The sequence below is a fragment of the Gadus morhua genome, chromosome 1 (assembly GCF_902167405.1).
Source record: "Gadus morhua chromosome 1, gadMor3.0, whole genome shotgun sequence".
In the NCBI taxonomy this organism is placed as follows: domain Eukaryota; kingdom Metazoa; phylum Chordata; class Actinopteri; order Gadiformes; family Gadidae; genus Gadus; species Gadus morhua.
In genome coordinates, this window is record NC_044048.1 from 5,345,619 (window position 1) to 5,489,797 (window position 144,179).

General features: G+C 44.5%; 4 protein-coding genes and 3 long non-coding RNA genes across 18 annotated transcripts; 5 read left to right on the plus strand and 2 right to left on the minus strand.

The window, feature by feature from the left end:
- The first annotated feature begins 974 nt into the window (after window positions 1-974).
- On the plus strand, window positions 975-5,110 carry lhfpl5a (LHFPL tetraspan subfamily member 5a). The gene is made up of 3 exons (XM_030356154.1): window positions 975-1,713; window positions 4,383-4,619; window positions 5,023-5,110. Exons 1-3 carry the CDS (start codon window positions 1,311-1,313, stop codon window positions 5,031-5,033), a joined length of 651 nt encoding a protein of 216 aa, XP_030212014.1. The 5' UTR covers window positions 975-1,310; the 3' UTR covers window positions 5,034-5,110.
- Window positions 5,111-5,183: 73 nt separating this feature from the next.
- Window positions 5,184-33,755, minus strand: srpk1b (SRSF protein kinase 1b). 3 transcript variants are annotated; one of them, XM_030356131.1, is made up of 16 exons: window positions 33,645-33,755; window positions 32,798-32,852; window positions 15,057-15,184; window positions 14,836-14,944; window positions 14,661-14,748; window positions 14,077-14,164; window positions 12,975-13,081; window positions 12,098-12,263; window positions 10,852-10,877; window positions 10,267-10,486; window positions 9,447-9,815; window positions 9,254-9,348; window positions 8,727-8,834; window positions 8,349-8,418; window positions 7,998-8,090; window positions 5,271-6,743 (listed from the first exon to the last, which is right to left on the minus strand). In XM_030356131.1, exons 1-16 carry the CDS (start codon window positions 33,655-33,657, stop codon window positions 6,559-6,561), a joined length of 1,920 nt encoding a protein of 639 aa, XP_030211991.1. In that variant the 5' UTR covers window positions 33,658-33,755; the 3' UTR covers window positions 5,271-6,558. The 3 variants fall into 3 exon arrangements, with proteins under 3 accessions (XP_030211984.1, XP_030212001.1, XP_030211991.1); XM_030356124.1 differs by lacking the exons at window positions 32,798-32,852; window positions 33,645-33,755 and adding an exon at window positions 24,785-24,992 and having other exon boundaries at window positions 5,184-6,743; XM_030356141.1 differs by lacking the exons at window positions 32,798-32,852; window positions 33,645-33,755 and adding an exon at window positions 22,225-22,262 and having other exon boundaries at window positions 5,184-6,743.
- A 15,024-nt stretch (window positions 33,756-48,779) lies between these two features.
- On the plus strand, window positions 48,780-72,173 carry LOC115549137 (uncharacterized). Of its 4 annotated transcripts, none has more exons than XR_003977707.1 (7): window positions 48,780-49,013; window positions 50,217-50,306; window positions 51,078-52,650; window positions 70,414-70,636; window positions 71,096-71,243; window positions 71,350-71,459; window positions 71,630-72,173. It is a non-coding gene; the product is annotated as an uncharacterized LOC115549137 (long non-coding RNA). The 4 variants fall into 4 exon arrangements; XR_003977710.1 differs by having other exon boundaries at window positions 51,081-52,650; XR_003977705.1 differs by having other exon boundaries at window positions 48,780-49,009.
- On the plus strand, window positions 55,325-56,318 carry LOC115549131 (uncharacterized). The gene is made up of 2 exons (XR_003977704.1): window positions 55,325-55,865; window positions 56,278-56,318. It is a non-coding gene; the product is annotated as an uncharacterized LOC115549131 (long non-coding RNA).
- LOC115549127 (uncharacterized) lies at window positions 56,380-57,435 on the plus strand. The gene is made up of 3 exons (XR_003977703.1): window positions 56,380-56,576; window positions 56,875-57,009; window positions 57,149-57,435. It is a non-coding gene; the product is annotated as an uncharacterized LOC115549127 (long non-coding RNA).
- Window positions 72,174-76,467: 4,294 nt separating the features above from the next.
- Window positions 76,468-79,258, plus strand: LOC115552178 (uncharacterized). 4 transcript variants are annotated; one of them, XM_030368037.1, is made up of 5 exons: window positions 76,475-76,996; window positions 77,395-77,494; window positions 77,678-77,783; window positions 78,245-78,382; window positions 78,850-79,258. In XM_030368037.1, the coding sequence occupies exons 1-5, from the start codon at window positions 76,852-76,854 to the stop codon at window positions 78,985-78,987; spliced, it is 627 nt and encodes a 208-aa protein (XP_030223897.1). In that variant the 5' UTR covers window positions 76,475-76,851; the 3' UTR covers window positions 78,988-79,258. The 4 variants fall into 4 exon arrangements, 1 of the variants encoding a protein (XP_030223897.1); XR_003978282.1 differs by having other exon boundaries at window positions 76,468-76,996; window positions 77,282-77,494; window positions 77,678-78,382; XR_003978284.1 differs by lacking the exon at window positions 77,678-77,783 and having other exon boundaries at window positions 76,471-76,996; window positions 78,850-78,888.
- A 4,057-nt stretch (window positions 79,259-83,315) lies between these two features.
- On the minus strand, window positions 83,316-96,210 carry LOC115548811 (abl interactor 1). 4 transcript variants are annotated; one of them, XM_030363668.1, is made up of 11 exons: window positions 96,074-96,210; window positions 95,354-95,499; window positions 93,157-93,327; window positions 92,717-92,896; window positions 91,892-91,944; window positions 91,752-91,802; window positions 90,311-90,519; window positions 90,001-90,126; window positions 84,352-84,468; window positions 84,055-84,189; window positions 83,316-83,967 (listed from the first exon to the last, which is right to left on the minus strand). In XM_030363668.1, the coding sequence occupies exons 2-11, from the start codon at window positions 95,483-95,485 to the stop codon at window positions 83,906-83,908; spliced, it is 1,236 nt and encodes a 411-aa protein (XP_030219528.1). In that variant the 5' UTR covers window positions 95,486-95,499; window positions 96,074-96,210; the 3' UTR covers window positions 83,316-83,905. The 4 variants fall into 4 exon arrangements, with proteins under 4 accessions (XP_030219528.1, XP_030219539.1, XP_030219537.1 ...); XM_030363679.1 differs by lacking the exon at window positions 93,157-93,327; XM_030363677.1 differs by lacking the exon at window positions 84,055-84,189.
- Window positions 96,211-144,179: the final 47,969 nt, after the last annotated feature.

Consider the following 144,179-nt stretch of genomic DNA (forward strand, 5'->3'; position numbering starts at 1 on the left):
ACGCTCATGTGACCAAAAGAAGACATGTGGGTAGCGGAATCAACTATGAACACAAAACATCCGTGCATGGGTTTCTTTTTTAGAATCTGACTTGAGGAACAAACAATGAAGCCTTTTGTTTTAAATATGTGAAACTTTCACTCGGAGCAACGAACAGGGAAGGAAATATTAGCATTAAACATATCCCGTTTAGAGAAACATGACATATCAAAAAAAGACTCCATAGTGTAGGCCACATATTTGTTCATGTTTGTGTCAAGTTGTTGATAAATTAATTAACCGATTTATTGACCGAATTTTCAGTCATGTATTGCTTCAATCCATTTAAGCCCAGATCATTAAGGCCTCAGTTATAGCACAGCCTAATGGTTATCTGGAGTAAATGCAGTCTGTTAGAACAAGTTTTTTTTTTGTCTTACCTTTTTTCAGCCTACTTCTTCAGTACATAATCCTGTTAAAAGATTGGGCGATTGATAAAAGATGATCTTAAAAACAAAGAAAGACACGTTTGCATTATGCCTACTTTTCCTCATAGCCACAATTGCTACAAGTGTGGCTCCAAATGAAATAATCACACATTAGACCACCATCTGGCAAAGCTTGGACGATGGCACTTAGTGGAGCGTATCTTCTGACCATTAATCATTCATGACCTCCTTAACCCGTCGGTCCACTGCTGCCCAGGACAGACCAATACTTATTACCTTTAAACAGGCGTGCTTCAGTGGACTAATCCATTGGTTTCAGTACAGGGATCTGTCCGTGGTGCGCCCATCTCTCGCAGCAGGAGGAGCGACACAACTTGGGAATAGTGGACCTACGTCAGCGACTAAAAGACCCCTATTTTGGAGGAACACTTCTCAAACAGCGTGAAATATTTATAATTCGGGTGCTAACCCAAAAATATATACTTTAAATGTGTAACAGTCTATTCTTGAAAGGATCAGGCCCCCATCTTCTATCAGTGAGGGGGAGACAGTAACAGCCTCTTCTATCAGCGAGGAGGATACTGTAACAGCCTCTTCTATCAGCGAGGAGGAGAAAGTAACAGCCTCTTCCATCGGTGAGGAGGAGAAAGTAACAGCCTCTTCTATCAGTGAGGAGGAGAAAGTAACAGCCTCTTCCATCGGTGAGGAGGAGAAAGTAACAGCCTCTTCTAGCAGTGAGGAGGAGAAAGTAACAGCCTCTTTTATCAGTGTGGAGGAGACAGTAACAGCCTCTTTTATCAGTGAGGCGACAGTAACAGTCATCTTCTCTTAGTGAGGAGACAGTAACAGTCACCTTCTCTTATTGAGGAGACAGTACCAGCCATGCTCCCCGCCCAGGAAGCCGCCAAGATCTACCACACCAACTATGTCCGTAACGCACGCGCCGTTGGCGTGCTGTGGATCGTGTTCACCATCACATTCGCGGTCATCACAGTGGTGATTTTCATCCAGCCCTACTGGATAGGCGACAGCGTCAACACCCCCCAGGCCGGCTACTTCGGCCTCTTCCACTACTGCATTGGCAACGCCCTCACCAATGAGCTCATCTGCAAAGGAAGTGCCCTGGACTTCGGTTCCATCCCGTCCGGGGCCTTCAAGACGGCCATGTTCTTCGTGGGGATCTCCATGCTGCTGGTGGTCGGCAGCATCGTCTGCTTCAGTCTCTTCTTCTTCTTCAACGCCGGCAGCGTTTACAAGATCTGCGCCTGGATGCAGCTGGCCTCTTGTAAGTGGTGAAGGTTGCTCTGTTGTTGAATATTCCTTGGTGTTAAAACTTAGAATGTGACTGTGTGGCTGTATGGCTGTGTGTATTTGTGTATGTGTGTATGTGAGTGTGTGTCCATGGATACCAGACCATTTCTGCATTTTTTGTATTTACTGGGGAATATTCGGGTACAAATTATGCTGCTGAAGTTCACACCGCAACAACCAGCGCTCAGACGAAGAAATTAAAAGCTCAATGTGTTGCTTTGCTGACTGCCTTCTGTCAGCTAGGGAATGGTCTGATGTCATCAATAAGCCCTATACATATTTTTGGATACCACTGATAGAAGAGAAACCAAAATCTCGGAGAAAACAAGAACCGAAAGCTGCTGGACATGTTTCATTCTGAAATTGTAATCTGAAGATTACAGTTCCTCTGTACTTAAAAAAATATGCACTTATTTAGGGTGACCTGAGCACAAATGTAACTATCTGTCTTACTTATAATGAACTCCACAGGAGGTTTGAGAAATGGAATACGAGTACCAAGAGAGATTGAGACGCCATGCAACACTTCCAGAAAGTAAAAGTGTGTTTTCTTTAGGAGGTATAGTGTTTCACCATGTAGTCACCTGATCTGACAAATGGCTCTGGCTGAAGGTTGAGCAAGGGGAGGCCTCTCACTGCTCAGTGAAATATACATGAGGGAAAGAGTGGAGTTTCTAGGCAACTGGGCCCGGTTCCCCAAAACCTTCTTAAATCCTCCTTAACGCTACGTCATTCGTAACCTCTACCTTAACATTTCGCGTGTTTCCCGAAACGTTCTTTGCTACGTATCTCTTTCGTACGTCGTTCGTTGTTAAGGTTGGTCTGAAGCGCTCATAGAACCTTCTTAGCTCTACCGTACTGATGTTTCAGCTCCTGACGCTAGTTACCGCCACTGTACAGTAACCTTTAGAAATCCCTGTTGCACATGGAACAGCCACATTGGCAGTGTCGTGTTTCACCAATGTTTTAAGTCATTCATGAAAAAATTAATTGCTTGAAACACACAAGCACAAAATAAAATGTGCAAGTTGTTCAATTGTTCATTGCAAGTTCGCATCCGTAGCCAATCGAGTTTGAATTTAGGATGACATTAAGGATGTGATTGCCTAAATGCCCTCGGCTGTTACATTATATTTTTCTATATCAGTGTAGGGCAGGCTATGCTGGTATGCTCGCCCATGGTTAAATAAATGTTTAGGCCTACTAGAAGGTTTTCAAGCAATGTTTTATTCACAAAGACAATATTTTTTATAACGCTGTGCATGCACCTGCGCAATGCACAGCAAATCGAACTCTGAGCAATCGATTTCAGCACTTTCTGTCTGGACAGCGCAGTGTACGAACAACTGCGTTGTTCGTACACGTTTCCTGATAAGACTAAGAGACCGTTTGGGAACCAAGCCTAGAGAGGTAAACAACTTTGATAAGTCTAAACGTAGGAGTCTTCTTAGCGCGCCAAGAGTGGACATTATCGGGAAACCGGGCCCGGATCGTTTGGGTTTATTTCCTTCCTTTCAGAGTCAAACCCTGTTCAACACTGCAGCTATACAAACTAGGGTAAAATAATGTATTTTGGTTACAAGTTAGTTAATTAACAGTTGATAATTTATTATATACTAGTTTGTTTACTAATGGTTTGCCTAATACATGATATTCAAACAATATTTCATAGGGCAATTATTAAAGGTCCCATGGCATGAAAATTTCACTTCATGAGGTTTTCTAACATTAATATGAGTTCCCCCTAGCCTGCTATGGTCCCTCAGTAGCTAGAAAAGGCGTTAGGTGTAAAACGAGCACTAGGTATCCTGCTCCGCCTTTGAAAAATGAAAGCTCAGACGCACCGATTTCAGCTTTGGCCCCATACGTCGTCGTAAGGGGCCAAGTTACCTCCCCTTCTCTGCTTTGCCCGCTCGGAGAATTTGGCCCGCCAATGAGACAATGAGCTACGACTGTTGTACACTTTGTTATTTCGATAACCGTTCTGCTGTTGGTGTTATGGCGCATAACACTTTGGGTTTTCTGATGTCTCTGGTATTTCCACACCGAGACTTGTAGTGGGGGTTATCTCAGCCATGGTTGAGAAGGAGTTGGGGGGGAAAGGAACTTTGGCTTTGATTCCCTAAAGTACACCCTGAAAAAGTGCTTTTTTAAAGCTGTTTGGTACATCCTGGCTTGATTCAAGGTCCTATTCATATGGAGATTGTTATGCACTACATTAATAATTCCACAATGCAAAAAGAATGAGCAATGAGAGTAAATAAAGTGTATAGTGACAAAACCGTAAACAAAGTGCCAGACGGTACATAAAGTAACGATGAATTTATCATTGTAAGCACAAAGAGAGGATCATGGGCATCAGGGCAATATATGTAGTCATAAAACCACTGGTATAACGTTATGGTAGCCTATACTGACTAGGTTTGTTGATCTGCTTCTTTCAAAACATATCACAACGGGACTGCAGCGCTCCGCTTCCTATCGGTGCTATAGGGGTGGCAATTGACGTGCGTGAAATGCGCACCGCGGCGCTGGTGTGTTGCCGGCTTGATTCACCAAATTATCCGCAACCGATCTCCCATCATAAGACGATTACAAAAATTGACAGCTAAAATTTCCACCCCTCCCTCCCACTCCCTCTAGCCACCTGCATGGTGATTGGCTGCATGATCTACCCAGACGGATGGGACTCTGAGCAGGTGAAGCGCATGTGCGGCCAGCGCACGGACAAGTACACTCTGGGCAACTGCACTGTGCGCTGGGCCTACATCCTGGCCATCATCAGCATCATGGACTCCCTCATCCTCTCCTTCCTGGCCTTCAGCCTGGGAAACCGGCAGGACAAGCTACTACCCGAGGACTTCAAGGTGGAGGGCAAAGGTGAGAGGAGACAGGGTGTGAAGGGAAGCAAGGACTGGGGGACAATAGGGGAAAGGGTTAGCAGCCAAAAGATGGGCTAGAGAGGAATAAGACCTAAGGAGGTGGTGAGATAGTCAGACATTAAGATCTGGAGGGGAGAGGCGAGGGTTGGGCGGGGGTTGATGAGGAATAGCAGGGAAACACATGGAGGCGTCATAAGATATGTGGACTAGGTAGGGCTGAGTAAAGAGGGCTGTGGAGGGGTCACCTGAAGAATTGTTCTACAACTTGACTTTGGGCCTTAAGCTGCAGTTTAATACACATTTAGAATTTAATTCAAAGCATATTTTCGGCCAGGAGAGATTTTGAAAGGAGGAGCACATATCATTCAAGTGATTCTCATTATGTCTTCCTTTCCCCGCAGACGACGCGTAAGCTGCCTTCTGAAAACGGAAACTAATCGGTAAACATTGGATTAGTCAAGGTGACGAAGATTTTGATGTGAATTATTGCTTGACTTGTTTTTTAATAATTACACAAAAGTTGTAGCCTGGAATAAAATTTCAGAAAAGAGTGCAACTAGAATTATTTCGAAAATGGTTTATTCTTGTTACCAAAGGGGAGGGGGAGTTGGCAGCTGATGAGTCAACAAAATGTCATGAGCATATTTGGGGGGGGGGGGGGGCTTAATCCATTATTACAGCAATATTTTATTATAACAATCAATGGATCCCTTCAAAAACCAACTCTCGCACCCAGCTGTTCCAATGCGAGGTTATGAAGATAAGCGTAATAAAATGAGCTCACAACTTTCCTCCTCTGCAATTGAACAGGCAACCATTTAAAAAGGTATCTCGGTGGGTGAAAAAAAATTGTGCAGATGTCGTCCCGCAAACCAGTCATCTTAAAAGTCCATGAGGCCAGTCCTCTGATGAAGCCTGCGTTCAACTGAGGGTTCCACTGCGAAAGCCTGTCCAAAGCCAGCGTTGTGGAGACAGAGCTGGCCAAATCTTTGGTGCGCTGCACGCAGAACAGGTAGACGCGGCTCCAAATATGGAATGATGTATCGTAGCTGAAGATGTGGCTGGTGGATGCAGGATGCAGGATGTGGTGTAAAATACACAGCAATTGAACTCAACTCTATTGGGAAAACTTCTGCAGCCTCATGCAGGAATTAGAGATCGAGATTCACAAAAGATTGTGCCAAGTGTTTTTTTCAGCTCGTTTTGTTTTTCCCCACACAGCAAGTGTTCTGATTCGTCTCTTCTGTTGTCTTAGAAATAACTTAGCATGTGGAAAAAAGATTTGTTGTTGGGGTTAGTATGTATGTATTGTTGCTGCAAACACACACACACACAGGCCATCAAGGGAACAGGGCAAACTGGTTAGCGACCCACCTAGCCACATTTGCTCTGTACTGCCAGCACTAAAATAATAACAAAAAAAACTAAAAGAAAAACATGGCTTACTATAATACAAAAAAATATAAACAAATGGGTTTTAATATACCAAACGTAGTACAGTTCAAATATTCCATTATTGTGTATTCATATTTTACTTGGTGGCCATGTTGAAGATAGTCAGCACAGACAGACTTTGAATGAAAAATTGCAAAATAGTTTCATTCAACACAAAGATAAGGAAAAATAGGCAAAGGGAAGATGTGAACATGTCTAATCCTCATAGGCAGCAAAAGGAAAATAAACTTTTCTATATCAAACATCCTTAATTACCTATATTACCAGTGTAATCCACAGCCAGGAAACAGAGAGAGAGAGTGTGAGTGTGAGAGTGTGTGTGTGTGTGTGTGTGTGTTACAGTGGCCATCAGTCATGTCAGGTCAGTTCCAGTAACGTAAATCTTTTAACCTAAAGACAGCAAGAAACGGGAGAGCGAAACCTCCTGTGACCTTGTGCTGCGTGGTGCATGCAGCCGACCCCTAGGGCCCCCCCCCCATCCCCTATGAGGAGAGCCAGGGGTGGGAGAGGCACTGGGCGGCGCTGGTCCTCTTCTCGGGTACCAGGTCCAGCATGGGCAGCAGGAAGGTGCTGAAGGAGATGGCCTCCTCCTTGGCCCACTCGTACTTCTCCACCAGCACCTCGAACAGACCCCAGGGTTTCAGCTTTGTGATGTGGCGGAGCTCTCCTGGACAGACGGGAGCAGAACCGGGGTGACTTGGGGAAGGACGGGAGCTTTCGCTTAAGTTAAGGAGTCACGGGACAGCAGTGTTACTAGGGTTCCCTGGTCGGATCAGGTGTGAAAGACACTGAGGGGCTCAGAATTCAGAGTTATTTTCTACTGATCAAATGTGACACTCAAATGGCCCTTTTCCACCGACAGTACCAGCTCAACTCGCCCAGCCTTTTTTTGTGTCTCAAACACCACTTAGTACTTTTTTTTTGTCTCACCTCCATCGAGGTTCCAAGAGAGCTGAACTGATACTTTTGTGTGACGTAAACAGGCTGCTGGCCACTGATTGGCCAGAGTGACGCCACTGGACGAATATTGATGAGCACGACATTCGAGCCTATTCTATTTTACTCATTTCTTTGCATGTTTTCTTTAACTTATCTATTATTTTATTTTATTGTATGACAATGTTTATATGTGAAGCACTTTGAGTCTGCCTTGTGTATGAAAAGTGCTATATAAATAAAGTTGCCTTGCCTTGCCTTACACTCGACACCTGATACCCGGCATCTTTAAATACTAGCATCAGCGTTCAGTCAACAATAGTGATTGATTATTGAACAAGGTAGGTTCAGCGCGCAAGAACACGCCGTGGGCCGTGACAGAGGTGGAGCGCTCCTGTGCGTAACCCTGTCTGTTTATGTGTCGCGTGGTCGCGTTTGTGCCGAAGTCTCGCGCATGCGTGCGATAACTACCCGGGACCCGCCGACGTTGAAGAGGTACTTTCTAGATTGAAACACGACGTGCCTGGATTCAAACCAAGTCATGCCATACAAAGTCGTGGCGAGCTGAGCTGGTACTGTCGGTGGAAAAAAGTACCAGTAGTAGTATGATAAGAACCAGAAGTATAATTCTAAGTAGTAGTATTATGATAGACTTATTATAAGTAGGCCTATGAGTCTGATAAATAGTAGAATGACTAGTATGATAGCTAGTAGTATTGGCATGAAAATCGTAGAAGTAGTATGATAAAGGTATCAGACAATATATAGACATATTGGTTCTGTTCTATTTTGTTTCAAGGTGAATTATTGACGATGATGGACTCCACGATTTGACCTACAGATACTTGACAGAAAACTTTGTGGCAGTCCTTCCCTTAACTCCTATGTGAATGCCTCCAGCATCACACCAATGCCACAGTCAAGACGGACTAACGGACACAGATGAGGCTAGTATTCCCAACTCAGAAGACATGTTATTATTTACCTTTCTTGTTGAAGAATTCCTTGGAATATTTCCCCGCCAGGATCAGCTTCCTGGGAACTTTACCTAGCAGCTCGATAATGAGGGCTATGTGGTCTGAAAAGAGAAAGAGACCGCCGCTAAGAGTTATTGTGTTCAGGTGGAGCCTGGGATGAGCCTTGTGTACAATACAAGAGATCACATCAAAATCGTAGCTTTTTGAAAACTGATACTCCTGATATGCCTGGTTCTGCAGAGACAACTTTGGTATAAACCATGAACAAGTTATATTTAACATCCACAGTTGTGGGCTTGTAGCCTTTTTTTATTTCTTTATTGTGAAAACTGCGTCAGATCCCGTGACAATGCACAAACCTTCATCTCGGGTGTACTCCTCTCCTGAATGGGGCTCAAACAGGTAGTCTCCTGTAGCGAGCTCAAAGACCTGGGAGGCACACAAACACAAAGTACACTATTTCAGCAACGGTGAGCTTAGACTTGACAAGAATCATGTCTGTATCCGTTTACCTCAATTGTCTATCATGTTAACATTGCTATTGGTCCGATTGTGTATAGATTACACAATACACATGTATCGGTACATTTAGTTGATAATTGATTAATTTGATCCCCAACCACCGACAATTGAAATTCATATTAATAGCTACAACTCAGGCCAATAAGGGGTTGCGAATCGGAAAATGTAAACGTTCCCACTCCAGCCCGTGATGGAGGGGCTGTTGGGGGACCCACCATGCAGGCTGTGCTCCAGATGTCGGCCGGGGTGGAGTAACCGGCGCCCATCAGCACCTCCAGGGAGCGGTACTGCCGGGTCTGGATGTCGTCTGTGAAGTGTTTGGTCTGAGGGGAGGGGAGGTAGGCATCAAGACAGACGCAGAGCGAGGGAGCAGCGTGGGCTCAGCTCGTGTGAGGACCTCATCAACCATGTAGAATCAATTGCAGAAGTGTGGTCAAGTATTGAAGCAGCAAGGCCATCTGTATCATCAGTCACCATGTGTGTGGGTTTTGTCAGAGAACAGGGCTTGAACTCTCTTAAGCATAGGAGGACAGGCTGGCTGTAGATAGGAAAGCCACATGATTAAACCCCTTCATTTTCTAACAAGCAAGCCTTAAAACTGATGTTGGGAGCAAATACTTTGTCTGTGAATGGGCCCGTATGAATAACGACCGGGTCCATCCGACCAAGCACATGACAAGTAGCAACCAACTGTTCTGCGTCCTAGCATGGTGTTAACCTACAGCTGGTAGTAAGTACTCACCACCCAGCAGGCGTTTCCCAGGTCGGCTATCTTCACCTGCAGTTTGTCTGCATTCAGGGGCTCCAGGGGGTTTACCAGTAGACTGCAGGAGGAGCCTGGAGAGGGAAACACCAGGAAGGGGAAAGGGGGTGAATGAGAATTTTATGTGAAGAACTATCTCAAAACAACAAGGAAAACGATTAGTCTTGACTACCGTTCTGAGAGTCAACGTCACTGCCTCCTCGGGTGCCTTGCGTGTCCATCTCCTCCTCCTTCCGGTCCCCCTCTCCCGTCAGCTCCCCGCTCTCCGGCTCAGAGAGGTGGAGGGACTGCTGCTCGGGCTTCTCCCCCTCCTCCAGCTTGCCGTTACAGGTGTGCGTGTCATGTTTGTTCTCCTCCTGCTCCTCCGTCTCCTTCCCTTCGTCCTCCTGCTGGTTCTCCCGTTCCTTCACCTCCTGCGCCTCACTGCCGGTTGGCCTCGAGGCGCGGCCGTTCTCGTTCACCTCCATCCTAAGCTCCTCCTCCGTGCTGTTCTCCCTCGGCTCCTTGTCCTCGGGCTTCTCCTGGGCCTCAGACACACCGTCTGGAGGAGATGGAACGGGTAAGGGACCAGACTTCACCCGAGTCCTGCATACATGAACTCTTGATATGATCGGCTAGCGGTTCATGTTCATACAGCCATGACTTATTTAAATAAAATATATTTCTGCAATTTGCACAACATTTTAGCACTAGAATCAACCGTGGCTGGTAAGGCTACATCTTCTGCTGATCAGTTTTACATATTTTTACTATATTATTGACTTATCTTGTATTGTTTCGGCTTTGTTGAGGTGTACTTCAAAAATAAGATGTTAAGTACTTCCAATTCTGATCAGCGTGTTTTGAGGCATATGAATATAGTTGGTTGAGGCAGTGAGTAGACTGATTTGCCCAAATGCCTTGAGCAAAAGGCCTCTAGCCCCACGTTTTTTCAGCTGGCAACATGGCTGGCAACATGGCTGGTGACCTAAGGTAACGGGAGGACGCGTCACCTGCAGGGGCGTGGTTAGCGATGTCCTGCAGGGTGGCCGACGTGGACACGGTGGCGGAGGAAGAGGTGTCCTCTGTGGTCTCTTCGTCGTCGTCCTCCTCCTCTTCCTCCTCGGCCCCCGCTCCTCCCTCCATGTCCAGGATCCTCTTCTCCAGCAGCTCTGCCTGCTTCTTCTGCTTCTTCTTCAGCTTCTTCTTCTTGTTCTTGGACATCTTCACCACCTGGGGACCGGGCAGGAGGTTCTGCTTTTAGCTTTTGTAATAATACCAATAACAGCGACGTTGTTCACTTTAGAATCTTTCGAAGAACATCAATTGTCAATAAAGTGTACATTTACATTCTGTGTTCACATTTCTATGTCTCATTTTATTTCTATTTTGTACAATCATACATTATGATTTCATATAATCGTACACATTCCCATAGTTATCCTTATAATTCCGCGCTGTTGTCTGATTACTGTGGTGACACCCATCTAGGATTAAGAAAGTACATCTTATGTTATTCTTGGTGAACCAGATGAGCAGCTAAATGATTCATCCTTCGTGACGCCACATGGAAACATATTTAGAAAAGAACAACCAACCTGTTTGGGGGCCGGAGCCGTGCTGACTGCAAGACAAGAGGACAAGAGTTCACATCATATTCCACACTAAATAGACTTTAAAGGTCCCATGGCATGAAAATCAATTCCCTTTCTGAGGTTTTTCTAACATTAATGAGTTCTTCTAGCCTGCCTATGGTCCAGCAGCAAGAAATGGCGTCAGGTGTAAAACGAGCATGAACCATGACATGGAGGAGAAAGGGATTGTTGACCGCGATCCTCTCCCACTGGAGCGCTGCTGCCCGCCGCCACAAGGCACCGCCGCCACAAGGGACCCCCGCCACAAGGCACCCCCGCCACAAGGCACCCCCGCCACAAGGCAACACCGCCACAAGGTAACACCGCCACAAGGCAACACCGCCACAAGGCACCCCCGCCACAAGGCACCACCACCACCACCACCGCCGGAGACGATCCCGCCGCGATCGTCTCCGGCGGGAGACGATCGCGGTCAACCATCCCTTTGTCCTCCGTGTCTCTGTTCAGTCTACTTCAGATTAGAGTGATGTGGAAGTGGGAGAACCAGAGACGGAGAACCCCCGACTCAGTCGTTTGAGATTCATAATATCATCTGGAGCGCACTCATCTTTTGGCCGTGATAATATATATATTATATGATAGTACCTATGTGTAATATGATATTATTTAGATGTAGAGCTCCAGTAATTCTTCAATTCTGCAACAAGGCTGAATTTCTTGAACTTCTTCAAGTACTGTATAAGGGGCTCACTAACATTAATATGAAATCCTTCATGGGATCTTTAATTAACGCTCACATTCAATTTTTTTATCAGAAACCGCATTGAGTTAACATAAGGATGTTAAGCATTACTGGTGGTGAAGTGGAGTGCAATTCATTGAATGACTTTCCCCCCCCCCCCACTCCCTACCTTTCCCCAAGGGCAAATAACAAAAATATATCTTTCCTCATGTCCCTACATGTTCATCCCTGGTTCTGGTGTAGTGAACATAACCTGATCCATCAATAAAATAAAGCGGACCTCACTTAAATTAACATTACCTGTGCACTATAGTCACAGGTCCTCAAAACGGCACAATGCAAGGATCTGGACTTGTGGAGCTATATAAAGAAACCCAATAACTCGTCAAGTCAGCTATGTGTCAAACAAATCACCATGCTAGCTCAAGGTCCGCATTTCAGAGACATTGACGGACAGCGACAAAACCGTCAATCTCACACGGACTGAGAGAGTGATGAGTCTCTGACCTGCAGAACCGGAGGGGGGAGGAGCTCCACTCTTTTGCCATTGGGTGGCCTCCGCAGCCATTTTCTTGATGTAGGGCTCATTGACGGTCAGCAGGATGTTCTCCGGTTTGATGTCCGTGTGGATGATTTTACACTTGGTGTGGAGGTAGTCCAACCCCTGCAGGACCTACAACATAAAAGACGCTTGATAGACCTCGCCAAATCAACTGTTTAGTTAATCAAGGACAGTTTAGTGTATTCAAGGACAGTTTAGCCACTACACAGTTTAGTGTAGTGGCTAGACTGTTGGGACTCCTAACCATAGCAGCCACCTTGAGCAACATGCCATAACTGCTTAATAACACCTATCCATCTCTAATTAACTTAAGGTCATGTCTAAAAGTGGTGGTCAATTGTTTAGAGAGGTCAGTTGTAAAACCAAAGAGTGAGAAAGAGTAAAGCTTAAGGCACACTGTGCTGTTTTGACAACGCAACTCAGAATATGAGTTTATTGTAATAAAGGGTAAAAATAGCACAAGATAATAGTCTCTGCAGCTTGGCCACGCACCACGACAAGCATACAGCGGTTGAGGCGCTGAAGTGTGCCCCGAACAATGGGCACACTCAAGTGTTATAGCAGGAAATAAGTCCTTGAAGGGAAAGCTGCAGATAGGGATGCTACTTCTCCCTTCTTGTCTTACGAAGATGTCTTGTGGGAAAATTCCATGATATCTACGTTAAAATATCCAACATCAAACCCTAATCCAAGTGTCAAGCATTTTCAATTTCTAAGGGGAATGGAATACTTCAGGACACCTGAGAATTCCCCCAGGTGTCCTGAAGTCAGGTAACCTCAGTTCCTGCCAAGCCTGCTAGTTGGGTGGGAAACAAGTGGTACCTGTCGTATGATGGTCTTGACGCAGGGCAGAGGCAGGCCCTGGTAGTTGGACTTGATGATCCACTTGAGCAGGTGGTGTCCGAGCACCTCGAACACCATGCACACATCTGGCAACACGGGGGTCAAGGACAACGGCAGTCTTTCAAACAAAGGGTTTTAGTTTGCCCTCAAGATGCTGATGTGGGCAAGTTAAATCCCGATTGGATCCCAGTCTGCTGTACAATGTTTTACCTTCCCATTGAAAGCATACTACAAAACAGCTTGAACAGTTTTCTGATAACATGCCTTGTGTCAATGCAATTTATATTTACAAATATTACAAGAATATCATTCTGCATTTATCTTTTTATCGTTTGTTTTTAATCCCTTTCTATTGCTGGTGGTTAATGCACTGTGATTGAGGCAGTGGTAGCTGTACTATAATTATCCTGATGTAGGTTGAATCCTTTCTTCTGTTGCGCTTACCAATTAGACGACAAATGAGAACATGATTGATCTCCCCCCACCTCAACCAGTCGAGAAAAGACCCAACGCAAGAATAGGGACTACTTAGTGTCAACATGGTGGTAAGATGCCACCACCATACTATGGAACACGTCCTCTAGAAAGACATCAGGCTATCTGAGGCACCGATGTTCAAACAAGAGAAACAGTGTGTAATTAGATGCAGCTGCAACAGATATCGGGTCCAAAATAGCAATGGTCGGGAGGCGATTGACCAGCTGTCCGTGTGGGTCATACCAAAGAACACTTCCATCATAGCAATTAATCCAAGGTTTAAGCTAGAGGTACCATAGTGTTTTTCATGATTTTTGGACATACTGAATTTGCAGTTTGCCCTAGAATAGGTGTAATCAGTCTGTCCGAGCCATCACCGACAGGAGAAAATAATGGAATGACATCTTTCAATTATAGATCACAGCTACGTCTTTCCCTCTTGTGTCAAGAGAGAAGCCTCCCCAACAGTCATGTCTTCATTTACACAACGAGAGTTCTCATAAAGGCATTGGAAAGTATTCACAGCAAGATGGCTGGAAAGGAAAGAGATCACTAAGATGCATTAGGTGTGATTATGTTCTGGTTTTCTTTTTGCAAAGGATACGAGTGCCGTTCATTCCGGATATTTTGAAGTCATCAAGCAGCTGGACCACTTTCTCCCTGCTGGGGTCACTGGGATCCGTGTCTCTGACCTACGACACACAAACAAACACACAAAACAAATGTTAAAAGGAGCATTGAACCCAAAAATGGTTTTGACTTGTTTGAAACTTAGAAATACATCTCATGTGATCTTCAACATTGTGATCTACGCCTATTTGTAACCGTTACTAAAAATGGGCCGCAATTAGAGAAAAGAGGTTTAAATAAACATGATTTGACAGACATTGCCAGTTGTTACATCAACGTAATGCAAAGTGACACCGATGGCGCGAGAATAAGCGATGGCGAACACATCCATGTGTGTATGGATGTGTTGAGGTCCATCCGGGCAGCGTTGATACTGAATATGTCCAAGAGGGGGGTCAACTACCCAGACACTTTTAGCATAACAACCCAGCACTCTAGCCCAAAACATGTTTTGCCTCATGGCGTTGGAATCTGAGGTTTCACAGGGGTTTCTCTTATACTTAAAAAGCACCAGAATATAGATATAGAATGTATCCAAGAGCTAGTGTGTTGATTTACAGATTTCAACAGCTTGATCTCGTCCAAGGCTGTCTCTGTATAGTGTTCCGCGCTCTTCACCACCTTCATCGCCACGAAGCGCTTCCCCCTGAGAAACACAGACACACACACCATGAAAAAATGACAACAACTGGAACTCCCCTAGACTTGTATGACTTGTTGTGAGTCAACTCACTGGATGTCCCAGGCCAACCACACCGTCGAGAAGTGTCCCCAGCCCAGCTTACGGATCACATGGTATCTACCGTTAAACAGATCCCCGATCTTTACGTGATGATATCCACCTGACACACACACAACAAACAGAATGTCAACAAAGGTGTCTGTGCATTTCTGTTTATGTATGCCTGCAAGGGCCCGGGTAGATGTGTGTGTGAGGAGATGAAGGCCATTCACCCCGGCAGTAGTCGTTGGGGTCCTCCTGCTCCTCTTCGTCGGAGCCCAGGATCTCCTCATCCTGCTCTGGGAGGGGAGAGTCTGCCTGCCCTGGCTGAGATCCCCCTCCACGACCATGAGGCTCTGGCCTAGTGGGAGAAGAACACAGAGCAAGACCGAGAGGGAGACGGACACAGAGATGGAATCAAGGTTAATTTGGTTCAGTAATGGTTAAAAGAAGTGACTGCCATTGGTAGAGCGGGGCAATAATTCTGACCGTATTATATTGTCATTAAATTAAGATAATGACTTATCTTGATAGTATAGTTAGATAGTTGTAGCCTAAATTAATTACGATAATATATGCCTTTTAAATGGTCTTAAATCTTAAATTGTAATACTTTAGCATGATCGTCAATTTCCCCACGCTTTTTAAATAAATGTTTTGTGTCGCCCAGCCGTACAGATAGATGAAAGGATGAAGAGCTTTCACTTGAAATGCTATTCCCTCTTCATATCACAAAAGGGATATCGTTTCTTCTTTAGAATGCACATTTCGATTTAGTACCAAACTTGACCTTTGACAGGGAGGCTCGGTCCAGTATTCAACAAGAATGGAGGAACAAAAAGGGATTACAAATCACTGGAATATGTATTGCTATATGTGGAAGGACCCCCCTCAGAGATGTAGCATCTCATTCAACAAAACAACACTACACTAAGCCCTTGGCCGCGTGAACCCCCAAAGCAAAGCATCCAGTGTGTGACTCCGTGCGTCCCAACATCATACACTAACCACCTGGTTCAATGCAACGGGAAAACACTTAAATGAACATCATACACTAGCCACCTGGTTCAATGCAACGGGAAAATACTTAGATAAACATCATAGGGCTGCTTGATTATGGAAAAAATCTTAATCCTAATTATTTTGGTCAACATTGAAATCACGATTATTCAAACCATTATCATTGAGTTTGAAAACATGTATTTATTCAGCATGTCTCTCCCAAAAACACTAACTGAGAACTTTGAAATTCCACCTCAGAAAATACACAAAATGGTCAAAAAGAAAATGTTCAGAGCTAAAATAATGTACAAATATGTATCCAGCTGTTCTGCACTTTCAATAAAACATTTATAAAAAAATAAAAAGATATTGATTATATTGGTGCTGTGATCGTTTGACGCTAAAATCTAAATCGAGATTGAAATTCGATTAATCGCCCATCCCTACATCATACACTAACCACCTGGTTCAATCCAATGGGAAAATACTCAGATAAACATCATCCATTAACCAAATAGTTCAATCCAATGGGAAAATACTTAGATAAACATCATACATTAACCAAATGGTACAATCCAAGGGGGATTGGACACTTTGATAAACAGAATCACGACATGGAGGAATGAATTATTAAATATCCAATTTCCCATTTGCTCCTAGCCAACAGCTCCCTGGAAAATACAGGGGAGACCAAAAGTGTAGTTTAAGGAAAAACTCACAAGCAAGCAAGGTAGAAAAGAAAGGCTTAACACAAATGCTAAATCAGTCACACAAACTATACTGTAGAGCCCTGTCTCGCACAGTGGTGCTGTCCGTGGCGCTGGAAACACAAAACAATACCCTTCTGAACTGCAGAGGTTCAAGCATTTCAGATAGCCTGCAATAGCTTTAATGGAAAACAAATAGCATAGGAACTAGTTGCATAATACAGGGGACCGTAAACGCATGATGCATTGTCATAAACAACGATTTTAAGAGGTATTGATTTACAGGGCTCACGACTATCAGTCTACTGATGGCACTGGTGCCACTTTTTAGTTTGGTGACACTAACACATTTGCTCACACCAATTTTTTCGCCGCCTTGTCGCAGCATTGGCATGTCCTTTGACACAAACCATCAATCTGTGAACATTCATTTGAAAATACTAACATAATTTTATAATTCTTTTATTGCTTAGGGTTTTTCTTTATTTTACCGCCAGGGCATTGACATCTCTTTCACAAACTAACTATTTGCACTCCTGTATATTACCTGCCTGTTATCAATACAGACATTTTTTCAGTTATTGACTACAGTTACGATTAACTTAAGGTGATTGGTTATCCAGAATAACACGCGTGTATTTGTTCTCCAGCTCCTTTCTTGAAAAGCACTAATGCGGTACAACTCACAAACTTTGCAGCGTACAAACCAGCGCAGGGCTCCAGACTGCGAACAATTGGTTGCAGTTTACAACCAAAATGTGAGAATGTGCGACTGAATTATACATCTGGTCGCACATGTGAAGGATAGGGAATGGCCACTGTTAGTGGCTAATGTGTGAAGGGGGAGGGTCCTAGAGATTAAATATCGAGCGTGCGTAAACGTCTCTGTGAGCAAACTATTGACTTGTTCTTCGGACCTGCGGCGAGTGTGCCAGTGCAAGAGTCCTGCACGGGTCTTATTATTTTGCAAACCCGCCCTTGCCTGTACCCGCAATTCTTAAGACCACATCCGACCCATGTTCCCACAGTAGCGCAAATTACATTCCGCACCCGACCCGCTATAAATTCATATTTTCGGAAAATTAGACACATTAGATGGAACGCCGGGGAATTCGACTATGTGGTGCTTGGCCTGGTGCTTTAGATTGCTGTGCAAATAAAGCACATCATCCACTGTTGAATGTTTTAGTTGACTCCTCCGCTCCTGAATAACATCCAGCACCGGAGAAGACTCGCTCGCAATCGCAAAACCAGCGGTACCCAACCCCGGTCAGGACTTCATGTGCCATAAAGGGCTTTTCACACGGGAGGCGTTTGTCGCGCCTGCTGCATTCTCAATAGAGAGGCGAGCGGGCAGAGAGAAGCAGCATGACTAGCGGGCGCACTCCCGTGAAACTGCCACTTCCGTGCTCGACAAACGCATGCACGCACACGTGGAAATAGTTGGTATAGATGAGAATCACAATAAAATGTGACACTGAATTTGAAACCACACATTGTAATTTCCGCATCTATTATCAAAATATGTATTAGTAATACAGAGAAAAAAAGAGAAAATCACATTGGCATGTTGTGCCCCTAAAATTTCTGGTTGTGCCCCTAAAATGTTCAGTTAGGGGCCAGAGTGATCCTAGTGAAAAAGGTTAGTCTGGGGCCCTGCAGCCTTTTAGGCGTTTTGTTTTCCAATGTAATGCGCTCGCACAATATAGCACACTACAGCATCCAGCACTGCTCAAAACCATCATACCCCCACCCATCATAACACACAGATCAAGACCTACAATGCAATTTTCCATTTATCCTTCTACACTACGGTGCACCATATGTGTGACTCGGTTTACATTGAGGCTCTACCGTAACATGTCGAGTTGATCCAAAAGAGGATACGAAAGCCAGTGACTTCGCAAGCTCGTGATGTAGTAGTTTGTACTTTTTGAAGCGTTCTAATAAAAACGTGTTCTCAACAAAGACTAGACCTCACCTTATGTCCACGTGGCGACAGCCCCATTCTGAAATATGACACTGTGCATCTAGTACATTTTTGGGGAAGAACAGTAGCCCAAATAAGTCTCTATCCATTTTATTGACACCAAAGCAACCTAGGAAAGAAATACCTAGCATCAAAATAATTAATGGTATCATATGCTACCATTTTGGTGGCAGTACCTGATCACTGATATACCATAAAAACAGTGACCTGGATATCACCTTGAGCCCTGATATACAACGAACATAGTGACCTGGATATCACTGGATATTAGCCTGGCTATCGCCAGACCAAGCTCAATGGTAGATTGTACGTTGGTCTGGGGAGACTGCCATTTTCTTCAGCACAAGAGGCGTGATCAAATGACGTAGTTCAAATGACTGTACGCAATTCGCTGATTGTCGTCGCTTCCCTGTTGTCATTTTGTTTAACCAGCCGATAGGGCTTCAGGGGGAAAAAGCCAGCTTGATGATGGGCTCCAGTAAAGGCGGATCGGAAACAGGAGTTTGGCTACTCTAATATAGAACAATAGTGATTGCTGACTTTATTGAAAAGGCGTGGGCTATTTATATTTAGTGTGTTTATCCGGTGCCGGGCGGATGTATTGTAGCGTTGTCACGATCAGGGGCGGATGGTGTATAGGAGGTGACGCACTACAAACGGGGAGAAAGAGGGATATTTTTTCTAACCAATTCTATCACAGACATAGGAACTGTCAATGTCCAATCAAATTCAAGACGTTAGTGATGTGCGGGTCAGGTTTTTTTAACACCCGCCCCAACCCAACCCGTTAGGAGATCTGAACCGCCCCGCCCAGCCCGCAACAATATGCGCCGATAATGACCCAAACCCGACCCGAGAAAAAGAAAAAAAAAAAAAAACTTTGTACAGCATCTCACACTCAAAGCAGACAACGTAGTCTGTAACGGTGTCATCGGACAAGACGACACTTCCAAATTTTTCCCAAACCTTGCTTTTTTGGCCCACCTTTGTCACAACCTTTGCATCGCCCTATTTTAACTTTTCTATAATCAAGTTAGCCATGTCTTCATCGGAGATCTTTAAGAGGTTTTGGCGGTGTAAACAACTACGGATACCATATAGGGAATAACAATTCCATTAAGCAGGCTGCCGCCTGGTGGTCGTTGATTGAGAATTAGTGATTTCAGACTTTGACCCAAACCCGCCCGCAACCGCAATATTTTATAAATATCAAACCCAAACCCGCCCGACCCGCGGGTGACCGCGGGTCACGGGTCTACCCGCGCATCACTACAAGACGTGTTTCAAATGGACATATTTTCTCCTGTTTACCTATTTTACATCATACAACATTAGATTAATACAGGTGCACAATATATCGGCAGTGATATCGTTATCGGTCGATGTTAGTCATTTTTTAACATATCGGCATCGGCCCGATAAGTAAAACTGGTCCGATATTAACAGCTGATATTTATTTCCGTCTAGTTGCCGTTGTGTGTGTTTTTTGCCCATGCGCAGCTTGTTTGGTCATGTGACCAAACGCAGCCAGAGACGCACGGAGAGGCAGTACGGGAGTGTTTGTCACCTTAACTGAAAAGAATCTATGTCGGCGGTTTGGATGTTTTTTACGGTCTCAAATGAAGGTACTCGAATTGCTATGCAGTACTTGCAAAGCCGAAGTAATGCGCGGAGGATGCCGTGTCAAATCATTCAACACCACTAGTGGTGCAACGGTTCATGGGTTTCCCGTGATCCATACGGATCAACCCTCACGGTTCGGGACGCAAGTGATCCGCGGATCGGCTGATACAAAAAAAAGTTGTGCGTTCACGTAATCAGCGCATGTTTAAAGGACAATTCCGGTATTAACGACATCAAGTATCGTAGCGAAATACAGTTTCTGTTGCGTTTTATTTTGCGTTCCGTAATCCCATTGAAACGGAAACCGGAAATGGTTATATTTGGTTGTAGTCTTTTCGCTCGGTTCTCCGGATCAACAGTAGGGCTAGAACCGAGTGAAAAGACTACAACAAACCTCCCTTGATATATTTGATTTAGCCTATTTCACAGATTTGAGATTAATTGTGGAGTACACCATTTTTGTTTATGGAGTTGCCATCTAGTGGACACAAGAAGGATCTCTGTATGAGTTAATCATCTAAAAACAAATTGATACCGTCTTGCTTAATGCACCTATTGAATGGGTCACCTTAATCACTATTAGAAAAAAAGCCCCACCTGAGATTTTTTAAGGAGCCGAGCCGCCACTGGTCATCACAATACTGGATTTAACCCTAACCCATATGTGGATAACATTTCCACCTGAAATAATAATCAGTAGGTCATTATAGGTGGTAGCCCTATAGTACTATGATACACAAACGGGTAGATATCTTGAGAACCCATTGTACAATTTTGGCAAATATAATTCATTGAATTTGTGTATTTCCTGAGAAAACTTCTTAGTCATTGATTGTAAACACCATGTTTAGTGACAAAATTGGGCCCAGACAGTGGGCCCAATTTTCTGTTTATGCTGGTTAGATGCAAACAAACTGAACTTATTTGGGAGGAACACAAGCTGGAAATCAATTTTGCCTAAGCCAAAGTACTTCTAAACAGCACTCCTGCCGTTTTCCTTCTTTACCAAACTGGTCGCGGAGGCACTGCACCTGACATGCTAGCTTTGTTGGCTAACTTTAGGCTAATACCATCACACAGTGCATCGAGACTAGGGCCGAATCACTGCAAGAGACCGTGAGTGAATGACAGGAGGCTGGCCTAAGAGGCGCTGTAGCGATGTGTGACGAAAACAGAAGAAAGCGAGAAAACGCAGCTGGTATTACTGCAGAGAAAGATTATCTCAACCGTTTAAAAAAATTCAGCATCAATATTATTATCGAAAAATTGATATTTTTGACAACACTATTGTATTGTATAATGCGTCGTGCATCAGTGCCTTATAATCCTGTGTGGGATGGGCCACTTGGGTGGCATGATGACGAAAATAAACATCATACAAGTAAAACATTAACAAGGTAAGCCCAGATCTAGGGTATGCAACACATTGAACAGTTATGAATAAATATTTTCCTGTGTGACTCAGTCATACTGACGTACTGCTTCACCAGAAAAGGTCTGGGATCAGTCGCTACTGCGTTGCTAGGAGGGAAGGAGAGAGAGAAAGACGAGGAGAGAGAGAGGCAGGCAAAGATGCAGGTTAACGAGAGTTCGAGAGTGTGTCTACTCTTTTCTCACACTGGACCGGACATAGTTGAACCTAATTTCAGCACTACTCGCCCCCACACATTGCTCACGAACACCCAGCATGTACCAAGACAAACCACCAACATTAAAATAACATCAGTACATTCGCTCTTTGCAGTGTCATCTCAAGTAGTCATGAGATGACACTGCAGGACCTTGTGGATATGAAAGGAGAACGCAATGTACGTGTGCCATCACAGTTATTTTAACATAAACTGAGGTATTTGTTCATCCTTTTATATCCGGCCATTGGTTGCGTTTGAATAAAGCATATCCATATTGGAAGGACTAGAGAGGAGACATTCCCTCTCAACACAAACATTTCACTTCTTACACATTACATCAACAATCAAGCTTCAATGTCTCCCAAAGAATGCTTGTTGCATTAAGAGACCCCAGCATACGGGTACAGCGAGACCCACTAAGAGACACATGCACACTCCGAATGCCTACCTGTGAGATGCGCGGATGCCCATACGTTGGTGCACAGAGAGGACAGAGGGGGGCGTCGATAGCCCGCCCCACAGGGTGTCCAGCAAGAGAGGAAAGATGAGTTTAGAGGATCAGAGGAGGGACTAGAAATCGAGAGAGAAGTGGCACAAGGGAAGCGAAGTCTGCCAATCGGTGCTCAGGAGTTAATGCCAGAGATTTCATTTTTTTGGGGGGAGGGTCGGGGGCTACAGAGCCAAAATCAGCAAAGGACAGATTAAAAAAAAAGAACATAAATTGGAAGATGAAGGATGGAGAGAATAAGAATGATTCAAAATGGAGATGAGCGGAGAAGAAAATAACGGAGATTAAGAGGCTCTGCCGCAGGCAGATAGCTGGAGCGCAGGACAGACACCACTGCTCGCTCTCTCTCTGGTTCACATGCACTCTCTCCCACCCTCGTTCACCGGCCCCCCGTTTGACCGAGAACTCTCCTTGGCTGTCGTCAATTGCCAGGCCCCTCCCCTTTACCTCAGAACTGGGGCATGATTGGATGATGCATTCCAGCACTGCATTGCAGGTGGAGGACAACAGCAGTACTGCTGTTCATCCCAAGACCCAAACAAAACCTAACCGGTTCCACCTTTTTTCACGGCCAATTTTCAAAAAAAGGTCAGTTGTTGACAGTTCATCCTCCCACTCATGCAGAAGAGTACCTCACAGGGCTGTTTCCTGCCAATTAAATAACCTAGGAACCTTCATTAATAGGAACTTAACCCATGTGGTGAAGGAGACAGGGAGCAAGACAAAACAAGAAAGGTAACTCATAGGTTTTGTTAATAAAATTACCTAACAAATTATTCAGTTCCACTTATTATATCCACATAATGTATCTTTCTTTTTCATGATTATAAAAATATTATATAATGCTTGATGCTGCCAAGTGGCAAATCACTTGGATCTGTATAACAAAAACATATCACCTACTACAACATTCAATTACACAATGCTGAGTTGCAATGTTTTGGAATCCGGTATTAGTTGGTTAAGGAATTTCTTACTTTTAAAAGATACATTTAAATTGACTTTTTTATGCCACTAAAACCCTATTTAAGCTCATAATAATTAATCGAACAATCAACAATTAACTTCCCCCTGAGAATAATTTACATGCATCATTAATAAGCTGCATAATAAAGGACTAAAGTGTATGTACTATGGTCTCATTTGAAAATTCAGAGATAATCAACTAGTTATTTAGTGCTCAATGAGCAAGTTTTTCTTTGACCGTCTTTGACTGCTGACTGATTTCCCTATAAACAAAAATGCACTTGCTGAAAAGCCCAAGACTGCTTTCTTTTATTGAACTATGTCCGCTCGAAGTGTCACTCTGGTTCGCTTCTACCTTCGTAGACATAAAATAGAAAACAAGGAAATCTATTTAGGTCTGAATGCGAACCCTAGTAACCATCCCAACTGGATGTGAAGCATAGACTAATAAATCCAGCAGCAAATGCCTGGACAGCAGTTGCAGGTGTCAGCCATTAGGGCTGATGGAGATAGGAGCTGATGAGGTGTACAATCACGACGCTTCAAGCACAACAATACAAAACATGGCCATAGGCAGATGTCAAAAGAAAATGCACATTGCATCTCTGCAAGTAATCTGCACTCTACTGGGATTATTTAAAAACCTAGGTATTCCCTTTTGTCGGTCAGCATAAAGCCCGTAATTGGTTTTCAGAGTGTATAAAGTAGACCTTCAGGCTAAAATAAGATCTGACCCATCTCTGGGAGCGAGAAATAGCGAGCCCAGCCGGTTTCAGACCTCCATTATTCCATACAAATCCTTTCTTTCCATTCTTAGACAAGACTAAATTAACTGCTGTGGGTGTTGGGTAAAAGAGAACGAGAGCAAGAAAGAAAGAATTGGAGGGAGGACAGGGAGAAGGAGCCAGAGTAGGCTGCAGATAAAGATGTGATGGGTTATGTAATCAACCGCAGTTGTAGCTGGGAGAGCACACACGACCAAAATGAAATGAGGGGGAGAAAAAACTGCAGGGAAAATATCAAGCAACATCAGCTATTTCTGTTTAATCTGGGAGCGGACAGAAGCCTGTGTGTTTAGGCACTGGATGCTTTAGTAAGAGCCATAACGGAAGGGCAAACAACAACAACACAAGACAGAATCACAGGAAGCCCTCTAAGAAAAGAGGAGAACATAATACTATCCAAGCATGAATCAGGTTACATGTATTAAAGAGGAAACAAGAACGGAATTGTTTTTTTGCAGACGAATAATTAATATTTTCCTCCTCACCGCTGCATGCTCATGTTTTCTTGTACCTGCAACCTTGTGAGGCAGCAGGAGCCGACATGTGCTGCTCTATTTAATATGGATTCGCTCATCAATAAAACAGCCCAGTAGCCTGCTGACTCGCACAATGCATGCATGCACTTGCAGAAACACACCTTTTCCCCCCCGATAGATCACACTTCAAACATGAAGAAAAGGCTTGTACTAATACACCCAAAAGGGCATGTACTCGCATACACATAAACACAGTAGTAGTGCGCAACTCACTTGCACCTGAGGCCGCTGGCTAGCTTCACCACAGCTGTGTTGATGGAGAAGATCCAGTCCAGTAACCACATTTCCCAGGGGACACCTGGCTAGGACTATGTTGTAATGGCACTGAGCTATAAGTTAGATGAGTGCTCTTGAATAGGGTCTCAGCCCGCGTCCTCTCTGCTCCCTGATGTAGTTCTCTTTCACTGTCTTCTGGCTGAGTCCCACTCACTGTTCTGTTATCAAAACAGAGCCAATGAGGCAACATACAGTAGGAGGGAGGGAGGAGTGTGAGCGTAAAGGAGAACGAAAGACGGAGACAGGAGGAATGAGGGGATAGAGGAGAGAAGGAATGGGAGATGAGGAGCGACGCTGGGAAAGGGGAACGCTGTAGTGCACTTCACAGACCCAAAGTCGACTGTGAGTGATGCACGGAACAGTAAGAAATGTGATGCCGTTAGATGTCCGCAGAACACAGATTTGATAACAACATCTAGACTTCCGCATGGTAGCAATTGACAGATTAAATAATAGAACAAAACAGTAAGTCACTTTCATTTAGGTATTAGTGTTCTTGCGTTACTGGATTTTCTAACTTCGATATCTTGAAAGATATTCAATACCATTTTCAATACCATGGGGAAAACTTCTTTAAAAAGGCAAGGGCTATAATATGTCATCTTGGTACCCAAAGCACCAAGACTGTTGACTGCTGAAAAACACACCAGATAGCGCTGAAGAACATGTGTTCTGATTGAAGGCAATTTACCGATCTCCCCAGAAACCTTGAAACCTCCTTGATTGTAAACAGCAAGTTTCGTTTCAAAATTGGGCCAAGACACTGGATTATCTGTTTATGGTGGTTTTATGCGATCAAACTTAACATCTAACAAAAACAAAAGGTAAGGACGATTTTTTGATTTAAAAAGATAAGGTGAAGTTTGTTCTTTGCTAATTGCAAGTTTTAGTCACAGTGAATTGGTTAGGGCTAGAGTTATGGTTGGACTCATGGAATCAGTGGAGGCTCATCTTTCATATAATGTATAGTTCTCGCAGGATACATTTTTGTGAAAAAGAACGCATTTGCTGTGCATATGCATGCGTCCATCGATTTTCCATGGTAATTTCCCTCAGAGCCAAAGTACATTCAAATAATTCAGTATAGATGATTATCAAGAAATCTAAATTTTTGAAAACACTATTGGTTATAGACTGAGCTTATTTGGGAGGAACACAAGCTGGAAATCAATGCAATATGAATTAGACTAATACAAGCCGACTCAGAAGTTAAACCGAAAGTATGAATAAGTTGGGTCAGGGGGACTAGTCTCACAAATCAGACTTTGGATCGATTATCTATGGTCTGACAGCAAAGCAGTTAAACTCTGGGTGTCTTTTCCTTTCTCTTCAAATTTTTTTTGACCAATCATGCTGCTGGAGGCTGAGAATGATAAGCTTGGTTTGGCTATGACCATCACCGGCAATATTAGTAAATGGTGTGATGAATAGCCGGAAGGAAATGTTTTCTTCGGTAGAATACTTCCTGAATGAAACATGAAACAAAGCCCAACTATACCCCTTTTAGTTTTTCTTGACAGGATTTGTGCCGTATCCACCCAGAAGTGCTGTGATAACATAAGGACTAAAGGATCCAAGATTAAGGTAAGGACTAAACTGTATAGATGCACCAGATGGAAATAGTATAATTCAACAAATCAAGTATAATTGTAAAACTAATTCGGAAACCCAGAAAACCCCGATTGACAAGGGGAACAATTATGTCCATAAATACAGTAGAAGTATTACTGCAGTAGAAGTCAAATCCATTACAGCAGCTAATTGAATTGCCATTTACAAGACCAAATGGACCCCTCTTCTCTTCCATCTCCGTATCAGGGTCATTATAACTGGGCTATCATGGCAGTTAATGGCAGCTCACTCATTGTGATGGCCACTTCACGTTGATCATTCATCGATGGAACATCGATGGTTGTAGAGGAGGAAGTAAAGTGAAGCTAACTTTTAAATAACCAAGGGGTTGGGTAGCACTCGATGGGATGTGATAAGGGCTGTCAAGTTTTGGTCGGTAGGTCAATATGCACCTGTTCGGACAATCGCTTGCATTTCTTTCAATGAAAAAAGCGCTTCTTAAATGTTGGGTATGGAATTCTCTTTTTTGGCAATTTTTGCAAAATTACTTGAAATCCTTATCATAACCCACTTACAGCCACTGAGTTAGAAGTACTGACATGAATATTAAACAAGTCAATCCATCTGTGTAACGGGCAGGGCTCGAAAAACTCCAGCCAATGATTTCCAGAACCACCGAGTGGCATTGGACAGTAAGTACGTCAATCAAACGGTTGTACTGCACTCCCCCTCCCCCGCGCGTGACCCCTTCGTGCACGTACTCAAAGCTCGTGACCCAGAGCAAGCTTCTGTTTGTTCTTATCCTGCGTTAGCTATTGGATCTAGCTAACTAGCTAATGGCTCACTCTCGGGCATCCGTGTTCGTGCTCGTGCATGATTGCACGTCCATGTACTTGGAATGGGTGGAGTCAGAGTCAGCGTTGAAGGAGAGGGTAGGACCATTCGAGTTGTGTATTTTCAAAATCTGCTGGCGTTTCTCAAATCCCATACCCAACCTTTAAGCCATGATTTTCTGTGGCAGGAGGGACACATGCAGACTGATGCATTTTAATTATTAGTGAAATGCTATATTGTGTAATATTTTAATTATTATGAATAATAATATTCAAGGCTCCCTAGTTTGTTCTAATAATCGTACAGTTTAATAGACGTCAAAACAGCCAGATTAATACAACTTTGAACTTGCCCCATTTAAGGATGACAAATTGATTCACACCATGTCTAATAAGTTGTTGGTGTGACCGTATTTAGTTAAGAAGGATGACCAACGTGCTGGCCTTCTAAAAACGGTAGGTTTATTCTTTTACTGTTTTTTGCGACGCTCAAATTTTGTGTTCAACGGCCAATAGGATTTGAATTTGAACGCATCAGACTGTGTACCTTGGTACTCATTGCAGCGCCATCGATTATACTGAAGACAGAACAAAAAGTAGTATTGAATCTTCAGACGGGTTTTGTTTCTACTACGCAATTGTGCCCGGCAACACGCTCCATGGCTCATGATGAGTCCCGCCATACATTGAAGCTCTGCCGTAACTGAGACAGACTCTGACCATGAGTGGATCTGAAACCCACTGAACTCCCCAAAACAGCACTTATACGACCAATAAATTCGTTGTATAAGGTGGTCGAACTTCATTCTACCAAGATTTTCTTTGGTTTACTACAACCAGGGCTGAATGATTTGGTGAAATAATCGAATTGAGATTATTTAGACCAAAATTGCGATTGCGATTTAGCATGCAATTTTACTTTTTAAAGTGTCTCATCTTCTGTATTATTTACTTAACGCAAGCAATAATTCATTCTATATAGTATGACTAACACAACATTGGAAGCAGTCAAAATATATAAACTGCTCTTTCCTGTAGGCCAAGCTAATGTGTTGAGAGGAATTGATGCATGAATTGACATAACACCTTTAATTAACGAATGAATTGTAAAAGAAAAGTATATTCGAATCTTACTGAACTCTGAAGGAAAAATTAAGAAAAATAAAGAAATCTAAAAGGGAACATATGTGGTTCTGCAGCATGTTTCGAAAACTCTGCCGTCATGTTTTCAATAGCTCCCGTAATAGCATATTTTGTCAGCCTGACCAAAATATGTTTGCTATACCGTTTAACAAAAGCCGTAAACTCGGCCCTGGTCCACTTGTTGAGGGGGTCATCTTTCACTATGAACTCTGCCTTAGATGGGTCACTATTGCCTTAGACGTTTCGCGGTGCCGTTTTGAATCACGATCATATATACCTCTGGATAATATCCGGTCAGTGATCGCTGCCGGGTGGTATTCTGTGAACTTGACACACTGGCGAAAGTTTTTTTTCCAGTCCGAATGCAAAAACTATACGAGCCCAAGATAAGTCTGATACAATAAATAAGTCCAGTCCGTTTATCCAGTCTTTACCAAAGCCATGGTCACGTTGATCATATCCTTCCCTATTAACTCATCTATCACCAGATACATTTCGAGTTCAGGCTTCTGCAAAATTCATTATTGAAAATGACGTCAGAATCAGGATGTAGAATTACAATTTGAATTAAAAAGGAAGTAGAATTGAAAATCAATGAAATTCAAAGAAATTCATATACTTAATTTAAGTGCAGTGAGTTAACAATGAAGCTTACTTTAGATTAAAAGTATATTCTATTAAAGAAGACTAAATTTCCCATCATACTTTACTTTAACCAATTCAAAATGGAGGACATTTGTTTGAGAGCTATGTTTGAAATTAGTTGGTTGAAGCTGAAGTTTCTTACAACTAATTACATACAGCACGTTCATAACGATATACTTGACAAATTGACAAGTGTAATGACAGCAACATGTAAAAGTATAGTAAGCCTTAACACTCATCTTCACTAGTTAATTTAAATGAACCAATTCCAAGTACAACACCAGGAAACGACAGAGCTGTAGTACTGCAGTCTGTGGCTCCATCAAGGCTACTTCAAATTTCAAAAGGCATCTAAAGGTATGTTTTTCAGCCTTGTCCAATTGTTATTTTGCAATCCATCTCGTGACGGTATTATGCTATTGATATAATCAGTGCAGGGGTCACCACTCAAGAGAGTGTATTACACATTACCAATTTCTTTAATAAAAACATGATGCATTACCTTATAAGGGTGTGACGAGATCTCGTGCCACGAGATCTCGCGAGATTAAACTCGACGATATTACCCGTCGCGCTAGAAATCTGTCTCGCGAGATTTGTGAACTATCCAAACTTCTATTTGTGGCCTGTAGGGGCAGTAATGCGCCTTTGCTATGTCTAGTCTGCCAGAACCTAACGAAGGAGAAGGAAAAGAAGAAGAGGAGGAGAAGGAGCGGAAGCAGGGGAAGCAGCCATAGGCAGCCAGAATGACGTCGGAAAATACCCGTATTACCGTCGAAGATGCCCCCGTCACTTTTAAATCATTTGTTTGGCAGCATTTTGGGTACCCGGCGGAAATGATGAATGGCAGTAGAGTGACTGATAAGACACGGACAATACCAAGTTGTCAGTGACATACTTGGTCAGACTCTGTTTGCACTCTGTATTGACGGAGTAGAACTTTGATTTGGTTTTGCACACAATATTGTTTGTACCTGAAAAAAGAGAATTTATTTATTTATTTTACTTCAACTTTTAGTTTTAGTTTCATGAATGCAAAGAGTCATAATAAAACACTTCAACATGCATGTGTAACTCGGGTTTAATAAAAGTCGGTTGGTCCAGTCATATATTTTGTCATTGTAGTTTTCTTAAAATCTCGCCTCGTCTCGTTCTCGTGAACCGAATATCGTATCTCGTCCTGTGAGTGTATCGTCACACCCCTATTACCTTAGGATACTTCTTATTCTCTATAGTAACTCATTACTCTACCTGTTGCATTACTAAAGGACAAGAACCAGGGATACCGGGCCTAGACACAACTTTAACTCACGTTCACAACAGTAACATTAAAATGAATGTTCGAACTAACTCAGCCAAATATGATTACATGTAAGGTACTTTGTAAGGCGTTACCAAAGACAACATCATTCTACATCCAGGGAATATTAATTTACTATTTATCCCCCCCACAGAAGAAACATCCTGAATTATTGATGAACTCTGAAACCATCGTTCAAAGAATCTAGCAACAGCATCGTCATCATTCAGAAACACAAGGTTCTAGCAAGTGGTCGACGTCAAGTGGCACTGTTGGTCTGTCGGTTTCCTTGTCTTGTTTTGGTGTGTTACCTGTTTTACTTGGTATCGGTCTTGTTTCTCCCCATGTCAGGTTTCCCTCCTGTGTGATAACTGCTCCCTCCCCTAATGTGTTTCAGCTGTTACTCGTTGCGTGCCATGTGTTTGGTATTTAAGCCCTTGTCTTTCCTTTGTTCCTTGTCGGATCATTTTAGTTTGTGGTGAGTTGTGTCCTGTGTGTTACCTGTGTTCCCGGTGTTCCCTGCGTCACCCGTGTTCCTTGCATTTTGCATTAATAAATTATCCTTTTATTGAACTGTCTGCGATTGGGTCCTACCTGCCTGCCTGCCACCCGCTAACCCTGACAGGCTCTGGTCATTACATTGCCAATGGTCTCCTCCCTCTCTCCACTGTTGACAGGATTTCAAAAACATGCTGCATTTGGCCAAACCCTCCTTCACAATGCCCTCCAGAAGAGCTCTCAGCCAGGACCGTATTCCTCAGCGCTCAGCTATTATAAAAAATCTGATTCAACTAATGGAAAAAAACCTGAGCATATTTGCCTGACGGTTGATCTATAGTCAAACCGATCAATGAGGTTGTTTTTTGGCATTTTGGTCATTTCCTAATAGATTGTGTGACAGTGTAGCACTGAGCTGCCAGCATTTTAATGGGAGGCATACGCCTGAAAACATTTACAAAATTGAAGTTCTTGAAAATTACATCATTCAGGAAGAAAAATCTAATTTATTGTGAGAGTTAATGCCTCCAACATGATAAAAGCGTTCTGAAAGCAACTGAGAATGGCAAGTGGCAATTCAATGGCAACTCAACAAAAGAAACGGCCAAGACTCTTTTCCTACATGAAAGCCAATCGTCAGTCCTGCCAGCTGACCCAGCCTCAGACGAGACCCCAGTTTCTGTCGTGTTTTATTTTGCATTTTGTAAATCCATTGATTTCGGTTGGAAGACTCATTGCTCATTGCAAGGGGGGTTGGTTGTAGTCTTTTCATTCGGTTCTAGCCCTACTGTTGATACGGAGAACCGAGCGAAAAGACTACAACCAAACAAACATGTCCGGTTCCAGTCCCGGTTTCCCTTTCAATGGGATTTACGGAACGCCAAATAAAACACGACAGAAATTGTATTTCGCTACGATACTTGATGATATTAATACCGGAATTGTCCTCTGAACATGCGCTGATCACGTGAACGCACAACTTCTTTTATCAACCGATCCGCGGATCACTGATCCGTTAGTCTATTGGAGAGAAAACCAAGGTCTTTACCCTGTCCTAGCTGAACTCTAATGTAAATATCTTGCCATGCCTGCTTCCTCTGCACCTGTTGAGAATTTTTTGTGTTGCAGGAAAGATAATCAGACCAGAAAGGTGGACTCAATGAGACGTTAGAGGATCTATTTAGAATTAGATGCAATAGTGTTGCTCAGTGAGTTTTGTATCAGAATAAATGATATTCGCATTTACCATGACTTTATGTAATTTAATTACTTTAAAATTAAAATATTATTGGGTCAAAACGAATTCAATTAATTTTTGCCAAGAAGTTGCCATCATTATACATTTTGAAAAAGTGTAGCATACACGTGAACCCCCCTTGTTTCCTATTCCGACCCTCTGATTGGTTCGATTGTGTAGCATTAAAACAAAAACTTTATTTTCTATTTTTATCGCAGCCTTTGCCTTTCGAAAAATTGCTTTCTTTTACATAGTGTTACGGTTTGAAATACCCCCACCAACAGCCCTTGTTTTTATTGTGTTTACTTATCATTTTGATTAAGCAGACTTGTACAGCAAACAGTGAATTTAGATACTTGTCATTAAGGAGCAGGCAGAGATCAGCCTCTTGCCCAATCGTACCTAAAGGTAGGTGGCGGACATGGGAATCAAACCCAGTACCTTAGACTGGGGATTGTAACTACAATCCCCAGTATTTGCAAATCAATAATACAACTCATTGCTTATTTTTTTGATTACCTATGTTATAAATATTTTACTAAATCGTAGAACAACAAAACACACACACACACACACACACACACAGTTTTCAACTCTTATCATTATGCATTACACGCAATGTGATGCATTGACCATGTCAACTGCTGATCTGAAATCATAAGGTGGCATATTCAAAGATATACAGATACAAACAATATGTATGCTAAAAATGATTGACTTACTTTTTACTAGGCTTCTTTGGCTTGGTCCTTTTCTTTCTCGCTTGCATGGCAAGTACTAATAAAATTGGATAGAGATGATACAGTGTCATTTATGCAAAAACGACGATGCATTATCTGCATAAATGAATGGAGAAAGAGTTGGCTGGAATGCAGGAGCATTCACTTCTGAGACACGGTGGCTTTCCGCCTATATTATATATGCAATGCCATTATCTATACTAGGTCTAGTATTATCTGCCTTTTACACACCAACATGTGCAATTCATACAACATCCAGCTCACCGCTTATCAGCCTCCATTCTAAATAGGACTTCAATATAATGACAGTAATATGCGGCTATTACTAAACAAGATAATTGGAAGGCGCATTTAGGTGAGGGCTGAATACACGCAGTTGACCACAGCACATGTCAGGGTTTCTGATCAGATGCTTGTCAATATGAGATCTGATCTACGAGCACACAGTGCGATGTGTCACACATGTCGCTGTAACATCGGCCTTGACAGTATATCTGTTAAAACCAGACACTATGTTGGTTGCGTTTATTTGTGCCACGCAAGGTGTAGCGGGTGGCTCAAAAGCATGCCAACCAAGTTTCCATACTGTTAGCATAAAGTTCGGGCGCATGGACTTCTCCAGTGTGAATGCTACTAGTAGCCGATAGCAGCTAGCCTCATCCCAGCACATTGGGAGAGGCTAGCTGCTAGCTCTTAAAGCGCTTAGTCCTCCTTTTTCTTTGTTTAGCGGCAACATCGCGTCGTTAAACTTTCAGAAACTGGTGTTGGATGAGAGAAATTACCCCCCATTGTATTTAACTTTGAAAGAGCCTTTGTGGTCATACTTCACCTTTTCTCTCCATACTGATGGCGGGATAGACAGTCTGTTGTCAAACTGTGGCGATAGAGCATCGCATCTCAGAGCGCATGCGTACTATTGTGCTCCAAAAGCCCTCTATGAACGCACCTCAGTCGCACGAATCTATAACGGATTTTTCGAGTGTTTCTGAGAAGTACAGTTTTTCTAAAATGTGGATCTTTAAACTGATACGCAACACATTTTCATATATATTTTATAGAGGGATAAATAAAATGCGGTGAGTGCTGTAGTGCAAAGTGAGGTTGAAAATATATTTTTAATAAAGCCACAAAGATTAAGACATAAAGAAACGTTAAACGGCTTGGATCAAGTGAAGGGATTTGAACAAAAGTTGAAAAGACTAAATGGAGTAAACAATGTAAACATGTTAGAAACCATTTAAGAAAATGTAAATGGTTGGAAACAAATAAAGTGACACCTGAATGAAAAGAGCCAGGCATTGCTAAAAATGCAGAAATGTAAATTGAATTGAACTGAAGAATCTCAAAGGTCAAATGTATTGCCCTGCGCTGCTGGTGTGTGTGCGTGTGCGTGTGCGTGTCTTTAAGAGAATAGCGAGCCGGTGCGTGATTAAAAATAGCCCAATACATACTTACAGTCACGTGACTACCATGGCTACCTGGAGGGCAACAGACGCCGACAAAAGGGCGACGAACAGCGGCCAGCCAGGGGAATTGCAGCCTTGCAGATTTCCAATACTACAATCAATCAACTATTTAGACCATAAATGTTCAAATTAGATATCAAGAAAAGATAAACATACTCTGAACTTGTGATCCATACACAGCACCCACTAATGTGTTAATTGCTTTGAAGTTGGCAACGTCTCGACCAGACGTGGAGTTTGGAGATATTTACATTTATCTTATAGAGAATCCGTCACCTTATACCGCACAAAAAATTAACTAACTTTTTTTGAAGACTGGGTTGATTAACAACGTTACATTTTCTCAAGCATTTCTGAAGTTCCAGCGCAGCGGAGCTTTTTTCTGCACTCTGAAATAAAACTGCTTAGGATCGTTTATGCCGTTTTTCCACCGCACATGTAGCTCTCGACTCGACTCGACTCGACTCGACTCGACTCGACTCGACTCGACTCGACTCGACTCGACTCGACTCGACTCGACTCGACTCGACTCGACTCGACTCGACTCGACTCGACACGGTAGCAGCACGGGTCGTTTTCCACCGCAAATAGTACCTCCTGGACGTGGGCGGGGTCGGCGGCGCAAAAGGGCCGTGGCGTATTTTTGTACGCGACGCAAACAACACCTACGCAACCCACACATGGACAGAACCCACATAACAACAATGGAGGACATCGATAACATTACTATTATTAGCTGGCATTTTGAAGAAGTTGAAGAAGTGGAATATGTTGGCTGCGGCGCTGCTATGGCTGTTACCAGCCTGGTTGCCATGTCGCTCTCGTGACTTCGTCACACTCTCTGGCCAATCAGTGGCCGGCCGTCTGCCGACGTCACCTTTTAGCATCGGCTCGAGGCTAAAAGGAGCGAGGCGGTACTAGAAAAAGCAGCCACTTCAGGTACCAGATACCATGTTTTTGCGGTGGAAACGCAAAAAATGCGAGCTGAGTCGAGTCGAGTCGAGTCTTGTCGAGCTGGTACCATGCAGTGGAAAAGCGGCATTAGTGACGCCTCCGCCAGCGTTGCCAGATTTCCAGCCCAATCTGGCAACACGGGCTATCCCCATGACGGCAGCTGGAGGGATATTTTCATTTTGAAATAATTGTAATTATAATGTGCAATTAAACAATATATATTACTTGTTGACATAAGTATGTATGATTGACTGTGATGTATTCTGTACTGTATATCTGTTCCACACCACAAGGGGGCGTTATCAGTTTGATAACGGATGTGATATAGTAGTAGTAGTGCTCCTGCTAACATTACTTATTGGGAATTCTAATCTTATAGACAATAATACAGTTTTTCTCCTTTTTGGATGGGATCCGGTAAAATCATAACCCCGGCTTCACTCCTCGGCAGTTAATAGATCCAATCGCACAGCAACTATCTTGCATATCGTTTTCACCAAGTTCGTTCATATGGTAAAACTGTTGACGTCCTGGCAGATCCTTGATTAGGTTTCTAAGTTGCTAGAGAACGTTGTTCTATTTCATGTAGGCTACGCCGTCTAAGCTTCGCCTTATGGGCTTGAAAATTCAAACTATGCACCTATCAGCGTGGGCACCGCCGACATTTCCCCACGGTATCGTGTCTATATAACGCGGTGTAAACCGTCACTCATCCTCCCTTTTCTTTCAGCACTTGTGCTTATCAACGAGAAATTGAGAACTACTATTAAGAAGATGAAAACTTCAACACGGATCTCCCAAGCCGGTGGCAGTGGCTCGGGCGAGGCCGCGGACAAACGGCCCTTTTCAGGGCCACCTGAGAGCGCTCCTGGAGCTAGGTCCTTCTCAGGACTCCTATGCGCCTCCTGTCCCGCCTCCCTGGCACCGGGTGACGGGCACTTGGCGTGCTTTCGGTGCCTCGGCGCCGACCACGCCGCGGCTGCTATGGCGGCCCCCGTCTCCTGTGTCGCCTGCCGGGAGCTGCCTGAAGAGGGGATCCTCTCCAGACATCTCTTCTTTACCCCTGCGGTGGAACTGGCTGACGCCATCGACCTGTTCAGGGCCGGCCCTGACGACGACAATGGCATCATCGACGCCTCCATGGACGACGTCTTCGGCGACTCGGCGTCCGATTTTTCCCGCTCTCGGGTTACAACCGCCACCGTCGTACAACACGAGGGTCCGTGCCGGATGACCGATCTCTTCCGGGAGATCATGGGTGAGGCGGCGGCCATCAAAGGGATTCCCATGCCGGCCCCGCCTCTCGCCCCCGTATCTGACGATATGCAGGGCGAGTGCTTTCGCACCCCATCTTCTTCCCGGCGGGTTACCCAGTGCCCCTTGTTCCCGCCTGTGCAGCACTTGTTTACTGCTGCAGGTGGGGACCCTTCGACCCTGAAGGCTCCGGTAAGATCCTACACGGATTTCACCAACGTGGAGGGGTGGGCTGATACTCAGGCGAGGGGGATCCCTCGCCTGGAGCCTCTCCTGGCAGTGCTTCTCTGTCCGGGCGCCGGATGGCGCCCTAACGAAAAGCAGCTGCCCCCCGACCGCCTCCAGAAGCAGATTGTCGGCCTAACGGACAGGGTGTTCGTTTGTTCAATCCGCGGCGGCGGTCAACAACATCGCCCTGCTCTCCTCTGCCATGGTCTCGTTGTCAGCTAAGGGAAGCCTACGGCCCGGAGGAAGCCGCGAGATGGCTGGCGGTTTCCCGCATTTCCAGCGCCATCCTCCAGCTATGCCAGCCGATAGCCGTTTCGGCCGGCCGGCATATGGCGTGGGCTACCATGATTCAAAGGGTCATATGGCTCTCCCACACTGCGGTGCCGGAACGAGAGGGGGCCAGCCTCGTCCAGGGTCCACTAGCGCCGGATGGCCTATTTGGTCCCCGGTTCTCCGAGGTTCACCAGCAGTCAGTCCGTGAGAATCGTTCCCGGTTCGGGGCTATTCTCACGGCTCCTCCCGCCAGCATGCTGGGAGGAAGCGGGGTCCAGGCCGGTCCCAGCGTTCCAGGGGGCCGCCTCCGACTCCAGCCCCGGTGCAGCAGCAGCAGCAGCCGCAGCCGCCGCAGACGGGTAGAGCAGCGCCACGGACCGGGAAGTTCCGGAAGCTTGCTCCTACTTTTTCTTTCCCCATTAAAGAAAAAAGTAAAGACCGTTCGGCCGAACGGCAGTACATGGTACCTAAAGAGCGATATTCCTCAGGCCACCTGCGTCCTACGCTTGTGGTGCGTTCCTCCATGTTGCCTCTTTCCCCCTCTCAGCCCGGTGGCTGTAGGGTGGCGGTCAGACGGCGTGTTCACATGGCCTCTGGTTCGCCTGCTTCTAAGAAGCGGCGTCCCTTGGAGCCTCGTGGACGGATCAGAGACTCGTTGCACAAGCCCGTGGATACGGCCGCTTGTACCGGTCTCCTGGTCCCCCACATTATCCCCTCTACCTCCCTTCAACAGTTTGTGGGAGGTGAGGAGACGGGTCCGCACGCTGTGGCTACAGCCTGCGGACAGCGCATGCGCACCGGTGCGGCGGCCGGACGCCATCCCTGGGCAGGGTGGCGTATTACGTAGCGGTCTTCACGGACGCCTCGTTGACAGGTTGGGGAGGAACGTGCCTCTCTCACTCGGTCGGAGACGACTGGCGCACGCCCCCTACAGCACACATAAATGTGTTGGAGCTCGACGCTGTGAGAAAAGTGCTGTTGCATTTCTTTCACCTGGTCCGCGGCCGCCACGTTCTGATCAGGACAGACAGTGTGTCGGCGGCGGCGTATATCAACAGACAGGGGGGAGTCCGCTCCCCTGCTCACCACCGAAAGGCGATCGAGCTCTGGCTTTGGGCTCATCAGTATCTCCTCAGTCTGAGAGCCCTGCATATCGCGGGCGCCCAGAACTTTGGGGCGGACCTCATGTCTTGAGGCGGTCCCCACCGAGACGAGTGGCGGTTACATCCCGACATTGTCAGACTGATCTGGCAGAGGTTCGGGACAGCGCAGGTGGACCTCTTCACGTCCAGGGAGAACACGCACTGCAGGTGGTGGTTCTCCCACAGCCCTCGGGATCTTCCCCCGTTGGGGGTAGATGCGTTGGCACTCACACCTTGGCCGCGGGCTCTCTTGTATGCGTTTCCCCCGCTCCAGCTGATCCTTCCTCTTCTGGAACGGGTCAGACAGGAGAGACTGTCCCTGATATTAGTGGCCCCGGAGAACCGTTCAGCTCTGTGGTTTCCAGAGCTGGCCGCGGTCGGCGCCGTGGCCAGTACCGTTCAGGCCGGATGCGCTTTCACAGGCCCACGGGACGGTGCACCACCCGCCCGATGTCTCGGGACGGCTGTTGGTTTGGCTCCTGAGAGGTTGATCCTGCAGGGCAAAGGTTGGCCTGAGACGGTTATCAACACTATTCAGAGTGCTCGTGCGCCTTCTACTTCTTCCCTCTATGCGGCGAAGTGGTGCGCCTTCTCTAATTGGTGTGAGAGGAACCACGCTGTCCCATCTCAATGCGAGGTGGGAAGCGTGCTTTCGTTTCGGCAAAACTTATTGGAAAAAGGTTTGGCCTTCTCCACTATCAAGGTCTATGCGGCAGCGGTTTCGGCTGGCCATGCAGGCTGTGATGGTGGACCGATCTTCAGCCATCCACTGGTCAAGAGATTCTTGCGTGGGGCTAGACGGGTTAGGCCTGTTTCACGCGTGCTTACACCACGCTGGGATCTCCCCACCGTGTTGCGCGGATTGTCCAGGGATCCTTTCGAGCCTCTTTCTCAGGCCCCTTTGGATGCCCTGTCATTTAAGACGGCGCTCTTGTTGGCCTTGGTTTCTGCTAAGCGGGCCGGTGAGCTAACCGCTCTGTCTGTCAGCCCGAGTTGCTAAACGAGGACAGCTCCTTCGCGTTGCTCAGACCTAATCCTGCGTTCCTCCCGAAGAACATTAATAGTTATTTTCGGTCGAGGGATATTGTGCTTAAGGCTTTTCACCCCCCGCCTCATTCTAGTGAGGCGGAGGCGGAGTTGCTTCTCCTGTGCCCGGTTCGGGCGTTGGCTATGTACGTGAATCGCTCGACCGCATTCCGCTCCACACAACAGTTGTTTGTGTGTTATAGCGAAGCTAGCAGGGGCCGCGCTCTCTCTAAGCAGCGGTTTTCTCGCTGGGTATGTGAGGGTGTTTGCTTAGCTTACTCTCGGCAGGGCTTGGCGCCACCGTTGGGCGTTAAAGCTCACTCCACACGGAGCGTGGCCTCTTCAACGGCTCTATTCAAGGGAGTTTCGGTGGAAGACATCTGCGCGGCTGCGTCTTGGTCTTCCCCGGCCCCTTTGTCAGTTTTTACATGTTAGACATGTCCAGGGGCTCACTCTGCAACTCTGTGCTGGAGTCCGGGACCCCTTTTACGGCTTAATAATATAGACATGTTCTTTAAAGCGGCGTGGTTGGATTTCCCTTCGCCGGCTGGCGAGTTGGACGTGATATGGAATATTGGAAAAGACCCTCCCCCCTTCTCAGGGGTGTTCCCTTGGGCAGGGTGGCGTCCTACGTAGCGGTCTTCACGGACGCCTCGTTGACAGGTTGGGGAGGAACGTGCCTCTCTCACTCGGTCGGAGACGACTGGCACACGCCCCCTACAGCACACATAAATGTGTTGGAGCTCGACGCTGTGAGGAAAGTGCTGTTGCATTTCTTTCACCTGGTGCCGCCACGTTCTGATCAGGACAGACAGCGTGTTGGCGGCGGCGTACATCAACAGACAGGGGGGAGTCTACTCCCCTGCTCTCCGCCGAAAGGCGGTCGAGCTCTGGCTTTGGGCTCATCAGTATCTCCTCAGTCTGAGAGCCCTGCATATCGCGGGCGCCCAGAACTTTGGGGCGGACCTCATGTCTTGAGGCGGTCCCCAACGAGACGACTGGCGGTTACATCCCGACATTGTCAGACTGATCTGGCAGAGGTTCGGGACAGCGCAGGTGGACCTCTTCGCGTCCAGGGAGAACACGCACTGCAGGTGGTGGTTCTCCCTCAGCCCTCGGGATCTTCCCCCGTTGGGGGTAGATGCGTTGGCAAACACACCTTGGCCGCGGGCTCTCTTGTATGCGTTTCCCCCGCTCCAGCTGATCCTTCCTCTTCTGGAACGGGTCAGACAGGAGAGACTGTCCCTGATATTAGTGGCCCCGGAGAACCGTTCAGCTCTGTGGTTTCCAGAGCTGGCTGCAGTCGGCGCCGTGGCCAGTACCGTTCAGGCCGGATGCGCTTTCACAGGCCCACGGGACGGTGCACCACCCGCCCGGTGTCTCAGGACGGCTGTTGGTTTGGCTCCTGAGAGGTTGATCCTGCAGGGCAAAGGTTGGCCTGAGACGGTTATCAACACTATTCAAAGTGCTTGTGCGCCTTCTACTTCTTCCCTCTATGCGGCGAAGTGGTGCGCCTTCTCTAATTGGTGTGAGAGGAACCACGCTGTCCCATCTCAATGCGAGGTGGGAAGCGTGCTTTCGTTTCGGCAAAACTTATTGGAAAAAGGTTTGGCCTTCTCCACTATCAAGGTCTATGCGGCAGCGGTTTCGGCTGGCCATGCAGGCTGTGATGGTGGACCGATCTTCAGCCATCCACTGGTCAAGAGATTCTTGCGTGGGGCTAGACGGGTTAGGCCTGTTTCACGCGTGCTTACACCACGCTGGGATCTCCCCACCGTGTTGCGCGGATTGTCCAGGGATCCTTTCGAGCCTCTTTCTCAGGCCCCTTTGGATGCCCTGTCATTTAAGACGGCGCTCTTGTTGGCCTTGGTTTCTGCTAAGCGGGCCGGTGAGCTAACCGCTCTGTCTGTCAGCCCGAGTTGCTTGTTGCTAAACGAGGACAGCTCCTTCGCGTTGCTCAGACCTAATCCTGCGTTCCTCCCGAAGAACATTAATAGTTATTTTTGGTCGAGGGATATTGTGCTTAAGGCTTTTCACCCCCCGCCTCATTCTAGTGAGGCGGAGGCGGAGTTGCATCTCCTGTGCCCGGTTCGGGCGTTGGCTATGTACGTGAATCGCTCGACCGCGTTCAGCTCCACACAACAGCTGTTTGTGTGTTATAGCGACGCTAGCAGGGGCCGCGCTCTCTCTAAGCAGCGGTTTTCTCGCTGGGTATGTGAGGGTGTTTGCTTAGCTTACTCACGGCAGGGCTTGGCGCCACCGTTGGGCGTTAAAGCTCACTCCACACGGAGCGTGGCCGCTTCAACGGCTCTACTCAAGGGCGTTTCGGTGGAAGATGTCGTATATTCTATTTGAGGAATATTAATTCAGCGCGGACAACTGTGTCTTGACTTTACAGGCACTTTATTAAACTGACATGAAGACGTACGAACCCAGCATCATGTGACCACACACACATAATCCTATTGGTCTACTGTAACGTAACCTGCGTAATACATTAACCCTTAATGTACTGCATTCAGATACACCACATCTCCCTTTTTTACGAACATGTGTAACTCATTTTTTTCAAAGTCGATCAAAACCTGTGAAAGAAAACAGGGTTAAACAAATCCTGGTAAACTGATACTCTTACTAAACATAACATTTTCCAACTTATTTTCTGAAGTAAATATCTCCCCTGTAAAACTGGTACATTGGAAAAACATTTTCTGCTCAGCATGAACATATGACAAAATCTTTTTTTTCACACTGAACATTTTTTTTCCTTTTCTCAGCCACTTATAAGTTCAGTCTAGTGGGCTGTATGATTGCTCTCCCAGACCTGGTTCTGGGAGTGGAAACCCCAGGAGAGGGAACAGGAGACCCCAAAGCAGGTGGAGTGTCACCCTGCTCTAGGACCGGCAGTGGCTCCTGTTGCTGCTGTCCAGCCTCGTCTCGTGACGGAGACTGGAGTGGTATAAGATGCAGGCGGTTGCGTCTTACCACCCCATGTGGCGCATCCACAAGGTAGGATCTCGGCGAGGTGTGACTCTGGATCACAGTCCCTGGTGTTTTTGTGTCAGTCACCCACACCTCCTGACCTGGAGACTGCTGAGTGGCTTTGAACGATGTCGCCTGTTGAAGTTTGCAGCATCTGACGTCCTCTTCTCCCTTTCTTTCTGGAACAGAGTGCTGCGGTCGGGCAGTGCAGGTTGCAGCTCAGAGGAATGTGTCGGCACTGTGGTGCGGAGACGTCGACCCATGAGCAACTGGGCCGGGCTGTATCCATTCTGAAGAGGTGTGGCTCTGTATGCAAGCAGAGCCATGTACGGATCAGTTGCCTTTTTCAGCAGACCCTTTATGGTCTGTACTGCTCGCTCAGCCTCGCCATTGCTTTGTGGGAATTTGGGGCTACTGGTAAGGTGTTTGAACCCATATGCAGAGGCGAAGGAATCGAATGCCTGGCCGGAGAATTGAGGGCCGTTGTCAGACATGAGCACCTCCGGGATGCCGTGTCTGGCGAACATCGATTTCAGATGGTTAATCACATCATTGCATTTTGTGTGTGTCAGCAGGGCAAGTTCGACGTACCTGGAGAGGTAATCAACGACAAGCAGGTAAGTTTTTCCCCCCAGTTCAAAGAGATCGGCCCCCAGCTTTTGCCATGGGTGCTCGGGGCAGTCTGACGGCATGAGTGGCTCACTGTGATTGCGGCGCTCTTGCAGACACGTTCTGCATTTGAGCACCATCTCTGTGATTTGATGTCCCAGCCCAGGCCACCACACAGTCTGACGGGCACGTGCTTTGCACTTCACGACCCCTTGATGGCCCTCGTGCAGTCTGTCCAGCACATCGTTCCGCATTGCTGCTGGAATGACCAGACGTGTGTCTTTCAGCAACAGTCCATCTTGTACTGTGAGTGTAGCCTGCTCGGGCCAGAAGTGTTTCAGGAGTGGTTCCTGCTGTGCGTGATCTGGCCATCCGTCTGCACACATTTTCATGACACGAGAGCATACACTGTCAGCTTCCAGCTGTGCTTTGAGTGTGTCCATGAACGTGGGACTGACAGGTAAGTTGTTGACAATGCAGTCCACGTAAATGTTCGTGCTCTCCATCAGTTCAGTGTCATTTGCGGTCATTTGTTTCTGTACAGGTGAGCGTGACAATGTGTCAGCAGTCCAGAGTGACTTTCCAGGAACGTGCACAATGTCATAGGAGTAGCGTATGAGCCGCATTCGAAAGCGCTGTATCCTTGGTGGCAACAGGTTGAGTGCTTGTGCGCCTAGTAAGGAGCGGAGCGGCTTATGGTCAGTCTCTAGGCAGAAGTGCTTTCCTAACAAAAAGTCCCGGAAGCGCTCACATGCCCAGGTTAGACCCAGGGCCTCCTTTTCTACTTGCGCGTAGCGTTGCTCAGTGGGTGAGAGTGAGCGGGATGCGTAAGCTACCGGCCTCCATTCGCTGTCCCATTTCTGGAGGAGCACGCCCCCCAGTCCATAAGATGAAGCGTCTGCCGATACTTTGGTATCGGCAGACACAGCCAGCAGTTCTTCTTTGAGAGAAGGTCACGGAGAGCTTTGTCTTTCTCTGATAGCTGGGGTATGAATTTTCCCGCCTGGTTTACCATCCCCAGGAAACTCCTCAACTCGCTCACGTTTGTAGGCTCTTTCATGTCCCTGATGGCCTCTGTCTTTTCTGGATCGGGGCTGATGCCTGACGTGGTGATGACATGCCCGAGGAACACCACCTTACTCCTGGAGAGCTCGCACTTGTCTGCATTCAAAGTCACCCCTGCTTGTTCAAGCTTTTTCAACAAGGCATGGAGACGAGCGTCGTGCTGTTCTTGGTCTTTTCCCCACACCAGCAGGTCATCGATGTGGCAGACCACCCCGTCGAGTCCATCTATCACCTCCGCCATGACACGCTGGAAGTGCTCGGGCGTAGAGTTGATCCCAAACGGAAGACGCTGGAAGTAGGGCTGGGCGATATGGGCCAAAATGAATATCTCGATATTTTTTTACTATATCTCGATACACGATATATATCTCGATATATTTTGAATCTCCTCTAGAGCACATCATAAATGCTCGATTCAACCATGTCTGGCATAATGTTACGTCAGTAATAATTCTAGTATTACTGAAACATAAGTCTGCATGTAGATTACATGAAACAACATATTGTTTAAACTCATCAGTGCTTTCTATTGGAACAATTTAGAACTTGCACATAAGAAAAGGAAAATCACAGCAAGTTAGATTTACCAACACAGCATTTATTCAAACCGTTAATTATTTATTAACAGTTTGAATAATAATTATTATATATACACTGCCAGACGCAGTATCCAGTGCTATTCTTTTTCGAAACCAAATCCTCAGTTTCCATCCTTTTTTCTCTCTCTGGCTGTTCTCACTCACCGGTCGGAGGTACACACACCTACAGCAGCGCACCTTCCAGACTACGTCACACACGCGTGTCCATGAGAATCTCGTGGACTCGCAATGGGCGGGGGGAGTGAGTGTGTTTAGAGAGCCACCGGAAATAGCGAGAGAAGGGAACGCTGTGCGTTAAACAAACCCCGAGAAGCCCAATCCCTATGAGAGCTCCCCACGCTACGGCCATCAGGAGGCGCACAGAGCTTTTGGCCGTGATATTATGTAAACAATTATATTATATTATATATTATTATATATAGAGCTCCGGGAGTCGCAAACGGCAACAATCACTTTCTCCTCCGTGCTGCAGTTCACCCCGGACTGCACTGCACCGAGTTTGACGGTTGAACGCTGGTTGGCTGTTACGTTACACATGTCACTCAGTGGCCACGCTGTTCAACGCTGATTGGCAGATACGCGTCTCTACGTTCACTTTGTATGAGATCTTGTCGCCCCGTCGCGTGAAAGCACAACGAGTATGCCGGCGGCGGCAAAAAGAAACATTGCGTGCCAATTTATATTCGATGTTCGCGATAGGGGCATTTTATACATCCCCTGGAGAACATCTCGCGATACATCGCATACATTCGATATATCGCCCAGCCCTAGCTGGAAGTGATACCGTCCGAAGGGTGTTATATATGTTGTGTATTTGGCTGACTCCTCAGCTAAGGGAATCTGCCAGAATCCCATGTTCACGTCTAGTTTACTGAAGATTCTGGCTCCAGCTAGCATTCCTAGACTGTGGTCGACTGATGGCAGGACATACTTCTCTCGACACACATACTGGTTCAAGCCCGTGAAGTCCACACACAGTCGTAGTCGCTGGCTGTTCTTCTTTGGGACGACGACGATGCCGGCGCACCACTCCGTAGGCTCCTCGACGTGCCTGATGACCCCCATCTCTTCCATCCGCTGGAGCTCCTCCTTCACCTTTCCTATCAGAGGCAGGGGAATTCTCTGTGGAGTCTTTAAAGAGAATGGCACGGCCTCTGGCTTGAGCTGGATGTGGTATGGACGCCTGATGTCGCCTAGGCCCTTGCAGAGTTTTGGGTAGGTTGCCTTTAAAGAGTCCATGGTGACGCTGTCGACTCGAATGAGTAGACCCAGGGCAGTGATGGCCGGTAGCCCGAGCAAAGGTGTGCTCAGGTTTTTGACCACATAGACCTTCTCCTCCGTCTGCTTGGCTTTGTAAGTCAGCTGCATTTTTGCATAGCCAGCTACCTCCAGCTGAATCTTTCCTGGACCCAGCAAGGGTTTCTCTGGCTTGTGGAGGACAGGCATTTGTGCCCCCGGGAACAAGTCTTTCAGGTCACTGTCCGAAATGGCGGTTACATCTGCGCCAGTGTCAAGTTTGAATTTCATCACTTTCCCTTTTATCTGCACATCAGCCGCCCACATGTTGTTTTCACATGACACAGAGCCCAAGAAGAAACTTTTCCCCTCTTCTTCCTCAATGCACGCTACCACAGACTTGCTTTTGCAGACGCGCTGGTAATGGCCTTTTTTTCCGCAGCCCCGACAGGTTGCATCGTTGGCGGGACACTTGGCGGGCCACTCGTGAGAAGGCCCCCCACACTTGTAGCACTGGGCGCTGTGCTGCATGCCTTTGTCTCTGCCTTGCGTGTGTTGGCGGGAATGTGCGCCGCTGCTTTTCCAGTTGGTATATTGCTGTCCCTTTTTTATCAGTCTGTCTATGGAGCTCACCTCCATCTGCATCACACTGCTAGCGTCACCCCTAAGTGTGCTCTGTTGCTTTTTGACTTCTTCAGACTGTCTTGCCATATCAATGGCTTTTTGCAAAGTCAGTTTTTCCTCCATCTGCAAGCGTTCAGAAAGTCTGGTGTTTGCAAGCCCCACTACGATCCGACCTCGTATGAGTTCATCATGCAAGTCCCCATATTGACACAGTGTTCTGCTAAAGCATGCAGGGCAGTGACGAATGCCTCGACAGTCTCATTTGGTTCTTGTTTTCGCATATTGAAGCATGCACGTTCAAACACAATATTCTTTTTCACAACAAAGAAATCCCGGAATCCGTCTTTTACTTTGTCATACATTTTCGTGTCAGCATCACTCAGTTTTAATCCTCTCAATACATCGTCGGCTTCATCCCCCATACAATATATCAGAGTGTTAACCTGAGTTTCCTCGGAGTTCGTAGTCAAGTTGCTCGCTTGCCGAAACCTCTCGAACCTCCGGATCCATTTTGTCCAATCGAGCGGTTTGTAGAAATCGAAGGGCTCCGGTGGCTGGATGTTTAATGTAGCAGTTGGTGCACTAGCCGCCATGCTCGCTTGTTGCACGTTAACGTTTCCCTCACGTTGTTCGCTCTTAACATCCACCAATGTCTCTCCCTCTGTCTCTGTCGTCGTGGACCGTTGCGTCCTGTGCTTTTTCTTTCGGGTCATAGACACAGCACTTCTGACACCATGTCGTATATTCTATTTGAGGAATATTAATTCAGCGCGGACAACTGTGTCTTGACTTTACAGGCACTTTATTAAACTGACATGAAGACGAACGAACCCAGCATCATGTGACCACACACACATAATCCTATTGGTGTACTGTAACGTAACCTGCGTAATACATAACCCTTAATGTACTGCATTCAGATACACCACAGAAGACATCTGCGCAGCTGCGTCTTGGTCTTCCCCCGGCCCCTTTGTCAGTTTTCATGTTAGACATGTCCAGGGGCTCACTCTGCAACTCTGTGCTGGAGTCCGGGACCCCTTTTACGGCTTAGGAATATAGACATGTTCTTTAAAGCGGCGTGGTTGGATTTCCCCCCGCCGGCTGGCGAGTTGGACTTGATTACCAGTCTTACTCTCCCACCTTTTTTCAAATGAAAAACAGGCTAGGGGGGTTTTCTATTGGCTCGCCAATTGTCAGTTGGTTTTGTTTGCCAGTGTGGCACTCCCGCCATTTTCTTCAAATAAGAAACGGCCGAGAGAGTCCAAGCGCCCCTGACTGCAGCCCGCAGATCGAGGAGGAGCTAAATGTGGGCGGGCTTAAACGTTTAAGCCGGCCCACATTTAAGGAAAATTCCGCGCAGTATCATGGAACAGACGGAAATACGTTCTCCCGCTTCTGTCTTTGGTTTATTTGACTTAGCTACCCAGCTAACGCAGTTACGTCGCCGCGACGTCGCGGTTACGTAACTTTATGACCAAACATACGATGCCGCAGCGTAAGTTTCAACGTTGCCGCGACGTGCGGGTGAAAGACGCGATCACGTTGCCGCAACGTATCTTGGCGACGTTGCTCGTCCGTAACTGCCACGTCCTGGCGACGTCGTGGCAACCAAAATACATACTGGCGACATTTATGCAACCTTCTTCAAAAAGGTTGCCATAACGTTGCAAGGACGTTCTTGGCGACGTTGCTCGTCCGTAACTGCCACGTCCTGGCGACGTCGTGGCAACCAAAATACATACTGGCGACATTTATGCAACCTTCTTCAAAAAGGTTGCCATAACGTTGCAAGGACGTTAGGGCGGATCTGCATGGTGCAGTCCTCATTTGCCCTTTATAGAACCCACAAAATCTAGTCTGAAATCTACAAGCCACATTAATATTTTACCTACATTTTGGCTGGTGGCTGTTGCTAATGTTGACCCCAAGCCTGTTCAAAAGACAAGACAGTACACTAACAAATATCAATTTATTATATTTTTATTTCAAATAATTTTGAATTTAATTTTGGGGATGTTCTTCCGCCTGCCATTCCATCCGACCCTGTGAAGAACAAATAAAAGAGAACACGTGAGTGCATTTATATTCATTTTACATTCAGTCAAATGTCATTGTACATTTAGTCAAAACTTAAATATGTTATGCCGAGGTTACGCTAGACTCGAGCGTGAGCACGTTCTAGATAGCAGCCCAAGTGGCTACGAAAGCTAAGCATTGCCGGATAATGTCGAATAGTAAGAAGACGGTAGACGGGGTCTGGCATTGCGGACGTTGCAGAGGCTAAACAACGTCAATATTCATCCTAGAAACACGAAGTCAAGCCAACTCACTTTGCACTACAGCTGCAGGAAATGCATTATATAGTTTTTATGTTATTTAATTTAAACTTTTTAGCGTTTAGTTGATCAATGTATTAATCCTGCAGTGTATTTTACACCAATACCACACCGGGGATCATTAGCGTCATCATGCGCATGCCCAGAACCACTAGGTAGCAAAATCAGGAAGCAGAAATTGGCAGAACACGTGTTCGTCAAAAAGCTCTAGAATATTTAGTTGCAGGTAGATCTGTTCGGGATTTAGTTGTTGAGCGAACCTTGTATTGCAACGGAGATTTGTTAGTGAACGTGTTATCTCTGCTCTATAAGGTGTCCGGCCGCCATCCCCTATTCACGTGCTTTTGTGTATTGGAGAACCTGCTCAGCAAGCTGCAGTCTGCAACTTCTGCGGGAGGTATGTAAGTATACAAAAAATATTCTCTAACGATGCATAGCTTTCTGAGATGTATATAAAGCTTCATTGGTTGACTTGCTAACTACTAGTTAAAACGAGCAGTGTTGGTATGGAAACGGTGGTGCTATTGTGTTTTCTCTGCAACAAGTTCTAGCTTGTTGCAGAAAGGTGTTTCGCCCAGAGTTGGTGTCGAGCCGCCTCAAAGGTTAGCCTTGTTTCGCTTGAAGAGTTGTAACCACGTCTTGTAAACAAGCTTAAAGAGTAGGACATGGATCTGCATATCATTTTGTGGTGGTGTACAAAAATATGATAATTGTTCCCTAATAGTCAGCATGTTCGCATAATTTATCTGGAGGGATATCGATTGCATATGCCTCTCTCGTTTAAACTCACCTTCAAACTTTTGGAGTGGGCTGAGGGGGCATGTTTCAAGACCTCTGCCATCAGAAGCTCCACCTCCTTCTCTTCCAGCCCCGGCTTCCATTTCATGATCGCCTCTGTAATTAGATTGAATTTGTGATCAAAAGTTAGGCATGTCACCAACACTCGGGGGGCACATTCTCAAAAAGGTTTTTTCCTGAAATCTATTCATCTCTGGAGGATATTTTTGTGTGATAGTAAGTTGGAACTTGTTGCTTTGTGATTTCATTCATTAAAAATGAATGGGATTGTATGGATTCAGATGAAGTACACAGCTAATACATTTTGGTCTGAATAATAGAAAGAAAACTGATCAACTGTGAGGACAATAAAGATATATATATTTTTTTATAATTTTTTCTGCAATGATGCAAACCAAAACACGACAGTATAATCCATACACGTGTATATTAGTTATGCACTTCTTGCATCTGAATCCAGACAATGATGCAATATAGCATGAGTGAGAGTGGGGTTGGTAATGGATAGAACACCACCGGTGTTGTTCTGCCGTAGCCACGAGGACTTATACAACAACTCCACTGTCAGCTAATTAACTTTTTAAATTGTATTAAAATGTCAGAGTGGGGATGTCCGAGTGTTAGTGAAGACCCCCTGTGGCTCATGGACTGTATAACATAGTTGTGATGCAACAGGAGATATGTCTGAACAGTCTTTACACTTAGCCTCTATCTGTACCAGCTGCATGCCTCTGTCAATTGTAACGGCATGATGTGTACAGATGTGTGATGTCAAAATGACTTGCACTATTTTAATTCCCCATCAGGTTTAATTCAAATCCAGTACTGTTGCATTTCAGCAAAAGCACAAGGGTGAAAGTCTTTGGTCCCCTTCAACTCCTGAGCAACAACAGCAGGTAATACATGAAAAATATACCAATGATAAAGGGCTTTCTGTTAAAGAAAGTACACTCAATATATGAATAAATAGATGTGATGCACTGAAAGCATTCCATTAACAACACATCCTACAATACAAAGACAAAAAAGCAGCCAGCTTGTCACGGTACCAAGGTCAGTGATAATGAGGATAGGGATGGGCATTTGATTAAATTGACCACTTTTGTAACTGCCATATATACAGTACACTCGGATTGCATGAAAAGAATATATATATTCCGATTAGAAATCGAATCGGATCAGAAGTGTCCATGTAAACGCGGCTAATCTAAATATAATTCTCTGTTCGGAATAGAATTCCACGTGGAATAGAATAGGTGGTGTAGTCGGCTATAATCGACATGTATACTCTTATTCCGATTAGTTTGGGGTGGGTGCGGCTACTTTTTAACTTGGAGAGATGGCATCAGCAGTTGCAGTAGTTCGCAATTGGTCCGTCTGTATTTCTCTGCTGAACAACAATACGAATGGTAATTGTAAAAAGACACACCGTGTGAAGATATTTTTTGGCATTAGTTTTATCGATGAAAAATGTACGTCATCGACGAAATTCTTAATGATCAATTAGTCGATCGTCGATTAATCATGCCCATCCCTAAATGAGGAGTCTTTGGAAGAAACGGATCACATCAGCTAAAAGGTGTAGAAAAATAGCTGAAACAGCTAAATAGATTTGTTTGCACATATTTAGACTTACGTTTGATGGTACTGCCCACTGCTGTGCCAAGCAGTGGCATCTTCCCCTTCTTTCCCCTAAGGCTGTAGCTGCTCCAAACAAAGTTTGAGGCCACAGAGCGCAACACCCTCCTCACACACTCCCCAGGATTGGACCCCCCAACTAGGCTCAGATGGGAAATCTAAGGAAATCAAACAACCATGGTTAAGGCAAGTATTTGCATTGTATTTTTCATGTGGTGTTGGTGGTGTTTTCTTTTGAGGGGGGCGAACCAAATTAAGGTATTTGAAGATGGACTGCTCATCTCTAAGTACTTAGCTAACAACAGGGAACTAAAGATGAAAAAAGCTCAATGGCAGGGCCATGTGGCACACTTGGTGGCATGTGTACAACATAGCCTAAAGTCACTTCACCATTACTCGTACATTTACCATTTTTTTTGTGAAATCTCTATTTTTAAGGTGCTCCTCGAGTTCCTGTAGTTCGGCCTGAGTTTGCGCCTGCAGTAACTCGACACTAGCTTCCCCAGGGTCCCCATGTCGATTTGCCCGTAGCAATAATAGAGCCTCTCTCTGATTCTGCTCAACAGTCTCAAGCTTTCGGAGCAGAACCTCCAATGTCGCTGTAAAAAAATATGTTGAGATGAGAGGAGTGTATTCAGTAGAAGTTGGTGTCATTTGCATACAGTGCAATACAGTTCAATACATGTATTACCGTTGATATTCTTTGCCCAGATTGGTATGGTTTCTCTCTCTCTTCGGTCACCTAAGTAATGTGTCTAAAGCATAATATGTAGGGTTAGTATAGACAGATGACTGTCATAACCTTTTGATAAGAGTTACTATTTTGGTTTTAACCACCATCTCCACCCGCCACTTTACCGTCCCCAGTAGAGATAGGCAATGGCGTTTCAAATGAAGATGCGATCGAATCATCTGCAGAAAGTACAAAAAAATAATTCAATGTAATTTTTTTGGTTTCAAACTCTTTGTTGTCTTGGCTCATAGAATTACTGTTATGTCATCATCATTCGTCATCATTACCATACATAACTTTACCATCATTTTCTGTAAAAACGTCTCTTGCCGGTGAAGGAGGGGAGTAATCTACAGAAAGAACAAGATAAGAATTTAGGTTATGTTTTTTTGTTTCGAACCATAGTGTCTTCTTGACTTCTATACAATTATTTGTATTTGTTTTTAACCATCATTCCCTTGCAAAACGTTACCGTCAGTCACAGGGGGTGAAGATATTTGTAGTGGGCTACGCCGTGGAATGGGGGATTCTATCTGGGGTGGAGGAGGAAGGGAAGTCCTGAAATGTGGACCTTGTCCTGCCTTTTTCCCATTTTGTTTCTTTGTTTTCTTTTCACCTGAACAGAATCATATTAGCCGAAAGTAAATAACAGTGTTACATGTTTACACATTGTTTAGAATTGCTGCTTGCACTTTTAACACTAAGTTAATACAGTACACAAGGATGTGCAGATATACCGGTGTGAATACATTTTTGGGGTTTGACGATGATGCGCCTCCCATTGTCCTAATTTCCTGTCTCCACACAGGACTTTGTCTCCGCCCTCTTGTTCCTCCTGACGGCCTGATCCCAATCATCTAAACAGTCAGGTGGGCCAAAACAATTAGAAATTACACTCTTTTAAATGTGTTGCATATCACCACTTGTTATTTGTCGCCCATTAACACACCTGTTGAGGAAAATATTTTTATTGGCCTTTTTAGCCAGGTTTCAGGATCGGGCAAATCTTTGTCCTTTGCCCTCTGTGTGGGCTTGTGGAGTGGCCAGTAGCTGCATGTCTTCTGAAATGGAAAACAAAATAGTTTTGCAGAACTTGCATAGAATTTTTGACATGATTGACATAAAGGTTTTTCGCATGTACTTACATCTCCCTCTTTTAAAATCCAATTACTGGCCACTATGCCAACAGTCCTTTCCCCCAAAAATTAGACTATGCTATACATTCTGTAATCAAGAACAGAGAGGTTAATTTAATACAGTAAAGAATTATTGTGTCTGTACAAGAAATTGCAATGATAATACACTGAGCAAATGACAACATACTGCAATGTCATGAAGAATGGCCATGAAGAGGATTTTTTCCCCAACAGGAATCTTGATTGCCTTTCTTTTCAGGTTGTCTTTTTGGATCCATCTCAAAACGGTGTCATTGTTCTTGTACTTCAGTACTCCGATTAATGTGGAGTCACAAGGGACACTGAAAAGTGGTTCTGGGTGCTGGTATACACGGCAAAGCTGACTTCCATCCCTCTCCTCTATGACCTCGCAGCATTCGCGGCGATTCAAAATAAAAGAAGAATTGGACCTCTGCCTACCATGCTCCATTGGCTGTCCAGCGCATTCCTCCAGCCTTTTCACCACTTGTGACAGGGGGCATCTTCCACTCCTTACCATCCTCTTTATTTTCTTGAGACAATTTTCAAATTTAAAAGCGCTACAATTGTCCAATCCTCCAAAGGTCACGGCATCCTCCACAATGTGCAACATTGAGTGCACGTTGTAGACCAGAAACTGGTTACCATAAAGTTCTCGGCCTCTCTCAACAAAGAATCGAAGGAGATCAGCAGCATATCTCCAGTGTTGCTCGACCAATGCTGGACTTACAAGTGTGTTCATTGCCACACTGAATGTCATGAAGTGGCTGAAAAATTCATCTTTAAGGACCCCCTTCAGCACAATCTTTCCTGTATATAACATAAACTGCCTATGTTCCGTTGCCTTCCATCTCTCAAGCTCTTTAAGATCTCTCGGTTTGCGAGCGAAGCTGGAAGGGATGTGTGGACGGAGGTTGGTGAGCCTGCTGCTGACCTCCTCTATTTGGGTTGCCGACATCTTCAGGCCCTTCACTCCTCTGCACCACATGAAGAGAAGCCTCTTCATCACACCCAAGCATGCCTGGTGCATGTAATCGATGGGAAATGCACTGATCATGTTTATGGGTAAATCCAAAAGCGGGGTGCTGCCATGATGATGCTCGCCCTGTGTCTGTTGGCGGAAGGAGTCGTCACTACGAGCCACCACCTCTGTGTCTTGGTAAGTAACCTTCTCATACCACTCACCCCTCTGCACACACCGGTCACACCCATAATAGCCTGTGCAAAGTTTTACATTCTTCACAAAGGCCTTTGCAGGAGCATCGCACACAAAACATAGAATGTTGAATTTTATTGTTTTGTTCCTATGTTGCAGGCCACTGGACAGGAGGTTGTTGACATCCATCACCATGTCTTCCAGGAATTCCAGATTCTGTGAAAGATTTGCGTTGAAAATACATGCAACAGGGTTCACGCCCATGCAACTTCTATCAACATCACCACCGTTTCTATAACGACACCTTTACTATACCACTTGTTTTTACTAACTAGCTTGCTGGTAACGTTAACCAATAAAGCTGTAGCATACTTGGCATACTTGTTACGCGACTGATGTTTTGCAAACAGTAGCGTTTCATACGCAAAGTGGATAATTATTTTCTCCTACTCTCCTAATAATATCTTGAAGCCTCTGCTGGCCTTGACTGACGTGAGTTGCAAGACGTCATCAGCACTGAAGTAAAAGTGTTCTAAAACCTTGTAACTGCAATTCAACTGTCTTATGACGACTTGCAACGTTCAATTCACCATGCTGCAACTTCTATCTACAACGGTTTTGTTACGTTGCATTGTGAATCTTTGTTCTGAATTGGCTTTTTAAGGCTGACAAGGCTTTATACACACACCTGACAAGAATGAAGTCAACGGGGACTGGAGGGAATGATCTATGATGCAAAAAGAAATGCATAGGAAATTAATGTAATTGTGTTAAACTTTTAAACAGTACAGTTCATGATACATATACAGTGTGAAACAGTACAGGACGAGGCCTAGGTTTTGTGCAGGTAAAGAAGATGATGGGAATGTGTAAATTCATCTTAAATCAAAACTGAAAGGTCCTACAAAACATTGGGCCAGGTGGTTTAATGGCACCATATTCTGGATTTGCATGACCTTTATATTGCAATTGCCAATTGCATCTCTAGTTCAGGATTACTATTATTAGCCTATTATAGTGATTGGTGGATTTCTTTAAAATTGACTGACAACAAGTGATCTCTGGTCGATTTTTATTTCATTTTTTAGAACTTGACGTCACACAAGCGTCAATCGAGTACTCGTTCATATTTCCTCCTAGACTGGGTATGATATATTTTTTCGTTGGATAAGTCCCGGATTCTCGCCTCTGATTGGTTAGAAGGGCTCTCCTTTAATCCTTTAGTAGGGGATTATCACGCTTCCTGGTTCCGGTGGCGGGATTTGTCTTCGTTGTGCATGAACACTTCCGGCGCACTTCCACCATGGCTGAAACAAAGGCGAGATGTCACTGCTCTCTGTTCCACTTTGTACATCTAACAAACAACACCAACCCTACTTAAGTTTTCATGGATTCCCGACTGAAATGAGTCTAAGGAAGAAGTGGTTTCAAGCGGTTCGCCGGGATGAAGGGCCAAACTTTAAAATAAAACAAGTTAGCACGTTTGTTTGTAGCCGGCACTAGTGAATCAGACTACAAACGCTACAGCTAGCAACCAACCGGGGTCACACCAAGCGACTGAAAATCGGGTCTTTACCCTCCCGTTTCCAGTGGAACAACTGGGGACTGCCAAGAAGGGGGTCTGTTTATAAAAGAGCATCAACTCGCTTAGGCCATGACGTTCACCCATCCCTTCCTCTGGAGCAACCGCTGCCCTGTGAATAAGAGTCGATGGAGGAGATCTCAGCTTCGGTGGTGATGACAGAACATGATTTCGGTTCTGCTCCTAAACCAGGTTTGTCAGTGTTTGTTAGTGTTCTGAAATATTGGCTTACTATTACCCCATACTGTTCTTAAACCACCTACCTGACAGGATGTACTACCTATGGTTTAATCACAGAATGGGCTATTAGTAGGTTATACCGAGGAGGTAGGTCAACTTTTCAGAACTCAGGCACAACATGTTTAGTCTTATTAATGTCCCAGCATTTGACCAAACCACAATGTGAAAAGCTTCATCACAAGTACAAATGTTGCATTTTATATCTTACTTAATTAATTGTAAAGGTGAATATTGAGCTATAAAAAGCAAAATTTAAAAGCAATATTGAGCTACAAAAAGCAATTTCTTTAGAGGTCCAAACTGCTTCCAATATGCAAGTCACAGCCAAAATCTGGGTTAGATGTTTTAATTTCATCTCATACAGGTGCACTGGATGCTGCTGCTGTAAACATACAGCAATTGGAAGAAACAGTCAAGGCGCTGATGAGAGCTGTCACAGCTGAAAGTGGTTCACTTTCAGCTGATGTTTTTTGTGACTTCTGGGAGGTTATTCAACCATCTGCCTCCAAGTTGGTTTATTGGTCGAAAGCTCAGAAAAAGAAACAAACATTTGAACCCATTTCTCCCAGTCCAACGTGTAGACTGCAACTGGTTGAGTTTTTTCTCTTCTGCTGCCGGGTTGCTGCAGGCCTGCAAGAGAAGGTGCTGGCTGACATGTTTCAGGTCAGTGTGTCCACGGTCTCCCATGTTGTTATACCGTGGGCCAACTACCGTTACCTGCTCCTTGGCTCCCTCCCCATCTGGATGAGTAAACTGCAAGTCAAGAACACCATGCCAAGATAATTTGTGCAGTACAGTCCAGATGTTCGGGTAATCATCGACTGCACCGAGGTGCAGTCGATGATTACCCGAACATCATCTTACAAGAACACAACAACCTTTAAGGCCTTGATTGGGATTGCCCCTTGTAGTGCTGTGACTTTTGTGCCATGTCTCTTCACCGGCTCCATCTCCGACCCAGAGCTGACTGAACGAAGTGGACTGCTGGATTTACTGGAGCCAGGAGATGGCTGCATGGCAGACAAGGGTTTTACCATCGAGAAACCACTAGCTGATCGTGGGGCAACGCTGATTATACCACCCTTCAAGATGACAGGTAGGCATGAAAGGAATGAACATTTCAAATTAAAACTTTGACCCAAATGTGACCATTAAGATATGCTGACAAATGTTTAAGATGGACTGAAGCACTCACAATAATATTACTAATTAATTTATCTCTAACCACTGCGCAGTTCACTGAAGAGGATGCTCTGAAAACACAAGCAATCGCTCGACTTCGAATCCTCGTAGAAAGAGCAATAGGCAGAGTCAAGGAATACCGCATCTGGGAACGCACTGTCCTTTCACCTTGTCTGCGACAGTCAATCAGCTGTGGACCGTCTGCTGTGTGATGACCAACTTCCAGGGACCACTTGATTTAAAAGGCTACATCCCTGTTGAATAGTGTTTCTACTCAAACATGTACCTATAAATATTAAATATAATATATAAATATTAAAACGAGAGGCACTGAACATTTGGAGTGGTCCCTTCATTTTTTCCGGAGCTGTAATTTTGTACACTGAAACATTGTATATATTGAATGACAGGTAATGTAATTGAATGAGAAGTCTTTCATCTATAATCAATTTTAAAGTCCAGTCAGTCCATCCTGAAAGTATTCAAAATAATGTTAATATATAATGTAGTAAATGATGTACTCAGAAAAAGAGAATGAATTAAATCCTTTTATTCTTTCAGTTCCTTTATTCATTCAGTTCATTTCACATTCATTTCACTTTCTGCTGAAGATACACATTCATATATGTACCAAAGAAGTACATGTCTACCTTATTTTTCATCTCTTATCATTTCATCCCTCCTGACTGAGCTGACGCCAAACCGACGTTAGCATAAGCCAACCTACCTAGCGTAAGCTAGCTAGCAGACAATCGCATTCGTAGTCGTTATATTTCTCAAAAAATAAACAATCCCTTGTCCAGTTTGGAGCGGGCTGTTATGGAGTGTTGTTCGGTAAGTCTGTGAACTTCAGAAAACGTGACTTTGGGTACATTTACCAGGGATGTCGTGAAAGTGAACTGCCGGTCCTCCATCATCAGTTCGCCAGAGTGATGAGTGGTTCACCGGATGTCACAGTGCACAATGAACACCGAATGCGGAAGTACTACGTATCAGCGTGATAATCCCCTACGCGCCTCTTGTGCTGATTGAAGAAATTGACGGCAGCCTCCCCAGACCGACGCGCAATCTACGATTGCCAGGCTAATTTCCTCCTATTCCCGCCAACACTTCACGGTGGGGACCCAGACCTACTGATACGTGGTCGTTTTCGCTTGAAATCCTCAATAAGGTAAGTTAAGATTAGCATTGGTGGCATTTAGTCTGCAGACAGAGGGACACATAGCTAACCAAATGCTTATGAACTTCTTGCAGTTTGGTACAACACCTTCTGCCAACTGCTACCTATTAGATTTCGCTACCTACTTCGGCGCATGCGCATGACATGCGTAACATTTTAAAATACACATACTATACCCCTGAAATCTCCAATAAAGGCATTTTAATACAGCATACAATTATGCTCCCCATATTCTTATGTGTCAGGTAGCGTATTTCATCTGTAGACCAACTGCCTCTATCAAACGATGCTCCCACTACAGAATCACGTTATTGTACACCACTAACCCCATGTACACTGTAAGAATATGGGGAGCATAATTTGATACTGCATTATAATAACGTCTTTATTGGAGATTTCAGGGGTACTGTATGTGTATTTTACACCAATACCACAACGCGGAATCAATAGCGTAATCATGCGCATGCGCAGAACAGACCAGGAAGCACGATATGATCGGTAGCAGAAATTGGCAGAACACCCTGCTTGACGGAGTAAAAGAAGACATGGCGAGGAACGGAAAGCTACGCTATGTAGATATCCTTTGCTTAGACAAAGCTGTTTTTTCGCGCCTTGTGGTACTAGCACTACCATTGCAAGCTCGTGTAACAGCATAGTTAAAACAAATAAATGCAACGTTACTACTGCACGCGACAGAGGCGAGTGCCTCTGCCTCTTTGTTGATTCCCGCTCGATTTTGTCGATATTAGCAAGTTGTGGTCATTGCACATCCAAAAGGCAACCAAAATTAATTCCATCTTAAAACTGTTAAAGCCCGTTAAATCATAATTTACCCTGAATGACAGGATAAATTTGACGTCAAGTTACAGAGGCTACAGCTGGCTCACAATGGCATTTTATAGCATTGCCGATAGCCCCATCGGCATGTTGAGTTGGCTAAGTAGCCTGCTAAAGTTTACACTATTCTTGCTGTCTTCATCATACTTCGTGGTGTTGACTTAAACAATTACTACACTTGAGTATTAAGTGTAATTTGCCTCTGCCTATAAGCACATATAATTTGAGTAACATTAGTGTTTAACTAGCTAGTTCATTAGCCATTAGCACCGCCTAGCTAACGCCTGGTTATCGTTGTCATGGTAGTTGTAACTCCCTCTAATAGCATTCGGTAGACACCAATGGTTTCCTTTGACGGGTTTTATTGTAGCCTTTTACTCCAACTCCACCGTGAAAACCAGGGCTGTACAGTGCGAGCATTTTACTCGCATATGCGCCTAAAAATAGATTGTGCGAGTAGAAAAAATAAAAAGGGCGCACGGGTGCGAGCAGGATTTCAACCCTTTCATTAGCTTTTTGATCCTAAAATAAATTCATACAAAGTGGATCAAAGTAGAGTACAATTTTCTCGCATCTCTAGCCTATACAAATCGACATTTTCACACCTGGAAAACACAGAACTCTCATGATGACACGCGATCACGTCGCCCAGCTCGTTGCGGCGACTTTACATTGAATGTCAATACGCGTCGCCCGGCCATCCCCGAGCGGCTCGGTAGTCCACACCAGGCGGCGCGACACGGCGATTCACCGGCCCATGGAAGTTTATATTTTTTCAACTTTTGCGGTGTGTGTGTACAAGAGGGGAAGTAGTTTCTCCAGCGGTACCGCTTCTGTCTACCGCGGAGTCTGGCGGCAGGTAGATGCAGTAGACGCGGCGCGAGCTGGGCGGGGTGATCTCGGTGTGAACATGCGCATTGTTATCAGTCGTAGTCGGGATACTCGATCGTAGCGGGAACGTTTGAAAAATGAAGAGCATCGAGTCGTATTTTCGAAAAAATCAAAGTGGTGGAACCAAGAAGGGAGAGGACATCGGTGAGAGAAATGTGAGAGAAAATGTGGAATCTGGGACTGACAGTGTCGAGCCAGAGGAGATGGCAACAGCTAGCGTTAGCACCGACAGTGCTAGCAAGGTTTACAAGTTTAAATCTGATTGGATAAAACTCTTCCCTTGGCTAGAGTTTGAGAACAACCTCATGTTCTGTAAGTATTGCAAAGGGCAGAAGCAGGCAGGTAATTCAGCATTTGTGACTGGAAACCCCCATTTAAAAAAAGATGGTGTAACAAAACACAACCACTCCAAGCGGCACATCACCTGCAGAGACAGTTACATGATGCGACAAAACAAACCAGCCTTGACGGTGACCGCAGCCCTGGACAGGCAGGTGATGTTTTCCGAGGTGGAGATGAGAAGGCAGCTAAAAAATTGTTGGACAGAGATATTCTCTGCGTTTAATTGCAGTAGGCCTTATGATGGCACTGTGGTATATGTTTAATGTGTGTTACTGATTTGACTGTTAATAATAAAATTGTGTTATTTAAAAAATTTCATAGTGCTCCTAAATCTTTTCTGTGCTCCTAAATTTTTTCATTTAGGAGCACCTGTGCTCCTAGTGAAAAAGCTAAGCGTACGGCCCTGGTGAAAACTATAGATGAATACATACACAGTACAACAGAAATCACGGCATTAGCTTTACATAAAATCATAAATTACACGGCACACAAAAAGCCAAACAAGCAAAACAAAATACAGGGAAACAACAAGAAACATACCTCGTTGGCTGCATGCTATTTACAGGGACTTTGAAACTAGATTATTTTCGGCGATGCGTATCACAAGCTGTTCACCTTCTCTCATGCCGCATCTCAAACTGACACAAACTGACAAAACATCAGCCTAAATACACACACACACACACACACACACACACACACACACACACACACACACACACACACACACACACACACACACACACACACACACGTGACGTCATTCAACAAACTATTTAAATACAATTTTAAACCTGAATAACGAACACAATTATTGAATTACTAATATAAACAAAAATGAATTTCCTTATGTCTTATAATATGAAAGTAATAATTAAATTACAGAAGCCTTTTAATGATGACAGTTTCACACAAACCAGTAATGTGGGATTTCTCTAAACTAAATATTTTTGTCAAACTTTAATATACAAATGAAATAGTTCTGGTTTTAAAATTAACAGCATGTCAACCCTTCCTCATGAAATGTCAAGCAAACATTAACACTCTAGTCTGCCTCAAGCAGAGTAACAACCTTATGTATTGGTCTCTCAAGAAACACAGTTTTAACTGTGGGTTTTTTTTAGGCTGATGTAACTTCCACTCATTGCGTGGTGCCCGATCATCTTGTAGAAGGACAATGTCGTTGACCTTTGAGTCTCTTCTCTTCTTTTGCCATTTTTGTCTTGGTTGCAAGCTCAATAGGTATTCTTTCTTCCAACGAACCCAAAACTCATTGGCCAAATACTGGACTCGACGCCACCTCTTCTGAAGATAAAGATCTTCTTTGATAAATTGTCCGGGTGGGGGTAGAATAACAGTTGGCTTCATGGTAAGGATATGGTTTGGGGTTAAAGGTTCGGGTCCGGATGGGTCATTCAAATGTTCAGTAGTAAGAGGTCTGCTGTTAATGATGGCCATAACCTCATACAAGAAGGTCCTTAGGGAGGCGCTATCAAGCCTTTTTGACGACTGGTCGAGAATAACTGTCAGAACACTTCTTACACTTCTTATTTGCCTCTCCCAGGCGCCACCCATATGACTTGCTGCTGGGGGATTCATAAGAAATTCACATTCGCGAAATTCGCCTTCTGTACTTTCTGCACTTAACACATCTGAATAGGTGTGATGAGACTGCACTGGAACATCCAATGATCCACCATCCATTAGCTCGCAGTTCGTTTATCGTCATTCCACGTCCTTGATGATAAACCTTCTCATGAAGGTGCTTAATGACTATAGCTGATATGTGACCTTTACTAGGGAGTATAGCCGGATGCTTCACGTGTGGATGTAACGTGGCTTGACTGAGACGTCCTCCCACCCTTAGAATACCTTCTGCATCCAAGAATGGACTCAACTTGTTAGGGCTGTCAAAACGAACTTCGCTATTCGAATATAATTCGAATTTTTAAAAAAGGAGAACATTCGAGTGCGGCAACTAACGTTCAAACTTTTTTTTTTTTCTTTTTTTTTTTTTAGCATTTTATTAAGTCAAGTATTACATTTAACTTTTGCCTAGCAACGACGCAAATCAAAGTCAACGTCGTGCGTCGTGACGTTCGGCATTGTATGCTTACAAGATGGCGGGGAGCAGCGCGCGAGCAGACACAGAGCTGGAAACTAGCATAACTCCTAAAAACTTAAAAAGCACCGTGTGGAAATTTTTTGGATTTCCATCGAGAAACGGGAAGATTACATCCAGAGAAACCGTCATTTGCAAATTATGCTGCAAGTCGTTAATAATAATAATAATAATAATAAATGAAATTTATATAGCGCTTAATCTGGTACTCTAAGACGCTTTACATATTGGCCTATCAAAACTATGTAAGACAGACTAGGAATAAAAGAAAAACAGAGGTTAAACATGAAGAATAAGGTGGGAGTTAGGTTAAAGTACCACTCGACTACGAGCAACATGAGCGCACACCTCCATTCAGTGCATTACTCTGAGTACGCAGAACAGTTAGCGGCTGAGGAAGAGCCACGGTCAAAACAGCAAAGAATAACGTCGTTTTTGCCTCCCTCCTCATCTCGTTGTCTGCCAGCTGGGCGGCAAGAGACATCAAAAAAGCTGACTGAGTTTATCTGCAAAGATATGAGGCCAGTTAACATCTCGCAGGGGGACGGGTTTAAGGAGTTCAGTGTTTCCCCTAGAATTTTTTTTAGGCCCGGTGGTAAGAGCTGATGGTGTGATTTGTTATACATTTTTCACGGGATGCTAGAGTATTTGTTGGTTATTTCCAAATAAAACACTTGCTTAGCCATCACAAGTTGGTTAAGTTATGGACATATAAAGAACGAGGCTAGTGTTTCGCGGGGGCGGTAAAAATGTCCATGGTAACGGCGGGCTGAACCAATCAGACGTCGCATTTACGCGATCGGTTCATGGTATAGTTCTTCTGCCGGAGAATAAACAGTGTTTTTCTAAAAACAAAGTTGATTTAATATAAACTAATTTCATGTACAGGAGCATAAAGCACCAATACATATTGAGATAGCTGGTGGTGAGCTTGGATGGTTATGATATTATGGCTAATAATAATAATAATAAAAAAAAATATATATATATTTTTTTTATTTTTTTTTTTTTTTTCTCTTTTTCATTTCTTTTCATTTTTTTGACCGGTTGTTGGCCTGGCGGGGGCGCTCGTTGGCCTGGCGGCCCGCCAGGCCTGAACAATGGTAGGGGAAACACTGGAGTTCATCCGCGAGATTGAGCCACGGTACACGATTCCCTCTCGTGGGACAATTACCAACAGAATTGTAAAGCTGTATGATGCCACTAAAGAAAACATCCGTGAAATTATTAGTGGACAATCGATCGCCCTAACCACAGATGGATGGAGATCAGTGGCCACGGACTCATATGTGACGGTCACGGCACATTTCATAAACAAGGACTGGGAAATGAAGGATATCGTTCTCCAAACGACAGAATTAAAAAAAAGCCACACTGCCGAGAATGTTGCCGAGGTCATAGATAACATCCTCCGAGAGTACAACGTCAGTCATGAGTCAGTTCTTGCCATCACTACAGACAACGCTGGTAACTACATTAACGCCGTGGAGAGGCACCTGCAAGTCACCAATCTCCCCTGCATGGCGCACACTATTAACCTGGCTGTGAGGAGGGGGCTGGGAGTGCGAGCTATTGAAACACCGCTCAGCAGACTTAAGGCCACAGCACTGCATTTTAACAAGTCGCCCACGGACAGCTACCTCCTAGAAGCTAAACGGAAGCTGCTTGGAGTTAAACCTGCACAGCTTATCAACGACTGCGCTACTCGGTGGAATAGCACGTATGATATGGTGTGTCGGGCAGCTGAGCAGCAAGCTCCGGTTGCAGCTGTTATCATGGAAAAGAAACTGTCGTCTGGAGTTGAGTACTACTGACTGGTCCCTCATGGAGCAGGTGAGAGCGGTGCTTAGGCCATTCAAAGTGGCGACTGAGGCTTTATCAACACCCTGATTCCCAACCGCATCAGCCGTTCTCCCCCTGAAGTTTGTTCTTCTATCACAACTACAGACCTCCCCTGACGATCCAGCTGCAATTCGTGAAATGAAAACAAAGATTTCAGATGATTTAGCAAAGCGTTATGGGCAGGACAAAGATGCCTACATGTTGCTCAACTCCGCAAGCTGCCTTGACCCACGCTTCCACCTGCTGGTCCACTTAACACGTGACCAACAGCTGGAGCTGCGAGAGAAAGTAAAAAAGGAGCTGATCGCGATAGCGGAGCAAAAAGAGGGAGACGGGGGCAACGAGGCTGTGGATTGCCAGCACCAAGACACAACAGCTCTCAGTGCTATGGGGGACCTGTTTGGGGACATTTACAGTCAACGCACAAACACAAACTGTGATAGAGCACTACACGATGTTATTCAACAAGAGATGACCATGTACGAGAGAGAGACCCCTCTGCCCACCCACGGCGACCCACTGGCCTGGTGGAAGACGGCACAAGTGCGATTTCCTCACATAGCTCTGCTGGCCCGACGCTACTTGAGCATCCCTGGGACCTCGGTAAGAGCAGAAACTGTTTTCTCCACGGCTGGGATTGTAGTGGATAAAAAACGCTTTGCACTAAATCCAGAAAATGTTGATCGTCTAGTGTTTCTGGCTAACAACTTGAACATTTAGGATAAAATGTTGCTCTAATCTGTTCTGTTTATGTTGACAACTGTGACAAAATAGATGTTAATTTGTTTGGATCTGTGTCATGGTTAAAAGTTTACAAAATGTTGCACTACTGTAAATGTACAGAAACAACCAGTGTTGTTTGAAACTTTGGCGCTTTAAATACTGCTGCCATAAGTAACTTTATTTTCGTTCCGTGTTTGGGCCTTTGTTGGTCAAAAGTTTACAAAATATTGCACTACTGAGAAAAGATAACCAGTGTTGTTGTTTCAAACTTTGCCTTTTTAAATGCTGCTGCCACAAGCACCTTTATTTCCGCGGTGATATATTTTAATATCCGTGGCATTTGGGCCTTTGTTGGTCAAAAGTTTACAAACTATTGCACTGCACTACTATAAAAGTACAGAAAAGATAAACAGTTCTGTTTTAAATGCTGCAGCCATAAGCATTTATGTTTTCATTTTGATATGATTTAATTTATTTACTTTATCCATGTGTTAATAGCGGAGCGGTAAGAAAATCGCCTGCTTGTCTTTTCATGAAGTTGTCTTTTTGAGACTTAAAATAGCAGTGTGTGTGTGTGTGTGTGTGTGTGTGTGTGTGTATTTGAATGATTAATCAGCTTCTTCATTAAACATCATTGCTTGATTTTTCTGGCGTTATATCTTACCTATTTATATAAGTTTTGTATTGATTTGGTAAAACTTGTTGCAAATGTTACATAACAGATTTGGTTAACGCGCCCTCTAGTGGACGCGGGACGTAGGCCTAATAATAAGATGGTATCGGTGTATATAATGATATAATTAAAAAAAAAAAAAAAAAACATTAAAATATTCGAATATTATTCGAATATTCAACATAAGAAGCATAAGAAATTCGAATATGATTTGAGGGGAGGATTGACAGCCCTACAACTTGTACAGCTTACTGTCTTTGGACATGAGAACTTCTCCCTTTGCTTTTAAGCGCTTTATCTCATCTGAGAATGCTTGTTCTTGAACTAGTTTGACGATTGTTTGTTCTGCTTCTTCCCTTTCTTCTAGGCTGGTGCTTTCGTTCGTTCTTTGCTTCAGACCTTTGTGTTCCTTGACTTTCCGCTTCAATCTGGCAACTGCTCTTACTGCTCTTTTCCAATCAGAGAACTTCTGTAGGCGATCCAATAATGACCTGTCTTCTTTTGTCTGAGTGTTACACACTAGAGCCTTGCGAAGTTCAGGATCGTCTTCCTTTATCTCTTCTACCTTGCATTCTCTGTTAGGAAGTTTGAGTTGCCAAAGAAACTTTGGTCCGGTGAACCAGTTTGAAGTCTTCAGCTGCTCAGCTGTCACGCCTCGAGAGGCGTGATCGGCCGGGTTGTCTTCAAAAGCTACATAAGCCCATTGTTCAGGTTTTGTGCTTGCCTTAATCCTCTGTACGCGATTCGCTACAAACACTTGGAACCTTTTTGCATCATTACTGATGTAGCCCAGGACAACTGTGGAATCGGTCCAAAGAACTCTTGCAGATCTTGGATTTCAAGTTCATTTCGAAGCATGTCGCTGGTTCAAACTGAAACAACTGCTGCTGTGAGTTCTAGTCGTGGTATAGTTGTGACGCTGGTAGGCGTAACTCTCGCCTTTCCCATTACCAGACAGCAATGGACGTCGTCGGATTCGCTAATGGCTCTCAGGTAGGTGCATACACCGTATCCGGAGAAACTCGCATCGGCAAAATGGTGAAGCTCATACCTTTTGACATTGCCGAAACTTGAAGGTAAGAAGCATCTTTTGATTTGCATTTTAGCTAGATGAGGTCAGTTTCTGATCCACGATTCCCACTGAGGTCTTAAGTTTTCAGGAATTTCATCATCCCAGCTTATCTTCTCTCTGCACATCTACTGGAGAACTTGTTTCCCCAAGAGGACAAAAGGTGCGATGAATCCCAAGGGATCGTAAACAGAAGCTACCATAGAAAGCACACCCCTTCTTGTGATTTAAAAGAATCGGAGGTGATACACCACTCCACGCCAAGAGCTCTTTCCATATGAGGTAGACTCAAGGCCATGTCTTGATCTTTGACTGTGGTGCATTCCTCTTCTGGGATGGTTGACAACACATTCTCACTGTTGGAAACAAATTTGTGGAGTCTCAACTTGCCTGTGTGGCAAAGTTCTCTTGATTCTTTCACAAGTTGAATGGCTTCCTTTTCAGTTTGAACGCTCATCAGACCATCGTCGACATAGAAATTTCTTTGAAGCGTACAGCCTCTTCACTGAATTGCCCTTTCCCTTGTGCTGCCAGATGTTTCAAGCCAAAGTTGGCGCAACCAGGAGACGATGCCGCTCCAAACAAGTGTACTTTCATCCTGTAAACTGATGGTATATTTTCAAGGTTGCCATTCTCCCACCATAGGAATCTTAAATAATCTTGGTCTTCCTTCTTCACAGGAAACTGGTGGAACATCCTTTCAATGTCGCACATGACGGCAATCGAAAGCGGCCAATTCAGTTGGTCAATTCAGGCCCGGTAAGAAGGTGGTCGTTCAGAGAGGTGTCTTGAAACTTAGCAGAGCAGTCAAATACTACACGTATTTTTCCAGGTTTATGCGGATGATAGACCCCATGATGTGGGATATACCAGGCCTGATCACTGTCTATTTCTTCCAAAGGTACCTTCTCTGCATCACCATGTGAAATGACATCATCCATGAAGTTAACATAGTCTTTGCAGTACTTAGGATCTTTCTTCAGTCTCCTCTCAAGACAATTAAGTCTGTGGACTGCACATGACTTGTTGTTTAGCAACTTTGGACGTTCTACCTTGAACGGCAATGGCATCTCATAATGACCAGTGTCATTCTGTGTGATGGTTTTGCTCAACTTCGACAGAAATTTGAGATCTTCTTGGGAGACAGGATCATCTTCTTGTGTTCTCTCTGAGAAATCTGTTTCTAAGACTCTGATGTCTGAAGGAGAAATTTCCTTGACTTTGGTACGGCTCACATAATGCACTTCCGTTCGGAGGTTGACGCAGGGTTCCAAAGTTGGTGTTACTTCTCTCACTATTATGTGATTGCTCACTCCAATGTTGTCACCGTAGTCCACACAGAGATTCCCGTGGCCAATAATGCTCCATCCAAGGTCTGTACGCTGTGCGTAAGGATGGTTATCCTTGCCAGGAACAACTTCCCTTGGAAGTAAGGCTTGTGAGCAGTTGTATCCAATGAGCAAACCTACTTCACAGTCTTGCAGAGGTGCAATCTCTCCTTGAAGGTGCTCTAAATGGGACCAGGACTTGGCGGTTTCATCAGTTGGTATGCGAGTTCTGTTGGCTGGAATAAATTCCCTGGTGTAGACTGGTGGTAGGGCAATCTTCTTACCAGAGAAAAACCCTCGAACTTGGAGGTTGTTCACTTTTTGAGAGCTTACTACTGTTTTTGAGCTCATTGTAGAAAGCTTCAGATTGACTTGTTCTTTGGTTACTTCCAAGGCTTCCACTACTTCACTCAAGGCGAAGGTTGTGTCGCTTTGCGAATCCAACAGAGCATATACAAGGATTTCTCGTGCTGGTTGAGTTGTTGCTGAAAGCCAAACAGGAATTATTGCCGCTGTTTGCATGTTCGGTTCATGAAATAGCACTCTGTTGGCAGTAGCAGCTGTGAATACCCCTTGGTGTTGTGTTGATTGAGTAAATTCATTGTTCCTCTCTTGACTTGGTCTGGGCTTTTCTTTACTTGTATTTCTTTCAGTGCGTGGTTGTGTTTGTTGCTCTTTAGATCGCTCCTCATGCAGACAGGTTGGATGTCGGTTGAAGCACACGTCGCAGACACTCCTACTGTAGCAGCTCTTTGAGTGGTGACCTAACTTCAGAGAACCAAAGCACAGTTTTTCAGCTTGAATAAATGTGATTCGATCTGAAATTGGTTTATCCCTGAAGTTCCTGCATTTGTGCAAAGTATGTCCGTTCTTCTTACAGAAAAGACACATCATGATGACAAACCCTTCATTGGAACTTGTGGTCAGTGTCTTTGCTCCGACACTGTGTTGTCTTTGGGACTTTTCAGGCTCAGCTTGTTTCAGTGACTGCAGTGAAGTAACAGGGCTGCAGGCGATTTTTACTTCCCTTGTCAGAAATTTTACGAACTGGCTGAATGAAGGGAATTGGTTTCTATCCTCTTCTTCATCAACAACCTTCCGGTTCCATCCTGCTATTAACCAATCCGGTAACTTTGACAGAATTCTCCTGTTTTCATTACAGTCATTCAATATTTCCAGTACTTTTATATGGACCATGGCAGCCTCGCAACTGCGTAGAAAATCTACAAACTCTCTGAGTTCAAAGTTTTCTTTAGATCCTATCTTGGGCCATGCTTGTAGCTTGTCTCTGTAAGCCATTGCAACTGTGAATGGGTTTCCATATCGCTCTTCCAGAATCTTCCATGCACTAGCGTAGGCCGACTCAGTTCCAAGTAGGAAAAAGCCATCGATTGCTTTCTTAGCTAGTCCACTTACATACTGACGGAGGTAGTATATTTTCTCCTTATATATCTTCAATGTTCTTGTGGCCAATAAGTGAAATGAAAGTTTCCAGTCGTTGTACTTCAGTGGATCTCCGCTGAATATTGAAGGTTCAGGGATGGGAACGGTTGGGGACAGAGAACATCGTGGATTTATCTAAGGAGCTCTTCTGCCGGCTCATTAGAAACACTATGTGTAATATGATCTCAATTGCAAGAGCCACAAAAGATGCCAGATACCCCACAAGACCAGAGGTCAATGCCATGGCAAAGCGATTGGTGGAATACTATCCAATGCTAAAAGACTGGGTAAGAATTTGTATCTCCCTTTTGCTTGTGTTTTTATTGTTATTGTGAAAACATTGTAATTTTTCATATTTTAATCTTTACTGTTTTTATGGCAGGGGCATGTTGCCAAAAAGCTCATGAAGAGGCTATCAAATGAAAGAAGCCCCAAGAAGGGCACTCCTACTGCAAAGAAACAACGGCGTGATGTTGGGGAAATAACTACAAGTGACTACGACGGGGATTCAAGTGCTTCTACGGTCATTCTTGAGCAGTCCCCAGTCAGAGCCAGCACGCCAGTGCAACACCTGGATAGCAGTGATGAATGTATGTATCAAACTTAATACACTCTGTTTACATGAGTTTTTGTGGGAAGTAACAGCTAGTCTCAAGTTGTCGTGATGCATTTTTGATTACTGAGATGTGTGGGAGAGATTGCTATGCTCAATATACAAACAAAATAAAACAGGCCATGGGTAAGTGGCCTGTTAGTATTCTAACAATGCAATACTGTAGAAAAAAAAATCCTAATAACCTCCTACTTAATTTGGAAACCTAATATTTCTTTACACCTCTAACCCTTTTTTAAATTATTATTCCTTTAGGTGGTTTGGGTGACGTCTTGGACAGCCAGAAAAGCCAGGCAAGGCACTTCAAGACACTGCAAGAGATGTGCCGGTCCAAGAAGCCAAACAAAGCTTCAGTAACCCATTTGCTGAACTTGGAGTTTCAGGCGAGAAGACGCTTTATAACCTCTGACACACTAGAGAGCAAGACCGACCCAGCAAGATTCTGGAGGCATATTCCTGTTTCAAAGACTTGGATCATGTAAGCAAATCCTCTCTTAACCAGTCCCGACCTTTTTGTAGCTTTCAGTACATGATTTGGGGCCGTTAGGGGCCTTTAACCATTAGGTCTTAATTGAACATTTACATTTAGTCATTTAGCAGACGCTTTTATCCAAAGCGACTTACAAGGGAGAATTACATTCAAGCTACATTGCTTTACAATGACATACTTCACATTCACCCATTGATTCAATCAGTCAATCACTCACACACCGATGGCGGAGGCTACCATGCAAGGTGCCAACCTGCACATCGGGAGCAGTTTGGGGTTCAGTTTCTTGCTCAAGGACACGTCGGTGAGGTCAGAGAGAGCAGGGCTCAAACCACTAGACCGACTCCTCAACAACCTGCGCCACCACCAATGCGCCCCATCAGTCATCAACGTGTTGGACGTACTGGCAATGAAAGTAATTTACACCTGTTTTTGAATGTCTTTCAGGTCTTAGATGAGTTGCAAAGGATAATACAGCCAAACAATGCCCACTACATCTCGGAGATGAGGAAGAGATGGGACGACTTTTATTCAAAGGTCCAATTTTATGGGGTGATGAAGAAAGTGATGAAACCCCCTAAAACGTTGGATGGAGGTGAGGTCACTGTATACAGTACCTTGATTTGTCCAAGTTTATATTTTGAGATCTCATGATGAGTGGTTACTCATACTGCCTTGTTTTGTGCTTTCTTTCAAAATAGTGGAACATGCCGCTGCTGTGTTCAGAACCCTGCCACTGCTCTTCCCATCCAGCACTATGCCACCAAAGAAGCTGGGAGCAAGCAGCGAGGCTGTTTTCCATGTCCTTACGGTGAGACAAGTATTTATTTTTTCAGTTCTATTTTGTGGTAAGCCTCTGTCATTTATACAAAAAGGTAGTGTTGTCAGTGACCTAATTGTTGTGTTTTTTTGGATGTATCCCAGTCCAGGACAAGGTTTTTGTTTCTTGTGATTTCCTAAACTTCCACTCTTGTCATCTAGGCTTCAGAAGACCCTGATGCATACTTGCGCCAGCGACCCCTGTCCTGTCCAGTTTTGCTCGTCTATGAGGATAACTGCATGATCGCCATTGGAAACACACCAGTGACCACCTTTGACAGGAAGAAGTTTCATGAAGGCCTGCTCTACCTCTTGGGGTATTACTATTGCCTGCACCTCACTTATCCAAAGTTCATTGCCACGCTGCTCTCAGTATTGCAAACTGAGGTTCTCCAGGACTCCCTCCATGACCGAGATTTAACTGCTTCCTACAAAAAAGCCATTGCCGAGTGGAGGTCCTTCATTGAGTGATTGACTATTGATATCTCTAACTAAAAAAACAACTCAGTTTGAGAGTCAGGCCCATGTTAGCCACGTGTTTGCTGAGGTCCTTCATTGAATATGTTACTGTTTGAGGAAGACCCGTGTTAATGACATGTTTGTTTCTGTCAAATATTCAAAACAGCAGCTGGAAGTGTTTTGTTGTGTTTTTATTATTTTAGTTTTTACATTGTTTGAATAGCTGCATATTTTCTCAAATCTCTTAATAAACAAAATGCTAAAAACAAGATGCTTCTGGTGCCTTAATTTGAGACAAATGAACTTATTTTTATTGTGCTGTTTTAAGATATTGTGTCTTGTTTTAAAGGTATTAATTCTTAAAGTCAGCTCAATTATTAGAATAATAATCTTATTTCAAGACATAAAGTCTAATAGTCAGCTAATTAAAAGACTAAATTACTCATTTTAAGTTACTCTGTCTTACATAAATATGATTGTATTGCTTGTAGTAAGCTCAGTTTGCTCAAATTCTAGCCTATTTGTCTAGTTTTATGGCACATTATGATTTTCCAGTGGCTAGACTGTAGTTGTAAGATTTCTAACCTAGTACATTTTGCTTACCCCATTGACAGATTTTTCTCAATACAATAGAAGATCATTTGGCTAGATTTAGGAATATTAGGCTTATTTCTAGAAGGGCCTTTTTTGCAGTGTACCGTGTGTTTCTGTCTTCCCTGGGGCGCACCTGCTCCTATACAGAGTAGGCGTGGCCTATATGAGGTCGTATATGCTCTGGTGGCTATGATCTGAGAGCCCGCCTCCGGCTTCCTCATATGTGTGAATATGCTGCCATCTTGTGGCCATGAGCAGTTATTACAGCTTATATATTTGGTCCTACTCCCTTGTGGCAATGTGCGGATATACAGCTTACATGCTTATTTTCGTGACAGTGTCAACAATCATAGACAGTCTGCATAAATGGAGAAGGCGCTGTCATCTTTACTGTTGATATAACTAAATATAATAACCTATATAATAAACTATAAATCCCTACATGGTTTAGGCCCAAAATATTTAACTGATATGCTTCCACTACATAAGCCTTCTAGACCACTAAGATCCTCTGAGACCAATCTGTTAATTATCCCCAGAGTAAACACGAAACATGGGAAAGCAGGATTTAGTTACTATGCAACAAATAGCTAGAATAAACTCCCTGAGGATTTAAGACTTGCCCCAACTCTGAGCACCTTTAAAACAAGACTGAAGACTTTTATGTTTGCTTTAGCTTTCTGCCAAATCTTAAAAACATTGCACTTCCTAAAAAGCTTTTCTAACTTTGCCTTTATTTTCTATTTTAATACTAAAATGCCCTTTTTAACTTTCGATTTTACTAATTTCTTTGCATATGTTTTCTTTTACTTATCTATTATTTTCTTTTATTTTTATGACAATGTTTATATGTGAAGCAGTTTGAGTCTGCCTTGTGTATGAAAAGTGCTAGATAAATAAAGTTATGTATACAAATATATATACTTGATCACTGGGACACTTTCCCTTTGTTTACATTACATTTCTGGTACTTAGCCACTTTATAATTAACAATTTACTCTTTAAATATTGTTTATACCAGTGGTTCTCAACAGGTCTGGCCTTGGGACCCACATTTACCATGTCATTATGTCACACTCGCAACCCATTTTTATTCAAACCAAGGAAATTTATGTCACCAGACTTTCTTCAATGCGCCTACCTATTCTGCGACAGTTTATCACCAAAGCAGGACACCGAAAAGCCATCTTGGAATGGACCCCTGAGGCGGAAGAGGCATTTACCAGACTAAAACAAAGCATGTATAGTGCCGCGTCCCTGGCCGCCCCAGACTTCAAGGAACCCTTTTACTTAAGGTGGGAACACACCAAACGCGTTACCCGCGTAAGACGCGTATAAAATCGGCAACTTTTCCATAGGGAACCATTGGTTTACGCGCGTATGAGCTGCGTAGATGCGTGACATGCGCTAAAGCAACATTGTAGCCGCGTTAGCCGCGTATGAGCTGCGTATATACGCACCTAACGCACCTACGCGCCTACACAAGGAGTTCAAAAAATTGAACTTTTTACGCTCCTACGCATGACGATTAGCCGCGTTGCCCAATCAGCGTTGAGCTTGACCCGACGTCACTGGCAGAGAGACGGAGAGGACAGAACAGAAATGGAGGACCAAAACCTGATAGTAGCAGTGTGCAGCCGTCCTGTCCTGTACGACACAACGATGGTGTCGTACAGGGACAGGAACAAAAAAGAGAGGGCGTGGGTCGACGTGGCCGAGGATACTGGCTTTCCTGGTAAGATCAGTGAATAATGTGCATGTGTATTTTGCTTGGCTTCAGCTTGTGTTCTACTATGAAAAAAGTTAGCGCCGGTTAGCGGTAGCACCAGTTAGCAGTAATATTAAGTGATACTACCACAACAGACTGTCCCGCTTGTCAGGTTACACAACTTAATATGTATATATGTTCTTGTCAGTGGACGTATGTCGCAGGAAGTGGAAGTCGCTCAGGGACAGGTATATGAGAGAGAAAAAGTGGGAAAAGAGCAGGTCAGCGGCAGGGATAGTGAAGAGATGGAAATTCGCTGGGGTCCTGTCCTTAAAATTCAGCCCTGGCATTTTCTGTCCTGACCAGCCCACTAAATTATCAGCACTAGGGGTTGGACGAGACGAACGGGAAGAACCCTGTATGTACTTTATTAAAACAATTTAATCAAGTACATACATCCGGATAATAGTACAGCTCTGCAAATAGCAGTTGTTGCTTTTTTTTGTTTTTGTTTTTCAAGTTTGTGTCTCTTGTGCTGAAAGGTGTGAAACCTGAACAGGAAGTTAACAGACATCCTGTGGTCGCTGCATCTCCAACCCCAGTATCTACATATCTACAAAACCCTGGTTAAATATCACACTTGATCCAACGCTAAATTCTCTGTTGCAGCTTTTAGTCTGTGAATGTGAAAATCTTTTGGTGTAAGCCCAGCATTAGTTAAAACCAGACTCAGACAATAATAACAAAATATCCTGACAAATAATCTAAATAGAATCATATTACAGACAGTAGCAGCATTAGAGCTGAAACTCATTTGTTTGAACTGTGACTGACATTGTGAAACCATAGAGAATTTTATTTTTTTATCTGTAGCTGCGAGAAAAAGTCTAAGACATGAATTACAGGTCTGAACAGATATGCATTCTCATATTAGACATTAGACTTTTTCACTCAGCTATGGATAAAAACAAAAAATATAAATTCTCTATTTATGGTTATATTTAGGGCAATATATATATTGCCCTACTTCCTCGTCCGCAGCCAGCCAGCTACACTCCTCACCAAATTCATGACCTGCAAGAAACAGCAAACAGAACATGTACTCAGTATATGTGTACTGAGTGACAAGTATATGTAGCCATGTAGCCTTTTTGTGACGTAGTGACACTTAGTGAACAAATTTATGTCATGAAGGATGACTTAAGTCTCAAAAGAGCCCTAAGACCTACCTGCATAACTGTTAATTGAACTTAAAAGAAATGCAGATGTTTGAAATTAAAATCATCAATATGAAAATTTTCAACCAGGAAATAAAATCTTCAATATGAAAATTTTCAACCAGGAAATAAACCTGTTTCAATCTGACACGAAACAAGTTGCATAGTAAACTTGCAAAGTCAAGGCGAATATCTCTCTCTCTCTCTTTCTCACCATCACTCCCCCCCCCCCCTCTCTCTCTCTCTCTCTCTCTCTCTCTCTCTCTCTCTCTCTCTCTCTCTCTCTCTCTCTCTCTCTCTCTCTCTCTCTCTCTCTCTCTCTCTCTCTCTCTCTCTCTCTCTCTCTCTCTCTCTCTCACCATCACTCCCCCCCTCTCTCTCTCTTTCTCTCTCTCTCATAGTAGAAGAACTTCTATAAGGTCAGGAAAACCTGTTTGACAGGAGATGATGGTAGCAGAGAATATAAAGAGACATTTTACCAATTGTCATTTTATCACACATATTGTATTTTTCTTCACATAAACCTTTAAACATATTGCATTCCTCTCAACACATGAAACAGTCATCACCTCAGTAAACAATAAATGAATTGAAAGATTACAAATAAATTCAATGGCAAATATTGCAATTTAAACGAATTATTTCCTATAGGTTTACTTGTATTCGGTGAGATACTTTGATGATGATTCTGCATCTCCATTTACAGCTCATTAGTCCATGTCAATGTTTACTGATGCTATGGCAACAAGAGGCTGCTGACGTTAGAAGCTGTTAGCTACCTTAGCTAAATCATCTGAACAATAATAACCCATAATATCACAATCCGGCATATTTAAACAAAATCAACCACAACTTCCAACAGTCACAGCCCTTCAACTCTGGGCTAATATGTTGTCACAAGTATGCAGTTAATTAAGTCACATCACATTCAATGTAAAAACGTTTTGTTTTGGACATGTCTCAAAATGTAGCCTAGCTAGCCCCAGGCTAAGTTACTTAGCATATATGCCTCCACTCGCTCGTCTCCCGGTGCAGCAGCAACAGCTGGGGTGTTGACCCCGGCACCAAATAGGTCTGTAAACTTTGAACATTTAGCAGCTTCCCCCTCCAGAGAGTCGCAGTTTTTCAGCGCCACCTGGGCGTTTCTTACGCTTATCCATTTTCAGCTCCGTCACGACTCCGGCCCATGCCATGAGGTCCCCCCCACCCTAGTTTCTGTTGTGATTGACGGCACTGTCAGGGCTCTCTGAGCCTGTCAGCCCATGATTGATTGACAATGACAAACATAGACCAATAATATGTGTCGAGGCTGGCCACACACTGCTAGCCCCAATTTAGAGAGAGAGTAAAAGACAAAACATAGCGGACCGGACCGGCCCACATTGGGTAAACGGCCCGCCGGGACGATGCCCTGTATGCCAGATGGCCAGTCCACCCCTGCTCGGGGGGCAGAGGAGGTAGAGGAGGACGGGGCTCCAGAGACTTCACTGTCAGGGGCAGGAGATGATGAGGAGCTTGAGGAGGCAGCAGCAGGGCCATCGCACAATACAGGTTTGTTGACAAGTGAAGACACGTACAGCTTCTGTATTATTGCCACAGGAACGGTTTACAGTGCGGCACGATTCTGTCTATCTTTAATGTGCTGTAATATAGATCCATGGACGCTGGAAGTGGGGGGGGCTGGGTGGGATGCAGCCCCCCCTGGTGGCGAGAGGCTGAATGTGAAATGCAAAAACCCCCGTGGAAATAAATAAATAAATACGCGCGCCCAAACAAGAGGTCTTTTCAAGGACGTAGGAAATCTACTCCATCTCGCTCTTTCCTTGCCCATCTCAGTGGCCTCATTAGAGAGGTCATTCTCTGCACTGCGCCGCTTGAAGAAGACCTGGCTGCGCAACACCGTCGTACAGAGAAGACTCACTCACCTGGCCCTTCTACATATGCACCAGGATATTCTGGATACACTGGACGTCCCTGCTCTGATGACGGAATTCATCAGCACCACCCCAGAACGAAAGACCACCTTTGGAGTCCTACCATCTACTTAAGGTAAGAAAATGTATTTTAACTGCATATCGGTGTGGGTCCTTGATTAGCGATATCAGATGGTTGGTTTGTGATCTCATTATGTAGTGGCCGTGCAGCTGGATTAGTTGGAAAAAAAAATGTTGTTGTTAGTCCTTTTGGCTAATAGTACTAATCTACTTATTTTTTGTGTGTATTCTTCTGTAGTTCTTTGAATGGGCGCAAGAGGAGGATGGTTTGTAGGTCACCACTGTGTGCGTGCTTGCATGCGTGCGTTTGCTTCGGAGTTCGGAGGAAGGAGTTTTTTCTTAACGTTAAGTTTGTTAAAACTATCAAATCAGTTAGCCTCATCTAGGCTATGTTACTTGTTTATAACACTGTCTAATGCATAATATCAGTACCTTGTGCGTGTAATTAAATATTTGAGGTCTTAATTAAAGACATATTCTGAGAAATACTTGCATTTCATGTGTGATTCAATGAAGCACATTCACAAGTTGGCCTTATGGTGTATTTCTAAAACCTCTGGTCTAATACAGGTTGGTTGTGATGACATCTCATTATAGCCTTTATCACATGATTACTAGGCATATAAATAACCAAGTGTAACACCCTATCGAGAACGTTATTTATTTATGTTTGACCTTTCGCATTATGACGTCATCGGAACGTTTCTCAGCCCCCCCAACTGTGAATTACTTCCAGCGTCCCTGTATAGATCATGCATATATCATCCAAGCAAAAAAAAACAAGTCTTCTTTCTCAATAACATAGACCAGCCCAGCAGTGAGTCAGACCCAGAGGACGCTGATGCTGCTCCTGCTCCTGCTCCTGCCCCTGTCCCTGTCCCTGCCGCTGGCCCTTCCTGTGTACCTGTCCCTGAGGCTGGCCCTGCCCCAAGACCACAGAGCGGTATGTACAGGACAAAGATGTATAGCATTAATTTCAGGGGTTCAACTATGTTTATGGCTAACCGTTTAAGCTTTAACTGATAAGAAGACGGTTTATGGATTACTACTAGAGCCGTCAAGCAATTTAAAAAATTGATCAAATTAATTACAGGCTCTGTGATTACTGTGATTCATCTAGATGAATCTGTGATTCATCTAAGTTAATCGCATACCTATGCAACACTTTTATGCCTGTTTATAAACAGCTGTATAGCCTACCGTTTGTTTCTCTCCCTTCTCTCTCCCTCGTAACTTCTTGATCCTCCCCTGATTAATTAATCGAAATTAACACGTTAATTTGAAAGCCCTAATTACTACTAAGTTAAAGTTACAACACTTCAAACCAAACACACATGCATGTTCAACAGGCTTTTCACTTGTGAAGTATTGCACTAACTTACAAATGATGGTGTTTTACATTCCATACAGGGACGAAGAGGAAGAGAGCCAGGGTACCAGAGGGGAACACAAATATGCAGGGAGCCATCCTCCAGGCCCTGCAGAGGCAAAATGCTGTGCCTACCCCTACCCCGCTCTCTGGGAATGAGCACTTTGTCATGGGCCTAGTTCCTTCCCTGGAGAGATTGCCACCTGAAGCACTGGAGTACGTTAAATTCAAAATTCGTAAGGTCATATTTGACAATTTCACCCTTAATTTGGAACCTTTTTAAGCCTATTAGCTAGTGGTGGTGACAATCTCTCCAGGGAAAGAACTAGGCTGATGTCACTGTGCTACTGTTAACTGTTAATTTGTTATTGTTCTGTTATGTTTATATCATATTGTTCTTATGTTATTTTTATTTTTATAATTATTTTTTAAATAAAATATTTCTCACAACTCTTCTCTCAATATATGATTTTAAGATCTAGCATGCATGGACACAAATATACATTTTTAATAACACTACTTAATTGAACAATTTTAATAACAATTTGATAATAATGAAGGAATCCCTTTTGTTTTGTGTGGGTGGCTCTTAAAAGAGCCGTTTTGGGGTTGTTGTGCACTGCACTATACGATGGTGTCATGCCACGAGAGGGTCCCTTCTGCAGAGAAGTAGGAGGTGAAGGTCTCGCGGATCCGGATGGCCTCTCTCCCGGCGTTGTTGGCAGCCACTCTCCCCAGCCCTGGCAGAGGCAACACCACACCAACAGGGAGGCAATCTCTCACTGCTGCTGTTGGTGCTGTTCTGCGGAGGAGGTTGTGGAGCACACAGGTGGCCTTGACGCATCTCTCCGCCAGCTCAGGACGGACCTCGATGACCCTCCGGTAGATCCGCCACTGGGAGGAGAGGATGCCGAAGGCGTTCTCAACCACCAACCGAGCCCGGGACAGTCGGTAGTTAAAGACGCGCCGCTCTCGGGGGAGGATGCGTCCGGGGAATGGCCTCATGAGGTCGGTCCGTAGCGGAAAGGCCTCGTCCGCTACAAACACATGAGGCAGGGGTCCTCTCTGCGCAGCCGCTGACAGTACTCTGTCAGCAGGGAGCTTGAGATCGCCAGCTCGGAGGGCCTGACCAAACACAGAGTTGGCCAGAATTCATCCATCACTGGTTCTCTCATAGCCCCCCACATCGATGATGCGGAAGCACTTGTCTGCGTCGACAACTGCCAAGAGAACAATGGAAAATGTTCCCTTGTAGTTGAAGAACTGCGAACCGGAGTTCGCAGGGGCCTTCAGAACAACATGCTTCCCATCGATGGTACCGCAACAGAGAGGGAAGTTCCACTGCTCCTCGAACTGCTGCGCAATCACCCTCCAGTCCTCGGTAGTGGGCACAGCCATGAACTCCTCCACCAGGCAGTCCCATATAGCCGTCACCCCATCGGACACGATGGAAGCCACGGTGGAGGCCCCGACCCGGAAGCTGGTGGTTATCTTCCGGAACGAATCGCCAGTAGCCAGGAATCTGCAACACATGAATAATTTATTTTAGCCTTATTGAGAATTTTAGTTGTATACCAAATATGTAGGCCAATTATCTTACTGATATCACTGCACAGGTATATGTCTTGACTAGTGTTTACAGTGCATTTTGCATCAGCTTATTTTACTTTCAAAAGCATGACAAGGGGGTCAAGAATGAATATGTTGACTCATATTCAAACTCAGGTGACATGCATGTATATGAAGATTTGCGTTTAGGTTGAAACCATAGATAATATATAAAAACACTGTTGAAACACTGGGTGGAGCATTGGGCCTAAAAAAAAAAAAAGTTTGGTTCCTGTTGGTTGTCAGTTGAGGTCATGGGTAGGTAGGGAATTTATTTTATTTTTTTATTTTATTTTTTCCAGCGGCAGCGAATGATAGGTAGGTTGTTTTCATTTAAAAACGAGAAAATTCGCTCATCCTTGTACAGAATGAAGAGGTGCTGTACCAAAACGTAATTATAGTTTGCATCAAAAAAAAAAAATTTTTTTATTTTTTTTTTTTTTATAAAGCTCATAAAATAATTTGGGTCGCACATAAATTGACAGGGTCGGTCGGAAACCGGAACCAAACAAAAATTTTTTTTAGGCCTTGACAGGAAATGCATAGCATGTAGGTGCAAGAGGGGAAACAGATGTGCGGAGTTCTTGGAGCAAGTGGTGAAACTCACCCAGCTGTGGCCGTCTCCAGGGAGGATGTCGTGCACCCAAACACGACGGCGTTTGCGTTTGCGACGCTCCTCGGACTCCCACAGCAAATAAAGCGCAGCGATGGTGGCGATGTCAGCCATGTTTCAGCAAAAGAAAAATAGCGGGGGAAAAAAAGTTTTGGGCGGGCTCATCTAGGAGCGTAGGCGCGTAGCTGCGTAGGACCATTTTTGACACAAAATGGTCAAGCAACATTTTAGCTGCTTTACACGCGTAAATCTTACGCGGGTAACGCGTTTGGTGTGTTCGTACCTTTAGATGTGTCAGTAAGGGACTGTGTGGTCAATGGAATCCTGTGGCAGAAATACCAAATATCATTTGACAGTGGTATGGTCTTCAGCTTATCTGCCGCGGAGTGATCGATAACCTGTCTGACCATGTCCATTGCTGCAGATAAGAGAAGCTCTTCCGCTTATTGTGTGGGGTTTCTTGGCCTCTGCAATACGATGAGCTACGTGGTAAGATGCGCAGAGTGCCGGTTCTTGTTTGCAACATGATGATGTTAGGCACATCTGTGATGACCTCAGCTCATGGAGTCGTCTTCGAAAGTACTCGACCAGTTTGTCTTTGCACATTGGATCCTTTGTTTCCAAATGACGTTTCATTTTGATGGTTTCATGCTCTCTTGTGCACTAGCACTCACTACATGCCACACACTTGGGGTTTGGCACCTTTTTTTCCTCAATGTACATAAATTCATATTTGACATACTCTGGGTCATATTTGTGCTTCGCAATATTTAGCAACTGCCCAGACAGCCATCCAGTTACCATGGCAATGGCTATCCTACTGTAGGTGTTCCACGTACGTCCGTCAAAATAAAAGTCTGACATCAGATCGGTGGCCTAATCACTGGGACTATTTTTAGCTTTTCTATTGTTAACTTAGTTAGGCTGTGGAACAACTGCGATGATGAGCGGAAAAAATTGACCACAATATTAAAACTAACAAAAACTCCTCAGAAAGAAAATATTGAATTGTTATGAGCTGGAGCAGTGTATTTCTGTACATGTATTGTTTGATAGTTTTGTTTAAAGGAGCCATATTATGGCGTTTTCACAACAAGTAAACATAGTATTTGAGTTCCAGGAAACATGTTTTTGAAGCTGTTTGATGGAAATAAATTTTAGGAAAAGAAATCTTGCCTACCGCTATTCCCCTCTGTTTCAGTCCCTTCAGAATGCGCTGTTTCTGGTGTCTGTAGCTTTAATGCAAATGAGCTGCTGCCCATTGACCAATGAGCTGCTGCCCATTGACCAATGAGCTGTCAGACTGAACCACAGAATGGTGAAGGGATTGTTGCCATTTGCGGACTCCTGGAGCTCTGTATCTATATAATATAATATAATAATAATATTATATATACATATTATATCGAATATCACGGCCAAAAGCTATGTGCGCCTCGGATGATATTATGAATTACAAAGACTGCGTCTGACGTCTCTGGCACTTTTGCAACAAGTAAAGACTCCGGGAGCTGAGATGCTGTACTGCCGCCGAGCTCCCCACACCGGAGCTGCCAGACTGCCGGACTACTGCAGAAGCCTTGTAGCAGTCCAGCCGCCGTTGAAGCCGTCCAGCCGGCAGGCTGGCAGCTCCGGGAGCTGAACTGCCGCCGAAGAGTCCTCCGGGAGCTGAAAGTCTGGCGGGGATAGCTCGGCGGCAGTCCGGCGGCTCAGCTCCACGAGTACAAACCCTTTCTTGTCCATGTCTCCTCCTCCGGACTCTTCGGCGGCAGTCCGGAGCAGGGAGGGAAAGGGATTGTACTCCCGGAGCTGAGCTGCCACCAAGTTCCCCCTGCCGGAGCTGCATATCCGCTGGTCCACAAAATCGTATCTATGCTCTGATTGGAGGGGATTGGGTAATTGGGAGGTAATATTCAACTGTGCCCCCTTCCTACTTAGGAGGGGGCGCCGAAACCGACTCGCTCGTTTGGTAACTGTAGGCGGGGTACTTTCAGAAATGCATATTTCACTCAAAAAATGTACAGACTTTTTCAAAGATTGTATGCGTGTAAGAGCACCAGAGACCCAAAACAACCCAAATCCCAGGAAAAGTGTTGTTTTCATAATTTGTCCCCTTTAATATGTTCTTGTTTAATCTGTAATATATTTTTTATGCTGACAATACTATTGTTTATTGTTGCTCGTCGTCTGTTGTACAGGCCTCTGACCTTTTACAGTCTGCATTTGTTGTTGTTCAGTCCAGTCTTCAGCAACCGAAGTTGGTATTAAATACAGACACAACGAAACTCGTGTTGAGTTACCGCCAAATCTACTCAACAGCATATATTTTATTCACATATATACGTCTGTGTGTATGTGTGTGTATGTTTGTGTGTGTGTGTGTGTGTTTTTTATATCTGAACAGTCAATAAATGATACCGAACCACTGGACAATCCCCTCATCCCCACTTTAACAATGGCCATATTGCACAATACAATTTGTATCTCTCCCTGTTTATGTAGTTTTTATTGTGTATACATTTCATTTCTTATATAGTATTTTACTCTATTTTATTAATTTTTTTAAGCACAGAACATACAGAGTATACTAACCTTTCACTGCACATCCTGTATGAGTATGTGACAAATAAAAACCTTTGATTCTTTGAATATATATAGTATCTATCTCACATATACATGTATATCACAGTCATGACCTATATTATTGATGATTAACTTAATTATTAACTATGTGTGTATATATATATATATACACAAAATATATATATATATATACACAAAATATATATATATATATAAACTCACACATATTTATATTATTCTAAATAAACAACCATAATCCTGTAGGAGTATTGATGTCAGCGGCAAGAGGGATATCACTTTAACTGCATGCTGTCGTCCAACAGGGGAGGAGGGGGCGGGACTGGAAGCTCCAGGTCTGAAGAGATTTGAGGGGAATTAAAATTTGATCAAAATGTATCCATGTACCTAGGTCAGTGTCTGTGTATGCATGCGTAAGTCTCACCCAGGTGTTGTAGGCGGGCATTTAAGCGGAGACGAGCAGATAGAGGAAGAAGAGCAGAGGAGATAGGAAGAGGAGCAGAGGAGAGAGGAAGAGGAGCAGGAGGAGGAGCATAAGGAGGAGGGGGCGGGATCATCACTAGAGGAAGAGAGGAGGGCGAGATAGGAGATTAAACAACTGACACAACAGGGAAAGCATGTATATATATCATATATATTAAAATAATGAATATATACCCTTATGTCAATCAAATGCATGCACGCTCAGTAACAGTTGTCTTTGGGCTGAGCAGGGTCTTACATGATTGGACGGAAGGTAGTAAGTGTGTGTCGTGGGGGCGAGCCCTCCCCCTCAGAGAGAGAGAGCGGGAGATGGGGGGCAGTCGACGAATGCGATTCCTCCGAGTTGTGGAAGAAACTGAGAAAGAAAAGACAGGTATATAGAGAGGCAGGCAGGCAGGCAGGCAGTCAGACAGACTAGCAGGTAGACACGCAGGCAGGTAGAAAGGCATAGGTATAGGTCTAATATCTCGATCCATCAGCAACAAGCCTATGTCACATGTATAAAAGGTTTTCAAATGTACATATCATTGCTTTTGTTTATGTATAAGATGTATTTATGTTATGTTATTGCATTGTAAAATTAAGATCCAATACTACACTACTCTATAATGTTCATTTTTATGCACCAAACAACAGTGTTGTGTTTGTTAGCCTTTGTCTGGTACAGTATTTTTCTTCTTAAGGTAAGTTACCACAGTAATTAGGGTAAGTACTTTTTAATCTTAATGCTTTAAACATTTTGCAGATCCCTGATCTCCTGAAGCCTAGACTTCTCAGCCATATCCAAAAATCAAAAACTGGACAATGCCATCGCCGGGAGGTCAACTTACCAACCTGAGGTTGGGGGAAAAGTTCAACATCCATGAGTTAGAAGAGGGTCAGAAATGGATGCTAGTTTTTTTATTCATTCCTTAAACAGAAACTGTCCTCAGACTCTCTGACGGGAGAATTACTACACGGCTTGGATATATATTTATATATAATATAAAATGCTGCCCAATACTGCTTTTGAATACAGAACAACATAGACTGCAGCTACCTTGGAGAGCTATGCCAGGATTTCCAGCTAATTCTAGCCCCTTCTGAGGTCCATCTAGGCGAGCTAACCCCTTCTGAGGTCTAGCTAGACGAGCTAGCCCCTTCTCTGGTCCAGCTAGAAGAGCTAGCCCCTCTCTGGTCAAGCTAGGGGAGCTAGCCCCTTCTCAGGTCCAGCTAGAGGAGCTAGCCCCTGTCTGGTCCAGCTAGAGGAGCTAGCCCCTTCTCTGGTCCAGCTGGAGGAGCTAGCCCCTGTCTGGTCCAGCTAGAGGAGCTAGCCCCTCTCTGGTCCAGCTAGAGGAGCTAGTCCCTCTCTGGTCCAGCTAGAGGAGCTCAGGTCCAGGATGCAGAGAAGACAACTCAAATCCAGGGTGCATCGGGATAACGATGTGATATCTGGATTTGAGAGATAAATCGATATCAAGTTTGCCATAATTTCCCTTTAAAAGGTTGTATCAGTGATGATAGGCCGAAACATAAATGTTCACATTCATCTGATCTTTCCTGACAATCCGCTAGCTGTAAAAAAAACCATGTCTAATATGGGTGTGCATTGGCACTGCCCTCACGATTCGATTCGATTACGATTCACCAGGTAACGGTTCGATTCAATTCAATTCTACGATGCATTGCGATGCATCAAAATTCTACTGCACACAATGAGGCAAATTTTTTCAAACCTACTGCAATTAAATGCCAGGCTTTGTCCTTTCTGACATGGCACCTTTCTGACAGGATGATATATTTCATAAATTATTTTATGTTGCTCCACTTCGACAATCAGTCTCTCGTCGACCATGTTACGACCCTCTGAGACCCTTTGATTGACTAACTGCTGACCTGATGCCACCGGTCATGACGTTATGTTGATGTGAAGTTGTGATAGGCTACATGAGCTGCGTATTGTGTTTTATTTTGAAAATTGACCGGATGCTCTATGGCTTTTACTTTGCCACTTCCTGCCCGGATCGATCTGCTCTGTTGAAATTGACGTGGTTCAGCAACGGCTCGCTTCAAAAATAGAAGTGCTACCGAATGGTAGCGCTGCGGCGCGGTGCGCCGCTTCTGGGACGCTGCTGAGCCGGTGGAAATGGTTTCATTGATTAGAGTGGCAGCGATCAGCAGCTGTGACCGCGGCGCTTACGTCCCCGGTGGAAATCAGGCTAGTGTTGTTGTTGTTGCTAGCTAGCGCTGCCGCTTAGCATGTACTTCACAACTCCATTGTCCACTCAGGCCCGATAATAAACAGCGACATAATCAATTATGGCACGTTGCCGCATCGATGCTGAATCGTGCATGCCACACATTGCGATGCATCGCCGAATCGATTATTGTTGACACCCCTAATGTCTAATTAGGCAGCCTATGCTTCGAGATTGTACACAAAAACAAATGGTACAACCAACCACTCAAAACCAAAATAAATAGTATTCCAACCAATCACCGGCAAGGGGTGGGTGTTGTGGGGGTTTGCGCTGCGTTTATGATAGTTCTTTCTGGATGCACAAAACACAGAAGGGAGGGGCGAGCTGAGGGGTATTCCATCAAAGTCGCTAACGAAAGCGGCGCTTAGTTGATTAAACCCGGTTAGAACCAACGCCAACTTCCACTTGAGGCTAAAGCCATTCCATCAATGTAGTTCAGCCGCGCCTTGCTCAGGCTTACGTCATCGTGGATTACAATCGCTCACGAGATATGTAACCAGCCCAGAATCGTGAATGTCAAATCATGGATCAAATGTCCGAAAAGGACAGAGCGGGATCTTTTGAAAAGATCACGTAGCTCATCGTATCTCATCGTATTGCAGAGGCCAAGAAACCCCACACAATAAGCGGAAGAGCTTCTCTTATCTGCAGCAATGGACATGGTCAGACAGGTTATCGATCACTCCGCGGCAGATAAGCTGAAGACCATACCACTGAGACTAGTGCCTGCTTGTGGAGGTCTATGAGGAGTACAAGCATATAATAACTCAAAAAGGGAACACCGTAACCAGCCGCCTGGTAATAAAATCGCAGATTTTCTGAGTAGTAGTAGTATTAAGTGTAACATATTTAAATGTAATATTGTCCGTTGATTTGTATTCAGGGAGATAGGCTTGAGGTAACATGTCGGACTTGCACCGGTCGTCCGGGTTTCAATCCCTATCTATTTAGTTACTTAGGAAGGATTACTGGAGAAATCAAATGACTTTTCATGCCTTTTATTTTCCATTTCTTTGAATATTCTGAACCTTCTGATGGTACACTTATTTCCGACAGATGGACTTATCTGAAACGCCGCTCAAGTAAGCCTGACAGTTAGCCTGGTACCGACCAGGTTAGTTTGCTCGGATAAATTGCCATGGTTAATTAGCGGAGATTCCCTTAAGCCACGTTAATGGAACGCAACTCTAGCTGAAAGTAGCGAGGCTTGGCGAAATAGTAGGGCTAATAGATCTACTGAGGACGCTGAGGCCAGAGCCTTCCACGCTGCATTGTCCCACCTGGAGCAGCAGGGAAGTTATGCTCGGCTGCTCTTCATGGACTTTAGCTCTGCTTTTAATACCATCCTCCGACACAGACAGGTGGTCAAACTGTCTGACATTGGAATACCACACTCCACCGGCCTTTGCTTTGAAGACTTTTTATCAGACCGCACTCAGAGGGAAAGAGTGGGCCCCCACACCTCCACCGCCCTCAGCCTCGGCTCCCCACAGGGCTGTGTGCCGAGTCCCCTGCTCTATACCCTCTACACCCACGACTGCACTCCCGCCCACCACAGCAACACCTTCGTCAAATTTGCAGATGACACCACAGTAGTGGGGCTCATCTCAAGGGGGGATGAGACCGCCTACAGAGACGAGGTGGAGCGTTTGGTGGGGTGGTGCAGCGCCAACAACTTGCTCCTCAATACAACAAAGACCAAGGAGCTTGTTGTGGATTATAGGAGGAAGAGCCGCTGCTGATAGGCGGGTTCTGTGTGAAGAGGGTCTCTGACTTCCGCTTCTTGGGAGTTAACATCATGGAGGACCTGACCTGGGGCGTCAACACCACTGGGCTAGTGAAGAAGGCCCAGCAGAGACTATACTTCCTGAGAGTTCTCAGGAGGATCAACATCCCCCAAAAACTGCTGGTGTTCTTCTACCGCTGCTCAATAGAGAGCATAATGACCTGCTGTCTGTGTGTCTGGTTCTCAAGCTGCACTGTACGGCCAAATCCGTATTTGTACCAAGCTGCACTGTGGCACAGAGGAAAAGGCTCCAGGGGGTCATAAAGGCAGCGCAGAAAATCACCGGCTGCCCTCTTCCATCTCTGGACGAACTGCACAGCTCCCGCTGCCTTAAAAAGGCCAAATCCATTCTGCAGGACTCATCACACCCCGGTCACACACTGTTTGAAAACCGTTTTTACTAGGGGTGTAACGGTACACCCCTAGTAAACGTATTTGTACCGAACCGTCACGGTACAGGCACTTTGGAGCGGTTACAGAGGTGTACCGCAGTACGTAAATGTGGCGTACATAGCGGGCAACGATCGTCGAATAGTCTGAGTCACGTAGAATATCGAATAATGAATGTGACTATCGTTATTTATTACACGGCTCTTCTCAAAGCTTTTGAACGCTCCGTTGACTTGCATAGGCCTTTACAACTTCCGGTGGTGAATAGCGTCCTCGGTTGCTAAGCGACGTCAACGTCTTTGGCAGACTATTTCTCTGCTGATCAACACTACGAATGCTGGTAACAAATCAATTCTAAAAAGACACCGTGTGAAGTTATATTTTTGAAGTGTCTAGTTCACCACCATGCAGGCTGTGTTCAGTAAACTAAATAAATAATTAAATAAATAAATAGCGATCCGTTTTCGGTGCATGTAGGTCTATCTGCCTAAGCCCACGTTGAAATAACTTTGATGTTGAATGTTGATGACGCAGTTGTTGAAATAAAAAAGATTGATTTCATACAAATCATAAAAGCCTCTCCCTGTGTCATTGTGTGTGCGGGTATCCGAGGTGTGTGCGTGCGTGCGTGGGGGGTTCTTGATTGAGCTATTTTCGAATATCATTCGAATACTTCTCAGCGAATATCGAATATAAAAATAGTATTTTTGCCAGAAATTCCCATCCCTAGCACACACATTTGAAAAGGCACCATCCAGGTGTTACTATGATTGTTGTTGTGGGGAAAAAAAACAGCATTTCCGAATTCCCTGTCTGGGAATTCAGAAATGCAAATGCCATAACCAAGTTTATTGGTGTTTTCATTGCTGCTGATCGACGGCCATTCTCCGTTGTTGACAAACAAGCAGTTTTTTTTAATTTTCCCCTTAACTATGAACCGTACCTTACCATACCGTGACTTAAAAACCGAGGTACGTACCGAACCGTGACTTTTGTGTACCGTTACACCCCTAGTTTTACCCAACAGCCATAACCTCACTAAATGTTGTTACCAAAGCATAGTTGTGTATCACATTTGTGTAAGCACATTTATGAATGTGAATGTTTGTGTGGGTTTGTCTTATGAGTTGACTATTTTTCTGGTTTTAATTTAGTTGTAATTTAATTAATTATGCATGTGTACGTACTAGCTCAATGTGATGTTTTTGCACTGAACAAGGACTGCACTTAATTTCGTTGTACTTGTTACAATGACAATAAAGATATTCTATTCTATGTCAGCGCTGTATCGCTGTTCAAGAGAAGAGAGCCAGAAAGCAAAGCTGGTGTTTGTGTATTGATACGGCAGAGAATGATTACTGGAACCGTTTAAAAAATTCAGTAAAAGACAGAAAGATAGTCCGACAGATAAAGAGATGGACAAACAGACAGACAGCAAGGGAGACAGACAGTCAGACAGACAGGTATGTACCTTCTCCATCCTGAATAAGGTCGGGATGTGGCAGAAATGGTGGACTGGGTTCCTCGATGGCGGAATTAGAGATTACATCAAGCTTAGGCGTAGCCGGAGTGGGCAGTAACACGGTCACCTCTTCCACTGAGGGAGTAATAAACACCGTTGCCCATTATGCACCACGAAATGTACACATAGTCCTACACAATAGTACACGTATGACTATGTGATTGTGTAGTAATGTGCTTAGTACTGTGTGTAGTACAATGTGTGAGACTATGGGAAGGACTACGTGTAGGACTACTGCAGTATCTTTGTTATTTCCTACCAGGCTCAAGGCTGGGGGGCGTGGAGAGGGGACGAAGGCTGTGATTGGACAGAAACTCCTTTGAAGTGGGCTGGGCCACCAGCTCCACTGGATAATTTGACCAGGGAGTTCTCAAAGAGACGGGTATCCCTGTGACATTATTGTTTGTGGGCGGGGCTTTGCTCATCATGACGTCACTCTCAGTGGGTGGTTCCTCAGGCTTGCCAAAGCTGGAGAAAATTGTGTAATTAAATTACAAGATAATAATAAATATAGTTTAAAGCAACCAGGACAGGGCCCTATTGTATGAAGAGTATGCTGGTGGCCTAATGGCATGAAGGTAAACATTATTTGATTTGATGTCATGTCTCACAGAGTTGTTGGTTGATGTTGGACTTGAACCAGCGATGGTCATGAATCCGATGCAGTACCACTACACTACATGCACATAGACTGTTTAAAGCAGATTTGAGTATATTTTGAGAAATAAAGTCTATCTTACATGGATTTATGGTGAGCTTGGTTTGTATGGTAATATGGCATTGGTATGCCTTAAAAAATGGTTTACCGGTAGTTAACATAACAAAACCATCACCAACCATGGTTCTAAAGCATACTTTTTCAAAACCCATCGTCAAAACTGACGTTTGCGAAATGACGTGTGCACCGCTTTAAGGCTCAACCTGTGTTGAAGAGAGAAAGGCAACTACGAAGAAATACATCCTTCTTTTTTTTCAAATATAGACTTCAAAATTTGGCATTGGTATACAATGGAATCTCCTCTTAGTAGCCATATTTGAAAGCCAAGCCTACGTCTTTTGACACATTGTTGGAGCTGTTTAAACATCAGATATATTCTTATATTTCACTATAAAATGTATATCTCTGCCGTCTTTCGCCTTATTGCTATGAATTGATCATCATACAGTCCCACAGTCACCTGTTGCATTTGTGCCGAGTTTGCAGCTTTTACCATTTCCGGCACCAAATCTGTTGTAATGTTGGCCTTTGGTCAAGTGCGCTGCAGTGTATCCAAATGGTCTTACCATATGGGTTGGACCTTGAAAGTTGTTCATGATGACGAATGTTGCATGAATAACAAGTTTCATGCATAGTGCACTTTCCTAGTGGAAATGGCAGCCTGTTGAGTATGGTGCACTTCTAAAGCTTATTATAGCGCCGCCCATCCTTTTTATCCCTTATTCATTTTGCGAGTTCTTCAAGCCTGCCAATTCTTCTTCTTTTGAACTAGTATTTTTTGAGCTATGGTCGATTTCTCAGGGAAAAGTAATGATACTTATGAATACAATAGGGTGCCTACGTTTTTCGTCTGACCCCTTATAATAATAATAATAATAATAATAATAATAATAATAACAAATAAGATTGGGTTCCTACTTTCTTTTGTAGGACCCCTAATTATTGCTATTAAATACACACACACAGACACACACACACTGACCCAAGAGACGGAGGGAGTGGACATATCACTGGTCCAGGAGCTTTGAAGGACCTGCACCAAACACATACACACAATACATGAAATCCGGATCCATCCAGTGCTTAGACCAATTGGATGAGAGAATGAAGAGACTGTTTGACCTGATTGAGCTGCCAGCTTTACGGATCATTCCGGAATGCTGCTTCCCTGGTATCTGAGAGAGAGAGAGAGAGAGAGAGAGAGAGAGAGAGAGAGAGAGAGAGAGAGAGAGAGAGAGAGAGAGAGAGAGAGAGAGAGAGAGAGAGAGAGAGAGAGAGAGAGAGAGAGAGAGAGAGAGAGAGATGAAATAAATTAATTGAGGCATTTTCCCACGCTCACAAAGCACCCCTTCTTTGGGTTTGTGTTTGTGTGAATGTGTGGTTCTGCTAACGAGTATTACTGTGTATTCGTGTCACAGAGAGTCCAGTCCAGTAAGTTTTGTTGTGTATGACTTTTTATTTTTATTATTTTGATTATAACTGAATTACTGAGTACAACTGTGTATAGCTGTCTATTACTGAGTATAACTGGTGAATTTCTGTGTATTACTGAGCATCATGTGTATCAAGGTGTATACAACTGTATTAAATGGTAAATTGACTACATTTTATGTAGCGCTTTTATCCAAAGCCCTAATATACACCCATTCATGTGAACATCGACTGCGGTGTAAGCCATGCAAGTAGACAGCCAGCTCGTTGGGAGAAATTAGGGTTAGCTGCCTTGCTTAGGGACACCTCAACACTCAGCTCGGAGGAGCCAGGGATCGAACTAGCAACCTTGCGGTTACCAGCCAACCCGGTCTACCTCCTGAACTACTGCGGCCCTGTGTATTAAAGTGTAAAACTGTGTATTACTGTATTTTACTGTGTATAACTGTGTATAGCTGTGTATAACAGCGTATAACGGTGTATAACTGGGAATAACTGTGTATTACTGTGCATTACTGTGTATTGGTGGCCAACAGAGTCCAGTACTGAGTAGTCGATGGGTCGGCGGTGGTACTCGGTGGGACGGTGTACCGCGGGGTCAGCCGGGGTCATCTCTGCTCCACGGGGAACTCGCTTCATAACCGTGGAAATGCCAATCTCTCTCCGGGCGACTTTCTCCCTGTGCATCTCCACAGTCTGACCGTCCGTCCATTCATCCAAACATCATCATTATCAGTCTTCTAAACATCTTTCAGTGTCTATCTGTACATATATGTCCATTTGTAGACACGTTAATTTAACATGTTAAAGCAACCTAGCTGGTATGTAGTAGGGGACAAAGCTACACTGACATGTTTATTTGTAGATGTGTTCATTTGTTTGCGTTTATTTGTTTACTAATTTAAATCATTCTAAACAACTCTATGAGAAAGTTGTTGTGGGTGCTAACAGTTTACCTGACCAATTAGGTTGATGGAAGACTCCATGTGACCAATCAGATTTGTCTGAGCATCAAGCAAACCAAGCAGGCTATTGGCCAATGTGCTGATTTGATAAACAACACTGGCCAGCGATTGGCTGGTGAAGCTCTTGGTTTCCTCCAATGCCTTTTTGCTGCTCACTCCCGACTGTGGGGTCGGGGGAAGAGAGAGAGAAACACACTGAATTGTATGTCATTGTTATTATGTATAAGTATGTGAGTAGTACCTGTAAGTAGTTGGTATTGCAGTAAAAGCAGTATTGAAAGTAGTACTACTAACTGTAATTAGGTGGTATGACAATATAAGTAGTATTGGGGGTAGTACCAGTACCAATATTACAGTATTAGCAGTATTGGAGGTAGTAGTAGTACCTGTAAGTAGGGATGTCAAGATACCAGACATTTAGTTGTCGATACCAATAACAGTGAAATTCCACAATTCTCAATACCAAATTCGATACCACGGTAAAAAACTAAAACAAAGCAATCCCATGTACTTCAACATACACTCATTTATTAAAAACAATACAAAAAACAGTGGCACTGGCATGTAGCCTTCAAGTAATGAATAAGAATAAACCACTATAACATTTAAAAAAAGAACGGTGGCAAACAATGTTAAGTGCAAACGGAGGCATTATTCCTTCTTCTTTTAAACATGGCTAGTAAAAAAAATAGAAATAGCTTGCGTCCACATAAAATAAACTCAACTCAAGATGGCCATCCAATGTATAAATTAAATCGTAAAATATTTTAAAACAAAATAAAGTGCAATCTGAGGCATTATTCCTTCTCCTTTTTAACGGTGATAGTAAAAAAAATCATATTAATCCGTGTTCAAATGAAGCACAGAAGACTTGGACAATGGACTCATTATTCGATGACCGGAAACGGAAAGGGGGGCTGGTTGCAGTCTTTTCGCTCGGTTCTAGCCATACGGTTGAGACGGAGAAGCCCCCTGCACGTTTCCGGTTCCAGTCCGGTTTCCGTTTCAATGTGATTTACAAAATGCCAAATAAAACGACAGAAACTGTATTTCGCTACGATACTTGATATGGAACATCAACGAACACCACTTACCACTCGGTGAGTTGCAGATTTCTGAAAACTAACGCTTAGGGTCGTTTTAAGGACAGGTTTGTGAATTCCCGTAGCCGGCCATTGTGAAGGAGGTAGGGGCGATTTGAAATTAGCCAAATACCCAAGACAGGACCAATAGTCAACATTTCTGTGTCAACCACTATATTTCATCCTAGACAAATAAGAAAGGGGGCTCAATGTGCTAAATACCAGAATTGGCCTTTAAACATGCGCCGATTACGTGAACGCACAACTTTTTTGTTTTGCATCGTCAGCCGATCCGCGGATCACTTGCGTCCCGAACCGTGAGGGTTGATCCGTATGGTTCATGGGTAATTCCGTGATCCGCGGCACCACTATAAACTAATGAAGAAGCGTTGCGTTGGAAGAAGATGAAGTGGATTAAAATGACGTGTGTGGTGGTTGTTTGTAGTGTGGCACTATGTGTGTATGCAAACAGTAAAGGGGGCTACAGGTTAAGTTCTGTTCGACCGTCGCTTTACACGGTGTATTTCAGGATAAGGATAAGAAAGATAACACTCTGGATACGTTGTTAATGTTACGCTAACATGACTTGAAACTCACTCAACTTGAATTCTTTGAATAAATCTGGATGTCTGTCTTTGAGGTGCTTCGATAAGTTGGAAGTGTTTCCTCCTTTCGTTTTGAAAAGGTTGACGGCACCGTTTACATATAGGTTTTTGCAAATCTATTATCAATCCCTGAACATCCGCCTCAAACGCAAAAGTACTTCCAGGCACGATTATCGCTATTATTTTTCTCGACCAGCCGAGGCGGAGCTGGCGCCCCCGCTGCAGCTGCAGTTGCCATCTTCCGTGTTCCTTTGGCATTTAACAGCAGACTACAACACTTTTAGGTGTATAAGCTGCCCACATGACGTCCGGAGGAATTGCATCCCCGGTACTTACGGTGCCTATGACATCCCGGGTATCAGTTCTAGTATCGGTTCTCGTGACATCCCTACCTTTAAGTAGTTTGTATTGTAGTATTAGTAGTATTGGAGGTAGTAGTAGTACAAGTAGTACTAGCAGTAGTAATAGTAATAATATAATTACTAGTAGTAGTACGAGTACCTGTAGGTAGTTCGTATGGCAGTATTCGGCAACCTTCAGTAGGTTGGTGAAGTTATCGAGCAGTGCCTGCCGAGCACTTGGAGCTTCCTGTTGGATACTGCAAACTTCCTGTTTCAACTTCTGCTCCTTCATGACTGGACACCTGACTAACAATGGAATGAAACAGTCCTTCAAATGAAACAGTTAGGGTGACCAGATCCCAACAAACCTAATGTCAGACAGAGATTATGTTTGTGTGGGACTCATTACCAATACCAGGACTTTCAAAAGTTAAAGTCCTGTTAACTTTTGACATTCACGTAGTTCTATTCCCCAAAAGTTGGGAGAATCGCCTTGGACCGGCTTCATCCAGCTATACGGGGCTTCTCCCAGCCATACTGGCCTTCACCCAGCTTAACGTGGCTTCACCAAGCTATATGCGGCTTCACCTAGCTATACGTGGCTTCACTCAGCTATACGCTATAGGTTAACCTCTATGGCCATCAAACACAGCCCAATGATTACAGCCCTCCCTGCTTTCTTCAGGATTTAGAAAAGTGTCCTGCAGTTGTTTGACTTTTGAAAAAAACCAGAGCCAATCAAAAATCCTGTATAAAGTAGGAAACCGGGTCACCCTATAACTGTTAATAAATGAAACAGTCCTTTAATTAAGTTTCATTCATTGAGTCATTGCGTGAAACATTCTTTGAATGACATAGGCTTCGATAAAAATTTCCTTACCTCGAGATCCACAGAAAAGAGAAGGGAAATGTAATACTTGTCTCTTCCTTCTTCATAGGACTCTTTTTCTGTCTGTGTGTGTCGCCCCCTTTGTCTGTGCTTTCCCTCTCTCTCTCTCTCTCTCTCTCTCTCTCTCTCTCTCTCTCTCTCTCTCTCTCTCTCTCTCTGTATCTAACCGCACACTGGTTCCAGACTGTCTGCTTCCTTTTTCTAGTTGAGACCAATTGTGGAAGACCTCTTGGAGTCCCGCCTTCGCTAGCATTTCCTGGTGTTCAGAAAGCACAGCCCGACTTCTCTGACATTGGATGTCAATCAAACAAATTTCTATCGTAGCCTTCATTAGAAGATGTAAAGTCTTATTTGTGACACTGAGCTTCATAAAGAAAGAGAGAGCCCAATAACTGCAAGGTGAAGAAGTCTGGTGGGTTAGCAAACAATTATGTCTCGCGATTTTTGACGATTCAAGATTGAAGAGTTAGAAGGCTTTATCGACATGGAAGACAGACATTAGAATTGCTAAAGTAAGGCATAATATAAAACACCAAATAATTATAATATTTTTCTTTAAGACATAAAATCTAATTGTCAAAAATTAGTACAATACATTTCTGCATAGAAACTTTGAATGCCACAAGTGTGTGTATTGGGTTTGTTCTCATCAGTTATTCCTGTCTCTCTGTGTCTCTAGTAATTAAACCCATGGCTATAATGTGGAAATCCTGGTTTATAATGTAAAAACTGCTGAGGGAAATATATAATAACATTTATTATTATTATTTATATGATAACAACACACAACCTGTGTGCACATATAAATAGCCGTAGTCTATAAGAAGAATTGCTGCATACAGAGATTGCTTCTGCAATTAACAAATTGCCCAACATAACGTGATCGTATAGTGGTATTTTAAATAAATTATAAAAGGATAAAACTAGCAACTATGCCCAAAACACATAACACAAAACAATATTGCATTTTCAAGAGCACAAAATACAAAATACAACCAATATGCACATATAAATAGCCGTAGTCTGTTCCCGCTATAAAAGAGGAGCCCCTTATTAGTGCGGACAGGTCACGTACACCTCGTGCTGAAGGCCTCTTCAAACATCTTCACAAACCAATAAAACAAAGGGTTTTACAAGCATTTAGATTGACACATGTACTGTAACAGATTAAATGCTGCTGCGACTTTAAACATAGTATTATACATGGTTTGGCAGCTGGCAAAGACAGGCAGCACTATCCTACAGTCACACATAGCCTGCATACAAAACATTCTAAAAATGAAAATAAAACAGTTGGAAGGGGGAATATCAATTTCGCAAGAGATATCGGGAGGCTCAAGGCGGAGGGTAATATTATATTTTAGCAACAAAGTGTAAAGACATTTCGGGAGGCTCAAGGAGGAGGGTAATTTTACATTTTAGCAACAAGTGTAGTCAATAGACCGACCGTCTTACCTGGGAGAGTGTCTCGACGACGGGGTGGTTGAAACAGTGGATGGGTGGAGGGGGGGAAATCAGTATCACAAGACAGATCGGGTCACCAAAGAAAAGGGTTGAAAATGCTTTTCCTGCAGAAAATGTGGTGATTGCTATAGTGCAATGCAACTTATGCCAGGCAATCAAGGCACAATTAGAAATATAATAACACAAAAAATAGTAAACGGACAGCTCAGGGAACAGTAATGCCGCACCGGGAGGTGTGTATTTTACTCACCCTATTTGTAGAGGAAGGCTATTCTTCTGTCTTTCATGGTGGCGAAGAGGTCAATAAGAGACCCAGGGATTGTTCAGGGAGCATGAATCTTTGTCAAAAAGAGGGGGGATATTGAGGGACACTGTTTCGCGCATTTTGAAATGCTCAATTAGAGGAGAAAATGTGGAAGAAATGACAGCAACACAGCACCAAAGAAAAACCGAATCTGTTAACATAATTTTTTTATTGGAAGTCTAAAAAACAGGTATGCCTGGCTTCCCTTGGCCTCCAGGAGAGAACGCCACTGGTTTAAAATATATTTGAGTAAAGCTAGATAGTTTAAGGCAGTGAGGCGGGGGTAGCTCGGCGGCAACCCCCGCCTCACTGCTGCCCAAGCTTCTGCGGCAGTCCGGCCGCCGCCGAAGCTTCGGAGGCAGTCCGGCCAAGGCCGCCTTAATGCACGGGCTTGCCTGGGCTGAACCCCAAGGGCCTACGCCAATCGGGGGGCCTATCAAGCCTCCCGAAAAAAATAAAAATACTGGCCCATGATAGGCCCCCCCGATCGGCGAAGGCCCAAGAAAATGGAAAATAATTTACTTACTTACTTACTTACTTAGCGGCATTTGGCAGACGCCTTTGTTCAAGGCGACATACAACATATAAAAAACATCACATCATGACAGTAAGTGCCAAAATAGTGAACATTTGTTTTTAGAAGGACTGAGTGATCTGGACCCTAAGCGTCTAAGGCAGGGTGGAACAGCTGAAATAGGTGAGTCTTTAAACGTTTTTTAAAAGTGTCCGGACTGGGGGCCGAGCGGATGGGGCCCGGGATGTCGATCCACCATTGTGGCAACAGGAAGGAAACAATCTCGACTGGGACTGTGTGGTGGATTTGGCGCGGCGTAGGAGACGTTCCTGGGAGGAGCGCAGGGGTCTTTCAGGGGTGTAGGGCTGTTCACATTCTGGCTCACTGAGATAAGATGGCGCGGACCCTGCAAGAACCCTGAAGGCCAGGGTCAAGGATTTGAATTTAATCCTGGCTTCGATGGGGAGCCAGTGCAGTGAGACCAAGGAGAGGTGTTACATGTGCCCTCTTTGATTGTGAGAAGATGAGGCGGGCTGCTGCGTTCTGTATCATCTGGAGTGGTTTGATGGTACATGCTGGGAGGCCAGTCAGTACGGAGTTGCAGTAGTCGAGTTTTAACAAGACCATGGTCTGAACGAGAAGTTGGGCTGAGTACTGGGAGAGATAGGGTCTGATCTTCCTGATTGTATAGTGTGAATCTGCAGGATTTGGTGACTGTAGCAATATGTTCAGTGAAGGTGTGGTGGCTGAGGCCATTTGTCTATTATTACGCCCAAGTTTCGGGCAGTGTTGTTTGGTGACAGGGAGAGTGAATCCAACTGAACATTGATATGGTGGGAGATGCTCTGTTTAGCAGGGAACACTAGCAGTTCAGTTTTTGCTAGGTTAAGCTGCAAGTGGTGATCTTCGAACCAGATAGAGATGTCCCACATGCAAGCAGAGATCCTAGCCGAAATTGAGGGGTCTTCTGGGGAAAAGGACAGATAGAGTTGAGTGTCGTCTGCGTAGCAGTGATAAGAGAAGCCATGGGAGAGAATTATTTTGCCTAGTGAGGTGGTATAGATGGAGAACAGAAGGGGGCCGAGGACTGAAACCTGGGGAACGCCAGTTGAGCTTGTGAAAATTAAAACAGATGACTGGGCAGATGCTTTGGCTAGTTTGAGTGACTCTGACACGGATAGGACTGCAGTTTCTGTGGAGTGTCCATGTTCGAAACCGGATTGCAGGCGATCTAGGAGGTTGTTATTGGTTAGGAAGGTGTTGGGTTTGCACACTTCTCTCAAGGACTTAGGGAAGAAATGGAAGAAGTGAAATTGGTCTGTAATTATTTGGTTCAGATAGTTTGAGTGAGTTTTTCTTGAGCAGGGGAGTGACTATGGCTTGTATAAATAACAGTGGCACTGTACCTGTCTTAAGTGATGAGTTGATGATGTGCGTAACCTCTGGCAGAATTGACGTTGTGATGGAAGGGTACAAGGCACAAGTGGTTGGTGAACATGTTTTTATAATAAGTTCTTCCTCACTAATTGGGGCAAAAGACTCCATTTGGACCTAACAGGTGGATCTGTTATATCGACTGGCGTCTTAGGGGTGAATTGCGCACTGATGTTTGCAACTTTGTTTAAGAAGAAGGATGCAAAGTCACCCGCAACCAGTAAGGTGGTGAGTGGAAGAGGTGGCGGGAGAAGAAGGGATTTGAAGGTGGAGGACAGTTGGCGGCTGTTTGGCATTGTCAATTTTCTGTTGATAAAACATAATTTTAGCAGATGTGATTTGGTCAGTGAAATTAGTGAGTAGTTCGTGGAATTGTCTCAGATCGTCCATGGAATATGATTGGTGCCATCTCCTCTCCGCTGACCTAAGTGCCCTCTGTGCTTCACAGATGGTGTTTGTGAGCCAGGGATGGCTCACACGACTTTTCTGGTGCAAGCTGAATGAAGCTCCAGTCATTCGCTACTAAGCAGCCTGTCCCGCCTCCTCTGCCAGATGGACGGCTGGTGTGCGTAAAAGCATGGTTTACCGCTAGAGCTGAGGGCGTGGCCGTATCCTCAGGTCTAATCCAGGTTTCGGTCAGGGCTAGTAAACTGAGGGAGTGGTGCGAGGCGAGTGCAGAAATGTACACATCTTCATTGTAAGATCCCCTCTCAGGGGGCCTACGTAACCGCTTAGCCCCAGGGCCCAATGGCAGGTTAAGGCAGGCCTGAGTCCGGCGGTGTACTCCTGGAGCTGAACTGCGGCCGAAGCAATCCCTTTCTCCTCCATGTCGCGGTTCATGGACTTCAGAGAGCCACGGCCAAAGTTCCTTTCCCCCAATTCCTCTCAACCATGGCCGAGATTACCCCACTACGAATCTTTACTTGTTGTGGAAGTGCCAGAGACGTCAGAGACGTGATATTAGATATATTATATAAATACCCATATATAATTATTATATATGTTATTATTATTATTATTATTATTATTATATTATACTAGAAATTGCATTTCCTGCAGAAAACGTGTGTGAATGCTGACGGCTGAATGAAAAGCGCAAAGAATTGCTGAAAATGAAATGTAAAATTAATTGAACTGAAGAATCTGAAAAGTAGTAGCTAAAGTAGTAGTAGTAGTAGCCGAAGTAGTAGTAGCTGAGGTGTAAGTAGTAGTAGCTGAAGAAGTAGTAGTTGCTGAAGTAGAAGTAGCAGCTGAAGTAGCAGTAGCAGCTGAAGTAGCAGGTAGTAGTAGGTAGTAGCTGAAGTAGTAGTAGTAGCTGAAGTAGTAGTAGAAGCTAGAGTAGTAGTCGAAGTAGCTGAAGCAGTAGTAGTAGCTGAAGTAGTAGGTAGTAGCTAAAGTAGTAGTAGTAGCTGAAGTAGTAGTAGAAGCTGAAGTAGTAGTAGAAGCTGAAGTAGTAGTAGCTGAAGTAGTAGGCAGTAGCTGAAGTAGTAGGCAGTAGCTGAAGTAGTAGTAGTAGCTGAAGTTGTAGGCAGTAGCTGAAGTAGTAGTACTAGCTGCATGTCCTGGCGACAGGCTGATAACTCCCAAGAGGATGGCGCCCCCCCCCCCCCCCCCCTATACTGATAGTAGTCCTGAGTATTACTGAGACAAAAAAGGGTTCAGCCGTAGACACAGTATAAAGGAAGTTTCACATAATCTGCTGAACCCAAGGTTGCCTACGTCAAAGCAGGGCAACTTTCGCATTCATGCTGTAACCACTAAGAGAGTAAACAAAGGGAAACTTAGACACACTGCTAACCTCACAAATCTCATATCTATTGCCTCCAAACCAAAAACAACCTTAAAGCCTATCAACAACACCATAAGGATGGCTCTACTTAATGTGAGGTCTCTTAATAACAAATCATTTTTAGTTAATGATTTTATTACCACTTCTAAACTGGATTTTATGTTTTTAACTGAAACATGGCTGGAACAAATTAACAGTGCAACCGTTCTGATAGAGACAGCTCCTCCCAACTATAACTTTTTTGATGCATGTAGATCTGGAAAAAGAGGTGGAGGGGTTGCTGCTATATTTAAAAATGTATTTCAGGGGAAACAGATGTTTTTTGGTGATTTTCCATCGTTCGAATACCTTAGTGCTGTATTGAAATGCTCCCCCAGAGTTCTCCTATTAATTATTTACAGGCCACCCACATATTCTGCAAATTTTTTCGATGACTTCACAGAATTATTGTCTAGCATCTCCACAGAATTTGACTGTCTAGTTATAACTGGTGACTTCAATTTTCATACTGATGATTTGAGTGTGCAAAAAAACTTTTTGCCATTTTGGACACATTTGAACTGTCTTACAATGAGGCTACTCATTGTAAGGGGCACATTCTAGACCTTGTTATCAAAAAGGGCCTCAATGTTTCTGATCTCTCTGTGACTGATCCTTCCTTGTCTGACCACTTTTGTGTTTTCTTTAACATATATTTTATTCCCGACATACAGACACAATCAAACACTGTCAAAAAACGGTATATCAATGAAGATTCTAATGTACTTTTTAAAAAGGCCATCTCCTTGCTACCACCTCTAAACCCATGTTCTGCTGATGATCTTGTAGAAAACTTTAATTTGAAATTTTTGAAAGTCATAGATGTCATTGCACCTTATAAGGTTAAAACGATTTCTGGAAAGCAAAAGGCACCCTGGAGAAAAGCTGGAAGGTTGAACGCATCTGGCGTAAAACAAAACTTCATATTCACCATGATATCTATAAAGAGAGCCTCCGTGCCTACAATTTAGACTTAAAAAATGCTAGAGAAACATTTTTCTCCAATATCATTAAAACCAACACTAATAATGCAAAAACCCTATTTGCAACTGTTGACAGACTGACCAACCCCCCAACAGAAATTCCACCTGATCTCCATTCCACGCAGAAATGCAATGAGTTTGCAGCTTTTTATATTGATAAAATTGAAGGTATCAGACGCGCCATCAATATCTCCACGTCAAACAAAAATGTTGGACTACCACCCTGTTCAGGCAAAAATTACGTGGCAAGGATGGCATGCTTTAATGTTATAGACTCTCAAAATCTTGTGGAAACTGTGACACAACTAAAGCCATCCACCTGTTGCCTTGATACTATACCTACCAACCTCTTTAAGAATGTTTTTGACTGCCTAGCAGTAGACATATTGCAGATAATTAACAACTCTCTCCAGTCAGGCAATTTCCAAAAAGCTTTGAAAACTGCAGTTATTAAACCCCTTTTAAAAAAGCGGAGCCTAGATGCCTCTATTATTAACAACTACAGACCAATATCAAATCTACCCTTCATAAGTAAAATCATTGAGAAAGTTGTCCTCCAGCAACTAAATCACTTCCTGGCATCAACTGGTTGCTATGACACCTTCCAATCAGGATTTCGACCCCTGCACAGCACTGAGACCGCCCTTATTAAAGTTGTAAACGACATCCGTCTTAACACAGACTCTGGCAAAACCTCAATACTAATGCTACTTGACCTCAGTGCTGCATTCGACACTGTAGACCAGGGGTGCCCAACCAGTCGATCGCGATCTACCAGTCGATCGTGGGCGGAGTTTCAGTCGATCGCGAGAAGTGTATGACAATAAAAAAAAATATATATACAAAATATAAATCAAATCATTGTTCATGAGAGGCCAATGTGTATTTTCATAATAATAAAATGAAAAATAAAAATAAGTATGCAGGCAACCTTTTTTATTCATGCTAGAGTCTGATTGCTGGCCATGGTTTGCCACGGTTGCTAGGTTGTAACCAGGGACTCTACAGCGGGAAGACGTAGCTGTCAGTTGAAGAGATAATGTCGGAAGCCAAAAAAGCTAAAACTTATCACTTTCATCGCAAGTGGGAAGATGATTACTTTTTTACTTTATCAAATTCAAAGTCGGTTTGTCTGATCTGTAATGCTGCTGTGGCCATTCCGAAGAAGGGGAATTTGGAGCGACACTTTCTTACGGTTCACAAGAAGTATGCTAGTGACTTCCCGGCGAGATCAGCTCTACGGACTGAGAAGGTTTCTGAGCTGAAGAGACAACTAGCCGCAAAGCAGGCAGTGTTTACGAGACCTGTCAACAAGAGTAAAGCTGCCACGGTAGCGTCTTACCGTGTCAGTAGAGTTCTGGCAAAGCGAAAAAAATTTTTTAAAGATGGCGAAGTTTTCAAGGAAGCTTTTTTGGAAGCCGCTGACACGCTTTTTGCTGACTTCAAAAACAAGAAAGAGATCGTGTCCTCTATTGAAGATATGCAGCTGTCCAGGAACACTGTTACAAGGCAGTGCGAGGCCATGTCAGGGGATATAGAACAGCAGCTACAAAATGACATTGACGCCTGCCTTTGTTTTTCCTTGCAATTTGATGAGTCGACTGATGCTGTGGATGTGGCGCATTTGTGTGTTTTCATTCGGATGGTTTTTGGCGACATGAGGGCAAAAAAGGAGCTCCTGACCATTTTGCCTTTGAAAGGGCACACAAGAGGGTCAGATATTTTTGACACTTTTATGGAGTTCGTCAGCAAGTCTAATCTACCTCTCTTCAAACTGACATCCATCACAACTGATGGGGCTCCATCTATGGTTGGGCGCACTGCTGGGTTCGTTGCTCTGTGCAAGCTTTCGGAATCTTTCCCGGATTTTTTGAGCTACCACTGCATCATTCATCAACAACAGCTGTGCGGCAAGATTTTAAATATGAAGGACGTCATGGATGTTGCGATGAAGATCACTTGCTCTGTTCGGGCCAGGAGTTTACAGAGGCGTTTATTCCGTGCCCAGCTGGAGGACGCAGGTGCAGACCACACAGATCTGCTGCTGCACACCGACGTCAGATTCCTCGAAAGATTTTTGGACTTTTGCCCGAAATTAAAGAGTTCCTGAAACACTCAACAACCCATGCTGTTGCTTATTCCCAGCTGGAAGACGGTCAGTGGCTCACTGATTTGGCCTTTCTCACCGATGTCACCAATAAGATCAATGACTTGAATCTCGAGCTGCAGGGGAAAGGAAAGCACATCGCCAACATGATCAGTTCAGTGAACGCATTTAAAACAAAGTTACGCCTGCTGTTAAGCAGGTTGCAGGGGTGTGACCTGAGGAGTTTTCCACACATGGAGGCAGAGCTCCGCCGCCAGGGCAAGGAAAGTGTGGACCTGTCAGATGCTTATGCGCAACAAATTCAAAGCATTCTATTGGAATTTGAGCACCGGTTTGCGGACTTTGCTTCCATTGAGCCCGTTGCCCAGTTCCTATGCTTTCCATTTGCAAATGTTGATGTTGATTGCATTGCCCCCCAAATAGCCACGCTCTTCAGCCTGGACGGCAGTGCTGTGGAGAACGAAATTCTTACTCTCACAAATGACATTGAGCTAAAAGCAAGAGCAACACCTGGCATAAGTGGCGAATTTTGGAACCTGTTGCTGGAAGAGAAGTATCCAAGCCTCAGACAATGTGCACTGAATATGTCTTCCCTTTTTGGATCAACATATTTGTGTGAGTCTGCCTTTTCTCACATGAAAATCATCAAGTTGAAGTACAGAACGACATTGACTGATGACCACCTTGCGGCCTGCCTAAGGCTGGCGCTCAGCTCCTACCGCCCGGATTATGAGAAGCTTGCTGACTCCTCCCAGTGCCAGAAGTCTCACTAAGGTAGAGAAGTTTTCTTTTTATTAATATTATTATATTATTCTTATCTTGAATTAGGCATAGTCCTATTCATATATTGTACTTTGAAGAGTATGTTACATCTTCACATCCACATAGTTTGTACTTAGTATTTTCCTATTTTTATCTGTTTTCCAGTTGAATTTGAATCCATCTGCCGGTTTCTCTGCCAGTGCCAATGCCCCGTTAAGCATACTGGACTTCCCTTCTCCTCCTGCCTGCTATGAAGTTATCTCTACTTTTGTGTGTGTGTGTGTGTGTGTGTGTGTGTGTGTGTGTGTGTGTGTGTGTGTGTGTGTGTGTGTGTGTGTGTGTGTGTGTGTGTGTGTGTGTTGGACTGGCCTGGCTGGAGTGTGTGTGTGTGTGTGTGTGTGTGTATTAATTGTGGTGTTTTATTTAGATTTGGATTTTTTTTGACTGCACAGCCTTTTCTGGAGTTCTTGGCTGCTCTTTTCTGTAGTTTTGGTGTGTCTGATGTGACAGAGAGAGAGAGAGAGAGAGAGCAAGAGAGAGAGAGAGAGAGAGAGAGAGAGAGAGAGAGAGAGAGAGAGAGAGAGAGAGAGAGAGAGAGAGAGAGAGAGAGAGATGGTGTGAAGTTCTTGTGAGCTTGTTAAGTTGTTTTGACAACCTATTTTTTGACACATTGATCATTTCCTCGTTTATTGGACTTAACTTACTGTTTATTCTCCTGTGCAAATAAAAAAACAACTACATTTGACCTGCACTCGGGGTTCCTTGTTACTTGTTATTGCCCGGCCATTGTGTTTGACTTGGTAGATCTTGGCATGTCATGAACTTCAAAAGTAGATCTTGGTTAAAAAAAGGTTGGGCACCCCTGCTGTAGACCCTACATTACTTCTAGAAAGGTTAGAAAACTGGGTGGGGCTTTCAGGCACTGTCTTAAATTGGTTCAGGTCCTACCTACAAAATAGGAACTACTTTGTTTCCATTGGCGACTTTGTATCAGAATCAACCAACGTGACATGTGGAGTCCCACAAGGTTCGATCTTAGGACCCTCTTTATTCAACATCTACATGCTCCCACTAGGGCAAATCATGCAAAATAACAATATTGACCATCATTGCTATGCTGATGACACGCAAATCTATGTATCGCTATCACCAAATGACTATCGGCCCATAGATCTGCTGTGCCAGTGCATTGAGCAAGTGAAGGAATGGATGTGCCGAAATTTCCTTCAACTAAATGAGGACAAAACACAGATAATTGTATTTGGTTCTAAAACGGAAAGGCTTAAAGTAACCCAACACCTTCACTCTCTGTCCCTGAAAACCTCAATCAAAGCCAGAAATCTAGGGGTTATCATGGATTCAGATTTACATTTTGACAGTCACATCAAATCAGTTACAAAATCGGCATATTATCACCTTAAAAATGTATCAAGACTTAGAGGGCTCATGTCCACCGAAGACTTACAAAAACTTGTACATGCCTTTATCACTAGTAAGCCTGATTACTGCAATGGTCTCCTTACAGGTCTCCCAAAACAAACTCTGAGGAAGCTTCAGCTTGTTCAGAATGCTGCTGCTAGAGTTCTAACAAAGACCAAAAAATTTGATCATATTACACCAATTCTGAAATCGTTACATTGGCTTCCTGTAGGTCAGAGGATTGATTTTAAAATCATGTTGCTAACCTATAAATCCCTACATGGTTTAGGCCCAAAATATTTAACTGATATGCTTCCACTACATCAGCCTTCTAGACCACTAAGATCCTCTGAGACCAATCTGTTAATTATCCCCAGAGTAAACACAAAACATGGGAAAGCAGGATTTAGTTACTATGCAACAAATAGCTGGAATAAACTCCCAGAGGATTTAAGACTTGCCCCAACTCTGAGCACCTTTAAAACAAGACTGAAGACTTTTATGTTTGCTATAGCTTTCTGCTAAATCTTAAATACATTGCACTTTCTAAAAAGCTTTTTTAACTTTGCCTTTATTTTCTATTTTTTTACTAAAATGCCTTTTTCTATTTTACCCATTTCTTTGCATATGTTTTTCTTTTACTTATCTATTATTTTATTTTATTGTATGACAATGTTTATATGGGAAGCACTTTGAGTCTGCCTTGTGTATGAAAAGTGCTGTATGAATAAAGTTGCCTTGCCTTGCCTACTAGCTGAAGTTTTTTTTTATTTTTTGTTCAAATGTTTTATTCCTTTTATTGAAATGTTGTATTTCTATCCATGTTTTAAATGAGTTTATTTTTTGTATGTGTGTTCTATATTTGATTTTAACCCTGTGAAGCACCTTGAGTGGCCCTGTGTCTGAAATGTGCTTTATAAATAAAATTGCCTTGCCTTGCCTAGTAGCTGAAGTAGTAGTAGAAGCTGAAGTAGTAGTAGTAGCTGAAGTAGTAGTAGAAGTAGCTGAAGTAGTAGGCAGTACCTGAAGTAGTAGTAGTAGCTGAAGTAGTTGTAGTAGCTAAAGTAGTTGTAGCTGAAGTAGTTGTAGTAGCTGAAGTAGTAGGTAGTAGCTGAAGTAGTAGTAGTAATTGTTGTAGTAGTAGCTGAAGTAGTAGCAGTAATTGTAGTAGTTGCATTGGTATGAGTAGTAATGGTAGTAGTAGTATTGGTAGTAGTAGTAGTTATCGTGGGAAGTAGAAATGTTGAAAATGTTCAAAATGTTAAAATCGAATTGGAATAAAACTCTGTGTGTGTGTGTGTGTGTGTGTCTTAAGAGAATGGAAGAGCCATTGTGTGTGTGTGTGTGTATGTGTGTGTGTGTGTGTGTGTGTGTCCCTGAACTTCATCACATTCTGGGGTCAGCGGAAATCAATGAGAGCAACTGAAGACTTGACTCCCAATTTCCCATTGACTCCCATGTTAAAGAAAAGTGTTGGGAAAAATAACCTGCTGAGTACATCACATGTACATTATAAATATAGCTAACTCCTACCCTAGCTTAATGAGCACATCACATGGCAGTCACCTTACACATAACACATACATGAGAATATAGTCAGGTCAAGGCCGGAGCCGAAGGCCCCATTTCCCAGGCTGGCAGATGGTGGACACTCAGACAATGCACCAGTCATCCTCAAGAACGGGAGAGCCACATTAATTTATCACAACAGGAGACACTTTGAAGCTCTCCCCCGTTACCTGCCCATACCAAGGGCCTGAGAGCCACATTAAATTATCACACACGAGACAGTTCGGGGGGCACTCCCCGGTTTAATTTACCACACAGGAGACATTTTGAGAGCTCTTCCCTGTTAGGAGGAACCAAGAGATACCCCAGACCACACCAGGGCCTGAGAAGCCACATTTCGGGGGGGGCACCCCCCGGTTTAATTTACCACACAGGAGACATTTTGAGAGCTCTTCCCTGTCAGGAGGAACCAAGAGATACCCCAGACCACACCAGGGCCTGAGAAGCCACATTTCGGGGGGGGCACCCCCCGGTTTAATTTATCACACCCAAGACACGAGGAGCTCTCCCCCGTTAGGAGGCATACACAGCAGGGCCTGGGAGCAAAGGCCAAGCAAAAACACACAGAACCACACACACCTCAAACGCACACACCTCATCAGGAGGAAGATACAGTATAAGACTGTATCACACAGAGACTCTTCACCTTCTTCTGAAGCAGACCTTCCACGGAGGCGAAGCTCCGGACGAACCATCAGCGCTGATTAGGGACTTAGACATATTCGATTTCTCACGCTTATGACTCTGTATAACCGTTGCCACTTTACTTAATAAATCCAAGGTCCTCGTGCCGACAGACTTTATTACCTCTCCGTCTCATTTTATCTGGTCCAGTAACTAGACAGACCGTTTTTCCCTTCAAAAGTGGAAGTGGAAAAAGCTGAATAGTTTAAAAAGTTGAAAGAGTTGAAAAATGCTGATAGATAGCCATCATGTCGTTATAGGGCTGAACGTTTTATTAGTTGTGTAACGGTCCCAGAGACTTGTCTTTGAGGAATTATATTTTATACGTGTATATGTGTTTGGTTATTCATAACTACTTTAAGCTCCTTATTACAATTATTGTAAATAGATACAATATATGCTAGTGAAATTAATGTAATTATTGTAAGGTAAATGTTTAAAAAAGTTATATTATAAATGTGACATAGTAGGTCACGGGACCTGTCTGTTAACACAGGAAGTGGATCGTGGATCAGACATAACGGTTGTAAAAGTATGTTACGGCTACAATTCTGTTCGTGGTCCAAGAGGCGCACACGGTAATTGGTTTATTTACAGTTGTACGATCAAGTCAATTTCTGTGTAGTTAATTGTGGGATTTAAATATTGTTTATCGTCCTTTTGTAGTTTTCATGGTGTCAAACGGTGTACGAGGAGAGCATTAAAAAGAAAAATACATCAGTATTAAGCGTGGCCATTATTCCATTGAACGGGTGCAATGGTAACCACTGTTTTTGGTTGCGAAATTGCGCCAGCTGGGCATTCCGTGGTATTTGATGTGTTTTAATAAAAAGCATCCAATAAACAGAGCTTGAATTGGGCCGGTACTCACCAGTACGCAGTACCGGGAATTCTGAATTTTACCCATCTGCGTACCGTTACTTCTTACTGCTTACCGCCCCCTCATGACGCATCTAGGTACGCATATTTTAGTTATTTTATCATGTTGTGGATACCTATAATTAATGCCTGTGTGTTTTAACAGACTTCTGCACAAGTGCATCAGTAATCCCATCTCAAACACTATCTATGTAGTTCCTATGAAGACCTAGTGCAATTCAAGCTAATTACATTATATCATAGAAAGACTAATCTACCTAGAATGCAACATATTACCGCGTGAATTGACGTGCATAGAGCGCTCCAAATGTGCTTTTGTCTCTGAAAAAAATAAAAGGTAGCAAGCTAGCTACCATAACGTTACCATTTCGAAAATGTTAGCGTGGATTAATAGTGCGAAAAGAAAGCGGTTGTCGCCGGACAAGGAGCCGAAAGAAACTCCAGTTATTACCGATGCAACTGCAAATACAGAAAATGCTGTGTTAGGGGGAGCCTTCTCTGGTCGATCCTCGTCCTGCCCTAAGTTCAGTAACTCCCACAGAGCCTTCTCTCCCGCTAACGTTAGCTGCTGCTGGCGCAACTGTCACCACCAATAATGGGCAAAGCGATGGACCTGACTGCTGGACAAGGGACCAGGTGGAATATTCTTGCAAGACCAATGAATGGCTCGTTGTTAAAGACAGAAAGCTGGGATGTCGGATCTGTAAAATGTAAAATGCAGTGTCTCATTTTGGTAGTGACGAGTGCAAACAACCAACTAGCCTGAGAAAAAATTCAAAGAACACAAAGAATCACAAGCCCATGTAAAAGCTGCTGACATACTTAAATGTGCTTCACGTGAAGCAATTCAAAAGCAAGTGCAGTCTTTGCATAGATCAGATTACGAAACCACTTGCAGAGTTTATCCAATGGCATATAAAAATGGCAAGCATAGCCTGCCATTCACCGACATGCCAATTGATTTGAACTTACAGCAACTAAACGGGCTGAACGTGGGTAGGGTTTTGCACTCTAATAAAACCTGCGGTGAAATAGTCGACCGCATAGCAGATGAGCTGAAGAAAAAAATGGCAAAAGACATTATAGAAAACAAAAGAAAACGGTGTTTTGGTCGATGAATCTACCACTTTTAGTGGTAAATCTGTGCTTGTTGTGTGTCTACGCTCAGCATTAGCCGATGCCGAGCCTGAAACGTTTTTTTGGGAGCTGATCGAGTTGGATGGAATAACTGCTGATGATCGCAAAGGCTTTAATCGAGTGTCTTGGAAGACATTTGAACGAGGATTTTTTAAGTCAGTGATTTTTCTGACCTTTTTTTTTTGCATGTGATGGGGCTTCAGTAATGTTAGGGAAGAGAACAGGCGTTGCTACTCAGAGTGAGTGGCAACATGTTGCTGCAGCAGTGAGCTCTGTCAGTGGCACGGAGCGCACAGTCCCAGAATTAAAGGTACATATTTTTATGTACCAATAAATCGTTATGGTCCCTGAAGACCATCTCCCTCCGAATCCATTTGCATGGTCCTCCAGCCGTGCCAGCAGTGCCATGGTGCAGCATTACGCACGGGGCTCACCGCTGTATTTATAGGGTTACCGTAATAAGTCTGACGAGAACACCTTGGACAATCAGTTTGTAATCACCCAAGTAAAAGGTTCTTGAACATAACCCCTTTTTAATGCCTGATTTGTCATGAAAAGCATCAAGAGGAACGGACAATAATATAACGATTGTGATGAGGAGTATGTGGCTTGGTTTTCCACACTTGGGATTTATTTAACATTTGATTATGTGTTTACAATGTCACGTAAAAATATTATGTTATTGACACATGTTGGACATGCATTCACGCCGTCAGTGGACAGTATGGAGTGACGGGATTAAATATAGAGGATTTTGATTTTGAATTCTCATTTCGATTCTAAGGAGATGTTCCTGGAGTTATAACTGAGAAATAACGCAGTTGACTTAAATTATTCCGATTACATAGATTTAATGCATGATACGGGTTGAAATTAAACTCATGAAGGGCCATGATAAAACATAATCGTTCTTCTCACTCTACATTTCTTCAGTCTGACCATGCGTACGCATGGGTCAGAGTTTGCTTAGGGTTGCGCACATTCTCCCGCAAGTTAGTTTTTTATAGATCACATTCACAACCTTGGCGTAGAAATTCACTTACGCCCCGTTTTGTGCGTACGCAACGGTTATAAATGAGTCCCAAGGGCTTTCGTGAATACAAGGAAATCAGGGCATCCCGTACACCTGCTGCCATGGAGCCTCTACTAAAAGCAGTCCGAACCATTGCTGTCTCCCCTAGTGAGTGTGAGCGGGCATTCAGCAGCATGAATGATACCCTCACTGCAAAAAGGAATGCTCTCTCTGTCAGCCGAATGTCCAGTCTGGTTTTTATCAAATGTAATGGACCACCGCTAGGACAGTTCAATCCAGAAAATGATGTGAGGTCGTGGCTGGAAAAGGGAAGGAGAAGTGCTGATGAAAGAGCCTGTCCAGCTCCAGCCCCTTGGACCCGCTGAGCTGTTGGAGGGAACACCAGCGACTCTACCCACGACTCGCAAAGCTGGCAAAAAAGTACTTGTGCATCCCGGCTACAAGTTCCATGTCGTATAGGCTTAGACTTTTAAGGCTATCGCTATTGGGTTTTCCCTAGGCGCGAGCCGTAGCACTGAAAAATTTGTAATCCCCGCCAGTGTTCGAATTATCACTCCAGCTTCGGGGGGGTCAGCATTTTGAAACGGATGGTGTTGACGTCACATGTTGTTGTTTTTGTTGTTGTTTTTAAGCGGCTCTGTACATAGGAAACTAGGTTATAAATATACGGTAGTGCTATCCCTATTGTGGTGTTTTTTACATTAAGTCTAGATAGAGCCTAGTGTAACAATAAATACTATTTCACACAAGAATCAACATGCAGAACTGTAAGCGCAAGTTAAGTAGCCTAATAGCTGAATAACGTTATGACAATCAAGGTAGAAACAGAGCACTGTCTTTAATAGCATCTAAGACAAGTGTAGTTAGCTAGCTATCCAAAAATAGTTTCTGACTAGGTTTATGAGTTGAATTCCGCTAGGTTGGTAACGTTAAGCATGAAAGATTAGGCTTTATGTTATAGATATGATACAGCTATCAGGTAGTTGCACCCATAGACATACAGGTTGCACCACTTCAGAAACTGTACGCCAAAGACACATTGGTAGGGCGGCCAGTTGCTAACGTGATGATGGACCAGAGGAGTTGAGTTTATTCTCGACATTTCGACTTTATTCTCGACATGTTGACTTTATTCTCGACATGTTGACTTTATTCTAGACATGTCGACTTTATTCTCGAATTGCAAATTAATATTTTTCCCCCTTATACCTGGCCCTAATACGCTTCCGCACGAATGTGACTTCTGGCTTGCGGAAAAACTTTTTTGGTGGGATGGACCGGACGTATGAATCATTACACAGCCCGACAAACAATGAATAGATATGTGAGCCAGTCAATACTTAATATAAAAACATTCCTTACCGTAGCTAGTGTTAGCCCGAGCTGAAAGAAGTTGGTTCACGGAAAGAACCACATTGACTTGTCTTTAACCCTCAGACAACAGTGCCATCTTCCTCTTTTTCCGCTCCCTTTTCACAGATTTGGTGTCTCCATTAATTTGCTAGTATTAGTCACGCATAATAACATTTCAAACACGCAGCAAATAACATTCAGCTTTCAATACTGGCAGCTAGGCTAGCTATTTATGGAATGAATGGATGGATGTGAAATGAGGGGATCCTCTTGCCTACGTCATAGTGCCACATGACTGTGCATCAATTCCTTCTCCTGTGTGTCATATAATCATTTTATTGTGTTTAAATATCTAAAATAAGTACATTTAAACATTTCTGTTGGTCAACATATAGATGTGTCATCTCTCAACGTATGTACTACTCTGTTTTCCCACATAAAAAGGATAGCTGCACAGCGGGATTTGCCTAAAGCATACATATCATGAAAATGTAATTCAAAGAACACCAAAATTATTTAAAAACACTCGCACACACTGCTGTGGTCATTGGTTATTCCAAACAGGTGTATCTGCAAAGAACACAACACAAAAACACATAATAAATTCTGTACCACGTTAACAAACATGAATCTTGTAAGATAATATGAACATATTTTATGAAACTAAACATGTTATCTTGAACAATCAATATCAGTGGTATAAAAACTTCAAAACATTGACCACACAGGCCTTGGTTGGCTTTGCTTGCCCTTCCTCCCTGGAACCCATGAGTTGGAGAGGCGATGCCCAGCCTTCACCCAGGACTCAACAAATGGTCTCAGGTCAATCCTCTCTACTGGTGGCCCATTAATGTCCACAAAGAGTAGGGCTGCCAAACTGGTAACCAGTTTGGCAACCAACTGAGCCTGTTGCGGGCTTTCCTGTCAGTATCATTGAGTGCAGAAAAACCTCTCTCGCACTCAGCAGAGGTTGCCAGATATGTATTTTTCGCAATCAGGATACTTTTTAGAGTCTTTTTAGAGTCTTTTTCCCATTCAACTTGTAGTCGCGGTACTCTTCCACAGCCTCCCTGCTTGGCTCCCCAAGTAATTTTGCGAATCTGCTGACCCCTGCCTCCCCATACAGCACTAGGTCAGCATGGTTTTCAGGCCAAGCAGACTTCTCAAGAGGCTCCAGCATTTTCACCAACTCATCAGCAGGCATGCGTGAGTTGAGGTTGTCTACAACCGACTGAATGAACTGCGGCTTGCTGATCTTGCCCGCCCCCTCCCCTATGAGGATGAAACCTTTGAACAAGCCTGCATTAATCGCTTGTTCGGCCTTGTTTGTGGACTTGCCACCCTGTGTTTTGAGAGCAGTAAGGACTTCTCCTGTCTGTGTTACAAATTGAAAGCTGTCGACAATTGATGTCTCCCTTCTCTGAAGTTTGAGTGACAGGCTCTGCAGCTCGCGAAGGACATCCTTCATCAGTCCTAGGTCATTCACAAAGTGGGCACTTGTGAAATACTTAAGTAACCCAAGGTACTTCTTCTGGTTTCTGTCTGGCTGATTTCCATCTTCACTTTCAGTTTTGAAAAATTTTGCAAGAGCAGGGTAGTTATGCCAGACAGCCCTGACTGTCCTGAAACTGCTTGCCACCCATCTAATGGTAAAGATTTGTCCAATTTTCAGGAGCTCAACATTCAAATCTCCAGCTGCCTGAGAGTAGTCTCGAGGCTTTGTGGGACTGACTGAAAAGGCTGCATAATTTAGATATAAATATTTCAAAATGACTGCAGTGTCCAACTGCTTTTAGACTGTCGGACACTGCCAACTCCAGCCTGTGAGCCACGCAGTGGATGAACCTGACCTTTGGGAAATCCACTTTTAGTCTAGAGATGACTCCAGATTTTGATCCTGTCAGTACAGAGGCACCGTCAGTGGCAACACTTAAAAGGTATCTCTGTAGGTAATCATCGTCAAACCCAGCTACTCTAAGGCTTTCCCTTAAAGCTTCATAAATGGATCTGGCATCAGTCCCCTCTGTCAACTCCACGAGGTCCAGGAAAACATTATCCACATCCCCATCCCCTGTCACATCGCATCTGATGTACATAATCATGTATGCCAGGCCAAATAATGTGCTCTCATCAATAGTGATGGACAGATTGGTGTTGTTTTCCTTTATTTTAGTAACCTTTTTTTTTTTCGTGGCAATGTGCTGCACAATTTGGGCACAGGATTGGTCGGAACGGTGCACAGGTCCTACCTCAGCACCATTGAGCTCCTGGAGCGCCATTAAGGAAGGCATCTTCCTAAAAGCCAACCTTTCCTTGGCAACTACATATGCTGTTCAGAAAGCACTGATTGTTTCCCTCACCAAATTGGCATTGATGGTTAGCACATTTTTCGGCAGAATTTCTTTTTGCCTTTGGCTTTGAATTTCTAAGGCCCTCAGATGTGATGCACTATCTTTATGTTTGTAAATTTTCTTCGACAGTGTTTTTTTTACAACTGCTGCCTACCTCTGCATTTACCCACTCTGATGAAAAATGCATACCTGCAACTTTTGCTGAGAGTAACAAGGTCTTTGCCTCCCTGCATGCATGGCATCCTAGTTTGCCATATTTGCAATATAACCACAGATTCCTCTCCCTCCAGCCCTTCCACTGTTCTCTCGTCCAGCAATCTGGTATCATCCCTGCCTCCTCATTTGCTCCAGCCACATTTGCCTTCAAAATATAAATCACATTATAGTACATTCATAAATACATAAATACACAAATACACATGTGATGGCACTTGCAGTTATCACACTCTAAAAACATCTCACTTCTTGTTCATGTCCTGCTTGTATATGGTTCTGTCCCATGTCCTCATCTTGCTCTGTCCCTGTTGCCTGCTCAACATCCTCCTGCTGCCCTATCCCTGATGCCCCGTCCTCCTCAATCTGTCTGCTCATTGTCCTCCTCTGGTTGTCTCCCTTCTGCCTGCTGCTCCTGGCTGTGTTGTTCAGTGTTCTCTCCCTGGCTCTGCCTCCTCCCTGACTCCACAGTATCTGTTTCCTTCATAAATAACATTTCATAAGGTTGCAAGCAAGTGCAACATATGTCTTCTCTTAGTCATTTAAACTCTTCATTTGTTATGCATTGCTCAATACACTTACTCTTCTTTTAGAACCAAAAAAGTCCCTTACGTCGGTGGCTTTTCGTTTCTTGCTCATTGCTCTGTGAATGAAATATGAAAGAAATTGCATATGATGACGTACTGTTCAAACAGAGGCTTTTGCGCACCTATGTAGTTGGACAGGTGCTTCGCAAGTTCGTTGTTGTATTAACGTTTGTTGGTGGAATGGACAGTAGGCAGGAACTGTCTTTTTTTAACACTTGAATTACATCTTCACTGGGATAATATCCTTCGCACCTGTCCGACTACAGATGTGTGCAAAAGCGTCAGATCAGAAGTCAGATTGCCGTCAGTGTACGGGATAATTTACACTTAGATTGACGAATACCATAACAAAGAGTTTAATTTTAAGGACAGCCTACACATCTAGCATCGTAAATAGATTAGCACCTAACCATTCCGTGGCGGCTGTTAATCAAACAACACAATATATGCAGAACTTAAAACACCAATTGGTATATATATACTTTCTCATTTCTATATACTTTCTATATACATCACAACTCCGTAGAAACTAGAAAACGTAGAAACCTTCACCTTGATACGAGTAGATCCCCTCACAGCTTAGACATTTCGGTCCATCAGTGTCCTGTTCGTCGGTGTTCTCGCGTCAAGTTTAAGTTAAAGTCAGACGACGAGTTCAAGTTGAGGTCAAGCCATAGAGAAGACGTTGAAAGACCGCTGAAGACGTGTTAATGGTACAGTCCATTCAAGGGGTGTTTGAATTTTAATGTCAGTATATTACTCATAGTAAACATCGAACGCATTTAAGAAATAAGAAGACACTTTTAAACACGCAATTTGAAGAATAAATATATTATTCTCGGTACCCCCCAAAGTTTCATTTTAATGCCATTTGGGGGGTATCAAGTCTCAATCGGGATCGTCAGACCCCCCCGGGACCCCCCCGGTACCCCCCGTAATTCGAACACTGATCCCTGCCTACCAACAGCGTGGGCCTCAATTACGTACGCAGTCCGCACATATAAGCGGGCGCCGGCGGACGTTCTCCTCCAATTTTCTTCCGAACGATCCTGTAGCATAATTAGATGGATATCATTGCTGAAGTTATCGACGACTTTACTGTCCCGCTCGACGATGCCCTCTCTCTCCTTGTGAGCTCGGAGTCGGACGACTCCGGCCACGACGAGGAGGGGGCGTCTCCCCCGGCTTCCCCTCTCTGAATGGAGAGGTCAGAACCCGGGGCGGCAGCATTGCCCGTCTCTGCCGCCACCTCACTTCCAGTGGTTGGAGCTTTGGTGGCAGAGCTACCGGGCATTATCGCCAGGATAGCCGCAAAGGTGCCCATGCCTCAGGCCCCCCAACGCCCGGACCAACTGCATGGCATCTGGGGGCTCGAGGCCGCGGCACGCCCCGCCCGTCTCGACCCGATCTGGCCGATGTTTTCCGCCATCAGACCGTACTTCAGTGGGGCTGTGGCGGAGCCCGGGAAGCTCGGGGCCCCGGTGAAAACATTTATCCAGGTCACGAAGACGGAGGGTCTGACAGACCGGGGTTACAGGGCGGTACCAGCGTGTGACAGCGAGAAACACCTCTTAACTAAAGACGGCTGTTTTCTCCCCACACCCCAGTTAACGCCGGAGCCTAACGCCGGGGCAGGCCGTCAATAAACCTTGTATTATTGATCGAGCCAGCCCCACATTATTTTTAAAAAAACAACCTTGCCCGGCTTACCAGCCCCGCCCGCCTACATCGCAGGCTGCGGCGAGCGGCCAGCAAAGGCCTCGGGCAGTGGGCTCATGGGGCGATGTCCCGCCACACATGCGCCGGCTATTACGGGGCGAGGGAGAAATGTGTGACAGCGAGAAACACCTCTTTAATAAAGACGGCTGTTTTCTCGCCACACCCCAGTTAACGCCGGAAGCCTATCGGCCCGGCCATAACTGTTTCACACGCATCTCCCACAACATATAGGCAGGCTGTCAATAAACCTTGTATTATTGATCGAGCCAGCTCTACATTACTTTCCCCTCACCACATCATGCCTGGCATGACATGTGGCGAGACGGCCGCTAAAGCGAGCTCTGTCTACGAATGACACACAGCTCGCTCACAGTGTCAGCAGTCTGCTGCCCAGTCACAGTGTTATTCCTCTTCGCATCCCAACGCTCAGGGGAGAGGAAGCTAAGCTCCTGTCACAAGCTGAGCAGGCAGGGCATGCCTCTCTCTCTTTCGTGTATCGTCTTCATATGTCCAACTTCGTGTCGTGTAGCCACTCCCTGGTCTCAGGTCCCACTTGGAAGAGGCCCTCCTCTGAGGGTGGTCTATGCCGGGGACAGGTGGTGATGATGTGGTCGGCAGTCTGCTCAGGCTCCCCGCACTCACACGCTGCACTGTCTGTTAGGCCCCACTTCTTCATGGACGCTTTGAAGCAGCCAACCCCTGTGCGAAGGCGGTTCAGGAGGGTCCATTGCCGGCGAGGTAGATCTTCTCCCTCAACGCCACCTCCAGGATCCCTGATGTAATGGTGTAGGCGTGTCTGTCCTGCTGACTCCCACTCCTGCTTCCATGCCGCTGCCAGCCAGGCTTTGGTTGTCAAATCCTCCGGGATGGTAATAAGCATCTCTTGTGCGGCCTGATTGTATGGGTGGCGGGACTTGAGTCTGCTTGGAGGTGTTGCCATGGTGGTGGTTTCATGGAGGAGGTGCCAGCTGTGTTCCTGGGCTTTCCTTGCCAGGGCGAGGGTAGCGGCCTCTCGCCGTAGGCCGGCTGGCGCTATTCCTGCTAGGACTGGCAGGTAGAACACGGGGGTGGGTTTCAGGCAGCCACTTATGATCCGGAGGGCATTGTTGATGGCCGTATCGATCTTCTTGGCATGTGGGCTTCTACTCCAGGTTGGGGCACAGTACTCAGCTGCAGAGAATACGAGGGCTTGTGTGGAGATACGTAGAACCTTGGCCGAGGCCCCCCAGGTTGTACCAGCTAGGCGCCGGATGAGTGAGACCCTTGCTGTTACTTTAGCCCTCACTTCATCCAAATGCTGTTTGTAGGACAGTGTCCTGTCCAAGCGTACCCCCAGGTACTTTGGGGCCTGCTGGAACTCCAGGGGTTTGTTGTCCACTGAGATCTCCAGCTCCCTTCTTGCTTCCCTGTTGCAGAGGTGGATTGCTGCTGATACAGTCTTTCCCTTACTGAGCTGCAGTCGCCAGCTTCGAAGGTAGGCAGCCAGGACGTCCATGTCCTGATTGAGACCCTCTTCAACCGCCTTCCATGTGGGCCGGTGTAGCATGATGGCTAGATCATCCGCGTATCCATACCTTCTAGATGTCGTCACCGGTAGGTCAAAGATGTAGATGTTGAAGAGCATCGGTGAGAGGACAGACCCTTGTGGGACCCCGTTTCTCAGCCTCCTGAGCCTGCTGCGCTGGCCGTCACTGGTCTGGAGAATGAAGCTGCGGTTTGACAGCATCTCCATGATGAAGTTGACCATATGACGGTCCGGGATTGTTCTCAGCAGCTTCAGGTGGAGTCCGCGGTGCCAGACAGTGTCGTAAGCAGCAGTCAGGTCCAGTAGTACCACCCCAGCTTTGGTTTTGGCCTGGAAGCTGTCCTCGAGATCTTGTGTGAGAAGGGTTACCTGGTCCACTGTAGACCTGCCCCGGCGGAAGCCAGCCTGTTCCCTCGGTAGCTGTGAGTCAACTACTGGCTCAATTCGGCTGTGTATCATCCTCTCCAGGATTTTAAAAGGGACGCACAGCAACGAGATTGGTCTGTAGGACTTGGGGTCATCCGCAGGTTTGTTGGGTTTCAAGAGGGCTATGACAGCGGCCCGTCGCCATGCCCTTGGGAGCTTGGACCTCCGGAGGCACGCAGAGAAGAAAGCACACAGCCAGGCGGATGTTATTTCGCTCTGGTGGATCACAAACTCTGGGTGGATGTTGTCGGAGCCTGGTGCCTTGCCTTGTTTGAGTTTGGCCATAGCGTCCTTGAGCTCAGCTGGTGTGAAATCTCCTGACAGGTTGGCATTGACACTGGCCGCCCTAGAGAGACTGGATACCTCGTGGGATGTTGAGCGGGCAAACTCTTTGTCTGCGTCTGGGAAGCGGCCATTTTTCAGGAGTTGGGCTGCGATGGCGTTTGCTGTCACAGGGCACTTGGGAGGCGGTGTACTTCTTCCTGAGAGCTGGTTTATGGTCTGCCACGCTTTATGGCTGGAGTGGGTAAAGTCAATCGACTCGACGACCTCTGTCCATCTAGCCCTGCGAGTGGCGTCCAGCTTCTCAAGCAGTGCCGTTGCTGTCGCATCCACTTCAGCTCTTGAGCTAGCCTGCTGGTGGGCTCGCAGGAGGTGGTTGCACTCCTCATTCCAACCCGGGATGTAGTTTGCATTGTAGCCTCGTGGTATGGTTTTCTTCCCTGCCCCTGTCAGCACTTCACAGTAGGCTGCATATGCAGCATCCACATTAGGAGTGTCTGGGTCCGGGAGGGTGACAGATCTTCTCTCTGTGTCAACAGAAAAAGCATGCCAGTTGGCCTTCCGGAAATTCCATCTTTTGACAGGCTTCCCTGCGACCGGCTGCACCAGTGATGGTATTCTGATGACAGACGGTCGGTGGTGTGATCGGGGGAACCTGTCAATGACCCTTCTCTCTGGCATCGGGTCCTTACTGTGGAACACAGCAAAGGCGAGGTCTGGGTTGGTGAAGGTGTTCCATCTGGAGGAGTAGAAGCTTGGTGGCTCTTTAGGGTCAAACAGGAGATGGGCGTTGGCATTGGAGGCCCACTCGGGTAATTGGGAGGGCGGATGTGGACAGTACAGATGGTGGGGGCTTGTACACGTTCACAACCGTTGTTGTCTGTATCCTCGTGGACATCCACTCGAGACTAGCGCCTGGAGGGGATTGGCCTGTGGCTGTCCAGCTGAGGTCAGACCTGACAAAGGTGGCCATCCCGTGCTGCCTGCTGAGGATGGAGCCGGCGAGGTGGAACCCGGGCAACCTGAGAAAGTCTGCTTTTTCACAGTGCGTCTCCTGAAGGAGGACGGCCGCGACTTCATGGGAGTCGGCGAGGTGGCCAGTTTGGCGGTGGTGAGGCCCTCGACATTTAGCTGGAGCACTGCCAGGCCCTGGCGCTCGATGGTCGGGATGGCTGCCCGCCCTGACGTGAGCTTGCGTCCAGTTCACTTGGGCTGAATGGAGCACTTATAAGAATACAGCTTCGCTTGCAAAAAAAAGCACTTAGAAAGAAGAAAAAGGAAAACTCTTTTTCCATCTTTTCTCCCTTTTTCCAGCTTGCGTCCCCCCGGCCTCTTGCGCCCTGATCTGACAGCGTGACGATTGGGTGGCGACATTAGTTTCATGAGCTGGTCTTGCACCATATCTCATTACTTGCAGGGGAGGCCGCGTGGAGGCTGTCGTCTTCTCCCCTTCTGCTAATGACACACACACACAGCCCTTTCAGGCAGAGCTCCCCATGGGCTACGAGGAGGACTCCTCCCCTTGCAGCGGCGGCAGGGGCTCAAGCGTGGCTCGTTTCCATGACAGCCGCATCAAAACAAGAGGCTGCACAGCCGCTTTCAGAGCATTACTCAGAATGGCTGAACGCATGCACCCTGGCCAAATGGATGGACAGGCTGATCAGCAAGGGTCACACCCTGCAGTTCAACTCCGTCCCGCCACGATTCAACGGAATTGTGGAAACAATGCTGTCATCCAAGGATCTACAGCTGTCACTTTTGGCGGAGCTCCAGCAGCTTCTAGTGAAAAAAGTGATCGCCACAGTCCCGAAGGGAGAGGAAATGCAGGGATTCTATTGCCGTTATTTCGTGGTACCCAAGAAACAGGAGGGCTGAGACCAATTCTCGATCTAGCCCTATTCAACAAATGCATCCCGGGGAGGCTGTTTCACATGCGACTGGTTCACCTCAATTTGAAGGACGCATACTTTCACGTCACAGTGATCCCCAAACACAGGAAATTCCTGCGTTTCTCACTCCAAGGGTCAAACTACCAGTACAACCGTCTCCTGTTCGGCTATTCTCTAGCCCCACAAACGTTTTACAAGTGCGTGGAGACGGCTCTCCAGCCGCTGCACGCAACAGGAATTGAGGAAGCGGGGCAAATTCACTGAACTTCGCGCTAGCGCTAGATGCGTTCTAAAACGTGGTTATATTTCGTCAAAATTGACAGCAATACTGTATAATGCAACCGTTGCTCGGCGATTATAAAATGCAAGTCCGGGAGCACCTCAACTATGATGAAACATTTGATCATCCATGGCATCAATTTAAGACTGGACGACTGCACCGTCTTCAACACTCCATCTGCTGGGTCTTCTTCTGCTAGCAACGATGAAATAACAGGTACGTTTCCTGCTAGAAGTTCGCTAGCTAATAGCAGGTTAGCTGTGTGCCAGCTAATATTACGGTAGCTAACGTAATTTACTAGATCCTTGAGCAAAGATTTTTTTTTTTCAAAGTCACCAACAATGGTGTGTGATTGTAGTATAATGTAAATAAAACACTACCGTTTGTTAGTTAGTTGGCTTTGCATTTGCCTTTGACTATCTCCTATTTCATTTCGTACTAATGTCCATCTGTCCAAGCCAGCAGCAGTGTAGCTGATTCCACCCCCTCCCTGACTCCCTTTACTATGGCAGTTAGTCATAATAAGCTAAGGAAGGAAAAACAATATAAAAAAATGATATAGATCTTATATAAGATCTATATATCTTATAGAGACTTATGTATGGAAGTAATCATAAACACATCTCTTTCCATTTATAAAGGAACATCAATCTGATGATGGCCAGGCGGAGGAGGAAGAAGAAGCATCACTGGAAGGGAATGAGGATGATGGCGTGTAAGAGCTAAGGAAAAATGATGTATATGATAATATCAATGCCATGCCACTGTCCCCTGTCTTGAGTGTCATTCTGAGCCATGTTGCTTTCATCTGCTTTTTTTTTTTCCAGATTCCACCACAAAAGAGGTTGACCCCCCTGACTGCACTCGGTGAACTCTTTGTGGAAGAAGACAGGGCCCTAACCATCAGTGCCAGTGGTAATGTGGACGGTGCCAACACGCAGACTGATGCAGAGAGGACAAGAAACGAGTTGGAGCTGTATAGAAGCCTATCTGATGTGTTGACCTCAACAAATACAGTAATCTGGTGGTTGGAGAGAAAGGAGACTTTACCGATCTTGTTTGATCTTAGTGCTAGGTACTTGTGTCCCCAAGCATCCTCCACTCCAGCTGAGCGCACTCTCTCAACTGCTGGGGACACAATTAGTCTGGAAAGGGCCCGTCTCCTCCCAGAAAAGGCAGATATGATTATCTTCCTCCATAAGAATTCTAACTGTGAATGGATAGATACAAGTTACTGCAACTTTAACATTAGTAACCACGTAGATGGCAAATATAAAAAATGTTATGTTGTATATATGATCATTTGAAATATATGAAAATGCCTTCACAATAAATCTGCCAGTTTGCACGTTGACCTCATTGTCATTGTATCCTTTTAATCTCGAGTTATAAGCTAGAGTTATTAACGAATTATGGTGCTCAATGTATAATAATTTATAGAAAAGTAGTTGGCCGATAATCCTATAAGGTTTCATAATATAAAGTATCGCGAAGGTATGGGTTTAGGTATCGGTATCGAAAACTTTCAAACGATACCCAACCCTAGTCATGCTTGTGTTTTTGTTATTTGTACCTTTTATTCCTGGTGGGGGCCTCTTGGACCAGATCAATATTGTAAATAAGAAACTGTTCTTAATGTTTTATCTGGAAAAATAAAGTTTAAATAAAATAAATAAAAAGTAAAGTTAGCGGCATTGTTACCGATGGCGCACCCGCTATGGATGGGGAACACAGGGGCTTATCAAAACTGATACACACCAGACAATGCTGGAAACACACCAGACACGCCATGTGAAGTTATTTAAGACGATTATTGTTATTCATATCCAAGATTATTTAATCCAACCCGATCTAAGCTCTATCATGCACCCAAACACGGCAGCGTTTTGGGTTTCCTACCTCGGACTCCTAAATCCAGCGCAGCCAGTTTGATTGACTCTGTTGCACTGGATGGACTCCTTGATCTGCTGCTGCTACTCTGTTCTGCATTAATAGATTAAAAAATACAGATGAAAACATGATTGGACATTAAAATATACTAGGTTGACAGTTGTAAGACTCCCTATTTCTTTCCTTACCCATTTGTCGTCCTGACGCTGATTTTCTCCCTGACAAAGATGCACTTGACCCTGACACAGATGAACTTGACCCTGCACTCACTCTGGACTCATGTGTCTGCTGCTGCCCCTTTCTACATTGAATACAAATTTAAAAAATACAGACGAAAACATGATTGAACGTCATTATATTATAATGCACTACAAACATTTTAACTTAATGAATTTGGGCAGCCACTCACCTATTTTTCCGTGTGTATTTGGCATCCCCTTTTGCTGCCTTCAGTAGTCCATGCTGTCCCTCGATGAACGCTTTAAACTCCAAGCATGATAGTTTAAAGTTTAGTCTTACTTGAAGTTCTGCTTTGACCAACCCCACTGACATCCTGTTTCTTTTGTCTGACCAGACATCCTCCATGTGGCTAAACACACGCTCAGTATAGGCGTTACTGACAGATACAGAGAAAACAAAAGACACCACTTTGAGCAGTTCGGTTGCAGTTTGCGCCTTCTTGAAAAAAAACACCCATTTCTTGTCTGGTGCCAGGTTTTCTGGGATGAATTCAAATACACTGTTCAGTACAGTGTAGTCCTGGTACAGTTTGTGTTCATCTATGTCCATAGCTAGTTTGTTGACCAATCCCTCGAGTGCATCCCACTCCATTGGACCGCTTAGACGCAGACAGCTCGTGTGAGATAAAACTGGATCATCAAAATCAAAGTTAGCCTCAAGGTACAGAATGGCCTTTTCAAAGAAGCAGTCAATCAGTGTTGCAAACTTTGATTGTTCTGTTGCACTCAGTTTTCGGGTTGCTTGCTTTGTTTTATGACCATAGAACCAGTCAGCACGGCGCAAGTTTAGTTGGCTGCGCAGTCGACTCATGACTTCCAGAATGTCAAGTAGAGTAGCATGCTTGGATGTACGAAGTGGTGAAGTCGCAAATCTCCCAGCTTTCTTGTGGCATTGCGCTGAGGCATGCCCCCTTTTGGTCGTAGCATCTCGTCGCTTTCAAAGTAGAGCGAGCAGAGCTGTACAAATCGTCAAGCAGTCAATGGTAAGTTGCAATGTATTTTCTTGTTGGTGGTTATAATGTCGATTTAAATCCTCTTACATACTTAATTTCATTGCTGCTTTAATCCGGTGACCAAATTATGCATTGCACGGTCTTGCTTTGCGTGCAATTCAATGTAAAGTTGTGTTTTCAAGCTGGTTTGCTAAATAGGCTATGTTGCTAATGATGACTAGCCCGCTACTACCCCTCGTGGCTCGACAGAAACACGACAGCACTTGTTGAAATTAAAATTGGCGAAAATGGCAAAATATTATTGCAATGTAAAAGGCTTGCAATGTTAATGTTTCTGTAAAAGCTGGCAACCATTATACACTGGATTATTTCTTAATTCCAAAATAGTTTTCCTCAACCAGAGCATGAATGCATTTCTGGACAAGGACAGGACCATGCCATTTATTGGTAATCTGTACCAGCTGGACCACAGACCAGGACAGTACTATGTGGACGAGGGCCTCATGGTGGCTGCCACCATACACACAATGGATTGCACTTGCACGGGTGAATTATTAAGAAGCATGACACTGTAGACATAAGTGTACCTCAACCGTCATTTATCCCTGTACTGTGCTGTTTCTTTTTTTTTTTATGATTCAGATACCTGCAATATCCATCCGAATCCACCAAGGCGGTTGAACGAGGTGTTTGATAAAGCTCAAACCCTCTTCCTCATCCACCTGATGGGCATTCATCTTGCGGTAGAGGGCGAGGGACCAGCAAAGACCTTTGATGACCTCAACCGGAGGATGAGGTTGGGGAAGAAAACAAAAAAACTGCTGTGGGAAGAGATGGCTGCAAAGCTTTCCACACAGTTTGGGGAGGACTTCCACCCAAACAAGGTGGCGCGGAAGGGGTTGACACTGGTGCAGGGCTACAAAAAGGTCAAAGACCACAATGCTTCCACTGGAAGGGGACCTGGCCGCTTCCAGTTCTTAAAGGAGATGGAAGAGCTGCTGGGGGGGCATCATGATGTTGACCCACCTGTCCTTGCGGGCGATGGACATGGTGTGGTGGTACGTCGACCGGACGCACTGAGTCGGTCGAACAGTGCCCCCACACCAGTGTCAGAGGACAGGGCTCCCCCAGCTGTGCCTTCCACCAGCACAGCATCTTAAACCCCACTCACAAGAGCTCCCTCGCCAGTGTGGTCCACAAGCTCCTCTTCCCCGTCTCCTAATGTTTCGAGTTCAACTCCAGTGCCCAATGAGACAACGAGGCCACGGAAGCGTCCAACGAAGCAGGATAAGCTGGTGGCCTACCTGCAGTCGTCTGATCAGGAGAGGGCTGATGCTGTGAAGCGGCAGGAGGACTTCATGAAGGAAACCCTGCGGGAGATGGGGGAAGATCGGCGGGAGCTCCTCACGCAGTTTACAAGGATGGTGGACAAGATGTGAGGCGATCATCCTGTCCATTAAAGTTCAATGCTTTTGAAGCATTTAAGTTCAATGCTTTAAGCATTTAAGTTCCAAGTTCATTCAAGTTAAATTAACCTTTGTTTTGCACTATTTTGTTCACTTTATTATTTATTTGCATTTATTTTATACAAACAATTTGCACTTTATTACCAAGAGTTGTATTATTACAAGAGTTGTATTATTGTAATAACTTTGTTTTGTCCAACTTGCCTTTTTATACCCTATAGTAAAACAAAATATATTTGTAAACTCGACCATGCCTGTGTGTGTTTGAATTTCACCCGAGACATTTTCACACATTGACTTAACTGTTTTTATCTGGTTCTACAATGTGATTACTATTCTACCCAAGCCTTTCCATTTCCCCCATTATATAAATTGGTTTACAAATGAAGAAGCATAACTTTTAAGGTTTAACACTTTTATTCCATAACACAGGAATAGTGAACGTAATAGATGAATGAACGTAATGAATAATGAACAAAATAGAAGTCAGAAATAGTCTTTTGTTTTGCTAAGAATTGCCTGAACACCTCTTCCTACTGGTTGGCATCATCCTCTCTTGGACATCCATCTGGGTGTTCATCACATCCTATCGAGGCACCTTGGGCAAAGTTGTGAAGATAACATGCAGCCAAGATGATCTTCGCAATAGTGACAGTGCATGTGTTCAGCAAGTCTCTAATGCGCCTCCACTTGCATTTCATTCTCCCAAATGCCTGCTCAATGATGACTCTTCCCCGGCTGATGTCGGTGTTGCGACGAAGGTCTGCATCAGTAAGAGCCCCGTTGTCACGCCGGGGGGAGATGATGAAGGGAAAATCCTGACCGATGTATGCACTATCCCCCAGCAGACGGTACTCCCCCATCCTCTCCTGCCATTCTTGGAAAACCCAGGAGGACCGCAGCAGCCGGGCATCATGCACTTTGCCAGGGATTCCAGTGAACACATTGATGAATCGGCCTTCAGCATCCACAATCCCCTGGAGGAGGACAGAGTAGAAGGACTTCCTGTTCATGTAGTCCACTCCTCTGACCCATGGACACTGTTTTCTAATGTGGCAGCCATCAATCGCTCCAATGACCCTCTCAAGGCCACATGTGCGTTGGAAGCTGGTGGCAGACACCCTCTTCTCACAGCCTTTAGGCCAAGAGACAAAAGCCCAGCCAAGGGTGGATATGATGGTTAGCACTTGGAGTATGGCGCGGTGTGCTGATGAAGATGAGACGGTTAAACTTGTCTGATATCTCCCGGAAGCAGTTCTGGTTGCCCATGTACCACAGTAACATGAGTACCTTTTTGGCAATAGGCAGGGGGGGCAGCCCATGGTTGTGGTCACTTTGCAGGCCACCCTCCTGTAGGTACCCTTTAAGGACCTCAAACTGGGTTTTTGATATTCTGAAATGCCGGGCAAATGTGTGGTCATCCATGTCTAGCATTATCTGCCACTCTGTGCCAGACTTCAGGATAATGTTCACTCTGGGCCGCAACACAGACAGAGCCTCAACCACAGCCCTGTGTGAGGAAGAGAGAAAACTGTTATCAATATAGATAACAATAATTAATTCACAATCATTTTCAGTTTTGTGTTTCTATTGCATTACATCATTAACTGCAAATCCACATAAACTAAAGAAAAAGTCAAGATATGGGTGTTCATTGTATTGTCATGTAGATGCCAGGTTACATTCACGTTCGCCAAACGTTATCTTAAGCTTCTAAAATGCATTTATTCTGAAGTTGATTATAGAAATACCGAGCAACACTTCGGTATCACAACAGTCAACGTCGCTATTGTTTTTAGCACACCGGCAGCTAGTTTGCTAGCCTTCGAGCGTTTTATAACGCTGCAAAAACGTCTATACACGGTCTATATACAACGTCTATATACAACATACTGAAATGAGGACATACCGTTTGCGTTTACTTCTATCTTCTTCCACAAGATTCTGGAACTGTTTCAGGAAAATCACAGCCATGATTTCCTGTTCTAGGAAAGTGTCCAGTGTGATCGACAAAACTGCTCTCCTTTTGGCGTCCATTCTTTTCAAACTCGTCGGACACAAATGGCAAACTGGAAGGCTGGAGCAAGGGAAAGACGTCACGTTCTCGCTGAAGCTGGTCGTTCGTACCAGCGTACCATCCAAATGGATAGCAGCATAGCACTCTCATTTTCCAACTTCAGAATGGCGAAGTGAAACTCTTGCATGATATTGTGAAGGAACAGCAGGACACACTAAAACACTGTCACCTCATCCTCATCGCTGCTGTCGGCGGCAGCATCAGCAGCACTTTTGCACATAACCCTCCAAATAATGTCAGGACAGTCCTTCTTTCCCAATGACAAAAAGTAGCACTTCAAGGCAGGCCAACACTCCAAGATCCACTGAATTGCAGGCAACAGAGATAGCCAACGGGTTGGAACATGCCTAAGTATTTCTTTATACTGTACTGAAGTAAACTCGCAAAACTCCTTCAGAGAATCTGCTCTTTTGGCTGAGCATGAGAATTCGCTGTGGATTTTTAAGACAATAGCTTCAGCATCATAACCTGTAGCACTGAAAATTCTGTTTGCGTTTTTCAGGGTGTTGTGGATCAAGTGACATTTGCAATTTCCCTTCATGATGTGTGGATTGACTTCTTTCAGTTTTTGGAAAACTGAGTTATGCTTGCCAAAATTCACAAATGCTTTGTCAGCTCCATATGCGCTAATCTGATTTACACGCAGAGCATTTTTTTCTGTGATGTCCACAATTTGCTCATAGATAGCACGGCTAGTTTCATGGGGGTCTTCATAAAATTCCAACAGCCCATATTGAACGCCCTGTTCTCCGTGGAAATACTGTACAGTATATGGATACAGTTTTGCGTTGCCCGAGTTTGATGCGTCAGAACACACAGAAAAATATGGTGCCTTTTGCAGTTCTGTGGCTAAATGCTCCTGGCTGTGAGGACATTCTGAACTAAAGCCTCACTTTTTGTTCTTCCACATGACATTTTTGTGGCAATAGAAGAATCATTAAAGATCTTCGCACTTACTTTATTGCCGCAATCCGTTGATAAGTAGCTGTGGCCGTGATTCACTCCATGGTAAACACTGCAAAGCTCTGCCGCTGCAATCTTGTCTTCTTCTGGTGAAGCTTTTTTGGTCATAAAAGTTGCAATGGCTGCGTGTTTTTGTTTGTTTGAGAGCACAACTTGATGTTTTTATGTTTTTGCGTGGATTTCCAATGCGTTTTCCCCTTCATATTTTACTGAGATTTTTCGCCGGACACAAAACGCACGTGGCTGAAAAATGGTCTCCCTGGATCGGCCGTACCCATTCGAACTCAGAAAGTTTCGCCCAGTCAGGATTGTAACTTGTAAATCTTTTTTTTCTTACTGGTGGCTTGGATGTTGTATTTGCTCCATCTCCTTCCTCATCAGTCTCTCCTCCCATTTCAAATGAAGACGCAGTGCTCGACTCCACTCACACTGAGTAACTTTCCTCCCCTTTAATACATTTACGTTTGAAATTGTGTTCCCGCTCTGTCTGAGGAGCGCAAGAATGGGGGCGTCACGGAAGAAAACGGGGAGAATTTTAAGAGCCATAGAAGCACAGGAACCGTATTGGGCCCCGTCCACACGAAGCCAATTTCATGGCGAAACCGCAAAAGTCTTGTACGTCATCGCCCCACCCCTCGACCCTCTAGCCAATGACTGTTAAGCCCAAGGAGTCTTACACTGGAATGTGTACTACAGCGTTTCTACAGATCTACCCGGTTTCGCTTGACGGTTTTGCCCATTTCTGTTGTGTTCGCAGCAGTTTGCTGTGTTTTTTCCACCTCCTGGGTCTGCCACTCCTCCTGTCTGTCTCACTTCACACCTGGACCTATTCTGCAATCATGCTCACCTGGTCTTCATCTCCAATCAACTCCCCTTCATAAACCCTTGGATTCCCTGCTGTCGGTGCCAGATCGTACTACGCACTACTGTGGTAATGATACACGCCTGGCTCTAGTATTAGTGTTACCTCGCTCTCACTCTCTCGTCTTTTGTAGTTTTTTGTCCTCGACTCAACTCTGTTTTCCTCTGCCTGCAGTTATCCGGATCCCTCACTCCAGTACGCCTGCTTCGCTCCTTCCCCGGCAACCTCATCCAATACCCGCCTCCTCGCCTCATTCAATAAACCCTTTTTTCCTTCAACTCAACTTCGTCTCCGTCTGCTCTTGGGTTCAGCATCGTTTAACCATAACAATTTCGGCTTCGTGTGGACGGGGCTTTACTACAGAACGAAAGTAATCAAATGAGGTGTTAGCATTTTCCCCCAAAAAACGGGACAAATTGTGTCCCGGGAGATATTTATTGTTTCCCGGGACAGCTGGTGAAAAAAGAGAACAATTCTGGGAAAAACGGGACGGGTGGCAACACTAGATACACACAATGATAAGGTCCGGTATACGATACTTGCGCAAAAGTTCTCTGCCATGGCAGAACAAGGGGATAGTTGTAGTAGCATGGAGGATTTGGCACAGGGTGGAAGGGATTGGGAGTTAAGAAGGAAACATAAAGCAAAGCGAGTTAAGGTAGTGAAAGAAAGTGAGGAGAAATTGAAGGTCATTGTGTGGTTTGAATGGGGCCAGGAGTAAAGAATTTGGAACCATTAAAACTGACAAAAGTAATTAAGAATCAGCTTGGGTCAAGTATGCGAGAATATTTAATGATGGAAATTTACTAATTGGATGTAACTCTAAAGAGCAGGTTGAGAAAGCATTAAAGATGCAACATGTTGGGAAAATAGTGGTGGTAAAAGTGGTGAAAGTGGGTGAGCAAGGAAGTAAAGGAGTGATATATGGGATTCCTAATGGGAATTGATATGAAGGAGCTGGTTAAAAATGTGAAAATTAAGTGTGATGCTGTACAGAGTGCAACGCGGTTAACTAAGGGGTTTGATAAGATAGAAACTGAGTCAGTTTTGGTTCAAGTTAGTTCAAAAGAGTTGCCTGCAGAGCTTTACTTTGGCTTTATGAGATACAGAGTAAGAGAGTTCATCTATAAACCGGTAAGATGCTATAAGTGCCAGAAATTTGGTCATATAGCTAAGCTATGTAAAGGAACTAAAAGGTGTGCTAAATGTGGTGGGGAGCATAACTACGGGGAGTGTGATGAGGTAAGACCTAAATGTTGTAATTGTGGAGGGGGACACAGTGCAGCCTACTGGGGGTGTGAATTAATGACAAGGGAGACAGAAATTCAAAGTGTGAAAAGGAAGGATAAAGTTCCTCATACAGAAGCAGTTAAAAGTGCTGAGGAAGTAAAGTGGTAATGAAGGAAAGGATAGAAGGGAGTTAGCTAGAGGGAATGTGTGGGTACAGAGAAAAGAACAGTTCAGAGAGCGGGAGAAAAGGGAGTTGGAAGAAAAGAGAAATTTTGGTTATTTTCATTGCAGGGGTAATTTTGCAATGGAATGCAAGGAGCCGCTGAGACCTACTCTTACTAAGGATGAATCACTCACACCTCGTGCCCACTACCTCTGTCCGTTCACTGAGCCCCATGACTTTGAATGGGGACAGACGCGCAATGCATTGTGGATCCGTCCGTTCCGTTGGAGCCTTCGGCTCCGTCAAAAAGTTGAAAAAATTTCAACTTTTTCGGCAGCGACGGATCCGTCATCCAATCAGATCGCGTATGTAAATTTAAGCACTGTGACGCGACTCGGGCTCTGACGATACTGGAAAGCGGGAAAGCGGGTCATCTTGCCTCGCAACAAGCAGGAAGAAGCGGGAAGAACCCGTCGAAGCGATTTGATTGGCTGACGGATGCCTCTGCAAAGACTACTCCCCCATCCGTCAGCCACGCCTTCCCACGTCTGTTGACTGACGGTTCAGTGGGCACGAAGCGTAACGCCTCGTGCCCACTACCTCCGTCCGTTGACTGATCCCCATTGACTTTGAACGGGGACGGACACGCAATGCATTGTGGATCCGTGCGCTGAAGGCTCCGTCAAAAAGTTGAAAAATTTTCAACTTTTTCGGCAGCGACGGATCCGTCATCCAATCAGAACACGTATGCAAATGTAAGCACTGTGACACTACTCGGGCTCTGACGACCCTGGAAACCACCCCCATCCGTCAGCCACGCCTTCTGACGTCCTTTGACTGACGGTGCAGTGGGCATGAGGCGTAAGTGACGCTCCGTTGCTATGGATCGCGTTGATTCTCGTGCACGAGTTTAGAAGCGGTCAGTGCGGTGATTGGTTGTTCAGACGAGCCCACCAAATCACCGAAAAACAAGGAAATAGCCTAGGCTAGAAATGAATTCCTATTAAGTAGTTATATTGCAGTTAGCAGAATACACGCATGATGACAAGTTTGTGCAGACCACGATAATGACGTTGTAGCCTGAGAGAGAGAGAGAGAGAGAGAGAGAGAGAGAGAGAGAGAGAGAGAGAGATCTTCTGCACAGCTTATCTCAAACCTGGGCCCCAACAGTGAACCTTAGTAAAAAACAAAAAACTATACCTACCTCGGCATAAACATGAATGCCACAGGAAATTTCAACAAAGCTGTTAATGACCTGAGAGACAAGTCAAGGAGGGCATTTTACGCCATAAAAAGACATTCAACTAGACATCCCAATTAAAATCTGGCTAAAAATATTTGACGCAGTGATAGAGCCCATTGCGCTCTATGGCTGTGAAGTCTGGGGCCCACTCACCAACCAAGATTTTATAAAATGGGACAAACATCCAATTGAAACTCTCCATGCAGAATTCTGCAAATCCATACTAAAAGTCCAAAGAAAGACACCAAATAATGCATGCAGAGCAGAAATCCAATCGTTATTAAAATTCAGAAGAGAGCCCTAAAATTGTATAACCACCTTAAGGAAAGCGACAGCAACACACTCCACAACAAGGCTCTTACCCACAGAGAGGTACACCCAGAAAAGTGTCCCCTTAGCCAGCTTGTCCTAGGAATCTGTCCAACACACAACAACCAACATATCAGGCAAAACCAAATTATAAGAAAACAAAAGGAAAAGTATTTGGCACATTGGAAAGAGTCCACCAAAAACCAGAGTAAATTGGCATGCTATTTGTCACTTAACAGAGACTACACTGTGGCAGAATACCTGACCACCGTGACCGACCCAAAACTGAGGAAATCCTTGACCAGATACAGACTCAGCGAACACAGCCTGGCCATCGAGAAGGGACGCCACAGACAGACCTGGCTCCCAAGAGAAGACAGACTGTGCTCTCACTGCACACACAACCAAATAGAGACAGAACTGCACTTCCTGACTTCCTGCCAGTCATACGAAGACATCAGGAATACACACTTCCCACGGATTACGAAGGCAAGCAAGGACTTCAAAGACACTCCAGATGCTCACAAACTGCCATACCTGTTGGGAGAAATACAACAATGTGCGAACGCAGCAGCAGGATTCGTGACCTGTTGTGATGAGAGAAGGACCTCAAGCTCCCTATAGACTCATCCCCCATGGAAACACTCTTCACAATAATTGCTACTTTATTACTTTATTTATAACCCTACTTTTTTGTTCACCTGCTTTGGCAATGCAAATGTATATTTCTCATGCCAATAAAGCTTTATTGAATTGAATTGAAAATTGAGAGAGAGAGATGGAGACAGTCATGTTTCACTAGAGCTCCACTCAAAATTACAAATGACAGATGTTTTAACTTTTTAAATTGAGATAAACTTAAAAATGACCAACTGAATGAAGCCCTTGAACACAGGAGCTAATGGAATAAAGACGTTCGATTGGAAAAATAAGGAAAACCAAGAGGAGAGCCCGTCAAGCAGGCTGCTAGCAGAAGAGAGGTAGGAAGCTAAATAACCTCAAAACATTGAGACATAAACAGCGACACCAAAACAAAAAGGACAAACTATATGTATAAATCATATTCGGACCTACAGAAGTCGTAACCCTTACCCTTTTTGAAAATAGGGCTGAAGCCCAAAAGTTAATTTAAGATTTGAAGGTCATTCAAGCTAAAGGCTACCATGCTACCTAAAATCGTGGCTGATGCAACATTAACCCCTGATGACACACCTGCCAGCCCTGCCCCTCCCCAACCCCTGCCCCTCCCCCCACACATAGAATACAAGAATGTGTCAAAAAGCTCTCAGGCCAGAAAGGCTCACAGGGCCAACATTCTTAAGCAGCAGCCGGACACTCTGAGAACTGACCTCAGTGGGACTGGAGGAAAGGCAAGCATAAACAACCTGCTAATGTTCACGGAGAATACCGAAGCCTGGCATGAGGCCATATGTACCCACTACAGCCACCACAAGAAAAGGGGGATCTGTGGTGGGAGACAAATTGTAATCGAGGAGACGGACAGCGACCCCCCATTCACCGTCAACATATACCACAGTGGCACTGTCATGTTTCAAGAGAGAGAGAGAGAGACGTAAATTGCATTAAATCAAGGAGGCAATTAAAAGCACCCTGCAAACTATTATCCAATTAGCATATTTCAGCACTTAAACACTTTAAATAACAGCCCATACCACCGTTCAAGTCCCCCTATCATGATGGATGATGAAAAAGGGAAACGCAAGCGAAAGGCCAATTGGTCCCAGGACCAATTACTACTACTTGCCCAGTTAGTGCTGGAGCGGAGGGGGGTAATAAAGGGTAGATTTGGGGCTGGAGTGACCAGTAAGAAGAAGCGGGAGGCATGGGAAGAAATTTGCGTGAACATAAATGCTTCCTTCCCTGCTGTGTGTCGCTCTACCGACGATTGCGTAAAACGTTGGTATGCCCTGCAATCACAGTGTAGGTTGGAGATGGCCGACTATAAAAGAGCTGTCGTGGCTACAGGTAAGTCCATTATTAACATTGCTTGCATTCATTTGGGAAATGCATTTGCATGTCTTAAATTTACAATTAACAAAGGCTACAGTGATATGACGCGTGAATAAAACTGAAATTTAATTCGTTGGAGGAGGATCTGCACCAAAGCTGTTGTCCCCAGTCGCATCGGTGGTGTACGCCGGTCTAGGCTCGGACATAAGCATAACTGGCCTTGAGGGTGAAGCTGATCCTGCAGTCGAGTTGCTAAAGGAGATTGAGGGGTATGCATGCAATGATTGCAATAGGCTACATGAAAAATCTTTTCTGTTTAATATATACAGACGAATTACAATGTGAAACTGGTCAACCCACTTCCCAAAAATGTGTTACAAATTATATATATATATTCCCCACAGGAGAAATTAAGATCAAAGTCCAGCTGCAGCTGCAGCATCAAATCACACAGCTCTTCCACTTCTCCCCCTCCTAGCCCTTCCTCTGCCAGCTCTTGCTCTTCCAGCTGCACCTCCTCTCACAGCTCTTCCTCTTCCAGCTGCACCTCCTCTCACAGCTCTTCCTCTTCCAGCTGCACCTCCTCTCACAGCTCTCCTCTCCCTGCTATTCCTCTTCCAACTCTCCCTCTTGGTGCAACCACTGCCTCTCCTCTCCCTCCTGCTGCTGGTGCCAGTTCACTGTTGGAGAAGAAATTGAGGATGGAAATGAGGGTTTTAAAAAGGCAAAGAAAGGTCCTCAAAGCGAAAGAGCGGCTAATAAAAATGAATACTGAATATTACAGTCTTAAGATAGAAAAATTTTAAGACAATAAATGTTATGAACTACACAAATGTGTGTTGACTGATTTGACAAAGTGATCCCTAAATGCCAGTCCACTCGGTTCCACACGGCCAAATTCATCGTCATGTTGATCGCCACCATCATCATCATCATCATCATCATCATCATCATCATCATCATCATCACTGCAAGACTCAAACAGCTTCGTTTGGAGAAGGAGGAGGCTTTCAAGAGTGGGGACAAGGATAGGTTCAGACTGGCGAAATACTCTTTTGGCAAGGAGATAAAGGAGGCAAAACGACAGTACTCTAAGAAACTGGAACATCAATTTGCAACCAATGACTCCTCGTCAGTCTGGAAAGGCCTTCAGGTGATCACAGGCTGCAAAACCAAATCCCCCCACTCTATGGAAGATCTTAGACTGGCAAATGACCTTAACGACTTTTACTGCAGATTTGACAGACAATGGACTGGTCCTAATCCTGTCCCCACCACAGCTATCACACCTACTCTTCCCAGCCTGGACATAGACACCACCCTCTCCAACAAAATGGTCCCAGACAGCCCTCTCCCCCCCATCACACCTCTCTCCATTCAGGAGAGGGATGTCAACAAGCTGTTAAAAAGACAGAACCCCCGCAAAGCAGCTGGACCAGATGCTGTCTCTCCCTCCACAATAAGGTACTGTGCTGACCAGCTGTCTCCAGTGTTCACAAACATCTTTAACACCTCACTGGCTGAATGTGTGGTACCTGCCTGCTTTAAAACATCCACCATCATCCCCGTTCCGAAAAAGCAGAGGATCTCAGGCCTTTGATGACTACAGACCAGTCGCCCTGACCTCTGTGGTAATGAAGACCTTCGAGCGCCTCGTGCTGACCCACCTCAAGGCCATCACCAACCATCTCCTTGACCCACTGCAGTTTGCCTACAGAGCCAACAGGTCTGTTGATGACGCAATCAACATGGGACTCCACTACATCCTCCAGCACCTTGATTCCCCCGGCACCTATGCCAGGATCCTGTTTGTTGATTTCAGCTCAGCATTTAACACCATCGCCCCAGCTCTCCTCCAAGACAAGCTAACACAGCTGAACGTGCCTGAGCCCACCTGCAGGTGGATCACTGACTTCCTGTCAGACAGGAAGCAGCGAGTGAGGCTGGGCAAGCTTGTCTCGGAGCCTCGGACCATCAGCACTGGAGCCCCCCAAGGCTGTGTGCTCTCTCCTTTACTTTTCTCCCTCTACACCAACAACTGCACCTCCAGCCACCCCTCTGTCAAACTCATAAAATTTGCGGATGACACCACCCTCATTGGATTAATCTCAAATGGGGATGAGGCCGCCTACAGAAATGAAGCCGACAGCCTGGCTTTCTGGTGCAGCCAGAACCACCTGGAGCTGAATGCTTTAAAAACTGTAGAGATGGTAGCAGATTTCAGGAGGAGCCCAGCCCCAACCATCCCCCTCATCATGTGTGACTCCCCAGTTAACATGGTGGAGTCTTTCAGATTCCTGGGAACAGTCATGGCACAAGACCTAAGGTGGGCGGAGAACATCACCTCCAAAATCAAGAACGCCCAGCAGAGGATGTTCTTCCTTCGACAGCTAAAGAGATTCAACATGCCGAAGAAAGTGATGGTGGAATTCTACACAGCCATCATTGAATCCATCCTCACCTCTTCAATAACCATCTGGTTCGCTGCCTCTACTGCAAAGGATAAAAGCCGACTGCAGCGGATCATTCGGTCAGCCGAGAAGGTAATCGGCTGCGACCTGCCGTCTCTTCTAGACCTGTTTCACTTAAGGACCAGCAAGAGAGCAGGGAAGATCATCGCTGATCCTTCTCATCCCGGTCACCACCTATTTCTGTGTCTCCCATCCGGCAGAAGGTTCCGGGCTATTAAAACCAAAACCTCTCGCCACTTGAAGTTTTTTCCCCACGGCAGTTGGGCTCACAAACAAGCCCCCTGCATCACAATGACTCTGGGTTTACGTACTCAAACTAACTTGCCCTTCTATGCCCAATTATTTATTATTATTTATTATTATCTGAAAAAACATTTGTCCTTTGTTCTTGTTTATGTTTTTTTGTTGTTACGTCTCATGTCTTATGCACCAACCACACCAAGTCAATTTCCTGTTTGTGTGAATATACTTGGCCATTAAAATAATTCTGATTCTGATCATCGTGGTCATCGTCGTCATCATCGTCATCTGGCTGTGGAATGTTCCTCTGCTTGCAGAGGTTGTGTAGAATGGCACACACAGTGATGACTGTGCTTGCCCTCTCTGGGGTGAGGCCGACGTTTCATCTGCCCAATTCCTCTCTCCACAACATTTCGTGTGCTATAACATATATGGAGGAAAACAGTGAACAATAATAAATATGGATTCAACAAATAAAAGGCGTCAAAGAGCCAATACGATGTGTTTTACGCATAGGACTAAGCGTAATCTGCGTAATCACTCATGTTATACTTTAACTGTGCTCCCAGTTGTGGATTGAGGTAGGGTGTCAAGAGCCAAGTCTTGCAGGGATAGCCACTGTCACCCAGCAAGTGACACCCAACTGGTACATGGTGCCTCTCAAAAAGCTGCCTCAGACCGCTCTCCATTAAAATGCGCAAATCCTGTGTAGCTCCAGGCCACTTTGCAACAACATCCAGTATGTTAAAATTTGCATCAAAAACAACCTGCGTGTTGATGAAATGCACTTTCTTCCTATTGACGAACACGTCCTCATCATTTGATGGCGCGATTATTTTTATGTGCGTCCCGTCAATGACACCGACCACACCGGGCATACCTGCAATTGCCATGAAGTTGGCTTTGATCCTGTGTAATTGTTGAATGTCCAAAGGAAACCGGATAAACTGTTGGATGATATGTGGTCTAGAGAGCACGTTGATAGTTTGGTTTATGACACGGCTGACTGATGGTTGCGATATTCCTAAATCGTCGGCATTGCAAAGTTGCATTTTCCCTGTTGCTAAATAACGTAGTGTTGCCAAACATTTTATTTCGGGACTGATCGGATGTTCCTGTTAGTCGGGTTATTGCATCCCGCACTTACTCCACAACAAGTTTAATACCCTCACGATTTAGCCTATATCTCTTCATTAACTCACGGTCTTCCATTGTCTCAAACATTTCGTCTCGCAGCCATTTTACAATCCTTTGTGAATAGGTCTTACTGAGTTAGGAGTCCTCTTGAGGACTTTTAAGCTACTTTTAGGCCTAAAATACTTTGTGAATTGCTCTTAGTGAAAAAAGTTATGAGTCCTAAATTCAAGAGTGACACGCCCATTATTTTTAGGAGTTACTCCTAAATTCGCTACCTACCGTATTGGTCCGAATATAAGACAGCCTTTTTTCCCCTCGAAATAGGTCAGAAAAAGTCGGGTTGTCTTGTATTCGGGGTCTAGTATTCAGAGCGCAGTTTCTCTTCTTCGACGCTCCATTTAAATGTCAATACACATTCGCGGCCCCACATGGCGCCAAAAATTTGTTCCGGACGGCGGGAAGAAGTAGTCCAGCGTCCTTAACAACCAGCCCGTTACCGGTGTTTAAAGATGGAAAGACAGGCTGACCATTTAGAGACAAGTGGCTCAAGTCAATAAACAGCGGAGGAGCTATGATGCCAATTTCAAAATAATGGTCGTCAATAACGCAGAGTCAACTAACTGCCAAGCTGCCAAGAAATTCGGGGTCACGGAGTGTAATGCAAAAAGATGGCGAGCACAAAAACAACGGCTAAAAGATGCCAACAGTCAGCGCAAATCCTACCGTGGTCCTCAAAGTGGTCGTTTCATTGAGGTTGACCGGAGAGTTTTTGAATATGTCAGGGAAAGAAGAAGTGAGGGAATGCCCATTACCAGAGCTGTCATCCAGCTTAAGGCCCTGGAAATCGCCAGAGAGCTCAACATCACTGGATTTAAAGCCAGCCTCGGCTGGTGTCGTAGGATGATGCGGCGTAATGGACCGTCACTGAGACGGAGAACGAGTTTGGCCCAACACCTGCCGTCAGACTTCGGAGAGAAGCTGCTTTCGTTTCAGCGCTTTGTTATTAACCTGAGGAAGAAGCACTCCTACCCAGCTGGATCAGATCGGCAATGCTGATCAGACACCCGTTTATTTCGACATGCCAACATCGGTGACGGTAAATAGAAAGGGAGAAAAGTCTGTTGGTGAAATCAACGGGCAACGAGAAGAGCCGCGTCACTGTCATGTTGACATGTCTCGCTGATGGCAGCAAACTCCCCCCGTGTGTCATTCTGAAGCGTAAGACCAAAGGACCAAAGGACCCAATGCCAGCTGGCATTATTGTGCGCGCCCATGAGAAGGGCTGGATGGAGACGGGGCTTGTAGTGGACTGGCTAAAGGTTGTGTGGGGCGCACGCTACGGGGGACTGAGGAAGAGGAAGAACATGCTTGTTTTGGATGCATTCCGCGGACATCTGACTGAGCCCGTGAAAAGTCAGGTGCCAGTAATGAACGGTGATCTTGTGATCATACCAGGGGGAATGACAAGCCAGCTACAGGTGTTGGACGTAGTTGGAAACAAGCCTTTCAAGGATAACCTGCGAAAGAAATACACAGAGTGGCTCCTGTCTGGCAACCACACACTCACACCGACTGGGAAAATACAGAAGTCGTCAGTCCGTCTACTGTGTGTTACGTATTTTAAAGGTCCCATGACATGCTATTTTATGCATTCTTTAATATAGGTATTAGTGGGCAACTAACACAGTATTCAAAGACGTTCCCGAAATTCAGCCGTGGTGCAGAGTTACAGCCACTCCGAGCCAGTCGCACATTGAGCTTCCCCCAAATGCGCTGTTTTGGTGTCTGTAGCTATAATGCAAATGAGGAGGAGCGAGGCGGGTCAAGGAGGAGGGTGGGGGTGTGGCCCTGAGCAGCTTGCAGCCAGGGTACCATGCGCTCTGTTTACAGTGGATGTATCGCAATGGCGAGGCGCACACAGCCTTTAGCCGTGTTCTGTAAATATTCTAGAACACACGGGAGTCCTGGAGCTCTATATCTAAATATTATCATATAGCCTACATAGATATCTATATCATATAATATATATTATAACGGCCAAAAGCTGTGTGAGCCGATATTATGAATCTCAAACGACCGCGTTGGGTTCTCCGACGTTCCTGGTTCTTCAACGTCCTCATCAATGTGAATGTGAGAAGGTGAAATCCTCCCCCTTCTCACTGTCCCGCATTAGAGGAATTATTATTATTATTATATTGTGTGTGTGTATACATTAGATTGGGCTGGTATAGAATTGGTCCTCCGTCCCGGTAGGGGGCAGTATGCTAAGGGAGCTTAGGATCAAAGTATCAGGGAATAGCCCAGGGGGGTGTTGATAGAAACAGCTGTTTTGTAAATATATTTAGGTTCTGCACAGGGTGTGGGTATATATGTATTTGGTGATTGTTTGTTTAGTATCATGTTTATTTAGTATTCACACAATGTACTTTCTGTTCAGTTATGTTGGATTGTTAGCTTTAGGTAAATGTTCCCCCAGCTAATGGTCTGGCCCATATGGCCGTGATTGGTCCAATCACCATTTCCCTATTTAAGGGCCTTTTCATTTGGTGTTTGGGGCTGAGGGTAGGTGCTGGCTTGATGTGAGGCCAGTACTAGTAACGCTATGCTAGATTCATGTTAGGCTATGCTATGTTATATTTTCTTGGTTTATGTTTGCTGACGGATGCAGTCATTTCCTTTTCATTTGAAACGTTGCTCTATTTTTTGTGAATGTTTTGGAGACATTAAAACTTCACTTTTTCTTAGTCCTCAGTCCATTGCCCTCATTTTTTGCTCACACTCGGAATTCCCAGTTGGCCGTATCCCAGATACGTGGGGCGACCACGCCGGTCCCTCACATTTGGCGGAGGTGGTGGGAAATGTGAGAAGGTGAAATCCTCCCCCTTCTCACTGTCCCGCATTAGAGGAATTATTATTATTATTGTGTGTGTGTGTATACATTAGATTGGGCTGGTATAGAATTGGTCCTCCGTCCCGGTAGGGGTGCAGTACCGAGCGGGAAGGCAGAATGCAGTAGCAGACTTTTTGTCTCGCCATCCGGTTGGCGAAACTCCGGAGGTGGTGGGAAATGTGAGAAGGTGAAATCCTCCCCCTTCTCACTGTCCCGCATTAGAGGAATTATTATTATTATTATATTGTGTGTGTGTATACATTAGATTGGGCTGGTATAGAATTGGTCCTCCGTCCCGGTAGGGGGCAGTATGCTAAGGGAGCTTAGGATCAAAGTATCAGGGAATAGCCCAGGGGGGTGTTGATAGAAACAGCTGTTTTGTAAATATATTTAGGTTCTGCACAGGGTGTGGGTATATATGTATTTGGTGATTGTTTGTTTAGTATCATGTTTATTTAGTATTCACACAATGTACTTTCTGTTCAGTTATGTTGGATTGTTAGCTTTAGGTAAATGTTCCCCCAGCTAATGGTCTGGCCCATATGGCCGTGATTGGTCCAATCACCATTTCCCTATTTAAGGGCCTTTTCATTTGGTGTTTGGGGCTGAGGGTAGGTGCTGGCTTGATGTGAGGCCAGTACTAGTAACGCTATGCTAGATTCATGTTAGGCTATGCTATGTTATATTTTCTTAGTTTATGTTTGCTGACGGATGCAGTCATTTCCTTTTCATTTGAAACGTTGCTCTATTTTTTGTGAATGTTTTGGAGACATTAAAACTTCACTTTTTCTTAGTCCTCAGTCCATTGCCCTCATTTTTTGCTCACACTCGGAATTCCCAGTTGGCCGTATCCCAGATACGTGGGGCGACCACGCCGGTCCCTCACATTTGGTGGCAGTGGTGGGATATGTGAGAAGGTGAAATCCTCCCCCTTCTCACTGTCCCGCATTAGAGGAATTATTATTATTATTATATTGTGTGTGTGTATACATTAGATTGGGCTGGTATAGAATTGGTCCTCCGTCCCGGTAGGGGGCAGTATGCTAAGGGAGCTTAGGATCAAAGTATCAGGGAATAGCCCAGGGGGGTGTTGATAGAAACAGCTGTTTTGTAAATATATTTAGGTTCTGCACAGGGTGTGGGTATATATGTATTTGGTGATTGTTTGTTTAGTATCATGTTTATTTAGTATTCACACAATGTACTTTCTGTTCAGTTATGTTGGATTGTTAGCTTTAGGTAAATGTTCCC

Bases quoted from the DNA above. Each gene is read 5' to 3' on its own strand.
- lhfpl5a (XM_030356154.1), top strand. From the start codon at position 1,311: ATGCTCCCCGCCCAGGAAGCCGCCAAGATCTACCACACCAACTATGTC. The intron at 1,714-4,382 runs GTAAGTGGTGAA...CACTCCCTCTAG, and splicing joins CTGGATGCAGCTGGCCTCTT to CCACCTGCATGGTGATTGGC.
- LOC115552178 (XM_030368037.1), top strand. From the start codon at position 76,852: ATGCCCTGTATGCCAGATGGCCAGTCCACCCCTGCTCGGGGGGCAGAG. The intron at 77,784-78,244 runs GTTAAGTTTGTT...TCAATAACATAG, and splicing joins GGAAGGAGTTTTTTCTTAAC to ACCAGCCCAGCAGTGAGTCA. The intron at 78,383-78,849 runs GTATGTACAGGA...CATTCCATACAG, and splicing joins TGCCCCAAGACCACAGAGCG to GGACGAAGAGGAAGAGAGCC.
- LOC115548811 (XM_030363668.1), bottom strand. From the start codon at position 95,485: ATGAAGGAGCAGAAGTTGAAACAGGAAGTTTGCAGTATCCAACAGGAA. The intron at 91,945-92,716 runs GTAATGCACAGT...TCTCTCTCTCAG, and splicing joins CTGTTGGCCACCAATACACA to ATACCAGGGAAGCAGCATTC. The intron at 90,127-90,310 runs GTAGGAAATAAC...TTACTCCCTCAG, and splicing joins GCCCCCCAGCCTTGAGCCTG to TGGAAGAGGTGACCGTGTTA.
- srpk1b (XM_030356124.1), bottom strand. From the start codon at position 24,855: ATGTGGTTACTGGACTGGATCTTCTCCATCAACACAGCTGTGGTGAAG. The intron at 15,185-24,784 runs GTGAGTTGCGCA...TTCTCCCACTAG, and splicing joins GCCAGCGGCCTCAGGTGCAA to GCCAGAGCCTCATGGTCGTG. The intron at 14,945-15,056 runs GTGAATGGCCTT...TGTGTGTGTCAG, and splicing joins CCCCAACGACTACTGCCGGG to GTGGATATCATCACGTAAAG.